This window comes from Ovis aries, chromosome Y (assembly GCF_016772045.2).
Source record: "Ovis aries strain OAR_USU_Benz2616 breed Rambouillet chromosome Y, ARS-UI_Ramb_v3.0, whole genome shotgun sequence".
Classification (NCBI taxonomy): Eukaryota; Metazoa; Chordata; class Mammalia; order Artiodactyla; family Bovidae; genus Ovis; species Ovis aries.
In genome coordinates this window covers 8,871,264-9,015,442 of record NC_082741.1, presented here as the reverse complement: position 1 = coordinate 9,015,442, position 144,179 = coordinate 8,871,264, and the positions used below count along the sequence as shown (strand labels likewise).

The window sequence follows — 144,179 nt, the reverse complement described above, 5'->3', positions numbered from 1 at the left end:
AAGGGAGGTAGACAGTGTGATTGGAGACAGCCTCTTGCAGAACTGGCCTTTGAAATGAAACCTAAAGATGGTGGGGACTGAGCATGATGTCTTGGGCAGTGATTTCTAATGCTGGATGAATGTTAGAAGTACCTGGCTAGTTTTAAATCAACAATAAATGTCCAGGTGCCACCCTCTCTCCCCAAATAATGGTATCTGACTCTCTGAGGTGGGGCTGGGGCATCCATAAACTCATCAGGTGATTCTGCTGGGCAGCTAGATCTCAGAGCCTGTACCCTGATTGGAAGAACGTCCCAGGTAGAAGGGAGAACAAATAAAAAAGACCTGAGGGGCCGTCTGGATCTTCAAAGATGAGGAGAAAGTTTACTGAGGCCAGAATGAGGGATTTGGCATTGGAGATGGGGGTGATGAGATCAGAGAATGAAGAGCAGTCGAGGGGTATGGGGGTCGAATTATGATCCGAAGGAACTGGGAAGCCAGGATGGTTGGCATTTTAGAGAGATATTGAGATAGTATTTAAAGGGTATAATCGTTTCGGGTAGTTTCTATTTTATTTTTAATGTGATAAATGGGATGTATCAAAAATTGTTCCTTTCATCACTTTTTAAGTGTGTGATTCACTGACATTAGTCAAAGCTGGGCTTAAAACATGTAAATCAGCAGGTAAAGGAACATGATAAATGCCCATCGAACCAGACAAAAGAGGAGATAGGGAGTCCACCTGAAAAATAACTCAGAAATAATAAAGAATCTTGAAAATAAAATGGAGTTACAGATAAATAGCCTGGCGACAAGGATTGAGAAGAGGTAAAAAATGTTTAACAAGGACCTAGAAGACATAAAAAGGAATCAATCAATAATGAATAATGCAATCAATGAGATCAAACACACTCTGGAGGGAATCAACATTATAACAAAGGAGGCAAAAGATAGGATAAGTGAGGTCAAATACAAAATGATAGAAATAAATGAAGTAGAGAGGAAAAAAGAAAAAAAAATTTTTTTAAAGTGAGGACAACTTCAGAGAACTCTGGGACACTGTTAAATGCCCCAGCATTCAAATGAAAGGAGTCCCAGAAAAAAAAAAGACAGTGGCCATGAGAAAATTCTTGAGGAGATAATAGGATAATACCCCTAAAATGGGGAGGGGAATAGTCACTGAAGTCCAAGAAACCCAGAGAGTCCCAAACAGGATAAACCCAAGGTGAGACACCCCAAAGCATACATTAATAGAATTAACATGATCAAACACAAAAAATATATAAATATTAAAAGCAGCAAGAGAAAAACAAGAAGTAACACACAAGGGGATTTCCATAAGGAAACCAGCTAGTCTTTCACTAGAAACTCTTCAGGCCAGAAGGGAATGGCAGGACATGCTTAAAGTGATGAAAGAGAAAAACCTACAACCCGGATTACTGTACCCAGCAAGGACCTCATTCAAATATGGAGGAGAAATTAAAAGCTTTACAGACAAGTAAAAGCTGAGAGAATTCGCACCACCAAACCAGCTCTTCAACAAACGCTAAGGATCTTCTCTAGACAGGAAACACAGAAAGGGTGTATAAACCCAAAACAGCAAACTAAATGGCAATGGGATCATACTTATCAATAATTAACTTATCCTGCAACTTTACTGTATTCATTTATTAGCTCTAGTAATTTTCTGGTGGAGTCTTTAGGGTTTTCCATGTAGAGGATCATGTCATCTGCAAACAGTGAGAGTTTTACTTCTTCTTTTCCAATTTGGATTCCTTTTATTTCTTTTTCTGCTCTGATTGCTGTGGCCAAAACTTCCAGAACTATGTTGAATAGTAGCGGTGAAAGTGGACACCCTTGTCTTGTTCCTGACTTTAGGGGAAATGCTTTCAATTTTTCACCATTGAGGATAATGTTTGCTGTGGGTTTGTCATAGATAGCTTTTATTATGTTGAGGTATGTTCCTTCTATTCCTGCTTTCTGGAGAGTTTTTATCATAAATGGATGTTGAATTTTGTCAAAGGCCTTCTCTGCATCTATTGAGATAATCATATGGTTTTTATTTTTCAATTTGTTAATGTGGTGAATTACATTGATTGATTTGCGGATATTGAAGAATCCTTGCATCCCTGGGATAAAGCCCACTTGGTCATGGTGTATGATCTTTTTAATGTGTTGTTGGATTCTGATTGCTAGAATTTTGTTGAGGATTTTTGCATCTATGTTCATCAGTGATATTGGCCTGTAGTTTTCTTTTTTTGTGACATCTTTGTCAGGTTTTGGTATTAGGGTGATGGTGGCCTCATAGAATGAGTTTGGAAGTTTACCTTCCTCTGCAATTTTCTGGAAGAGTTTGAGGAGGATAGGTGTTAGCTCTTCTCGAAATTTTTGGTAGAATTCAGCCGTGAAGCCATCTGGACCTGGGCTTTTATTTGCTGGAAGATTTCTGATTACAGTATCAATTTCCGTGCTTGTGATGGGTCTGTTAAGATTTTCTATTTCTTCCTGGTTCAGTTTTGGAAAATTGTACTTTTCTAAGAATTTGCCCATTTCTTCCACGTTGTCCATTTTATTGGCATACAACTGCTGATAGTAGTCTCTTATGATAGTCACATTTTTCACAGAACTAGAACAAATAATTTCAAGATTTGTATGGAAATACAAAAAACCTCGAATAGCCAAAGCAGTCTTGAGAAAGAAGAATGGAACTGGAGGAATCAACTTGCCTGACTTCAGGCTCTACTACAAAGCCACAGTCATCAAGACAGTATGGTACTGGCACAAAGACAGACATACAGATCAATGGAACAAAATAGAAAGCCCAGAGATAAATCCACACACATATGGACACCTTATCTTTGACAAAGGAGGCAAGAATATACAATGGAGTAAAGACAATCTCTTTAACAAGTGGTGCTGGGAAAACTGGTCAACCACTTGTAAAAGAATGAAACTAGATCACTTTCTAACACCGCACACAAAAATAAATTCAAAATGGATTAAAGATCTAAATGTAAGATCAGAAACTATAAAACTCCTAGAGGAGAACATAGGCAAAACACTCTCAGACATAAATCACAGCAGGATCCTCTATGATCCACCTCCCAGAATGCTGGAAATAAAAGCAAAAATAAACAAATGGGATCTAATTAAAATTAAAAGCTTCTGCACAACAAAGGAAAATATAAGCAAGGTGAAAAGACAGCCTTCTGAATGGGAGAAAATAATAGCAAATGAAGCAACTGACAAACAACTCATCTCAAAAATATACAAGCAACTTCTGCAGCTCAACTCCAGAAAAATAAACGACCCTATCAAAAAATGGGCCAAAGAACTAAATAGACATTTCTCCAAAGAAGACATACAGATGGCTAACAAACACATGAAAAGATGCTCAACATCACTCATTATTAGAGAAATGCAAATCAAAACCACAATGAGGTACCACTTCACACCAGTCAGAATGGCTGCGATCCAAAAATCTGCAAGCAATAAATGCAGGAGAGGGTGTGGAGAAAAGGGAACCCTCCTAAACTGTTGGTGGGAATGCAAACTAGTACAGCCACTATGGAGAACAGTGTGGAGATTCCTTAAAAAATTGCAAATAGAACTACCTTATGACCCAGCAATCCCACTTCTGGGCATACACACCGAGGAAACCAGAATTGAAAGAGACACATGTACCCCAATGTTCATCGCAGCACTGTTTATAATAGCCAGGACATGGAAACAACCTAGATGTCCATCAGCAGATGAATGGATAAGAAAGCTGTGGTACATATACACAATGGAGTATTACTCAGCCGTTAAAAAGAATTCATTTGAATCAGTTCTGATGAGATGGATGAAACTGGAGCCAATTATACAGAGTGAAGTAAGCCAGAAAGAAAAACACCAATACAGTATACTAACACATATATATGGAATTTAGGAAGATGGCAATGACGACCCTGTATGCAAGACAGGGAAAGAGACACAGATGTGTATAACGGACTTTTGGACTCAGAGGGAGAGGGAGAGGGTGGGATGATTTGGGAGAATGACATTCTAACATGTATACTATCATGTGAATTGAATCGCCAGTCTATGTCTGACGCAGGATGCAGCATGCTTGGGGCTGGTGCATGGGGATGACCCAGAAAGATGTTATGGGGAGGGAGGTGGGAGGGGGGGTTCATGTTTGGGAATGCATGTAAGAATTAAAGATTTTTAAATTTAAAAAATAAAAAACTAAAAATTAAAAAAATAATAATAATTAACTTAAACGGAAGTGGGTTGAATGCCCCAATTGAAAGACAAAGACTGGTGAACAGATACGAAAAGTAGACCCCTATACATGTTCTCCCCTCAAAACAACGGACTAATACAGACTGAAAGGGAAGGGCTGGAAAAGATATTCCATGCCAATAGAGACCAAAAGAAAGCAGGAGTAGCAGTACTTTTATCAGATAAAAATAGACCTTAAAATCTAGTCCATGAAAAGAGACAAAAAATGTCACTGCATGATGATCAAAGGATCCATGTGAGAAGAAGATATAACAATTATAAATATATATGCACCCACCATAGGAGCACCACCATATGTAAAGCAAATGCTAACAAGTATGAAAGGGAAAATTAACAATAGCACAAGAACAGTGGGAGACTTTAATACCCCACTCATACCTATGAATAGTTCAAGGAAACAGAAAATTAACAAGGAAACACAAACTTTAAATGATATAATGGACCAGTTAGACCTAGCTGATATCTATAGGATAATTCACCCCCAAAACAATGCATTTCATCTTTTTCTCAAGTGGACATGGAACGTTCTCCAGGAGAGATCACATCCCGAGCCATAAATCTAGCCTTGGTAAATTAAAAAAGATTGAAATCATTCCAAGCATCTTTTCTGACCACAATGCAGTAAGAGTCGATGTCAATTACAGGAGAAAAACTATTTAAAAAATCCAACATATGGAGGCTGAACAGCACGCTTCTGAATAACCAACAAATCACAGAATAAATTTAAAAAGAAATAAAAATATGTGTAGAAGTGAATGAAAATGAAAACACAACAGCCTAAAACCTATGGGATGCTGTAAAAGTAATGCTAGGGGGAAGGTTCATAGCAATACAGGCTTACCTCAAGAAACAAGAAAAAAGTCAAATAAATAACCTAGCTTTACACATAAAGCAACTAGAAAATGAAGAAATGAAGAACCCTAGGGTTAGGCGAAGGTAAGAAATCATAAAAATTAGGGCAAAAATAAATGCAAAAGGAACAGAAGAGAGCATAGCAAAAATCAACAAAGCTAAAAGCTGGTTCTGTGAGAAGATAAATTAAATTAACAAACCATTAGCCAGACTCATCGAGAAAAAAAAGGGAGAATATTCAAGTCAACAAAATTAGAAATAAAAGTGGAGAAAAATCAACAGACAACACAGAAATACAAAGGATGAAAAGAGACTACTATCAGCAACTATATGCCAATAAAAAGGACAACTTGGAAGAAATGAACAAATTCTTAGAAAAGTACAGCTTTCCAAAACTGAACCAGGAAGAAATAGAAAATCTTGAAAGACCCTTCACAAACACGGAAATTGAAACTGTAATCAGAAATCTTCCAGCAAACAAAAGCCCAGAACCAGACGGCTTCACAGCTGAATTCTACCAAAAATGTAGACAAGAGCTAACTCCTATCCTCCTCAAACATTTCCAGAAAATTACAGAGGAAGGTAAACTTCCAAACTCGTTCTATGAGGCCACCATCACCCTGATACCAAAATCAGACAAAGATGCCACACAAAATAGAAAACTACAGGCCAACATCACTGATGAACATAGATGCAAAAATCCTTAACAAAATTCTAGCCAACAGAATCCAACAACATATTAAAAAGATCACGCATCATGAGCAGGTGGGCCTTATCCCAGGGAGGCAAGGCTTCTTCGATATGCACAAATCAATGAACGTAATACAGCATAGTAACAAATTGAAGAATAAAACGCATATGATTATCTCAATAGATGCAGAAAAAGCCTTTGACAAAATTGAACATCCATTTACGATAAAAACCCTCCAGAAATCAGGAATAGAAGGAACACACCTCAGCATAGTAAAAGCTATATATGACAAACCCACAGCAACATTATCCTCAATGGTGAAACCTTGAAAGCATTTCCCTTAAAGTAGAACAAGACAAGGGTGCCCACTCTCAACACTACTATTAAACATAGTTATGGAAGTTATGGTGACAGTAATCAGAGCCGAAAAAGAAATAAAAGCAATCCAGGTTGGAAAAGAAGTAGAACTTTCAGTTTGCAGACGACATGATCCTCTACATAGAAAACCCTAAAGACTCCACCAGAAAATTTCTAGAGCTAATCAATTAATATAGCAAATTTGCAGGGTATAAAATTAACACCCAGAAATCCCTTGCATTCCTATGCACTAACAATGAGAAAAAAAGAAAGAGAAATTAAGGAAACAGTTCCATTCATCATTGCAGCGAAAAGAATAAAATACTTAGGAATATATCTCCCTTAAGAAACAAAAGACCTATACGTAGGAAACAATAAAACATTGATGAAGGAAATCAGAGAGGACACAAATAGATGGAGAAATATACCATGTTCATGGATTGGAAGAATCAATATAGTGAAAATGAGTATACTACCCAAAACAATCTACAGAGTCTATACACTCCATGTCAAGCTACCAACGGTATTTTTCAGAGAACTAGAACCAATAATTTCACAATTTGTATGGAACTACTAAAACCCTCGAATAACCAAAGAATTCTTGAGAAAGAAGAATAGAACTGGAGCTATCAACCTGCCTGACTTCAGACTATATCTCAAAGCTACAGTCATCAAAACAGTATGGAACTGGCACAAAGACAGAAACATAGATCAGTGGAACAAAATAGAAAGCCCAGAGATAAATCCATGCAACTATGGACACCTTTCCTTTCACAAAGGAGGCAACAATATAAATGGAGAAATCACAATGCCTTTAAAAAGTGGTGCTGGGAAAACTGCTCAACCAACTCATAAAAGAATGAAACTAGAACACTGTCTAACACCATACACAAAAATAAACTCAAAATGAAATAAATATCTAAATGTAAGACCATAAATTATCAAACTTTTACCGGAAAATATAGGCAAAACACTCTCTGACGTAAATCACAGCAGGATCCTCCATGACCCGCCTCTCAGAGTAGGGGAAATAAAAGCAAAAATAAACAAATGGGACCTCATTAAACTTAAAAGCTTTCTCAGAACGAAGGAAACTATAAGCAAAGCGAAAAAGACAGCCATCAGAGTGGGAGAAAATTATAGCAAATGAAGCAACTGACAAAGAATTAATCTCAAAAATATACAAGCAACACCTGCAGCTCAATTCCAGAAAAATAAATGACCCAATCAAAAAGTGGGCCAAACAACTAAACAGACATTTTTCCAAAATAGACATACAGATGGCTAACAAACACATGAAAATTGCTCAACATCTCTCATTGTCAGAAAAATGCAAATGAAAACTACAATGAGGTACCATCTCTCACTGGTCAGATGGCTACTATCCAAAACTCTAGAAACAATAAATGCTGGAGAGGGTGTGGAGAAAAGGGAACTGTCTTACACTGTTGATGGGAATGCAAATTAGTACAGCCACTATGGAGATCATTTCGAGATTCCTTCAAAACAAACAAACAAACAAAACACTGGAAATAGAACTGCCATCAGTCAGTCAGTCAGTCACTTCAGTGGTTCAGTCATGACTGACTCTGTGACCCCATGAATCACAGCACACCACACCTCCCTGTATCACTATCTCCTGGAGTTCCCACTGTTTTCATACACACCGAGGAAACCAGAATTGAATGAGACACGTGTACCCCAATGTTCATTGCAGCACTGTTTATAATAGCCAGGACATGGAAGCAACCTAGATGTCCAACAGCAGATGAATGGATAAGAAAGCTGTGATACATAAACACAATGGAGTATTACTCAGCCATTAATAGAATTGGACTTTTTAAAAGGGTTCCATGATATTTCTGCACAGCAAGAAATGCTTTATCACAGGAATAGTTAACAGTGACCCACATGTGGAAACAAGAATACCCACACCCTTACATTAATGCCCAACATGCAAGAATATCACTCGTTGAAATGAGAATGTTAATTAGGATCACAAAGGTCAAAGATGTCGCAGGAATGTATCTGTCAGAAAATATTTATCTATCAGGAAGGATTTGGGGTTGGCTTGTTAAGTGTTCTACAAACACTACTGAAGGATTGAAATACATTAAATTTTACCCCTACCCATGTATTCTTGTATTGATCATTAAACTGACATTACTGATGCAGAATTTCTTCATGATTTTAAGTAAATCATCATCCAAGTGATAGGAATTGGGGCTACCTTTCTGTAAGGAGAAAGTTGTTAAAGAATTCTTGTCCCAGGAACAAGGGGTGCATGACCAATTTCAAGTTCAAAGTCCCGTACTCTTTCTGCGTCGTTTCTGGAAGGAAAGTACAGGGAATGGAATCACACCAACCTGATTGGCACTGTGAGCCAGTCCAAGGCGACAGGAGTAGAGAACATAAGTATATGTCATTCCACTGTCCATAGTAAGGACTTTCAACCATGCCAACCTCTGCATGTCAATCACCCTCATGAGTAAATCCCATTCACCTTTCAGGATATATCATAGAAGTAGAAGAAGACTTGATCAACTACAGAGTGAAACAAATAACTGGGACATAAAAGAGGGGTGCTTACAAAAATCCATATACTGGATAAGTAAACCAATGCCGGAGTTCAGCTCCAGCAGCCAGGGAATCAACCTGAAGGGATGGGCGGTGTTGGCGAGTAATGATATAGACTCTCATTTAGTTTTTTTGGACTGCATGTTTATTTCAAGCTTTAGATTCTGTTTTGTACTTTGACAAAAGCATTAGGTTAGAGGTTTGACATTTTCAATTTCCCCTCACCCAGATTTACTATCTCCATAAATCATTGTTGTCCTTCAAGCAGAGTTTCTGCTGCAGCAGTTCTCTCGGAATTGTGTTTACTTTAACTCATGATTACATTGTAACTCATGCTTATATCTGGGCTGCATACCACAAACCTCAGTTTATTTCTTATCTTTCTAAATCCTGTGTGCCCCTAGTATCCTGATCTCACTGTCTCTTTAAAAGCCTTCTGGATATTAATATCTCTAAAATTCCTAATCTCTATAAGCTATAGCAAAATATGCTAATATTAAAACATTCTTTAAATCTTTAGCTTCTGTTTTTATATTCATAAACCCTAAATTCATCAAACTCCTTTGCCAGAAACATTCCCCTCACAGGTAAGTTTCAGAAAACAATCCTTCCCATGGCCTCAAGCTGCAGCCTACATGGTCATCCTGGACCACTCTTTTGTAAAGATCCTTTAATAAATGTCAATGATTAACTTTATGAATTATTCTCTGAGCAAAACTGCAGAAGGCTTTGTGCCTTCCCATGCTCCTCTCAAGAACAATAAGCACCTTAATATTCTTTTCAGTCAACTTAACCAAGGAAGGGAAAATTCAAGTCAGAATCACACGGCCTAACTCCTTCATCTCAGGTCCGTGCCTGTGGGACAAAGAGAGGGAGTTGGGTCATGCCTCCATTTTGTCAGTAATGTGTAGTGTGGCTCCTGACAAATCAATATTTCCCCATATATGCAAGTTTCATTTCAGAATTGTTGCGTGTGTGTATGTGCATGCACACCCATGTGCACTGGTGAAAACTGTGTGAGCTCTCTGATCTGGCCTGGCTGCGGGATGGAAGAGGAGACACTGAAAACATGAAAGAGCTTGTGTAAGGTACAAAGATCTTGGGGCAGCAGAAGCACAGACATCCTGGAAAATGGCCCAGAAATCTCACCACCCCCTCCAGTATTCTGGCCTGAGGGATTCCATGGATTGTATAGTCTATGGTGTCACAAAGAGTCAGACACGACTGAGAGACTCCACTTCACTTTAGTTTATAAAGAGGCATCTCTGTTAGCTCTACCTCCTCCTGGCTCACTAAGGGAGGGCGACCCTAGACTAGGAGACTCTAGTTCTTGAAGAAGAACGAGTGACTGTGAAAAATTCTACGGGTGTGATTATTGACTGTTGCCATGAAATGGGGGTCACTACACATGGGGGAGGGGCCTGCTTCATTGCATATCTTAGGCTTGAATGATTTTCAAATGTTCTACCAGATAAGTAAGTACAAACCCATTCATGAGAACCTGAGTGGAGACCCCTTATCTGCACTTTGTCACCTATATTTAGTAAAAGTTTTCCAGGGCTGCAATTATTGTGTAAACTGGAGAAGTCTATATTTTGTCTTATTCAGAGCCTAACCATGGGCTGCTCTGCAGTTTGTGGCAATCACATGATGGCCACAGTACCTCGATGGCTTTGTGAATGGCTGAGGCTGCACACTTGTGTCCTCCTGCATTTGCCAGGCTGAATACTCAGTGATGGCACACTTGGGTGCAAGGCTGTGTGCTCCTACATTTACCTACTGGAGCACACGCTATTGTGAGTATAAATACATGTGTGTTCTCAGTCGTGTCCAACTCTTTGTGATCCTATAGACCCCAGGCTCCTCTGTCCACAGGATTCTCCAGGCAGGAATACCAGAGTGGGTTGCCATGGCCTCCTCAGAGGAGCTTCCTGACCCAGGGATCAAACCTGTGTCTCTTATGTCTCCTGCATTAGCAGGTGGATTCTTTACCACTACTGCCACCTGAGGAACCCTTGAGTATAAATGAACTTCTCTATTTCTTAAAAAATTTTTTAATGTGGACCATGTTTTTTTCTTACTGCTGTTATTTTTATTGTCTTACACTTATTTTTGCAACATAGTTTTATTTTTATAATCAATGTATTCATTTTAATTGGGGGCTAGTTACTCTAAAATACCATAGCGGTTTTGCCATACATTAACATGAATCAGCCATGGGTGTACATGTGTTCCCCATCCCAAACACCCCTTCCACATCCCTCCGCATCCCATTTCTTTGCGTCATCCCAGTGCACCAGCCCCAAGCACCCTGTCTCATGCATCGAACCTGGACTGGCTGTTGCACATATGATAATATACATGCTATTTTCATGTGCTATTCTCGCAAACCAACCCACCCTTGTGTTCTCCCAGAGTACAAAAGACTGTTCTATATATCGGTTTCTCTTCTGCTGTCTTGCATATAGGGTTATCACTACTACCATTCTAAACCCATAGATATGCATTAGTATGCTGTATTGATATTTTTTCCTTCTGGCTTACTTCACTCGGTTTAATAGGCTCCAGTTTCATCCACCTCATTAGAGCTGATTCAAATGTATCCTTTTTAATGGCTGCATAATAGTTGACTGCGTATACATACCCCAGCTTTCTCATGCATTCGTCTGCTGATGAACATCTAGGTTGCTTCCAATTTTGAGCTCTTTATTGAATTATCTTTTTTTATTTGTTTTTTATTTTTTTATCTTTTAAATTTTTACTTTTACTTTATTTTACTTTACAGTACTGTATTGGTTTTGCCATACATTGACATGAATTTGCCACAGGTGTACATGAGTTCCCAATCCTGAACCCCCCACCTCCCACCCCATATCATCTCTCTGGATCATCCTTGTGCACCAGCCCCAAGCGTCCTGTATCCTGTATCAAACATAGACTGGCGATTCATTTCTTAAATGATAGTATACATGTTTCAATGCCATTCTCCCAAATCATCCCACCCTCTCCCTCTCCCTCTTCCTCAGAGTCCAAAAGTCTGTTCTACACACCTGTGTCTTTTTTGCTGTCTCGCATACAGGGTCATCATTACCATCTTTCTAAATTCCATATATCTGTGTTAGTATACTGTATTGGTGTTTTTCTTTCTGGCTTACGTCACTCTGTATAATCGGCTCCAGTTTCATCCATCTCATTAGAACTGATTCAAATGTATTCTTTTTAATGGCTGAGTAATACTCCATTGTCTATATGTACCACAGCTTTCTTATCCATTCATCTGCTGATGGACATCTAGGTTGTTTCCATGTCCTGGCAATTATAAACAGTGCTGAAATGAACATTGGGGTACACGGGTCTCTTTCAATTCTGGTTTCCTTGGTGTGTATGCCCAGCAGTGGGGTTGCTGGGTCATAAGGCAGTTCTATTTCCAGTTTTTAAGGAATCTCCACACTGTTCTCCATAGTGGCTGTACTAGTTTGCATTCCCACCAACAGTGTAAGAGGGTTCCCTTTTCTCCACACCCTCTCCAGCATTTATTGCTTGCAGACTTTTGGATCACAGCCATTCTGACTGGTGTGGCATGGTACCTCATTGTGGTCTTGATTTGCATTTCTCTGATAACGAGTGATGTTGAGCATCTTTTCATGTGTTTCTTAGCCATCCGTATGTCTTCTTTGGAGAAATGTCTATTTAGTTCTTTGGCCCATTTTTTGATTGGGTCGTTTATTTTTCTGGAATTGAGCTGCATGAGTTGCTTGTATATTTGTGAGATTAGTTCCTTGTCAGTTGCTTCATTTGCTATTATTTTCTCCCATTCAGAAGGCTATCTTTTCACCTTGCTTATAGTTTCCTTTGTTGTGCAGAAGCTTTTTTTTTTCTAATTAACAAAGTTTATTAATAATAATAATAAAACATCTCTTTGCTATTCACTCCTCCTACTCATGAACATGTTATCTATTTATATAGAAAATCTTCATGTGTTTCAATTTAAAATGAGACCATTCTATTAAAAAAAATTTTTGTCTAGTTGTGTCTCTAGGATATTATGGTCTATGTGTCTCTTACTAATGGAATTGGTTTTATTATTTTTTTTATTAGTTTTTTATTTTTTAAATTTTAAAATCTTTAATTCTTACATGCGTTCCCAAACATGAACCCCCCTCCCACCTCCCTCCCCATAACATCTCTCTGGGTCATTCCCATGCACCAGCCCCAAGCTGCTGCATCCTGCGTCAGACATAGACTGGCGATTCAGTTCTTACATGTGCAGAAGCTTTTAATTTTAACTAGATCCCATTTGTTTATTTTTGCTTTTATTTCCAGTATTCTGGGAGGTGGATCGTAGAGGATCCTGCTGTGATTTATGTTGGAGAGTGTTTTGCCTATGTTCTCCTCTAGGAGTTTTATAGTTTCTGGTCTTATGTTTAGATCTTTAATGCATTGAGTTTATTTCTGTGTGTGGTGTTAGAAAGTGATCTAGTTTCATTCTTTTACAAGTGGTTGACCAGTTTTCCCAGCACCACTTGTTAAAGAGATTGTCTACTTCATTGTATATTCTTGCCCCCTTTGTCAAAGATAAGGTGTCCCTGTGTGTGTGGATTTATCTCTGGGCTTTCTATTTTGTTCTATTGATCTATATTTCTGTCTTTGTGCCAGTACCATACTGTCTTGATGACTGCGGCTTTGTAGTAGAGCCTAAAGTCAGGCAAGTTGATTCCTCCGGTTCCATTCTTCTTTCTCACGACTGCTTTGACTATTCGAGGCTTTTTGTATTTCCATACACATCTTGAAATTATTTGTACTAGTTCTGTGAAAAATACTGCTGGTAGCTTGGTAGGGATTGCACTGAATCTGTAGATTGCTTTGGGTAGTATACTCATTTTCATTATATTGATTCCTCTGAACATGAACATGGTATATTTCTCCATGAACATGGTATATTTCTCCATCTATTAGTGTCCTCTTTGATTTCTTTCATCAGTGTTTTATAGTTTTCTATATATAGGTCTTTAGGGAAGTGCAGGCAGAGTGCAGGCCTGACCGAGTTGGAACATGCGAGTCCGAGCTGGGAGGGAATGCTTCCTCAGGAGTGAGGCTGAGGCTGGAAAAGGATTAGTCCAAAGAGCTGAGCAAGAGAAGGAGCCTTCCAGGATGCTGGGATGATATATGCAAAGCTTTCTAGCCTTCCCTCTCTGGAACACCTCCCTCAGGACCTTCCAGCTTCTCGTGGGTTTTATCTGCTGAGAACCTAAACATTTTTGTGTTTCCTTAGAACCTGTTTCTGTGGCAGGAAGGGGGAAATGAGGTCCCCCAAATTAAACTTTGGGACATTAAGAATCCACTTCCCAGGACTCTGGGTGGGGTGGATGTGAAGTGGGGGTGGCAGGCTCTCGGATGGTGCAGACATGTCCAGACCCAGGACTTTACCAGCTCATCCTTTTCCAAGAACAGAGCTGTGGCCACCATAAACCCCCCTGCGATAAGCCCTTGCATCACAACTTAAGAGTTGTGGAACTGTGACTATACTTAACCTGTGTCACATTAGTCATTTCAAGCCTTCTCTTTAAAAGCCCTTTCTTAACGTACAAGACAGTGCCCTAAGTGATATAAGTAGGCTACCTGGGTGGGGCCACATTTGGAGTGTTGACCTTTAAGAAATTCACTTCTTTTTGAGAATATAGGTGATTATATACTCCCAAAGTTTTAGGACAAATGTAATTTTCCATTGCCTTTCCTCCCTCCTGCCCCTAAGTAAACCATCAGTATCCTTTAGAAATTAGAAAAAAAAATAATTATTGTCTAAATTAAAACCCCCAGAGTATGTCAAGCCTGGAATGTTTTCAGCTTGCATACTTCTGTTTTTGTTGCTTTTGTCGTTTGTTTGTTTTAATTTGGAAAAGAGCTGCAGTGGGACTCTATCAAAGGAGTACCAAACTACAAAGCCATCTATTTGCTTTTGTAAGATGAGAGAGAGAAAGATCCTTTTTGTGGTTGCACTTTGCGCAAGGAGGTATTGGCCTAGCTAATAAAAAAGGACAGTATATTTTTTAATCTCATGGCAGAAAAGAGAGGCACTAGGGTTGCTTTTGCAACCCTATAAGCCTTGCCTTTGGGATCTCTGCCTTTCAGAAGGGCCAAGCTCAAAACCACTTCTGCCCCTGCAAGGGGAAGGGGCAGTGGCTGTGACCGATATCCAAAAGGTTGTCCTAGGAAAGGATAGGGGCTCCTCACTCTAGGTAGAGATCTGCTCCCAGCCCCACCCTGTGTTCCTGCCCAGGATGTTGGCTGAATTCTTCCCCAGAGGAGCAAAAGGGCCAGCCAGTTGTGTAACAACCAAGACACCCCCACACCCAGGCAGAAAAATCAGCCTGTCAGCACACTTTTCCTTTCACACCCTTTGGTTGTCACAGACCCACAGTTAACTGAAACTTTCCCCTACAATAATCAAGAACTCCTGTCTTTTCTGGGTGATAGAAATCTAAAAATGACAGGCATGGAGTCATGCAGCAGAAGCATGTTGGGCCCTAAAAGAGGTGTTGTCATTAAGGGCTTCCTTGGTGGCTCAGATAGTAAAGGATGTGCATGCAGTCCTGGAGGCCCAGATTTCTTTCCTGGATTAGGAAGTTCCCTTAGGGAAGGAAATGGCAACCCACTCCAGCATGCTTGCCTGGGATATCCCATGTACAGAGGAGCCTGGAGGGCTACAGTCCATGAGGTTGCAAAAGAGTTGGACACGACTGAGTGACTTCACTTTCAGTCCTTATTAAAAGTGTGTGGCAATGTGTCCAGGCACATCGTCTGAGATCAAGGATGCTGACTTGCACCAGTGTTTTATGTGTGAACCCGAGGGGACCCCCTCTGAGGGGTGCATGTTCATCTCTCTAGTGCCAGCATTCATAGCTGACCCCCTTCCCCTCACAGATGAATACTCATGTGGTCACCCCTCTCTGCTGCTCAGTGCTTCAGGCAGGTTCTAACCTGCCTTCTAGCCAGCACTTCTCACTGCCTGTCCTCACTCACCCAACTTCTGCCTATTCCTGGGCATTTCTTGGCTAAAACTGTTTTCCAAATTTTCCCTGCTGCTGTTGAAATCCTGCCATCCACATCCATAGCCCAGTTCCTCCATGTAGATACATTTCAAACTCTAGTCACTTGTATTCTTTTTTTTTTTTTTTTTGTCATTCCCAACCTGCTGGTACAATTGCTGCCTTAATATATTTTTTATATGAAGCATCTGCTCTTTAAAAAAGATCAATTTCAATTTTGGACTTATACTTGATTACAAGACAGTAGGGAAAACAGTATTTTGTACTCTGCATAAAAGATACACAATGGATAACTGCAGTCAAAACAAAAGCAATGCTTCTAAATACTCCATAAATACCATTGTGCTGGGGATGGTTCTGTCCCTGGTGTGGAGTTCCCTTGAGTGTTATGGGTCAAGGTGCCAGGCCATGCTGAGACTATTCTGGTAGGAATTAGAAGAAATGAAAGACAATACTATTCCTTCTGGGTGATTCATTGTTGTTCATTGATTTGGCCACTGAGAGGCTGTCTGATTTTGGGGGGTGCATCCTCTGTAGATTTCCTGACCAAGGAAAGATTTTCTCTTAATGTCCAGATGGACTTTAGCTAAGTCCTTCTCAAAGTGCTTACTGAATTCTAACTTTGTAAAACAAGGTACTTGCAAGATTCTGTTCATCCACTGGGTCATCGACTAGCAGATGGGCAACTCCAGGCCAAGGGCTGTGTTATATTGGCCTCAGTCCCCCAGAGAAGTTGGCAAGTATCTCAAATGTCAGCAAGCATGTAACCCAAGGAGGCTGATTTTTTTTTAAGCTAGCACATGCTGCAGAAGTGGCCTAAGCATATAAAATGAGAATGTGCTCATTATCGGGGAGGTCCATGGCATGGTATCCTGGGATGGTGACCTAGAACTCACTGGCCTGGAGACCCTGCAGTTCAGCCTGAGTCCCATTTACCTTCTGTTTTGTTTTTTCATGTGTTGGCTTCAGTTGTAGGTAAAGTTCCACCATCCACAGCAACAGGCAGCCAGACTCCCCCTAAGGTGCTGGTCCTCAACCTCTCATCCTCCCAAACTCCCATGGCTGGGGTCATGGCCACCACCAGCAGCACCTGTATGGTCATGGCCAAGCTGCCACTACCACCAGCACCATGGGAAACCCAGTGAAAAAGCAGAGGCCGCTTTTACCAAAGGAGACTGCCCCAGCCATGCAGCTGGCTGTGTGTAACTCATCAAGTAGTTTCAAACGACCTCCCAGAAGTGGCCCATGCAGAACATGCAGCGCCTGCAGCAGCAGAAGCAGCAAAGCCAGCAGCAGCAGCCTCCATCTTCCCATATAACTTCACAAAGATATTAGTTTTATTTTTTCTATTTGAAAACATCAAAATGGTAAATTCTTTGCCTTTTCCTCCCCCCACCTTTCAGCATGTTTTGGAGGTCAATCCGTGTTAGTGCATGTAGCTCTCTCTTTTTCTTTTGCACTGATGTATAATATCCCACAGTTTATTTAATAAAGTATTCACCTGCAGATAGACATTTTGGTTGCTTCCAGTTTTTATGTGTTGTAAGCATTGCTACAATGAATACCTTTGTATAAGTTTCCTTGTGCATGTCTGTGAACCCCTGGGCATAACTTTTGAAAGAGTACAGTATGAGAAGTGGCAGATAAAGGATACCTTACTAACTAGGGATTAGCACCCACCAGCCAATGCAAGAAGAGCCAGCATCAAGAACCATTGTCATAGTACAGAATGACAGCTCCCAGCTGGAGTCTCTTTCTGGGATGACGAAAGCAGAACAAAGCGCTGATCTGATGGGGACTAGTTTGTCTGGCTCTCATGAGGACTGGTACTGGTCTTGTTTCGTGAGGAAACCTGCATTGAGATCCTTCATTATTGGGCTCTTGGATTGAAACTCTCACATACTGAGTGCACCATCAGGAGGAGAACAGGTAAGAGTTGCAGCAGGTTGTGAAATGAAGGAATAGCCAGATATGGAACTGGCCCCCAGTGAAACTCTTCAAAGACTGGGGTGGAGGAAGACCATAAGATTGGACACCGAGTGGGGGAGTACAGCTGGACTGATCCTGCTGTCTGAAGTTTTGCTGTGGCAGAACCGAGTCTGGATGGGGAGTTCCACACTGCTGAATCACAGCCCTTAAGTATAATGAGCCTTCCAGGGGAACTTGCGAGCTGGCAAGGAGCTCACTGATGGTGTGATTCCTAATTCCTAGATTGTCCTGTTAAAGATTAAAAAAAAAAACTGGCCAGAACTAGTTGAAGTAGTTAGGATAGATTTTAATCTGCTATTTACTATTGAAGTAGGGCAAAACGTCCTGCATGAACTGAAGTCAGTTTCAATGTGTACACAGTGCACTGGGGTTTTAAAAGGAGAATAGGGAATACGGAGGGGGAATCATGGGAATTCTATAGAGTCAGAAAATGACAGTTTTACACAAAGTGGGAAAGGGGTGTTGGTCCATGTGAAATATCTGAGGTTGCTAACTCAGTTACCTCTTAAAGGTAGGCTCCTGCCCTCTCATAGAGACAGGGCAAATGGCCCTATCCTTAGGTATTGACGGGAGCAAACAGGCAATTCTATTGGCAGCCTTGAGTTTTCTTAGGTGGGACTTTAAAGGGGTGTGGATCATCCTAGGGATGCAGCCTTGAGCTGCTGGAAACTGTATTAGTCCTTAAAGACCTACGTGGAGGCCTTGCTGAGAAAGGACTCCTTGGAGCTTTGCTAAAGTTTGGCCAATGGGAGAATCATTGTCTCTGGAAAGCAGGGAAACTCGAAGAGTGTGGATTGGGACAGGCTTCCTCAGGCAGTGGGGTGACCAAGAACCATTTACTTTCACAGCTGTCCAGCACAAAGAGATCACACAGAACCCATCCACTTCCACCAACACCCTGGTGACCAGCACCTAGTCGTTGCTCCTGGTCAACAGCTCAGGGTCCACGAGCACTCTTGCATCTTTGATCAGTCCCACCCATCGCCACCACTTCATCTGAAGTCACTACAGACTCTGCTAAAATACACTAGCCAAGTGAGTGCCAGAGGTGGGATAGGGGAGGGCTAGCCTTGGGTCTTTCCAGGAATTAAATGGGACCTGGAAGTGGTGGAGTCCCTTCCCAACTCACCTGTCCTCTTGGCATGTTCCTTGTTAGGAACGTGGTGGGCAGGCATGCCTGCTCTGTGTTCACCTGTGGGAACACTATACATTTAGGTTCTGTCTTCTAAAATTTATTTTCTTGAAGTATAGGTGATATACAATGTATTAATTTCTACTGTAAAAGAAAATGATTCAGTTATATACACATATATTTTTCATATTCCCTTAAATTATGGTTTAGCACAGGACATTGATTCTAGTTCCCTGTGCTATACAGGAGGACCTTGTTGTTTATTCTATGTATGATAGTTTGCATCTGCTAATCCCAGATTCCCAAAGGGTCCTATCCACCACCCAAGCTCTCCTCTCTACTTCTCTCCTAATTTTCCAAGTGCTTTTATGCTCACTGATTAATCTGGGCAAGTAAAGCTTCCAGATCTCCTTGCTGTTGGATGAGAGTGCTCTGGAGTGATATGCAGGTTCATGGCTGTAGAATCCAGTGAGTGAAAATCACCACCAGAATTGCAGCTCTCTGGGGAGTCCCTTCTGCTCCTTGCTGGGGTCTAGGACAGTAATTGCTACATAGTTGTAGAATGAAAGCAGGTTGCTGCCCAATGTCTCATTGGGCTTCTTATCAGTAGTATTTTTTTAATGTGTACAGTTTTTAAGTCTTTTATGAATTTGTTGTAATATCACTTTATTTTCCTTCTTTGAAAACTTTTCTTTTTATTACAAGGCACATGGAATCATATCTCCCCTAGTTGGGAGTCAAAGCCATACCCCCATTATTGGAAGGCAAGGTCTCAACCACTGGAGGTCCAGGGAGGTCCTCACACCCATTTTATAATTGAGCACACTGAGATCTGGCCAGGTCAAACAGCTTGTTCAGGGTCAAATTATCCGTGGATGTCTAATTCACATTCGAATGCTAGTAGCCAGGATCTACGGAGAAGGCAATGGCACCCCACTCCAGTACTGTTGCCTGGAGAATCCCGTAGACAGAGGAGCCGGGTAGGCTGCAGTCCATGGGGTCACTAAGAGTCGGACATGACTGAACGACTTCACTTTCACTTTTCACTTTCATGCATTGGAGAAGGAAATGGCAACCCACTCCAGTGTTCTTGCCTGGAGAATCCCAGGGATGGGGGAGCCTGGTGGACTGCTGTCTCTGGGGTCACACAGAGTTGGACACGACTGAAGCGACGTAGCAGCAGCAGCAGCCAGGATCTAGAATACCCTCTTGACTGCCTTTGAGCTCACTTGTGAATTCACACCAGGCCTGCTGACCACAGCTGTCCAGGTCCACAAACTGATTGTTCTTACATGTGGCTTTTTAAAGCAACCCTGCTGAAGAGTAAGTGTGGCTAAAGAGATAAAATCCAGGTCTTGGGGTTACATCTCTTATTTAGTATATCTGTTCCCCCCATTTTGAATAAAAGAAAAATTTTTATCAGGTCTCTGAGTTTCAGAACAGGAAGTGTTCAATTATTAGGTGTGATCACATCCTCAAAGTTTTTAACATACCAGTTCACCACCTTGAACTAGAATTGACTTCATATTTTAATTTATAATCACTCCATACCTCAGGCATGAAAATCACTCTATGTATGAAATAAAAAATTCCATATTTCTTGTAGGAAAATTGATGCCAAATCTTTCCACTGTTAAGTATACAATATTCTGTATTTCATGAAGGAAAGTCAGCACACAGATTTTCAAATGAGAATATGAAAAATTCCATTTTCATGTTACCTTCTTTATTCCCAATTCAATGTGAAATACAAGAATTTCATACTTCATAGGAAAAAGCTCTGTGCCTAGAGTTTCAAATGCCAAAGTAGAGAAATCCACATTTCATGTAGGAAAATCAGTGCCCAGATTTTCATTCGTTAAATACACAGAACTACATATTTCATGTAGGAAAATAATAGGTGCGTACTTTTCATACAAAATATGGAGAATTCCATTTTTGCTTTGGAAAGTTTGTGGTGAGATTTTCACAGGTGAAATATAGAAATATACACAATGGAGTATTACTCAGCCGTTAAAAAGAATTCATTTGAATCAGTTCTGATGAGATGGATGAAACTGGAGCCGATTATACAGAGTGAAGTAAGCCAGGAAGAAAAACACCAATACAGTATATACTAACACATATATATGGAATTTAGGAAGATGGCAATGACGACCCTGTATGCAAGACAGGGAAAGAGACGCAGATGTGTATAATGGACTTTTGGACTCAGAGGGAGAGGGAGAGGGTGGGATGATTTGGGAGAATGACATTCTAACATGTATACTATCATGTGAATTGAATCGCCAGTCTATGTCTGACGCAGGATGCAGCATGCTTGGGGCTGGTGCATGGGGATGACCCAGAAAGATGTTATGGGGAGGGAGGTGGGAGGGGGGTTCAAGTTTGGGAATGCATGTAAGAATTAAAGATTTTAAAATTTAAAAAATAAAAAAAAATAACAAAAAAAAAGAAAATTCCATTATTCATTCAATAAAACTTAATGTGTGTATTCTTATGTGAAATAATGAGTTCCATGCTTCACATACGACACTTTTGCCCACATGTCAAAATGTAACACAAACATGGAATTCTCTATGTAGAGAGAGATTCATCTCTAAATCCAGAGATGCTAAGAAGAGTGTCTTGCTAAAAGCCATGACTCACCAGTGCCAGAGGAATTGAAATCTGCCCATTTATTGTACAAAGTCCCTTTCAAAGGAGTTCTGTTCTTATCCAGCCTCCAGGTGAGAACACACCCCAGCCTACCCCATCAGCCCAGGCCTGTTGCACTGGGAGGGGTGAGAGGATCAACCTAAGACACCCTTTTAAGGAGTGATGTTTCAAGCTGGCAAACTCTGAATGTAGCAGCTGCTTATGCTACAGAGCCAAGAGTCTCCCAAACCTAACAGGAAAAGGGCAAGCTGTGTTCATATGGCTGGTCATGTTGTGGAAAGAGTGCTCCTTCACTTGAGGATAGAAAACCCTTTGTAGCCGGGTGCCTAGGGGCTGTGTGTAGCCCCTCTTCTGTGCCTGGGAATCTGGCCCATTCTGCTCCTTTGTATCCTCCATGACTGCCCCCAGGTGCTTTTGGCCTGCCTATCCTTTCTGTTCTGGAATCCATGTTTACACTTACATACCTGTTTAGACATACAGCTTGCTCCATCATGAGATCCCTGAGTTTTTTTGCAGGGCATCAGTGCTTCTGCTCTGGCAAGATCTTTATACCTTATACAGACTCTTTCAGGTTTTCAGTGTCCATTCTTCCATCCCCCAGCCAGGCCTGTTCAGAGAGCTCACACACATATTTTTGCCAGTGCACATGTGTGTGCACCCACACACACACATATACACACACCTAACAATTCTGAAACAAAACCTGAACACCTGAAAAACTATTGGTTTACTTATCCAGTATAATGGACTTTGGTATGCACCCCTCTTTTTTGTCCCAGTTAATTTTTTCACTCACTAGTTGATCAAGTACTGTCGTCTTCTATGATATATCCTGGAAGGGGAATGGGATTTGCTCACAAGGTGGACTAACATGCAAAGAGGTTGGCAGGGTTGGAAGTCCTCACTGTGGACAGTTGAGTATACCTGTGTTGACGTATACCTGTGTTCTCTACTTCTGTCACCATGGAGTATTTCACAGTGCCTATAAGGTTGTTGTAATTCCAGTCCCAGTGCATTTCTTCCAGAAACGACACAGAAATTGCAACGGAATTTGAAATTGAAACTGATCATGTACCCCTTCTCTCTGGGAAAAGAATTCTTTAACCACTTTTTCTTTACAGAAAGGCAGCCCCAATTCATATCACCTGGTGATGATTTACTGATAATCATGAAGAAATTCTGCATGGGCAATGTCAGTTTAATGATCAATGCAAGAATACACGGGTAGGGGTAAAAGTCAATGTATTTCAATGCTACAGTATTGTTTATAGAACACTTAACAAGTCAATGCCAAATCTTTCCTGACAGATAAAATTTTCCTGACAGATGCTTTCCAGAAACATCTTTGCTCTCTGTGATCCTAATTAATATTCTCACTTCAAGGAGTGATATTCTTGCCCATTAGGCATTAGTGTAAGTATGTGGATATTCTTGTTTCCAGATGTGGGTCATGTTAACTATTCTTGTGATGCAGCATTTCTTGATGTGCACAAATATCATGGAAGTCTTAAAAAGTCACAAGTCAAGATGTTGGAAGCATTTGATCCAGCAATGAAAGAAAGGGTCAAATTCACATGCATTCTAACAAAGATACACAAACTTTAAAAAAAATGAGAGAATATGAGCAACACAATGCATATATGTTGAATAGGGATGTGCAAGAACTCAGACAGCTATGGCAGCAGGGCTGTGCATAGTGGCAAAGCATGTGTGCATCATGAAAGAAGACAGGAGGCATACACAGATCCACAGGAGGAAACATCAACTCATATTCATGGGCAAACACAATGGAGACATCCAGGCTTCATTCTATACAGAGAAAACATGAACATATCCAGGGAACAGGAAGCAAATGCAGCTCAGGGTGATTGAGCCAGAATGCTCATGATTTCATCACTAATCTGCAAAGTTTCACATGCATTGATATTCAGTGGAAGAAAACCATACACAACACATCCAATGTGCAGTAAAATCTAATAGTGCCAAGACTTTAGGGCCCAAGTGAAGCTCTAAAGAAACTGGGACACAAGTCATGGCAAGTTTCCAGAGAATGACCATCCAGTCAGCCATCCCAGTTCAGTTTTACTAACTGATCCAGGACTATCTCTGTGCTCTTCACTCCAGGACAGGTTAGATCTAAAGCCACCCCTGGTCCTGAAGCATTGGCAGGAAGTATTAGGCATTGGGGAACCCTGTCCTAAACTTTTCTTGTCTTTAACATCCTTGCGATGCCTCAGTAAAACTTGTGAATGTGGATAAATGCCATGCAGTCCCTAGAATGAGCCAAGTCTAAGGTCCTGAAATCCATGCCCCAATATGCCACCTCACAGATGCTGTAGAGTTATTACATAATAGTTTCTGCTTTAGTTTGTCTTGAATGAGCGCTGAGAAAGACAAGTAACAGCTTGACGTTTCTCCTAGGGTTGTTTGAAGTTTATAGGTTAAAAAAGTAAGAAGAGAAGTTTCCTGTGTTTCCTGTGCTGGTTGTTCAAAAAGCACCCAGAGAAGGCAAAGCCTTGCCTTCTAGAGCTGTAGATGCTTCTCTGTATAAGGGGCAAACCTGTAGTGTAGATATTCAAATGCAAAAGCTGACACTGAGCAGGAGATCTCATTTATGGCACCTTGACAGGGACATTCACAAACCCATGAAATTTGACGTTCAACATTAACCCTTCGCCCTCAAAAGAAATGCTGCTTTAGGGAGAAAAGTTGTGGAGTGGGATCTTCAGGTGGGACAGAACTTCATGTGGGACATCACCCTCAAGCATGCCCACGTTGGAGCCATTCTATCTGGGATGAGAGGACATGTGATGGGGGACAATGTTGAGCTCTCCCTACTCCATTTGTGCCAGTCTGTCCTTTGCCGAATCCAAAGGTGGACACAATTCCAGAAAGCAGTTATCTACTTCAGAAGGACCACCCTAAGTGCTGACCAGTCCCTCTGTGAACTCTGTATGCTCCAGGTGTTCCCATTGGCCCTTGGCCCAGAGAGTAGTGACAAAGCCCTAGAAGGACAGGTCCCTTGTGGTTGAAAATAGTCTGTGCTGAGCCATTCAGCAAGGAAGAGACACTGGCACTGGAGGGTTCCTGAGAAAAATGTTATTTCTTCACCTTGGTTTGATAGAGGGCCTTGTGCAAAGAGCTTAAGCCTTCCTGGAAAAAGGGATGTTAAGCACTGAGCCATAGCAGCAGCAGCAGTATGGGACACAGAGCACATGGCTGGGTAGGCTGGCCCTAACATCCTCATTCCCCTCACTTCTGCCCATGCACACTTTGTACCTAAACTGAGTTCCTGGAGAAAATAACAAAGTTCAAATGACCTCAAACATCTATGATGGGACCTGTTTTCCTTTATCTAATTCCTTGAAATTTATCTTTTCTCCTGGTCAATTTTGCAAGAAAATAATATCCTCACTGCCTTCCCACCCCTCACTTTCTCCCTAGGTCACAGCCCCCCTCCATATACCTTATACCTGATCCCCTAAGATGTTGCCTGGAACACTAGCTCTCTCTGGTTTGCCCTAGCGAACTCTCAGTAAAGCTGACCGTGCACTCATATACACACTCATATCCATATGGCTTTGTAGTTTCATAGAGTGTTGAATATTAAGGCTTTCTCTTTGTTCTGTACTCTTAGAATATCTGATGATATGCAACAGAGAAGATACCTGGGCCCCAACCTTCCAACAAAATTGCATTCTATTCTTTCGATCTCTGGTCCTTGTTCACCCGACCCTTTCCATGAACATCCACATTTCCCTTGTAAAACTGACAGGCCCACAGGTAATAGGCCCCTCATCTTTCTCCATCCTCCCAAACCCCTACTCCACAGGAAGAACTGCATCCCCTGACAAAACCCCAACATATGACTTAAGCCCTGCTACCACTCTCCATGTACTGGTAATTCCCACGTGGAAAACTGAGAATCCTACATGCACCTGAACTATTTGTCCTGAGGACCTTCCCAAACAATACACAGACACATGAAGTTGATGTTTTTTATCCTTTGGAAATATTTCAGGTTTACTTGTGTCTCCCTCTCGATCTGTTTCAGCACCAGACCACTCTTCATTACTTTCCCATCCAAGATAAATATGCTGGCCATTGATTCACATAAAGCAGCTTCATCAGTTTTCTATTTTAGGTAAAGGGGGACACTCCATCATAAGTTTCTCAAAATTGTGGGGCAGGGAGGCTTCCTCTCAAAACAGAGAGAGACACAGATATGTAAACCTACCCTCTCTCAAAACACTAAAGACAGCTTTAACCTTTCAAGTCAGTTTCCACAACAGAGAGTCTGTGAACTTTTACATCTCCTCTAAGCATATACTAAAAACACGTATCCCAGTCTTCACCCTAGAACTGCTTACAATAGCTAGGACATGAAAGCAACCTATATGTCCATTGGCAGATGAAGTCATATGGAAGTTGGGGTACAGATACACAATGGTGTGTTACTCAGCTCTAAAAAGGAACGTGTCAAAGTCAGTTCTAATGAGATGGAATGAAAGTAGAGCCTACTATACTGAGTGAAGTCAGTCAGAAAGAGAAAAACAAACACTGTATGTTAACACAAATATATGGAGTTGAGGACCATGTAGGTTGTACTGAACATCCAACATGCAGGGCAAAAATAGGACACAAACATATAAAGAACAGATTTTGGACTCAGTGGGAGATGGTAATGGTGGGTAAATTTGAAAAAGTAGACTTGAAATATTTACATTACCTTATGTAAAATTGATAATCAGTGCAAGTTTGATGCGTGAAGCCAGGCAACCAAAGTCATGTTGTGGGACAACCCATAGACAGGTAGGGGAGGGCGGTGAGTGGTGAGTTCAGTATTTGGGGGGACATGTGTATACCTATGGGTGATTCATGTTGGGCAGTGTACAGCAATATCTGTCAAGGTATTGCAAAGTAATTATCCTACAGTTAAAATAAATAAGAGACTATTCTCCATAATCCTGCAGAGTGGTCAGTATTTCAGAATGAAGGTGCCAGTGTGATTATCAAAATCGAATCAAATTATGGGTTAGTGGGGAAATTGCCTTGCACAAAGGAGAATCACTGTCTTTTTTGGAAAGGACACTTCATGAGGAATAGTAGATGAGCCCCAATTTAAGAGGAGCCTGAAGGTGGACTTGTTGGCCATGGAATGACAGTTCGGAGATGTGCAGCTGACTCAGATATAAACTGGAGTGACTTTGGCCTGTCCAGGCTACTTCAGCTACCTCAACCTTCTCTAGTTAGAACCTGTTTTTTCTGTACAGTTTTCTACACTTGCTCTTACTGATTCCCTCATGGCCTGGTGTCACTCTCTATTCCAAGGAGTCTCACTTTCTTCACAAGTGACTTAGATATAAATTGGAGTGACTTTGACCTGGCCAGGCCACTTCATCTACCTCAAGGTTCTCTAGTTAGACCTGTTTTTCACTACAGTTCTGTACCCTTGCTGTTTCTTGCTGATTCCCTCATGCCCTGGTGTCACTCTGTATTCCACGGAATCTCACTTTCTCCACAAGTGAAATAAATGACCGAAGTTGCTGGACAACACTTATACCAGTGCTCAGTCCCGGGGGCCCCAACTCTCGTCCTCCTGGGACATCTCGTGTTGGAGTCTTCCTCTTTACATAGTACTGCAAAGGATTGCACCACAGATCCTTTATGATGATCTGCCAGGGAAATGAACAAGGTCAGCACAGGGCTGGCCAGTCCATGAGCCCACCCGTGCACCACCAAGAAATCCAATATAAATCACCAATTTTGGCCCAGTGGCCACGTGGTACCCCACCTCAGCAATCCAGTCAGATCCTGCGAAGTCGTGGTCAAAGAAGCAGTTGAAGAAATTAACGCTGCTGTCATGGTGCCTGCAGCTGTATGCCTTACATTCAAACCCCGGGTACCACTGAATGGGAGTGGAATGAGATGCTTGGTATCCTGCAAGAAAAGGAGTATGGGAGAAAGACCTAAATCACTTTCCAATGCAACCTACACTTTTCTGTTCCCACCCTCAAAATCCGGGGAGCTGCCTCTTGCCACTGATGTTAATCAGAAACTCCTTAAAAATCACTTAATTCTGGAAATACCTATTCCTCTGAAAGGACAATGTGATCTTGTAGTGTTGAGTGGGATGCCTGCATTCCTCCACCTGCCAGACAAAGTGTGGGCAGTGTGGTGGTGGGGTGGGTGTGAAACCTCTTTACAGAAGAGCTGTCCTTTCCAGTTTTCAGGGATAAACCATGTCCTCTCCCCTCCTTGGTCACCTCTGCTCCACAATCATGTGTCCCTGCCTGACCTTCAAGTTGGTCATGAAGTGAAGCATGTCTTCATCTTGGTTGCTCATCAAAACTAACATTTGTGGGTAGTTCATAAACTGCTTTAGGTGAAGGAGCCTCTAGATGCTAGAGGTAAAAGTCCTGGAAGAACAAATCTAGCCTAAAGTGTAGAATGACATTGTTATGACTTCAACTTACTACTAGTTAACTTGTCACATTTATGTTGACACAGACTGTATGAACGCCGAACAAGGCCCAAGGCTGTGCCTATGCATGCACTACCAGAAGAGGTTCTGTTCCTAACAGGAAGGCCCTAAGTTGGACCTCAGCATCATGAAAGTTAGCTTTCTTCTGGAAAACAAGCACTCCTAGCTAGAACCAATATGACCACTTAAACATCCCAACCTAACTGTTAAATTCACTCAGCTTTTCAGAGTAGATGTGGATTCCAGACAAGCCTTTTCTCTGAAGATTCGCTGGTGCTAATGACAATTCTGACTGGAACCTCTGCAAGAAAGGCCCAAGTATCAATTTGTGGTAGCCAGAACAGCAAGAATATCACACCTAATATCAGGAACAGATATGCTGGAAGGTAACTGTTCAGTTCAGTTCAGTTCATTCACTCAGTCGTGTCTGACGCTTTGAGACCCCATGAATTGCAGCACACCAGGCCTCCCTATCCATCATCAACTCCCGGAGTTCACTCAGACTCACGTGCATCGAGTCAGTGATACCATCCAGCCATCTCATCCTCTGTCGACCCTTCTCCTCCTGCTGCCAATCCCTCCCAGCATCAGGGTCTTTTCTAATGAGTCAACACTTTACATGAGGTGGTCAAAGTACTGGAGTTTCAGCTTTAGCATCATTCCTTCCAAAGAAATCCCAGGGCTGATCTTCAGAATAGATTGGTTGGATCTCGTTGCAGTCCAAGGGACTCTCAAGAGTCTTCTCCAAAACTGCAATTCAAAAGCATCAATTCTTTGGTGCTCAGCCTTCTTCAAGTCTGGCTCACACATCCATACATGACAACAGGAAATACCATAGCCTTGACTAGACTGACCTTAGTCAACAAAGTAATGTCTCTTCTTTTGAATATGTTATCTAGGTTGGTCAAAACTTGTCTTCTAAGGACTAAGCGTCTTTTAATTTCTTGGCCGCAATCACCATCTGCAGTGATTTTGGAGCCCCAAAAATAAAGTGTGACAGTATTTCCACTGTTTCCCAATCTATTTCTCATGAAGTGATGGGACCGGCTGCCATGATCTTCTTTTTCTGAATGTTGAGCTTTAAGCCAACTTTTTCACTCTCCTCTTTCACTTTCATCCAGAGGCTTTTTAGTTCCTCTTCACTTTCTGCCATAAGGGTGGTGTCATCTTCATATCTGAGGTTATTGATATTTCTCCCAGCAATCCTGATTCCAGCTTCTGTTCCTTCCAGTTCAGCGTTTCTCATGATGTACTCTGCATAGAAGCTAAATAAGCAGGGTGACAATATACAGCCTTGACGTACTCCTTTTCCTATTTGGAACCAGTCTGTTGTTCCATGTCCAGTTCTAACTGTTGCTTCCTGACCTGCATACAGATTTCTCAAGAGGCAGGTTAGGTGGTCTGGTATTCCCATCTCTCTCAGAATTTTCCACAGTTTATTGTGATCCACACAGTCAAAGGCTTTGGCATAGTCAATAAATCATCCAAAAATGTAAATTTTATACCAGAACTGCCAGATCTATAAACACTTTTGCAGTAGCCCAGGTTAAAAAAAATAAAATAAAAAATCCCAAGCACCAAACCAAGGGATACAAATTCGACACAGAAGACACGGATTCCCTGGATGATGGCACTTCTATGTTCTAGATGCATCTTCCGCCTCTCACAGGTCTTATGTTTCAGGTGAGTGTGCACCCTTTGGCTTTCTTATTAACGGGATCCAGCGCCAGCTGCAGGGCCATCAGCTCCGCAGTGCAGGCCAGTCACTCGGGGTTCTGGGCCCTGCCTGGTCAGTATAAGCAATGAAATAAGGCTCAGGAGTATTTTCCGGGGTTGAACAAGTGCGGGATCCAGCCTGGTTCAGTGCAGGGTCTGAGAGTGAGGCTCAGGAGTGTTTGCAAGGGTCTTGCACAAAGTCTGCCCCAAACCTGATTCAGTGTCGGTACTTAGATGTCAATTCAAGAGTATTTGTTGAGGCTTCAAGATAGGCAGAACTTAGCGTAGTTCAGTACCGGGACCAAGATGCAGACTCAGGGGTATTTGTCGTTGTCTTGAACAAGGGCATGACCAAGCATGGTCCGTGTAGGGATCGAAATGTGGGCTCGGGAATGTTTGCTGGGGTCTTGCACAAAGGCATGTCGATGCTTGTTCAGTGCAGTGAGTGAGACGCGGGATACAGAATGTTTCCTGGGGGATGGACCAAGGGCAGGAAACACCCTATCTCAGAGGCAGGCAGCGAGTTGCGGGCTCAGGATTATAGGTCGCTGGCTTGAATATGGCCAGGACTAGCCTGAGAGTCAGAGAGAGTCTCAGCAGTGTTGGCCAGCACCTTGAATACATGCAGAACCCATCCTAGGTCAGTGCAGAGATGATGTTGTGGGCTCAGGAGTGTTTGTCAGGGCTTGACTAAAGGCAGGGTCCAGCCTGCCTGAGTTCTGGGAATGAGATATGGGCTCAAAAGTGTTGGTCAGGGCATGGAACTGGTGCAGGACCCAGCAGAATTCAGTTCAGGGACCATGACGTGGGGAATGACTGTCTGGGGCTTGAACAAGGTCAGGACCCAGTCTGGATCAGTAGAGCGATCGACATGTGGGCTCAAGAGCATTTGCTGGGGGTGCAACAGGGGCAGGTCCCAAAATGCTTCAGTGCCAGGCTCTAGATTTTGGCTCAGGCCTGTTGTTAGGAGTCATGAACCTGGGCAGCACTTAGCTTTGTTCAGTGCTGGAACAGACATTTGGGCTCAGGGTTGTCTGTCAGTGCTTGAACATGGGAAGGAGTTAGCCTGGTTCAGTGCAGGGACCAAGAAGTGGGTTCAAGAGTATTTGTCAGGTTTCAAACAAGAGCAGAATCCAGCCTGGTCAGTGTAAGCACCGAAATGAGGTTCAGGAGTATTTCTCGGGGTTGAACAAATGCAGGACCCAGCCTGGTTGGTGCAGGGACTGAGAGGAAGGCTCAGTACGTTTTTCAAGTGTTTTTCACAAGCTCTGGGCAAAGTCAGGTTCAGTGCAGGTACTTAGATGTCGATTCAGGAGTATTCGCTGACGCTTCAAGATAGCCAGAATATAGCCTGGTTCAGTACAGGGACTGAGATGTGGGCTTAGGAGAAATTTTCATGGCTTAAACAAGGGCAGGACTGAGCATGGTCAGTGTAGGGATCTAAATGTGGCCTCAGGAGTGTTTGTTGGGGTCCTGCACAAGGCATGTCGAGCTTTATTCAGTGCAGCTAGTGAGATGTGGGATCGGGAGTGCTTCATGGGAGATTCACCAAGGGCAGGACACACCAAAGTTCAGAGGCAGGGAGCGGGTTGCAGGCTCAGGATTGTATCTCGGTGGCTTTAATATGGCCAGGACTAGCCTGAGAGTCAGAGAGAGGCTCAGTAGTGTTAGCTGCCACTTTGAACAAGTGCAGGACCCATCCTAGGTCAGTGCAGAGAGGATGTTGTGGGCTCAGGATTATTTGTCAAGGCTTGAATAAAGGCAGGGTCCAGCCTACTTCAGATCTGGGAGTGAGATTTGGGTTCAAGACTGTTGGTTGTGGCATGGAACCAATGCAGGACCCAGCATAATTCAGCTCAGGAACAGCAATGTGGGCTCAGGAAAGATTGTCTGGGACTACAATAAGGTCAGAACCGAGTCTGGATCAGTGGAGGGACAGAAATGTGGGCTCCAGAATATTTTTAGAGGGCTTGTGCAAGTACAGGATGCACCCTGGTTCAGAGCAGGGACTGTATGTGCGATCATGAGTGTCTCTCAGGCTCTGAACAAGCGCAGGACCAGCCTGGGTCAGTGAAGGGACCCAGATGAGGGCTCAGGAGTAGTTTTCAGGGGCTTGGACAAGTGCTGGATCCAGCTTGGTTCTGTTCAGGGACACAGATGTGCGGTAAGGAGTATTGTAGTTGTCTTGCACAAGGGAAGGAACCAGCCTGACTCAGGGAAGGGACGTAGTGGTGGTCTCAGGAGTATTTTAGAAAGCTTCAACAACAGATGTGTGTTGGAGAGTCTTTGCAGGAGGCATGATCAAGTGCAAGATTCAGCCTGGTTCACTGCAGGGACCTAGTGGTGGGCTCAGGAGTGTTTGTCGAGGTCTTGCTCAAAGGTATGACCCAGCCTTCTTAAGTGCAGCGAGTGGGATGTGGGATCTGCAGTGTTTCCTGGGGGACTGAACAATAGTGGTTCACACCGTAGTTCCGAGGCATCGAGCTACTTGTGAGCTCAGGATTTCTTGCCAGTAGGTCGAATAAGGACGGGAACTAGCATGAGAGTCAGATACAGGCTCAGGTATGCTGGTCTGGGCCTTGAATAAGTGCAGGACCCAGCCTGGTTCATGGCAGGGACAGAGATGCGCATGCAGAAGTGTTTCTCGGGGGCATAAACAAAAGCAGGACCCAGCATGGTTCATTGCCAAAACCGAGATGTGAGCTCAGTAGCGTTCGTCGGGGGCTTGAACAAAGGCAGGGCCTGGCCAGGTTCAGTTCAGGGCCCATGATGTGGGCTCAGGAGCATTTGCTGTTTTGCAACAGGGGCAGCTCCCAAAATTCTTCAGTGCCAAGCTCACAATGTTGGCTCAGGCCTGTATTAGGGTCATGAACATGGGTAGCACTTAGCCTCGTTCTGTGCAAGACCCGACTTTTGGCTCAGAGTTGTCGGTCGGTGCTTGCACAGTGGAAAAATCTAGCCTGGTTCAATGCAACACCGAGACATGGGTTCAGAAGTATTTGCTGTGGCCTTGAAAAAGGGCAGGACCCAGCCTGGTCAGCATAAGCACTGAAGGAGGCTTACAGGGAGGCTCACCGAAGGCGTATTTCACCGGGTGGAAAGAGGGCAGGACCCAGCCTGGTTCGGTGCAGCCACCTGGAGGGAGGTCAGGAGTGTTTGCAAGGGTCTTGCACAAGGCCTGGACCCAACCTGGGTCACTTCAGGTCCTAAGATGTCAATTCAGGAGCATCCGTTGAGGCTTCAAGATGGGCAGAACATAGCCTGCTTAAGTACAGGGACTGAGAGGTGGGCTCACGGGTATTTAGTGGTCTTGAACAAAGGTAGGACCGAGCATGGTCCACGTAGGTATCAAAATGGGGGCCCAGGAGCATTTGTTGGCATCTTGCACAAAGGCATATCGAGCCTCGATCAGTAGAGCGAGTGCAATGCCGGATTGGGAGTATTTCCTGTGGGGACTGACCAAGGGCAGGACACACACTAGTTCAGAGTCAGGGAGAGAGTTGTGGGCTCAGGATTGTAGGTCATTGGCTTGAATATGGCCAGGACTAGACTGAGAGTCAGAGAGAGGCTCAGCAGTGTTGGTCGGCACCTTGAACAAGGGCAGGACCCATCCTAGGTCAGTACAGAGATGACGTGTGGGCTCAGGAATATATGCTGGGGCTTGACTAAAGGCAGGGTCCAACCTGGGTGAGTTCTGAGAGTGATATATGGCCTGAGGAGTGTTGGTAAGGGCATGGAACCAGTTCAGCACCCAGCAGAATTCAGTTCAGAGAATGCGTTGTGGGCCCAGGAGCAATTGTCTGGGGCTTGAAGGAGGCCAGGACCCAGTCTGGATCAGTAGAGGGACCGAAATGTGGGCTCCAGAATATTAGTCAAGGGCTTGTGCAAGTACAGGGCCCAGCTTGGTTCAGTGCAGGGAACATATGTGGCCTCACGCGTGTCTCTCGGGTCAGAACAACCTAGATGTGGGCTCAGGAGTCTTTTTCAGGGGACAGAACAAGGGCAGAATCCAGCTTGGTTCCATTCAAGGCAACAGATGTGCATTAAGGAGTGGTGTAGGTGTCATGCACAAGGGCAGGACACAGCCTGATTCAGTGCACAGACCTAGAATTGGGCCCAGGAGTGTTTATCGGAACTTTGGACAACAGATGTGTGCTGGGGAGTGTTTTCCAGAGGCTTTATTCAGTGCAAGACTCAGGCCGGTTCACTGCAGGAACTAGTGTCCTAGGGCTCAGGAGTGTTTCTTGGAGTCGTGCTCAAAGGCATGACCCAGCCTTCTTGAGCGCAATGAGTGGGATGTGGGATCACCAGTGATTAGAGGCATCGAGGTACTTGTTGGCTCAGGATTGCTTGCCGGTGGCTCGAATAAGGCCGGGAACTCACATGAGAGTCAGACACAGGCTCTATGTTGGTCAGGACCTTGAATAAGTTCAGGACCCAGCCTGGTTCATGGCAGGGACATTGATGCAGAGTCAGGAGTGTTTCTCGGATGTGTAAACAAAGGCAGGACCCAGCATGGTTCAGAGCCTGAACTGAGTTGAAAGCTCAGGAGTGTTTGTCTGGGACTTGAACAAAGGCAGGGCCCTGCCAGGTTCAGTTCAGAGCCCAGGATGTGGGCTCAGGAGCATTTGCTGTGGTGCAACTGGGGCATTACCCAAAATGCTTCAGTGCCAGGCTCAAGATGTTTGCTCAGGTCTTTATTAGGGTCATGAATATAGGCAATGCTTAGCCTCGTTCCATGCAAGACCTGACATTTGGTCTCAGGGTTGTCTGTCAGTTCTTGCATATGGGAAGAAGCTAGCCTGGTTCAGTGCAGAGACCGAGATGTGGGTGCAGAAGTATTTGACATGATGGATGGCAGGACCCAGTCTGGTCTGGGTAAGCACTGAAATGAGCCTCAGGACTATTTGACGGTGTAGAAAAAGGGCAGGACCCAGACTGGATCAGTGCAGCGACCTTGAGGGAGGCTCATGAGTGTTTGCAGGGTCTCACAGAAGGCCTGGACCGAGCCTGGGTCAGTGCAGGTACTTACATGTCGATTTAGGAGTATCCGTTAAGGCTTCATTTGGGCAGACCTTAGCCTGGTTCAGTACGGGGACCAAGATGCAGGCTCAGGGGTATTTCATGGTCTAGAACAAGGGCAGGACCAAGCATGGTCCATGCAGGTATCGAAATGTGGGCATGGGAGCATTTGTTGGGATCTTGCACAAAGGCAAGTCGAGCCTTGCTCAGTGTAGCAAGTGCAATGCCAGATTGGGAGTGTTTCCTATGGGAATTGACCAATGGCAGGACACACCCTAGTTCAGAGTCAGGGAGCGAGTTGTGGGCTCAGGATTGTAGGTCGGTGGTGTAAATGGCCAGGACTAGCCTGAGAGTCAGAGAGAGGCTCAGCAATGTTGGCTGGCACCTTACCTTGAACAAGGGCAGAACCCATCCTAGTTGAGTGCAGAGATGAGGTAGTGGGGTCAGAAATGTTTGTTGGGGCTTGACTAAGGGCAGGGTCCGACCTGCGTGAGTTCTGGGAGTGAGATATGGGCTCAAAAGTGTTGGTCAGGACATGGAACCAGTTCAGGACCCAGCAGAATTCAGTTCAGGGACCACGATGTAGGCCCAGGAGCGATTGTTTGGATTTGAAGAAGGCCAGGACCCAGTGTGGATCAGTAGAGGGACCGAAATGTGGTCTCTGGAATATTTATCAAGGGCTTGTGCAAGTAAAGGTCCCAGCTTGGTTCAGTGCAGGGACCACATGTGGCCTCATGCGTGTCTCTCGGGTCTGAACAAGCGCAGGGCCAGACTGGGTCAGTGAAGGGACCTTGATATGGGCTCAGAAGTCATTTTTAGGTCCTTGAACAAGCAGAGGACCCAGCTTGGTTCTGTTCAGGGACACAGATGTGCGCTAAGGAATGTTGCAGGTGTCATGCACAAGGGCAGGACCCAGCCTGATGCAGTGCACGGACCTAGAGGTGGGCCCAGGAGTATTGATCAGAAGCTTGAACAGATATGTGCTGGGAAGTGTTTTTTGGAGGCTTATCCAATGCAAGATTCAGCCTGTTCACTACAGGGACCTAGTCTCCTAGGGCTGAGGAGTGTTTGTCAGGTTCTTATTCAAAAGCATGACCCAACCTTCTTGAGTGCAGTGAGTGGGATATGGGATCGCTAGTGTTTCCTGGTGGAATGAACAAGGTGGTACACTCCATAGTTCCAAGGCATGGAGCTACTAGTAGGCTCAGGATTGCTTGCCGGTGGCTCGAATAAGACCGGGAATTAGCATGAGAGTCAGATACAGGCTCAGGTATGTTGGTCGTGGCCTTGAATACTTGCAGGACCCAGCCTGGTTCATGCAGGAGTGGAGTTGCAGGCACAGGAGTGTTTCTTGGAGCTATAAACAAAGGCAGGACCCAGCATGGTTCAGTGTCAGACATGAGTTGAGAGCTGAGGAGTGTTTGTCAGGGGCTTGAACAAAGGCAGGGCCCCGCCGGGTACAGTGCAGATCCCATGATGTAGGCTAGGGGCATTTGCGGGGGTGCAACAGGGGCAGCTCCGAAAATGCATCAGTGCCAGGCTCAAGAAGTTGACTCAGGCCTGTTATTAGGCATCATGAACATGGGCAGTGCTTTGCCTCGTTCCATGCAGGGCCCAACATTTGGGCTCAGGGTTATCTGTCCATGCTTTCACTTTGGAAGGAGCTAGCTGGGTTCAGTGCAGTGACTGAGACATGTGTTGAGAAGTATTTGTCGTGGCCTTGAAGAAATGCAGGACCTAGTGAAGCTCGGTTTAGGGACCAGGAGGGAGGCTCGGGAGTGTTTGCAAGGGTCTTGCACAAGGCCTGGACTCAGCCTGGTTCAGTGTATGTCCTTAGATATCAATTCAGGAGTATCCGTTTAGGCATACAGATGGGCAAACCTTAGCCTGGTTCAGTACAAGGACCGAGATGCGGGCTCAGAGGTTTTTCCCGTGGTCTAGAATAAGGACGGGACCCAGCATTGTCCACGTAGGGCTCTAAATATGGGCTCGGGCATGTTTGCTGAAGTCCTGTACAAAGGCACGTTGATCCTTGTTCAAAGCAGCGAGTGTGATGCCGGATCGGGAGTGTTTCCTGGGGGGACTGACCAAGGGCAGGACACAAGGACACACCCTAGTTCAGAGTCAGGGAGTAAGTTGTGGGCTCAGGATTGTAGGTCAGTGGCTTGAATATGGCCAGGACTAGCCGGAGAGTCAGAGAAAGCCTCAGCAGTGTTGGCTGGCACTTTGAACAAGTGCAGGACCCATCCTAGGTCAATGCAGAGATGATGTTATGGGCTCAGGAATGTTTGTTGGGATCTGACTAAAGGCAGGGTTCAACCTGTGTGAGTTCTTGGAGTGAGATATGGGCTCAAGTTGTTGGTCAGGGCATGGAACCAGTTCAGGACCCAGCAGAATTCAGTTCAGGGACTGCAAAGTGGGCCCAGGAGCAATTGTCTGGGGCTTGAGAAGGCCAGGACCCAGTCTGGATCCATAGAGGGACTGAAATGTGGGCTTCAGAATATTTGTTGAGGGCTTGGTCAAGTACAGGGCCCAGATTGGTCCGTGCAGGGACCATATGTGGCCTCATGTGTGTCTCTATGGTGTGAACAAGCTCAGGACCAGCCTGGGTCAGTGAAGGGTCCTAGATGTGGGCTCAGGAGTCGTTTTTAGGGGCTTGAACAAGCGCAGGATCCAGCTTGGTTCAGGGACACAAATGTGCAGTAAGGACTGTTGTAGGTGTCATGCACAAGGGCAGGACCCAGCCTGATTCAGTGTGCGGAACTAGAAGTGTTCCAGGAATATTTTTTGGAAGCTTGTACAACAGATGTGTGCTGGGGAGTGTTTGCCAGTTGCTCTATCCAGTACAAGACTCAACCTGGTTCACTGCAGGGACCTTGTGTCCTAGGGCTCAGGATTGTTTGTTGGGGTCTTGTCAAAGGCATAACCTAGCCTTCTTGAGTGCATCGAGTGGGATGTGGGATGGCCTGTGTTTCCTGGGGGACTGAACAATGGTGGTACTCACCATAGCTCCGAGGCATGGAGCTAGTTGTCAGTTCAGGATTGCTTACCGGTGGCTCGAATAAGGCCGGATACAAGTATGAGAGTCAGATACAGACTCAGGATTGTTGGTCGCGGCCTTGAATACCTACAGGACACAGCCTGGTTCATGGCAGGGATGGAGTTGCAGGCCAGAAGTGTTTTCAGGAGTGTAAACAAAGGCAGGACCCAGCATGGTTCAGTCCCGGACCCGAGTTGTCAGCTCAGGAGTATTTGTCAGGTGCTTGAAAAAAGGCACAGCCCCGGCGGGATCAGCAGGGCCCAAGCTGTGGGCTCAGGAGCATTCGCTGGGGTGCAACAGGGGCAACTCCCAAAATGCTTCAGTGCCTTGCTCAAGATGTTGGCTAAGGCCTGTTATTAGGGGTCATGAACATGTGCAGCGCATTGCCTCATTCCGTGCAGGACTCGACATTTGGGCTCAGGGTTGTCTGTCATTGCTTGCACGTCGGAAGAACCTAGCCCTGTTCAGTGCATTGACCGAGACGTGTGTTGAGAAGTATTTGTTGCAGCCATGAAGAAGGGCAGGACCAAGCATGATTTGGTGTGGATACAGGGAGGGAGGCTCAGGAGTGTTTGCAAGGGTCTTGCACAAGGTTGGGCCCAGCCTGGGTCAGTGCCAGTTCTTAGATGTTGATTCAGAAGTATCCGTTGAGGTTTCAATATGGGCAGACCTTAGACTCGTTCACTACAGGGAACAGCCGTGTAGTGCGTGGAACTATATATGGGCTCAGAGGTAATTCTTGTGGTCTTGAACAAGGGCAGGACCGAGCATGTAAGCGTAGGTATCGAAATGTGGGCTCAGGGGTGTTTGTTGGGATCTTGCACAAAGGCACGTCAATCCTTGTTCAGTGCGGCGAGTGCGATGCCGGGTTAGGAGTGTTTCCTTGGGGAACTGACCAAGGGCAGGACAGAAGGACACACGCTAGTTGAGAGTCAGGGAGTACGATTTGGGCTCAGGATTGTAGGTCCATTGCTTGAATGTTGCCAGGCCTAGCCTGAGAGTAAGAGAGTCTCATCAGTGTTAGCCGGCACCAAGAACAAGGGCAGGACACATCCTAGGTCAGTGCAGAGATGACGTGTGGGCTCAGGAGGGTTGGTAAGTGCTGAACTAAAAGCAAGATCCAGCATGCATGAATCCTGGGAGTGAGATATGGGCTAAAGAGTATTGGTCGTGGCATGGAACCAGTGCAGGACCCAGCAGAGTTCAGTTCATCAGGGAAAGCGATGTGGGCCTAGGAGCGATTGTCTGGGGCTCTAGAAGGCCAAAACCCAGTGTGGATCGGTAGAGGAAGCAAAATGTGGGCTCTGGAATATTTGTCAAGGACATGTGCAATACAGAGCCCAGCTTGGTTCAGTGCAGGGACAAATGTGGCCTCACGCTTGTCTCTCATGTCTGAACAAGCGCAGTATAAGCATTGGTCAGCGAAAGGACCTAGATTTGGGTTCAGGTGTCATTTTTAGGGGCTTCAACAAGCGCAGGATCCAGTTTGGTTCCGTTCAGGGACACAGATGTGCGCTAAGGAATGTTGTAGGTGTCATGAATAAGGGCAGGACACAGCGTGATTCAGTACACGGACCTAGAGGTGGGCCCAGGAGCATTTTTTGGAAGCTTGAACAACAATGTGCACTGGGGAATGTTTGCCAGAGGCTTTATCAGTGCTAGAATCAGCCTGGTTCAATGCAGGGACCTAGTGTCCTAGGGATCAGGAGTGTTTGTCGGGGTCTTGCCCCAAGGCCTGACCCAGCCATCTTGAGTGTAGCGAGTGGAATGTGGGATGGCCTGTGTTTCCTGATGGACTGAACAGTGGCGGTACACACCGTAGTTCCGAGGCATCAAGCTACATGTCTGCTCAGGATTGCTTGCCATTGCCTCAAAAGAGTCCAGGTGAGTCTAGCGTGAGGGTAAGATGCAGGCTCAGCTATGGTTGTAGGGGTCTTGAATAAGTGCAGGACCCAGCCTGGTTCATGGCAGGGACTTAGATGCGGGCACAGAGGTGTATCTCTGGGGCGTAAAGAAAGACAGGACCCAGCATGGTTCAGAGCTGGAACTGAGATGTGAGCTCAGGAGTGTTTGTTGGGGGCTTGAACAAAGGCAGGGTCCTGAGGGTCAGTGCAGAGCCTAGGATGTGGGCTTAGGGGCATTTGCAGGGATGCAACAGGGGCAACTCCCAAAATGCTTCAGTTGCAGACTCAAGATGTTGGCTCAGGCCTGATATTGGCGGTCATGAACATGGGAAGCACTTAGCCTCATTCCATGCAGGACCCGACATTTGGGCACAGGGTTGTCTGTCAGTACTTGCACTTGGGAAGAAGATAGCCTGGTTCAGTGCAGAGACCAAGACGTGGGTCAGGAGTATTTGTCATGGCCTTGAAGAAGGGCAGGACCCAGCCTGGTCTGGGTAAGCACTGAAAATAGCCTCAGGAGAATATTTCAGGGTGGAAGAAGAGCAGGACCCAACCTGGTTCAGTGCACCTATGGGGAGGGAGGCTCAGGAATGTTTGCAAGTGTCTTGCACAAGGCCTGGACCCAGCCTGGGTCAGTGCAGGGCTTAGAAGTCAAGTCAGGAGTATCTCTTGAGGCTTCAAGATGTGCTGACCTTAGCCTGGTCAATACAAGGACCGAGATGCAGGCTCAGGGGTATTTCGTGTTTATGAACAAGGGCAGGACCGAGCATGGTCCGCGTAGGTATCGAAATGTGGGCTCGGGAGCGTTTGTTGGGGTCTTGCACAAAGGCACTTCGAGCCTTCTTCAAGGCTGTGAGTGCAATGCCAGATTGGGAGTGTTTCCTATGGGGACTGACTAAGGGCAGGTTCCACCCAATATCAGAGTCAGGGAGCAAGTTGTGGGCTCAGGATTGTTGGTCGATTTGAATATGGCCACGACTAGCCAGAGAGTTGGACAGAGGCTTAGCAGTGTTGTCTGGCAGCTTGAACAAGGGCAGGACCCATCCCAGGTCAGTGCAGAGAGGACGTAGTGGGCTCAGGAATGTTTGTCAGGCATGATGAAAGGCAGGGTCCAACCTGTGTGAGTTCTGGGAGTGAGATGTGGTTTCAAGTTGTTGGTCAGGGCATGGAACCAGTTCAGCACCCAGCAGAATTCAGTTCAAGGACCATGATGTGGGCCCAGGAGTGATTGTCTGGGGCTTGAAAGAGGCCAGAACCCAGTCTGGATCTGAAGAGGGACCAAAATGTGGGCTCCGGAATATTTGTCCAGTACAGGGCCCAGCTTGGTTCAGTGCAGGGATCATATGTGGCCTCTCACATGTCTCTCAGGTCTGAACAAGCACAGGACCAGCCTGGGTCAGGGAAGGGACCTAAATCAGGAGACATTTTCAGGGGGTGAACAAGCGGAGGATCCAGCTTGATTCTGTTCAGGGACACAGATGTGTGCTAAGGAGTGTTGTAGGTGTCATGCACAAGGGCAGGACCCAGCCTGATTCAGTGCACAGACCTAGAAGTGGGCCCAGGAGAATTTTTTGGAAGTTTAAACAACAGATGTGCGCTGGGGAGTGCTTTCCAGAGTCTTTATCCAGTGCAAGATTCAGCGTGGTTCACTGCAGGGACCTAGTCGCTTAGGGCTCAGGAGTGTTTGTTGGGTTCTTGTTCAAAAGCATGACCCAGCCTTCTTGAGTGCAATGAGTGGGATGTGGGATCGCTAGTGTTTCCTGGGGGAATGAACAATGGTGGTACATGTTAGGGACCAAACGACAGTCTCTAGGACCTGAGTCATGTTCACCAAAAAGAGACAGGATATGCGCTCATCCTGCCTGGCCAGTCATGTAACGCCAGCTATTCCTGTAACTGAGACAAAGGACTGCCTGTATATAAGCCACCATACTCCTTTGTTCCGGGCTCTTGTCGGATTCCCTTGTGTGGGATGAGACTTGGGCCCTAGCACGCTAGAGGTAAACTCCCTTCTTGTTTTTGCATTACTGTGGTGGACTTGCTCTCTCGGTCGGTTCGGAGATACAGGCTCAGAGCATAACATCTGGGGGCTCGTCCGGGATCTTCGTCCCGCCGGGGAGGACAACTCTCCTGGTAAAAGGGAGTAACTTCGTTAGGAGATAAGAGCTCTGAGCACCGGTGCTAATGTTGCAGAAGCCCAGATTAAGTCCGGGGCCCAGTTTCGTGCTGGGGAGGCATCTGGGTGTAAAGTGCAGAGGTAAGCCCAGTGTAAGGCTGGGGCCCGGTTTCGTGCTGGGGAGGCGGCTGGCTCTGGTTACTGGATTAAGCCCAGCATAAGGCCGGGGCCCAGTTTCATGCTGGGGAGGCAGCTGGCTCTGTGAACATCCTGCAGGTAAGATTGAGTACATTGTTGGTGGCCACCTTGTGTTTGTTATCTGTTTGTCTATTCGTGGTGTCTGTGGTGCTCTTTGTGTGCTCTGTTGGCTCCCAGTGTACTTTTCTGTGATCAAGGGACAAACAACTTCTACTCCTTTATCTCTTATGATTAACCACTTCTCTGATTTCAAGTCTAGAGTACAAAATATATCATTGCTGGTAAAAAAAAAAAAAAAGCAAGTTAGTAACTTTTTGTTCTGCTGAGTGGCCTGCTTTTGATGTCAGCTGGCCACAAGAAGGCACCTTCAGCCTGCCTACTATTCGAGTGGTCAGAGAAAAGGTGCTCGCCCCCTATACTTCGGGACACCCAGCCAGACCAAACTCCATACATTTTGGTCTGACAGGACCTGGTGGAAACCCCCCTGGCCTGGCTAAAACCTTTTGTTTTTCAGCCCCTCACTTCCCTTCCCTCTTCCCCACCCTTGCTTCCACAGGTTCCACAGGTTTCATCGGGAAAAGCCAGAAAGAAAACCAAGCCTTCAGCTCCTCCCAGGAAAAGGGGCCCTGCCTAGGGAACTCAAAAAAAGGCAAAAAAAAAAAAAAATGGCCGGCGTAGCAGAAGAAGACCCGGAGGTTCCCTCCTCCACCGTTCATGCGTTTCCGGTCTGGGCGGGGCCAGCCAGAGAGGGTAGAAAACGGACATATCAGTATTGGCCCTTCTCCACTAGTGATTTGTACAATTGGAAAACCCAGACTCCCTCCTTCCCTGAAAAACCGCAGGGTCTTATTGATCTTTTAGGGTCTATCCTGTTTACTCACAATCCCACTTGAGATGATTGTCAGCAACTGTTACAGGTACTTTTTACTACAGAGGAGCCCAAATAGATCCTGTCAAAAGCCCAGAAAAATTGTGCCAGGGGTGGAAGGCAGGCCCCCAATACAGCCTAACCTCATTGAGGAGGGGGTCCCCTTGGTGCGACCCAACTGGGACTTTGAAAGTGCTAAAGGTAAGGAGCGTCTCCGAGTGTACCGTCAGACTCTCATGGCTGGCCTTAGAGTCGCCGCCAAAAAGCCAACTAAATTGGCCAAAACAAATTCAGTGAGACAAGAGCCAAATGAGAGCCCAGCAGCCTTCCTGAAAAGGATAATGGAAGGTTTTAGACAGTATACTCCTATGGACCCACAGGCAGATGAGTCACGAGCGGCAGTTATGTTAGCATTTATATATCAAGCAGCCCCCGATATTAAAAAAAAGTTACAAAAGATAGAGAGGTTAAGTAAACAATCCTTGCAAGATCTAGTGAGGGCAGCCGAGAGAGTTTTTAATCATAGAGAGACCCCAGAAGAGAAAGAGGACCGCATTAAAAAAAAAAATTAGAGCTTAAAAAAAACCATAAAAATCAAAAAGAGCTGGCCCAGATATTTTTTGCTGGGGTTAAAAACAAAAACAGGTTCCAGGAAAAAAAAAATTGGACTCAAAAACTGAAAAAAGAAAAAAACAAAAACGACAAGGCGTAAGCTTGAAAAAAACCAATGTGCGTTTTGTAAAGAGTTTGGACATTGGAAAGATAAATGCCCCCCTCCTCAAAATCTAAAAGAGGGGCCCAAGAACCCCAAGAACGTGACTCCCTCTCCAGACAGTCATATCCTCTATGTGGGTGAGGATAGCGACTAGGGGGGTCAGGGCTCGAAGCCCCTCCCCAAGCCCTGGGTAACTATAAATGTGGAGGAAAAACCGGTTGGCTTCATGGTGGATACGGGAGCTCAATACTCAGTCTTAAACCAGAAAGATGGACCCATGTCTAAGAAAAGTAGCTGGGTGCAGGGAGCAACTGGGACTAAGTGATATGGATGGACTACAAAACGGCATGTAAACTTGGGGGCCCACCAAGTGACCCATTCCTTTCTGGTGACATATGAGTGTCCAGCGCCCTTGCTGGGAAGAGATTTGCTGTCTAAAGTAAATGCCCAAGTTCATTTCGACCACGGCAAGTGTCAGTTTTAGATGAAACCGGGCATCCTCTTCAGGTCTTGTCTCTGGCATTAAAAGATAAATACAGACTGTACTTGACAAAGGCCCCAGCGACAATAGGTCCAGAAGTACAGCCATGGGTTCAGAGATACCCTCAGGCCTGGGCTAAAACAGCAGGAATGGGACTGGCCAAACAGAGGCCCCCTATTATTGTGAAACTAAAAGCCAGTGCCTCACCAGTGAGAGTGCAACAATACCCCATGAGTCAAGAGGCTCGGCAAAAAAAAATACTCCTCACATACAATGCCTCATAGATGCTAGGGTCTTGAGAAGGTGCTGGTCCCCATAGAACACTCCCCTGTTGCCTGTGAAAAAGCCTGGGGGAACTGATTTTAGACCAGTTCAAGATCTATGAGAAGTCAACAAACGGGTAAATGATATTCATCCTATGGTTCCTAACCCTTATACATTGCTAAGCAACTTGCCTCCAAACTACATTTGGTACACTGTTTTACATTTAAAAGATGCCTTTTTCAGTTTGCCTCTTGCCCCCACAAGCCAAAAGATCTTTGCCTTCAAATGGCAGGAAGACGGTGGTCAGACCCCTGTGCAGCTGACAGGGACTCGCTTACCACAGGGTTTCAAAAACTCACCCACGTTATTTAACGAGGCCCTGGATGAAGACCTCCGTGAGTATTGGGTTGAACACCCTATCGTTGTTTTATTACAATATGTTGATGACCTTATGCTGGCAGCAGCTACAGAAAAAGAGTGCCAAGAGGCAACAGGTGACCTTCTCCAAACCTTGGGGACTTTAGGTTACAGGGCCAGTGCCAAAAAGGCCCAGATTGCCAAGCAAGAGGTTACATACCTCGGTTATAAGATAAAACAGGGCCAGAGGTAGCTAACACAGGCTATAAAAAAAACCATCCTCCAGATCCCTGAGCTGGCTAACCCTAGACAAGTGAAAAAATTTCTGGAAACTGTGGGATATTGCTGGTTATGGATCTTGGGGTTTGTGAAAAAGGCCAGGCCCCTATATAAGGGGACCAAAAAAAAAAAAAAACCCCAAGGACTAAAAATGGACTGAGCCAATGAAAGAGGCCTTCCAAGAGCTCAGGCGAGCCTTGCTAAAGGCTCCTGCCCTTGCCCTCCCTGATCCATCTAAGCCTTTCCAATTATTTGTAAATGAAAAGCGGGGGATAGGAAAAGGGGTACTAATACAAAGATGGAGACCATGGAAGCGACCTGTAGCTTACCTTTCCAAGAGACTGGACCCAGTGGCAGCCGGATGGCCACCTTGCCTCCGTATCATCACGGCTACCACGCTCTTAGTCCACGATGCTAATAAACTGACTTATGGACAGAGACTCTTGGTCTACACTCCTCATGCCATAGAGAGAGTTTTAAAGCAACCCCCAGGTAAATGGATTTCTAATGCCTGCTTGACACACTGCTTAGGCCTTGTTACTTGACACCCCACGGATTCACTTCCAAACACCCTGCAGTCTAAATCCGGCCACTCTTTTGCCCAGTCCGTGGCCCCCTCCGTGATTGTGATGAGATACTGGCCAGGGTAACAGCAATGTGAAAAGACTTAACCGATACTCCACTGGATAACAGTGAGCTAAAATGGTTCACAGATGGCAGCAGTTATGTAAAAGATGGACAGAGATGGGCGGGAGCCACAGTAGTAGATGACTCCGGACAGACGATATGGGCAGAGGCCCTTCCCCAGGATACCTCAGCACAAAAGGCAGAGTTAATTGCCCTGATTCAAGCATTAGAGAGAGCCAAAAATAAATAAATAAACAACTATTTTCACTGACAGTCGCTATGCTTTTGGCACGGTACACATCCAGGGCCCAATATATCAGGAACGGGGGTTTTCAACAGCTAAAAAAAAAAAAGAAATTAAAAACTTGCCTAAAATCTGTAGACTTTTAGAGGCTGTACAGATGCCTCGGGCCGTGTCAATAGTACACGTACCTGGACATCAGAAGGATGACAGCCCCATGGCATGAAGAAATCGTGCCGCAGACCTGGCAGCTCAAAAAGTAACTGATAAAGATTTCATCACCCCTGTGTTGGCGATCGGACTTCCACTTCCAGGTATGAGAACTCTGCCCCCAACCCCTGAGTATTCATCCACAGACCTTGCTTGGATCCAAAAACACACCAACCTTCAAAAAGGTAAAGATAGATGGTACCGAGACTCAGACAGCTACTTGATACTCCCTGCTCAGTTGGGACGGCAACTATGTGAGCATTTACACTTGTCTACTCATCTGGAAAAAAAAAAAAAAAAGACTCTGATGCTCTTTCAAACTGCTTGCCTGCGATTTCCCCGGCACCAGACAACTGTAAAAAACATAGTGCATGCTTGTAAGGCGTGTCAACAGATGAGGCCAGGAAAAGGACAACATGCAGGACTGAGGTATCGGGGAAAATGACCAGGGCAACACTGGGAAATAGATTTCACCGAGGTAAGGCCAGGCAAATATTGTTACCGATACTTGTTAGTGTTGGTGGATACCTTCTCAGGGTGGATGGAGGCTTTTCCTACAAAGGAAAAAACCGCGATGATAGTGGCAAAAAACAAAAAAAGTTCCCAGGTTTGGCCTGCTGGTGACCATCGGCTCTGATAATGGACCTGCTTTTGTGAGTCAAATAGTTCAGAGCCTTGCCCTAGCCCTGGAGACTAAATGAAAGTTACATTGTAAATACAGTCCACAGAGCTCAGGACAAGTAAAAAAAAATGAATCAGACTCTAAAAAAAACTTTAACTAAATTGGCTATAGAGACTGGCGGGGACTGGGTGACCCTCCTTCCCTTCGCCCTATTCCGTGTGCGTAATACTCCTTATCAACTTAATCTGACCCCATTTAAAATTCTGTATGGGAGACCTCCCTGTATGTCCAATATTAAAAAAAAAAAAAAAAAACTACCGCCTCCCATGTTGGGACAATTCCAAGAGGCCTTGATGGCCTTAAGCAAGGTGCACTCTCGGGTCTAAAAACTGCTCCAGGAAATACATGTGGGTCAAAATAAGAGAACTATTCCCTCACATGACATTGGCCCAGGAGATTGGGTATGGGTCAAAAGGCACCAAACCAAGGTACTAGAACCCAAATAAAAGGGTCCTTATGTTGTTCTTACCACCCCAACTGCCCTAAAGGTCGACAGTATTGGGCCTTGGGTGCATTGCAACCACGTATGCCCAGCTGCTTCAGCAGAGCAAAAAGATGCTTTAAAAAAAATGGAAAGCATCTCTGCACCCGTCCAACCCCTGAGGCTAAAGCTTCAAAGGCGCCAACAGGACCAGGACAGCTCGGCTGGGCCGTCTTCTGGATGACCCAGTTACTCTGCTCTGGAGCTGCCAGTGTGAACCCACATCAACCAGTCAAAATCACCTGGAAGCTGCAAAATAGACTAACATGTGAGATGCTTAACTCCACCACCGCAATACATCCACCAAATACTTGGTGGCCAGACTTATACTTTGACCCTAAGCCAGTGGTAAATGTACCCTGAAAGAGGGGCAAGCTCCCAAATCATACATTCTGGGCATGTCCAGGTGCACCCAGGCATAACTAAAAGATCTGTGGAGAGATACAGAAAAGACTCTGTGCCGCCCTAAAAAAGAGTGTTGTTTTTATGCTGATCACACAAAAATAGTTTTTAAAAAATCTATGGCCAAAGTAAGAGAGGGACTAGCCCAACATAAACGAAAACGTGAGGCTCAACAAAGATGGTTTGAGTCTTGGTTTCAACAATCCCCTTGGTTGACCACCCTAATATCCACCTTGCTGGGAACCCTGCTAATACTTCTACTGATGCTTACCTTTGGCCCATGTATTATCAATAGACTTATAGCCTTTGTAAAGGAACGCATACAGTACAGCTGTTTGTGCTTCGACAACAATATCAAACTGTGTCTCAGGACCAAGAGGAAGATTCCTCTATATGATCTAAGGACAGGGGGGAATGTTAGGGACCAAACGACAGTCTCTAGGACCTGAGTCATGTTCACCAAAAAGAGACAGGATATGCGCTCATCCTGCCTGACCAATCATGTAACGCCAGCTATTCCTGAAACTGAGACAAAGGACTGCCTGTATATAAGCCGCCATACTCCTTTGTTCCGGGCTCTTGTCGGATTCCCTTGTGTGGGATGAGACTTGGGCCCTAGCGTGCTAGAGATAAACTCCCTTCTTGTTTTTGCATTACTGTGGTGGACTTGCTCTCTCAGTAGGTTCAGAGATACGGGCTCGGAGCATAACAGTACACTCCATAGTTCCAAGGCATGGAGCTACTTGTAGGCTCAGGATTGCTTGCCGGTGGCTTGAATAAGGCCGGGAACTAGCATAAGAGTCAGATACAGGCTCAGGTATGTTGGTCGGGGCCTTGAATACCTGTAGTACCCAGCCTGTTCATGGCAGGGACGGAGATGCGGGCACAGGAATGTTTCTTGGAGGCGTAAACAAAGGCAGAACCCGGCATGTTTCAGTGCCGGAACCGAGATGAGAGCTGAGAAGTGTTTGCTGGGGGCTTGAACCAAAGCAGGGCCCCACAGGGATCAGTGCAGGGCCCATGAATTGGGCATAGGAGCATTTGCTGGTATTTTATAACAGGGGTAGCTCCCAAAATGCTTCAGTGCCAGGCTCAAGAAGTTGGCACAGGCTTCTTATTAGGGTTCATGAACAGTGGCAGCGCTTTGCCTCCTTCCATGCAGGACGCGACATTTGGGCTCAGGGTTGTCTGTCAGTCCTTGCACATGGGAAGAAGCTAGCCTCGTTCAGTGCAGAGACTGAGACATGGGTTCAAAGGTATTTGTCGTGGCCTTGAAGAAGGGCAGGACCCAGCCTGGTTCAACGCAGCGACTGGGAGGGAGGCTTGGGAGTGTTTCCAAGGGTCTTGCACAAGGCCTGGACCCAGCTTGGGTCATTGCAGGTCTTTAGATGTCAATTCAGGAGTATCTGTTGAGGCTTCAAGATGGGCAGACCTTAGCCTGGTTCAATACAAGGACCTAGATGCAGGTTCAGGGGTATTTGTGGTCTTGAACAAGGGCAGGACCGAGCATGGTCCACGTAGGTGTTGAAATGTGGGCTTGGGAGCCATATTTGTAGGGGTCTTGCACAAAGACATGTTGAGCCTTGTTCAGTGCAGCAAGTGTGATGCCAGATTGGGAGTGTTTCCTATTGGGACTGCCAAAGGGCAGGACACAGTCTAATTCAGAGTCAGGGAGCAAGTTTTGGCTCAGGATTGTAGGTCAGTGGTTTGAATATGGCCAGGACTAGCCGGAAAGTCAGAGAGAGGCTCAGCATGTTGGGCGGCACCTCGAACAAGGGCAGGATCCCATCCTAGGTCAGTGCAGAGATGATGTAGTGGGCTCACAAATGTTTGCCGGGGCATGAGCAAAGGCAGGGTTCAACCTGTATGAGTTCTGGGAGTGAGATATGGGCTCAAGTTGTTGGTCAGGGCATGGAACCAGTTCAGGACCCAGCAGAATTCAGTTCAGGGACCGTGATGTGGGCCCAGGAGCGATTGTCTGGGGCTTGAAGAAGGCCTGGACCCAGTCTGGATCAGTAGAGGGACTGAAATGTAGGCTCCGGAATATTTGTTGAGGGCTTGTGCAAGTATAGGTCCCAGCTTTTTTCAGTGCAGGGACCATATGTTGCCTCACGCGTGTCTCTTGGGTCTGAACAAGTGCAAGACCAGCCTGGGTCAGCGAGGAGACCTAAATTTGGGCTCAGGAGTCATTTTCAGGGGCTTGAACAAGCGCAGGATCCAGCGTGGTTCCTTTCAGGGACACAGCTGTGTGCTAAGGAGTGTTTGAGGTGTCATGCACAATGGCAGGACCCAGCCTGATTCAGTGTATGGACTTAGAAGTGGGCCCAGGAGTATTTATTGGAAGTTTGAACAACTGATGTCTGATGGGGAGTCTTTGCCAGAGTCTTTATCCAGTGCACAATTCAGCCTGGTTCACTGCAGGGACCTAGTGTCCTAGGGTTCACAAGTATTTGTTGGGGTTTTGCTCAAAGGCATGACCCAGCTTTCTTGAGTGCACCAAGTGGGATGTGGGATCACCTGTGTTTCCTGGGGGACTGAACAATGGTGTTCCCACCATAGCTCTGAGGCATTGAGCTGGTTTTCAGCTCTCGATTGCTTGCCAGTGGCTCAAATAAGGCTGGGAACTAGCATGAGAGTCAGATACAGGCTCAGGTATGTTGGTCAGGGCCTTGAAAACGTGCAGGACCCAGCCTGGTTCATGTCAGGGACAGAGTTGCGGGCAAGGAGTGTTTCTCGGGGGCATACACAAAGGTAGGACCTAACACGGTTCAGTGCCAGTCATGAGTTGTGAGCTGATTAGTGTTTGTCAGGGGCTTGAAAAATGGTAGATCCCCAGCAGGATCAGTGCAAGGCCTATGATGTGGTCTCAGGAGCATTTGCTGGGGTGCAACAGGGGCAGCTCCCAAAATCCTCAGTGCCTGGCTCAAGATGTTGGCTAAGGCCTGTTATTAGGGGTTATGAACATGGTCAGCTCATTGCCTCATTCCATGCAGGACCTGACATTTGGGCTCAGGGTTGTCTGTCATTGCTTGCACATCGGAAGAACCTAGCCGCATTCAGTGCAGTGACCGAGACGTGTGTTGAGAAGTATTTGTCATGGCCTTGAAGAAGTGCAGGACCAAGCATGATTCGGTGTGGATACAGGGAGGGAGGCTCAGGAGTGTTTGCAAGGGTCTTGCACAAGGTTGGGCCCAGCCTGGGTCAGTGCAGGTCCTTAGATGTCGATTCAGGAGTATCTGTCGAGGCTTCAATACGGGCAGACCTTAGCCTTGTTCAGTACAGGGACCCAGATGCGGACTCAGAGGTGTTCCGAGCGAAATGACACAAAAACAAGACACACACAAAAGACAGACAAGACACAACTCCGGCCGGAGGAAAAAGAACTGTGCAAAAAAGCTGTGGTTTATTTTTATAAAGCCCCCTTGGCAGAATTCTAGACTGCATGACTAAGCCTTATCAGTACAGCGTAGGTGCACAAATGTTATCGTATAGCAAGGGGAGTGAAACTCCTGTTTACTGCAGAGTCTGTCCTGAGCCCTTTCTTCCTCCTTATTACAAGAAGGGAATGTTCCCTCATTTGCAAGGGACCATTAAACTCAAGGCTGTGTCCAGACCCCTTGGCAGAGTATCTTGTTTGCAAACACATTCCGCCCGAGCAGAGTCCCTTTTGCAGGCACATCTCTGCTTCCCTATTATGGCCACATTAACTTCCTTCATCTCCCCCTTTTTTATTCGCTTTAATAAATTGTAGCATGGTCTGTATCTTCTCTGCTTCACGCTTTAGTTGTTTCCCTTTCCGCCATGGCTGGAAGACTAGAAAAGCAACAACATAAAAGTAATATAAACACAGTGTTCTCAAAGGTAGTCCCAATTAGTGAGGATACATGCCCTAATGGATTTAAGTTATCCATTCCCTCTTGAAGACTTTTCAACAAATCAGACCCCGCAATGTCAGGCAAAGTCCTGCTAAAAGTAGACAAAATTTGTCGTTCCAGGTCCATAATCTCCGTAGTGAGATTTTGATGCCCAGTCAAAGATAGTTTTACTCTTTCCCATCCCTCACTCATGTTAAATGGTACAGGTGTTATACAAAACTGAGAAGAATTCCAATCATGTTTCAACACACTTCGTGTAGATAAAACAACTAATTGATCTCCAAGTCAGGAAACTGTGTGTTGAAGATTGAGCATGTCGGTAGCAAGTTGTGCATCCAAATCTCACTGTTGTTGCCATAACAAATGAGAGTCTTTATGCCAGCCCTGAACAAAATCAGCTGTTTGAATTCCTTGGTGTAACCCAAGGCCTGCCACCTCCACTGTTGCAGTTACTGACACAACTGCTAGAATCGAAGAAATGACCACACCAAGCATACATCAAGATCAATGTAGCAAAGTCTGTACAGCGGTTACTAGATGAGAAACAGTGAAAGAATCTGACTATATCCGAGTCAGATTTATAGGTAACCATACTTCTGTCTGAGCCTTAAAAATTACTAACAAAAAATTGGAGTTATTGGCTTGCCTTTCAAATTCTTCCCACCAAGACTGATTTACACATTGAGTTAGATTACAATAATCACATGACACAGTCCCCACAGTATCATTCCAGGTCCAATTCCCATATAACAATGCAAAAGAATATTTTACACATGCCATTGCGGAATAAGATTTATTAACATGTAAATTAACATGAAATGGACCTGAAGAGTCACCATTATCCAAAGTATAGTTTCCTGACCAGACAGTGAAATTACCAAAAATGGCCCATAGTTTCCAAATATTCCCTTGAATGTGCGGATATCCTTGCAATTGTAATTGAGGAGGGACAAGTGCAAATTGCTGCCATTTAACTGTTTCATTACCATTGTCCATCAAAGTGCTATTTGCACGATGCCACCTAAGAGATTTATTTGACCATTTTTCTAAGAATTACCCATGATCTGGACTCCAGTCTACAATGATAGACCCAGAATAATTGATGACTTTAAAGAGTCGATGACCTTAGCAACGTTCCCTTTCCAAAGATTCTAGAGAAGGAGCAAAAAAGTTAACAAGACATAGCGACATGTGTATTCCATTATGAATGTCTATCAGTTCTGTTCAGGTGTTAAATCCCCTTGTGGAAACAAGCACAGTAAAAGTAGCAAAATGATAGTTATTATACTTTACCCTCCATGTATTATAGGAATGATGAGAATGTTCCTTGGTGGACAGACAAAAGGGGTATCCTCCTATGCACAAAGGAATACCTTCCACTGCAATGGCCAAATTACTAATATTACATTGTTTTTTATGATGAGATAATTGTTCTATTCCCCCAAAAGCTGGTGGGGGAAAGAAGGCAGTCTCATTAGTGAATACCTGCTCTTCTGGTTCCCCCCAACTGCTCTTACTAATGGGGGATTAAGTATATATGCCCAATATGTATGATTACTTGCTGATACACCAATTACCTGACATGTCACCACCACCATCATTGCAAGCAAAAGACTGGCAGGATTCAGAGGTTGCCCACCTTCATTAATGTCTTCTCTGCTTCCTGGGTCAACCTCTTCATTTGACCCCATGCAGGAGGTGTTGCTTCCCTTGTACGGGAAGTAAGGCTTCTCTGCAGAGTAAGCTCTTAGAATTTTTGAACAAGGGGATCAGCCATTGTTGATTTTGATCAATCTTGCTGGGGTCCAAAACCTGTAATTATCAACAGAAATGAAAGCATACCCTCGTCCCAAATATATTAAGGATGCTGCGATCCAACCTTTCTCTTTATCTTTATACCAAATGGGCGTATTCAAGATCTTCTTATCCTCTTCTTTCCCTTGAAAACGCAACTCTGCTGCTGATAGATTTCCCTTGCTCCAAACATTCAAAAAATTTAGGGTGTGTAAGGTTTTATTCAGAATGTCCTTAGGTTTCATAACTCTCTCCTGTTCCCCCTTTTTTGTTTTTTCAAGATATTCACGCAAGGTACAATTAGCCCTTTCAATGATAGCTTGCCCTTGGCTATTATAAGGAATACCAAAAGTATGAGTTATATGGTATTGGGATAAAAAGTGAGCTAATTTTGCGGATTGGTAGGCAGGTGCATTATCAGTTTTCAATTCAATTGGTAATCCCATAACTGCAAAGCAAGATAACAAATGAGTAATAACAGCGTCAGCCTTTTCAGAATGTATTGCAGTGGCCCATTGAAAATCTGTGCAAGTATCTATAGTATGATGCACACATCTTTGTTGTCCGAAAGAAGAAATGTAAATTACATCCATTTGCCATATCTGATTTGCTTGTCCTCTCATGTTGACACCTGGTGGGGTAAACAGCAAAGCAAATGGTGCACATATGGAACAAGAATGAACAATATTTTGAGCTTGTTTTTGAGTAATAGCATGAGATTTTTGTAACCCTTTGGAGTTGGTATGCTGTAAGAGATGTTCTTGTTTTGCTGCTTCTATAGGATAAAGTAAGGCATCAATTATAGCATTTCTGATTGATAAGGGTCCAGGAAGGGAAGAATGTGCATGGATGTGAGTAAAGAAAATTAACTCTGAATGCTACAAGAGCAATTTTTGTATTTGGTAAAACAATTTATCAATAGCTGTTTTAAGGGTCAGTGGAAGCTGTAGGCAAGAGAGAGCAGCATATCGAGAATCTGAAACAATGTTAATAGGAAGCTGGGGAAAATCTTGTAAAATTAAATAGACAGCCCACAATTCAGCGGGCTGTACAGAAGAAAATGAGTGGGGGAGAACCTTAGAATTTTCTGGGGTCCAATATCCAGCAGTATTTTTATTTGCATCTGTAAAAATAGTGGGTCCCTTAACTGGAACATCTGAAATTGGGGATTAAGATATCATAGAGTTAGTCCAGAGAAAATCAATTAATTTAGATGATGGATAGTGGTTAGAAAACGAACCAGGAAATGAGGCAAGAGAAATTTGCCAGTTTTCATTAAATTGTAAACATCAAGCTATTTGTGCAGTTGTTAACTGAGTAACAATCTGGTGTGGTTCATATCCTGACAATTGTAAAATACGATGGTGACCTTTCTGTATAAGGAAGGCTAATTTATCCATATATGTAGTCAATTTTTTGGAAAAGCTGTTAAGTAAGAGAACCCGTTCTATTAATCCTTTTTCGTGAGCAATTACACCAGATGGAGAATAAGGGGTATGAAATATAAATGAAATAGTTTGAGACGCATGTAAGTAAGTAAAAAAAACCGTCATTTAGTCATTGCTCAACAAATTGAAGTTCCTGTAAAGCCAATGGAGTTAAAGTTCGGGGGCTATCCAGAGCTGTATCTCCCTCTAAAGTAGAAAACAAATGTCATAATTGATAAATAGGAATCCCAAGTACCAGGCATAGCCAATTGATATCTCCCAATCCAATACTGTCCCTAAATACGAAATAGGAAAATCCTTTTGAATTTTTTCCAGGGCTATTTGCAAATTGTATAGCCTTAAAGCCTCCTGTACTTTTAGAAAGAATTCATCACGTTCAGCTGCTAAAACTAGGAGCTGCTTATAGGAGATCATCCGGTGGAATGGTTACAAAAGCCCCCAAAGGAGAGAGAAGATCTCTTCCCCATATATTAATAGGTATGTTTACAATATGGAATTGGCATTGCGAGGGATGGGTACTCTTCCTGACATCTGCAATGGAGCCCAGTCCCATCAGCATTAGAGGGCTTTTTTCTTTTTTCAAATCTTGGGGCCATTGCTGAGAAGAAATGATTGAAACATTTGTCCCTGTATCTACTAGCCCCTCAAAGTTGTTTTCTTGTATAATTAAAGAGAGAACAGGGCGAGAATCTTTAATAAGCATTTCCCAAAATATATGTCACCCAGTACTTCCAAATCCTCCTGTTCATTCATTAGGAAGAGCCAAAAGGGGTGATAAGGTAGGAGAAGTATTTGGGCAATACGTTCCCCAGCTAACAATGAAAGTGTGGTAGAAGTAGAGACCATAATTAAAATCTCCCCAATATAGTCAGTCTATTACCCCAGGAATTATGGTTAAACCTCTCAATGCCGCGCTGCTACGGCCTAATATCAAGTCAAAAGTGCCTTTAGGCAGTGGTCCAAATACATTTGTTTTTAATTTATAAATGCCTCCCCCTGGTGACAAAAGAACATTATCAGCTAGTGGCAAATCAGCAGCAGCACTTCCTGAAGTAGCAGACCGTAAGCCTGAAATCATCATTTGAGGTCCTTTTAATGGGGCATTGACTGGTGACTGTTGCTGGGAGGGAACAGGGTTGGGGCAGGTGGGACAGCAGGAGGGCAGGGAGGAGAAGTCCCCGGTATTGTTCCTGGGCCCCAAGGACTCAGGCCCGCAGGATAGTTTCCCGGTATCAGGTTGCCCATTTTGTCTGTTTTAGATCTGCATTCATTAGTTCAATGAAGCCCCTTCCCGCACCGACGGCAAGGTCCAGGAGGAGTCTTATTCTTCCCAGCAAGAGATCTGTCTTTAGGAATTGCACCTTGATCAGCTTTTTTTTTTTTTTTAAACATAGTATGATTATATTTTAATATACAACCAAAATACAAAACACAGTAAATTGACAGCAATAAAATATGGTATTTCATTTGTACTACACTAAGACACTGATATACCAAGGAAAATGAAAAGGAAAAAAAAAAAGAGAAAAATGAAATAATGCAAGAGACTGGTAAGGACTAAGCATCTATGAAAATGACAGGCTGAAGAAAAGGCAATTTCTTTGTAACATCATATTGCCAAAGAATAAAAATGTAACATTTATACAGTTTTAGGAACTATATCTATATAAACACTTGTAGATAAGATTGATGAAATCCTGTCTATATAATAGAGGAAAATCTATTTTACTTTGGACTTGAAACTGTAAATTTTGGGTATCCTTAGTCTTCATAGTTTCATTGGAATTATTTCAACAAATTAGTTGGATAAATTTACAATTCATATATAAACAATGCTTACTGCATAGAAAAATCTGTGGCTAGTATATACAGATCCCCCAAAATGCCATGAGTGTTAACTGATCAATAAACCCATAAGATATGCCCAAAATTTCATCAATAAGTAGATAACATAGACAGAGGTGGCAGAATCAGAGGAGGAAAAACAGCATAAATTTCTGACACTCTCTTCTCATATGACCAGGTTTTCCACAATGGAAGCAGTTACCTCCCTTTTGTGGTCTCATAGCTTTGGCCAAGGCTGTAGCAAAGACATTAGCCTGATGCTCTGCTCCTCCTACTCCCAAGCAGACTCTGATATATTCAGCTATAGATGCACCCTGTCCCTTTAATGGTCCCAGTATACGTTTGCATTCAGGATTTGCATTTTCAAATGCTAAAGTTTGTAATAATATCTCTGAAATCTCATCCTTCCCTATACCTCATTCCACAGCTATCCTCAATCTTGCTAGAAAATCAGTATATGGCTCATTGGGGCCTTACATTGTTTTAACAAAGGAGGGCTGGGCATGGCCAGTAGGCACCACACGGCGCCATGCTTGTAAAAAGACCTGGCGGACTTGTTCTAAGTCCTGGTCAGAGTACTGAGCCTGTTCATTTAAAGCCTGATAACGGCCCTCTCCCATTAGCTTGTCCTCGAGAGGACCAGGGGGATTCTGTCCTTCATTAATCCGAGCCTGCTTTCTAGCTTCTTCTTCCCACCAGCTATGAAGTTGCAACCATTGAGAACCCTCCAAGACAGCTTGGGCAATAGATTCCCAATCTAATGGAATGATTAATTTGCCTTTCCCCAATGATTCCAGCATAGCCAAAACAAAGGGAGATTGAGAACCATACTGCACTACTGCAGCTTTAAGATCTTTAAAAAATTTATATTCCAAAGGAGTGCAGTGAACATTTACCACATTGGCATTTTGCAGTCTCTGGATGGGAAACAATTGTGCAGGATCGATAAAACCACTAGGGGGAGCAGGCGAGTCATCATCATGAAGCATAGACAAAGGAAAGGAGAACCAACAATGTTCCCTGCTGACATCGGGCCGACCAACTGCAGCGGGGAAAAGAGAAGCACAGGGAGGAGCAGAAGGCGCAGATTTCTTCTCTTCTTTACGGGGAATAGATGGGTCATTTCTTTAATCTCTTTGCCCTCTGACAAAACCAGAGAAGCCTCCGAATCTGATTCTGAACTATCAGATGTTTCACCATTTACAGGAGGAGGCTCACCCGTATGTCTACCTTCAGGCAGTGAAGAAACACCACCAATGTTTGGCACATCCTCATAAGTTGCCTCTCCCATCATTGAAGCATTAGATTTAGTTTCACCATCAGTAGATAGCAAGGTCAAAGCCTGTGTTACAGCATTACATAAAGTCCACAACTTCAAAAGGATCACATTACTCTTCTGATGTTGCTTTCTCAACTCCTTTTGAATTATTTTCCATTCCTTCAAATTTAACTGTAACTTAGTTTGATATTGAAACCAATAACAATATTGCTTCACAAAGCGAAAGAGCTCACTCAATTGACGAGCCAAGGCCTTAAAGCCTATGGAGTGGAGAAGTCCTTTGATCAACTCCATGTGTTGTGTCCATAATGATGAGGAATTCCACATGTTTTTCCCGAAAGTTCCCCTGCTATGGATATAAAATCCCCCCGGGGTTGCTCACCCTTTCAGTTTCACTCGAGCCCCACGTTGGGCACCAGATGTTGCAAGCAAAATAACACAAAGAGAAGACACACACAAAAGACAGACAAGACACAACTCCTGCTGGAGGGAAAAAGAACTGTGCAAAACAAGCTGTGGTTTATTTTTATAAAGCCCCCTTGGCAGAATTCCAGACTGCATGACTAAGCCTTATCAGTACAGCGTAGGTGCACAAATGTTATCGTACAGCAAGGGGAGTGAAACTCCTGTTTACTGCAGAGTCTGTCCTGAGCCCTTTCTTCCTCCTTATTACAAGAAGGGAATGTTCCCTCATTTGCAAGGGACCATTAAACTCAAGGCTGTGTCCAGACCCCTTGGCAGAGCATCTTGTTTGCAAGCATGCTCTGCCCGAGCAGAGAGTCCCGTTTGCAGGCACATCTCTGCTTCCCTATTATGGCCACATTAACTTCCTTCAAGAGGTAATTCTTGTGGTCTTGAACAAGGGCAGGACTGAGCATGGTCCATGCAGGTATCGAAATGTGGGCTTGGGAGTGTTTGTTGGGGTCTTGCACAAAGGCACGTCGATCCTTGATTAGTGCAGTGATTGTGATGCAGGATCAGGAGTGTTTCCTGGGGGGACTGACCAAGGGCAGGACACAAGTACATACCCTACTTCAAAGTCAGGGAGTAAGTTGTGGGCTCAGGATTGTAGGTCAGTTGCTTGAATATGGCCTGGCCAACCTGAGAGTCAGAGAGAGTCTCAGCAGTGTTGGTCGGCACAATGAACAAGGGCAGGACCCATCCTAGGTCAGTGCAGAGACAACATAGAGGGCTCAGGAGGGTTGGTCGGGGCTGAACTAAAGGCAGGGTCCAGCATGTGTGAATCCTGAGAGTGAGATATGGACTAAAGAGTGTTGGTCGGGGCATGGAACCAGTGCAGGACCCAGCAGAGTTCAGTTCAGGGAAAGTGATGGGGGCCTAGGAGCAATTGTCTGGGGCTTAGAGAAGGCCAGAACCCAGTCTGGATCAGTTGAGGGAGCGAAATGTGGGCTCTGGAATATTTGTCGAGGGCTTGTGAAAGTACAGGGCCCAGCTTGGTTCCGTGCAGGGAGAGTACGTGGCCTCACGGATGTCTCTCGTGTCTGAACAAGCGCAGGACCAGCCTTGATCAGCAAAGGGAATTAGGTGTGGGCTCAGGTGTCATTTTTAGGGACTTAAACAAGCACAGGATACAGCTTGGTTCTATTCAGGGACACAGATGTGCACTAAAGAATGTTGTAGGTGTCATGCATAAGGGCAGGACACAGCCTGATTCAGTGCATGTACCTAGACGTAAGCCTAGGAGTGTTTTTTGGAAGCTTGAACAGCAGATGTGTGCAGGGGAGTGTTTGCTGGAAGCTTTACCAGTGCTAGAATCAGCCTGGTTCAGTGCAGGGACCTAGTGTCCTGTGGCTCAGGAGTGTCTGTTGGGGTCTTGCTCAAGGCATGACAAGCCTTCTCGAGTGTAGATAGTGGGATGTGGACTGGCCTGTGTTTCCTGATGGACTGAACAATGGCGGTACACACCGTAGTTCTGAGGCATCGAACTACTTGTCGGCTCAGGATTGCTTGCTGTTGGAGCAAATAAGTCCAGAAACTAGCGTGAGAATCAGGTGCAGGCTCAGCTATGGTTGTAGGGGCCTTGAATAAGTGCAGAACCCAGCATGGTTCATGGCAGGGACTTAGGTGTGGGTGCAGAGGTGATTCTCTGGGGCGTAAACAAAGTCAGGACCCAGCATGGTTCAGAGCTGGAACTGAGATGTGAGCTCAGGAGTGTTTGTCGGGGGCTTGAACAAAGGCAGGGCACTGCTGGGTCAGTACATGGCCCAGAATGTGGGCTTAGGAGCATTTGCAGGGATGCAACAGGGGCTGCTCCCAAAATGCTTCAGTTGCAGACTCAAGATGTTGTCTCAGGCCTGATATTAGGGGTCATGAACATGGGAAACAGTCTCGTTCCTTGCAGGACATGACATTTGAGTGCAGGGTTGTCTATCAGTGCTTGCACATTGGAAGAAGCTAGTCTGGTTCAGTGCAGAGACTGAGGTGTGGGTTCAGAAGTATATGCTGTGGCCATGAAGAAAGGCAGGACCCAGCCTGGTTCAGTGCAGCGCCCAGAAGGCAGGCTCAGGAGTGTTTGCAAGGGTCTTGCACAAGGACCAGAACCAGCCTAGGTCAGTGCAGGTCCTTAGATGTCAATTCAGGAGTATCCGTTGACGCTTTAATTGAGCAGAAATTAGCCTGGTCCAGTACAGGGACCGAATGCAAGCTCAGGGGTATTTTGTGGTCTTGAACAAGGGCAGGACCGAGCATGGTCTCATTGGTATAAAAATGTGGGCTTGGGATCATTTGGACTTAGGTGTGGGTGCAGAGGTGTTTCTCAGGGACGTAAACAAAGTCAGGACCCTGCATGGTTCAGAGCAAGAACAGATATGTAAGCTCAGAAGTATTTGTCGGGGCTTGAACAAAGGCAGGACCCTACCGGGTCACTGCAGGGCCCAGGATGTGTGCTGAGGATCATTTGCATGGATGCAACAGGGGTGGCTCCCTAAATGCTTCAGTGCCAGACTCAAGATGTTGGCTCAGGCCTCATATTAGGGGTCATGAACTTGGGAAGCACTTAGCCTTGTTCCATGCAGGACACAACATTTGGGCGCTGGGTTGTCTGTCAGTGCTTGCGCGTGGGAAGAAGCTAACCTGGTTCAATACAGAGACCGAGATGTGGGTTCAGAAATATTTCTCCTGGCCTTGAAGAAGACCAGGACCAGTCTGGTAGGGGTAATCACTGAAATGAGCCTCAGGAGTATTTATTGGAGTGGAAGAAGGGCAGAAGCCAGCTTGGTTCAGTGCAGCGACTGGGAGGGAGGCTCAGGAGTGTTTGCAAGGGTCTTGCACAAGGCCTGGACCCAGCCTAGGTCAGTCCAGGTACTTAGATGTCAATTCAGGAGTATCTGTTGAGGCTTCAAGATGTGCATACCTGAGCCTGGTTCAGTACAGCGACTGAGATGCTTGCTCAGGGGTATTTCGTGGTCTTGAACAAGGACAGCTCCAAGCACGGTCTGCGTAGGTATGGAAACGTGGGCTCAGGAGCGTTTGTTGGGGTCTTGCACAAAGGCTCGCCAAGCCTTGTTCAGTGCAGTGAGTGCGATGCTGGATTGGGAGTCATTCCTATGGGGACTGACCAAGGGCAGGACACACCCTGGTTCAGACTCAGGGAGCGAGTTGTGGGCTCAGGATTGTAGATTGGTGGTTTGAATATGGCCCATACTAGCCGGAGAGTCAAAGAGACACTCGCAGTGTTGTCTGGCACCTTGAACTAGGGCAGGACCCATCCTAGGTCAGTGCAGAGATGACTTATGGGGCTCAGGAATGTTTGTCAGGACATGACCAAAGGCAGGGTCCAACCTGCATGAGTTCTGGGAGTGAGATATGGGCTCAAGTTGTTGGTCAGGGCACGGAACCAGTTCAGGACTCAGCAGAATTCAGTTCAGGGACCATGATGTGGGCCCAGGAGCGATTGTCTAGGGCTTGAAGAAGGCCAGGACCCAGTGTGGATCAGCAGAGGGACCGAAATGTGGACTCCAGATTATTTGGCGAGGGCTTGGTCAAGTACAAGGCCCAGACTGATTCTATGCAGGGACCATATGTGGCCTCACACATGTGTCCAGGTCTGAACAAGTGCAGCACCATCCTGGGTCATAAAGGGACCTAAATGTGGGCTCAGGAGTCGTTATCAGGGGATTGAAGAAGTGCAGGATCCTGCTTGGTTCCGCTCTGGGACACAGAGGTGTGCTAAGGAGTTTTGTAGGTGTCATGCAGTAGGGCAGGACACAGCATGATTCAGTGCATGGACCTGAAGAGATGGGCCCAAGAGTATTTTTTGAAAGCTTGGACAACAGGTGTGCCCTGGGGAGTGTTTTCTGGAGGCTTTACCAGTGCAGATTCAGCCTGATTTATTGCATGGACCTAGTGTCCTAGGGCTGAGGAGTGTTTGTCAGCATCTTGTTGAAAGGCATCATCCAGCCTTCTTGAGTGTTGTGAGTGGGATGTGGGATCACTTGTGTTTCCTCATGGACAGAACAATGGTGGAACACACCGTAGTTCCGAGGCATTGAGCTACTTGTCCCCTCAGGATTACCTGCCGTTGGCTTGAATAAGTCCAGGAACTAGCGTGAGAGTCAGATGCACACTCAGCTATGTTGTTAGGGGCCTTGAATAAGTGCAGGACTCAGCCTGTTTCATTGCAGGAACTGAGATGCAAGCGCAGAGGTATTTCTTGGGGGGGTAAACAAAGTCAGGACCCAGTATGGTTCAGAGCCGGAACCGAGATGAGAGGTCATGAGAGTTTGTTGGGGTTTTGAACAAAGGCAGGGCCCTACCGGGTCAGTGCAGGGCCCAGGATGTGGGCTTAGGAGCATTTGCAGGGATGCAACAGGGGCAGCTCCCAAAATGCTTCAGTGCCAGACTCAAGATGTTGCTCAGGCCTGATATAAGGGGTCATGAACATGGGAAGCACAGCCTCCTTCCATGCAGGACGCAACATTTGGGCTCAGGGTTGTCTGTCATTGCTTGCACGTGGAAAGAACCTAGCCTGGTTCAGTCCAGAGACCAAGATGTGGGTTCAGAAGTATTTATCGTGGACTTGAAGAAGGTCAGGACCCAGCGTGATCCAGTTAAGCAATGAAAAGAGCCTCAGGAGTCTTTGTCAAGGTGGAAAAAGGGCAGGACCCAGCCTGGTTCGGTGCAGTGACTAGGAGGAAGGCTCGGGAGTGTTTGCATGGGTCTTGCACAGGGACTGGACCCAGCCTGGGTCAATGCAGGTCCTTAGATGTCAGTTCAGGAGGAACTGTTCAGGCTTTAATTGGGCAGAAATTACCTGGTTCAGTACAGGACTGAGGTAGGTTCAGGGGTATTTCATGGTCTTGAGCAAGGGCAGGAGAGAGCATGATCAGCATACATATTGAAACGTGGACTCAGGAGCGTCTTGCACAAAGGCACGTCTAGCCTCGTTCAGAGCAGCGAGTATGATGCCGGATTGGGAGTATTTCATATGGGGACTGCCCAAGGGCAGGACACATCCTATTTCAGAGTCATGGAACGAGCTGTGTGCTTTAGATGTAGGTCGGTGGCTTGAATATGGCCAGGACTAGCCTAGGAGTCAGAGAGGGGCTCAGCAATGTTGGCTGGCACCCTGAACAAGTGCAAGACCCATCCTAGGTCAGTGCAGAGACTACGCTGTTCACTCAGAAGTGTTTGTCCGGGCTTGACTAAAGGCAGGGGTCAACAAGCGTGAGTTCCGGGAGTTCGATATGGGCTCAAGAGTGTTGGTCAGGGCATGAAATCAATTCAGGGCCCAGTAGAATTCAGTTCAGGGACCGTGATGTGGTCCCAGGGGCAATTGTCTGGGGCTTGAAGAAGGTCAGAACCCAGGTGGATCAGTAGGTTCCAGAGGGACCGAAATATGGGCTCTGGAATATTTGTCGAGGGCTTGTCATGTACAGGTGGCAGCTTGGTTCAGTGCAGGGACCTAATGTGGGCTCACACATGCCTCTTGGGTCTGAATAAATGGAGGACCAACCTGGGTGAGCAAAGGGATCTGGATGTGGATTCAGGAGGCTTATTCAGGGGATTGAACAAGCGCAGGATCCAGCTTGGTTCCGTTCAGGGCCACAGATGTGCACTAAGGAGTGTTGTAGGTGTCATGCAAAAGGGCAGGACCCAGCCTGATTCAGTGCACAGAGCTAGAGGTGGGCCCAGGAGTATTTTTCGGGAGTTTGGACAACAGATGTGCACTGAGAAGTGTTTGCCGGAGGCTTTACCAGTGCAAGATTAGGCCTGGTTCACTGTAGGAACCTAGTGTCTTATGGCTCAGGAGTGTTTCTCGGGGTCTTACTCAAAGGCATGACCCAGCCTTCTTGGGTGTTACTAGTTGGATGTGGGATTGCCTGTGTTTCCTCATGGACTGAACAATTGCAATACACAACGTAGTTCAGAGGCATCGAGCTACTTGTCGGCTCAGGATTGCTTTCTCTTGGGTTGATTAAGTATGGAAACTAGTGTGAGAGTCAGATGCAGGTCCAGCTATGTTGATAGGGGCCTTGAATAAGTGCAGGGCCCAGCTTGGGTCATGGTAGGGACTTAATGATGGTACAGAGTTGTATCTCCAGAGTGTAAACAGTCATGACACAGCATGGTTCAGAGCCGGAACTGAGATGTGAGCTCAGGAGTGTTTGTCAGGGCCTTGAATACAGGCAGGGCCCTGCCAGGTCAGGGCAGGGCTCAGGATGTGGGCTTAAGAGCCTTTGCAGGGATGCAACAGGGGCAGCTCCCAAAATGCTTCAGTGCCAGAGTCCAAATGTTGGTTCACGCCTGATATTGGCTGTCATGAACATGGGAAGCACTTAGCCTTATTCAGTGCATGATCCATCGTCTGGGCACTGGATTGTCCATCAGTGCTTGCACGAGGGAAGAAGCTAACCTGGTTCAGTGCAGAGACTGAGACGTGGGTTCAGAAGTATTTGTCGTGGCCTTGATGAAGGGAATGACCCAGCCTGGTCCCGGTAAGCACCGAAATGAGCCTCAAGAGTATTTGTCGGGGGGAAGCAGGGCAGGGCTGAGCCTGGTTCGGTGCAGCAACTGTGAGAGAGTCTCGGGAGACTTTGAAAAGGTCTTGCACAAGGCCTGGATCCAGTCTGGGTCAGTGTAGGTCCTAGATGTCAATTCAGGAGTATCCATTGAGGCTTTAACTGGGCAGAAATTAGCCTGGTTCGATACAGCGACCAAGATGTGGGCTCAGGGATATTTCATGGTTTTGAACAAGGTCAGGAATGAGCATGGTCCATGTAGGTATCAAAATATGGGCTCGGGAGCGTTTATAGAGCAGCGAGTGAGATGCTAGAGAGGGAATGTTTCCTGGATGACTGACCAAGGGCAGGACACATCCTAGTTCAGGGTCAGGGAGCAAGATGTGGGCTCAGGATTGTAGGTCAGTGGATTGAATAAGGCGAAGACTAGCCTGAGAGGCAGAGAGACGCTCAACAGTGTTGGACGGCACCTTGAATAACTGCAGGACCTATCCTAGGTCAGTGCAGAGATGACGCGGTGGGCTCAGATGTGTTTGTTGGGGCTTGACTAAATGCATGGTCCAAACTGCGTGAGTTCTATGAGTTCGATATTGGCTCAAGAGGGTCGGTCAGGGCATGAAATCAGTTCAAGACCCAGCAGAATTCAGTTCAGGGACAGTGATGTGGGCCCAGGAGCAATTGTCTGGGGCTTCAAGGCCAGGACCCAGTATGGATCAGTAGAGGGACCGAAATGTGGGCTCCGGAATGTTTGTCGAGGGCTTCTGCCAGTACAGGGCCTCGCTTGGTTCAGTGCAAGGACCATATGTGGCCTCACGTATGTCTCTTGATTCTGAACATGCGCAGGACCAACCTGGGTCTGCGATGGAATCTGGGTGTGGGCTCAGGAGTCCTTTTCAGAGGCTTCAAAAAGCACCGAATCCAGCTTGGTTTCATTCAGGGCCACAGAAGTGCACTCAGGAGTGTTGTAGGTGTCATGCATAAGGGCTGGACCCAGCCTGATTCAGTGCAGGGACCAAGAGGTGGACCCAGGAATATTTATCGGAAACTTGGACAACAGATGTACAATGGGGAGTGTTTGCCGGAGGCTTTATCCAGTAGGAGATTCAGCCTGATTCACTGCAGGGACCTAGTGTCCTAGGGCTCAGGAGTGTTTATCGGGGTCTTCCTCAAAGGCATGACCCAGACTTCTTGAGTGTAGCGAGTGGGATGTGGGATCACCTGTGTTTCTGATGGACTGAGCAATGGCGGTACACACCATAGTTCAGAGGGGTGGAGCTACTTGTCGGCTCAGGATTGCTTGCCGTTGGCTGGAATAAGTCCAACAATTAGCATGAGAGTCAAATGCAGGCTCAGCTATGTTAGTAGGGACCTTGAATAAGTACAGGACCCAGCCTGGGTCATGCCAGGGCCTTAATGATGGCGCAGAGGTGTATCTCCAGGGTGTAAACAAAGTCAGGACCCAGCATGGTTCAGAGCCGGAACTGAGATGTGAGCTCAGGAGTGTTTGTCGGGAGCTTGAACAAAGGCAGGGCTCTGCCAGGCCAGTGCAGGGCCCAGGATGTGGGCATTGGAGCATTTGCAGGGATGCAACAGGGGCAGCTCACAAAATGGATCAGTGCCAGACTCAAGATGTTGGCTTAGGCCTCATATTAGGGGTCATGAACATGGGAAGCACTTAGGCTCATTGTTTGCAGGACCTGACATTTGGGGGCAGGGTTGTCTGTCAGTGCTTTCATGTTGGAAGAAGCTAGCCTGGTTCAGTGCAGAGACCGAGACATGGGTTCAGAAGTATTTGTCGTGGCCTGGATGAAGGGCAGGACCCAGCCTGGTCTGGGTAAGCACCGAAAAGAGCCTCAGGAGTATTTGTCGGGGTGGAAGAAGGGCAGGACCCAGCCTTGTTCGGTGCAGTACCCGGGAGGGAGGCTTGGGAGTGTTGGCAAGGGTCTTGCACAAGGCCTGGACCCAGCCTGGGTCAGTGCATGTCCTTAGATGTCAACTCGGGAGTATCCGTTGAGGCTTTAACTGGGCAGAAATTAGCCTGGTTCAGTACAGCGACCGAGATGCGGGCTCAGGGGTATTTTGTGGTCGTGAACAAGGGCAATTCCAAGCATGGTCCGCGTAGGTATGAAATGTGGAATTGGGCGCGTTTGTTGGGATCTGGCACAAAGGCCTTTGATTCTGGTTCAGTGCTGCGAGTGCGATGCCAGATAGGAGTGTTTCTTATGGGGACTGACCAAAGGCAGGACACACCCTAGTTCAGAGCCAGGGAGTGAATTGTGGGCTCAAATTGTAGGTCGGTGGTTTGAATATGGCCAGGAGTAGCTGGAGAGTCAGAGAGACACTCAGCAGTGTTGGCTGGCACCTTGAACAAGCGCAGGACCCATCCTAGGTCAGTGCAGAGACGACTTAGGGGGCTCAGGAATGTTTGTTGGGGCATGACTAAAGGCATGGTCCCACCTGCATGAGTCCTTGGAGTGAGATATGGGCTCAAGTTGTTGGTCAGGGCATGGAACCAGTTCAGGACCCAGCAGAATTCAGTTCAGGGACCACGATGTGGGCCCAGGAGTGATTGTCTGGGGCTTGAAGAAGGGCAGAACGCAGTCTGGCTCAGAAAAGGGACCGAAATGTGGGTTCTGGATTATTTGTCAAGGGCTTTGTCAAGTACAGGGCCCAGACTGGTTCCATGTATGGGGCATATGTGGCCTCACCCGTGTCTCTCGGGTCTGAGCAAGCACAGGACCAGCCTGGATCAGCAAAGGGACCTAATGTGGGCTCAGGAATCATTTTCAGGGGCTTGAGCAAGCACAGGGTCCAGCTTTGTTCTGCTCAGTGCCAAAGATATGCACCAAGGGGTGTTGTAGGTGTCATGCACAAGGGCAGGACCCAGCCTGATTCAGTTCACGGAAGTAGAAGTGGGCCCAGGAGTACTTACTCGAAAGCTGAATAACAGATGTATGCTAGGGAGTGTTTGCCGAAGGCTTTATCCAGTGTAGATTCAGCCCTGTTCACTGCCGGGACCTAGTCTCCTAGGGCTCAGGAGTGTTTGTCTGTTTCTTGTTCAAAGGCCTGACCCAGGATTCTTGAGTGCAGTGAGTGGGATATTTGATCGTTAGTGTCTCCTGGGGTAATAAACAATGGCAGCTGTCTCCATAGTTCCACGGCATGGAGCTACTTGTCGGCTCAGGATTGCTTGCCGTTGGCTTGAGTTAGGCTGGGAAATAGCATGAGAGTCAGAAACAAGCTCAGCTATGTTGGTCGGGGCCTTGAAAAAGTCCAGGACCCAGCCTGGTTCATGGCAGGGATGGAGTTGCGAGCGCAGGAGTGTTTCTCAGAGACGTAACCAAAAGCAGGACCTACACGGTTCAGTGCCGGGACCGAGTGCGAGCTCAGGAGTGTTTGTCGGGGGCTTGAACAAAGGCAGGGCCATGCTGGGAGCTGTGCAGGGCCCATGAAGTGGGCATAGGAGCATTCACTGGGGTGCAACAGGGGTAGCTCCCCAAATGCTTTAGTGCCAGGCTCAAGAAGTTGGCACAGGCTTGTTATAAGGGGTCATGAACATGGGAAGCACTTAGCCTTGTTCTGTGCATGACTTGACCTCTGTGCACTGGGTTACCTGTCAGAGCTTGCACGTGGGAAGAAGCTAGCGTGGCTCAGGGCATAGACTGAGGCGTAGGTTGAAAAGTATTTGTCCTGGGGCCAGGACCCAGCCTGGTCTGGGTAAGCACCGAAATGAGCCTCAGGAGTATTTGTCGGGGTGGAAGAAGAGCAGGACGCAGCCTGGTTCGGTGCAAAGACTGGGAGGGTGCCTCGGGAGTGTTTGCAAGTGTCTTGCACAAGGCCTGGACCCAGCCTGGGTAACTGCAGGTCCTTGGATGTCAATTCAGGAGTATCTGTTGAGGCTTCAAGATGGGCAGACCTTAGCCTGGTTCAATACAAGGACCTAGAGGTGGGCTCAGGTGTACTTCGTGGTCTTGAACAAGGACAGGAGCAAGCATGGTCCACTAGGTATAGAAATGTGGGCTCGGGATCATTTGTTGGGGTCTTGCACAAAGGCACGTTGAGCCACGTTCAGAGCAGTGAGTGTGATGCCGGATTGGGAGTGTTTCCTATGGGGACTGACCAAGGGTAGGACACAACCTAGTTCAGAGTCAGGGAGCGAGTTGTGGGCTCAGGATTGTAGGTCCTTCCTTGAATATCACCAGGTTAGACTGAGAGTCAGAGAGAGGCACAGCAGTGTTGGCCGGCACCCTGAAGAATTGCCGGATCTATCTTAGGCCAGTGCAGAGACGACGCTGTGGGCTCAGAAGTGTTTGTCAGGGCTTGACTAAAGACAGGGTCCCACCTGCGTGAGTTCTGGGAGTGAGATATGGGCTCAAGAGTGTTGGTCAGGGCATGAAACCACTTCAGAAACCAGCACAGTTCTGTTCAGGGAAAGTGATGTGGACCCAGGAGCGACTGGCTGGGGTTTGAAGAAGGCCAGGACCCAGTCTGGATCAGTAGAAGGACCAAAATGAGGGCTTTGGAATATGAGTCGAGGGCTTTTGAAAGTACAGCGTTCAACTTGGTTCAGGGCAGGGACCATGCCTCATGTCTGAACAAGAGCAAGACCAACCTGGGTCAGTGAAGGGATCTGGATGTGGGATCAGGATTCCTTTTCAGGATCTTGAACAAGCTCAGAATCCAGCTTGGTTCCATTGAAGGCCACAGATGTGCGCTAAAGAGTGTTGTATATGTCATGCACAAGGGCAGGACCCAGCTTGATTCAGTACACAGACTTAGAGGTGGAGCCAGGAATATTTTTCAGAAGCTTGGACAACAGATGTGTGCTGGGGAGTGTTTGCCGGAGGCTTTACCAGTGCAAGAGTCAGCCTGTTTCACTGCAGGGACCTAGGTTCCTGGAGCTCAGGAGTGTTTGTCTCAGTCTTGCTCAAAGCATGACCCAGCCTTCTTGAGTGTAGCAAGTAGGATGTGGGATCCTGTGTTTCCTGATGAACTGAACAATGGCGGTACACACCATAATTCTGAGGCATGGAGCTACTTGTCGGCTGAGGATTGCTTGCCTTTGGCTCAAATAAGGCCAGGAATTAGCATAAGAGTCAGATGCAGGCTCAGCTATGTTGGTAGGGGCATTGAATAAGTGCAGGACTCATCCTGGTTCATGGTAGGGCCTTAATGATGGCGCAGAGGTGTATCTCCAGGGTGTAAATAAAGTCAGGACCCAGCATGGTTCAGAGCTGGAACTGAGATGTGAGCTCAGGAGTGTTTGTCGGGGGCTTGAATAAAGGCAGGGCCCTGCCAGGTCAGTGCAGGGCCCAGGATGTGGGCTTAGGAGCACTTGTAGGGATGCAACAGGGGCAGCTCCCAAAATGCTTCCTTGCCAGAGTCAGGATGTTGGCTCAGGCCTCATATTAGGGGTCATGAACATGGGAAGCACTTAGTCTCATTCCGTGTGGGACCCAACATGCAGGGGCAGGGTTGTCTGTCAGTGCTTTCACTTTGGAAGAAGCTAGCCTGGTTCAGTGCAGAGACCGAGATGTGGGTTCAGAAGTATTTGTTGCAGCCTTGATGAAGGGCAGGATCCAGCCTGGTCTGGGAAAGCACCATAGGAGTATTTGTTGGGGTGGAAAAAGGTCAGGACCCAGCCTTGTTCGGTGCAGGGCCCAGGAGGGAGGCTCGGGAGTGTTGGCAAGGGTCTTGCACAAGGCCTGGACCCAGCCTGGGTCAGTGCATGTCCTTAGATGTCAACTCAAGAGTATCTGTTGAGGCTTTCATTGGGCAGAAAACAGCTTGGTTCAGTAAAGGGACCGAGATGTGGGCAGAGGGGTATTTCGTGGTTTTGAACAAGGGCGGGACGAGTATGGTCCACGTAGATACCAAAATGTGTGCTCGGAAGCGTTTGAAGTGGTCTTGCACAAAGGCACATTGAACCTAGTTCAGAGCAGCGAGTGCGATGCCAGATTGGGAGTGTTTCCTATGGCGACTGACCAAGGGCAGGAAACACCCTAGTTCAGAGTCAGAGAACGAGCTGTGGGCTCAGAATTGTAAGTAGGCGGTTTGAATATGGCCAGGAAGAGCCAGAGAATCTGACAGAGGCTCAGCAGTGTTGGCCGAAACCTTGAACAAGGGCAGGACCCATCCTTGGTCAGTACAGAGACGGCGTAGTGGGCTCAGGAATATTTCTTGGGACATGACCAAAGGCAGGGTCCAACCTGCATGAGTTCTGGGATTGAGATATGGGCCCAAGTTGTTGGTCATGACTTGGAACCAGTTTAGGACCCAGCAAAATTCAGTTCAGAGACCGCAATGTGGGCCCAGGAGCCATTGTCTGGGGCTTGAGGAAAACCAGGACCAAAACAGGATCAAAAGAGGGGGAGAAATGTAGGCTCTGGAATATTTGTCGAGGGTTGCTCAAGTACAGGGCCCAGATTGTTTCCGTGCAGGGACCATATGTTGCCTCATGCGTTTCTCTGGGGTCTGAACAAGTGCAGGACCAGCCTGAGGCAGGGAAGAAACCTAAATGTAGGCTCAGCAGTCATTTACAGGGCCTTGAAGAAGTACAAACTCCAGCTGGGTTCCTTTCAGGGCAACAGATGTGCACTAAGGAGTGTTGTTGGTGTCGTGCGCAAGGGCACGGCCTAGCCTGATTCAGTGCACGGACCAAGAGGTGGGCCCAGGAGTGTTTATCAGAAGCTGGAACAACAGATGTGTGCTGGGGAGTGATTGCCAGAGGCTTTACCCAGTGCAAGATTCAGCCTGGTTCAATCCAGGGACCTAGGCTTCTAGGGCTCAGAATTGTTTGTTGGCTTCTTGGGCAAAGGCCTGTCCCAGCCTTCTTGAGTGCAGTTAGTGGGATGTGGGATCCTTAGTGTTTCCCGGGGTAATGAACAACGGCGGTACAACCCATAGATCCAAGGCATGGAGCTGCTTGTCAACTCAGGATTGCTTGCTGGTGGCTCGAATAAGGCCGGGAACTAGAATCAGATACTAGTCAGATACAGACTCAGGTATGTTGGTCGGGGCCTTGAATACGTGCCGGACCCAGCCTGGTTCATAGCAGGGATGGAGATGCCAGTGCAGGAGTGTTTCTGGGGGACCTAAACAAAGGCAGGACCCAGCATGGTTCAGTGCCAAACCAAGCAGAGAGCTCAGGAGTGTGTTGGGGCCTTGGGCAAAGGCATGGCCCCTCCCGGGATCAGGGCAGGGCCCGTAATTTGGGCTTAGGAGCATTTCCTGGGGTATAAAAGTGGTAGCTCACAAAAGGGATCAGTGCCAGGCTCAGGAAGTTGCCGCAAGCTTGTTATTAGGGGTCATGAACATGGGCAGCACTTTGCCTCCTTCCGTGCAGGACGTGACATTTGGGCTCAGGGTTGTCTGTCAGTGCTTGCACATGGGAAGAAGCTAGCCTGGTTCAGTGCAGAGACCGATACGTGGGTTCACGAATATTTGTCATGGCCTTGGAAAGGTAGGACCCAGCCTGGTCTTGGTAAGAAACAAAATGTGCCACAGGAGTAATTGTTGGGGTGGAAGAAGGGCAGAACCCAGCTTGGTTCCGTGCAGAGACTGGAAGGGAGGCTCGGGTGTGTTTGCAAGTGTCCTGCACAAGGCCTGGACCAAGCCTGGGTCAGTGCAAGTCCTTAGATATCAATTCAGAAGTATCTGTTGAGGCTTCAAGATGCGCAGACCATAGTTCAGTACAGCCACCAAGATGTGGGCTCAGGGATATTTCTAGGTTTTGAACAAGGTCAGGAATGAGCATGGTCCGTGTAGGTATCAAAATATGGGCTCGGGAGCGTTTATAAGGGTCTTGCACAATGGCATGTTGAGCCTTGGTCAGAGCAGCGAGTGAGATGCTGGAGAGGGAATGTTTCCTGGATGACTGACCAAGGGCAGGACACATCCTAGCTCAGGGTCAGCGAGCAAGATGTGGGCTCAGGATTGTAGGTCAGTGGATTGAATAAGGTGAAGACTAGCCTGAGAGACAGAGAGAGGCTCAACAGTGTTGGACGGCACCTTGAATAACTGCAGGACCTATCCCAGGTCAGTGCAGAGACCACACTGTGGGCTCAGATGTGTTTGTCGGGGCTTGACTAAATGCACGGTCCAAACTGCGTGAGTTCTATGAGTTCGATATTGGCTCAAGAGGGTCGGTCAGGGCATGAAATCAGTTCAAGACCCAGCAGAATTCAGTTCAGGGACAGTGATGTGGGCCCAGGAGCGATTGTCTGGGGCTTCAAGATGGCCAGGACCCAGTATGGATCAGTAGAGGGAGAAATGTGGGCTGCGGAATATTTGTCAAGGGCTTCTGCCAGTACAGGGCCTCGCTTGGTTCAGTGCAGGGACCATATATAGCCTCACGTATGTCTTTTAATTCTGAACGTGCGCAGGACAACATGGGTCTGCGATGAAATCTGGTGTGGGCTCAGGAGTCCTTTTCAGAGGCTTCAAAAAGCACCGAATCCAGCTTGGTTCCATTCAGGACCACAGAAGTGCACTCAAGAGTGTTGTAGGTGTCATGCATAAGGGCTGGACCCAGCCTGATTCAGTGCACAGCCCAAGAGGTGGACCCAGGAGTATTTATCGGAAACTTGGACAACAGATGTACAATGGGGAGTGTTTGCCGGAGGCTTTATCCAGTAGGAGATTCAGCCTGATTCACTGCAGGGACCTAGTGTCCTAGGGCTCAGGAGTGTTTATCGGGGTCTTCCTCAAAGGCATGACCCAGATTTCTTGAGTGTAGCGTGTGGGATGTCCTGGGATCAGTGCAGGGCCCATGATTAGGGCATAGGAGAATTTCCTGGGATTTAAAATGGTAGCACAAAAAATGGATCAGTGCCAGGCTCAGGAAGTTGCCGCAAGCTTGTTATTAGGGGTCATTAAATGGGCAGCACTTTGCCTCCTTCTGTGCAATGAGCAACATTTAGGGGCAGGGTTGTCTGTCAGTGCTTGCGCATTGGAAGAAGCTAGCCTGGTTCAGTGCAAAGACCAAGACGTGGGTTAAGAAATATTTGTCGTGGCCTGGATGAAGGGCAGGACACAGCCTTGTCCGGGTAAGCACCCAAAAGAGCCTCAGGAGTATTTTTCGGGGTGGAAGAAGGGCAGGACCCTGCCTGGTTCGGTGCAGCTCCCGGGCGGGAGGATCGGGAGTGTTTCCAAGGGTCTTGTGCAAGGCCTGGACCCAGCCTGGGTCAGTGCAAGTCCTTAGATGTCAACTCGGAAGTATCTGTTGAGGTTTTCATTGGGCAGAAAGTAGCCTGGTTCAGTAAAGGGACTGAGATGTGGGCACAGGGGTATTTCGTGGTTTTGAAGAAGGGCGGGACCGAGTAGGGTGCACGTAGGTATCAAAATGTGGGCTTGGGAGCGTTTGTAGTGGTCTTGCTCAAAGGCACATCGAACCTAGTTCAGTGCAGCCAGAGCGATGCCAGATTGGGAGTGTTTCCTATGGGGACTGACCAAGGGCAACAAATACCCTAGTTCAGATTCAGGGAGCGAATTGTGGCCTAGGATTGTAAGTAGGTGGTTTGATATGGCTAGGACTAGCCGAAGATTCAGACAGAGGCTCAGCAGTGTTGGCCGGCACCTTGAACCTGTGTAGGACCTATCCTAAGTCAATACAGAGACGATGTTGGGCTCAGGAATATTTGTCGGGACATGACCAGTTGAAGGGTCCAACCTGGGTGAGTTCTGGGATTGAGATGTGGCCTCAAGTTGTTGGTCAGGGAATGGAACCAGTTCCGGACCCAGCAGAATTCAGTTCAGAGACCATGATGTGGGCCCAGGAGCCATCATCTGGGGCTTGAAGAAAGACAGGACCAAGTCTGGATCAAAAGAGGGACGGAAATGTGGGCTCTGGAATAATTTTCGAGGTTTTCTCAAGTACAGGGCCCAGATTGGTTCCGTGCAGGGACCATATGTTGCCTCACGCCTTTCTCTCATGTCTGAACAAGCACAGGACCAGCTTGAGGCAGGGAAGAAACCTGAATGTGGGCGCAGGAGTCATTTTCAGGTCGTTGAAGAAGCGCAGAATCCAGCTTGGTTCATTTCAGGGCAACAGATGTGAGCTAAGGAGTGTTGTTGGTGTCATGCACAAGGGCAGGACCCAGCCTGATTCAGTGTACAGACCTAGAGGTGGGCCCAAGAGCAGTTATTGGAAGCTTGAACAACAGATGTGCACTGGGGAGTGATTGCCATAGGCTTTATCCAGTGCATGATTCAGCCTGGTTCACTGCAGGGACCTAGTGGCCTAGGGCTCAGGATTGTTTGTTGGCTTCTTGTGCAAAGGCCTGACCCAGCCTTCTTGAGTGCAGTTAGTGGGATGTGGGATCCTTAGTGTTTCCCGGGGTAATGAACAACGGTGGTACAATCCATAGTTCCAAGGCATGGAGCTGCTTGTTGATTCAGGATTGCTTGCTGGTGGCTCGAATAAGGCCGGGACCTAGCATGACAGTCAGATACAGGCTCAGGAATGTTGGTTGGGGCCTTGAATACATGCAGGACCCAGCCTGGTTCATGGCAGTGGCGGAGATTTGGGCACACGAGTTTCTCTTGGGGGCCTAAACAAAGGCAGGACCCAGCATGGTTTAGTGCCAAACCAAGCAGAGAGCTCAGGAGTGTTTGTTTGGGCCTTGACCAAAGGCAGGGCCACCCCTCCCCGACCCCAGGATCAGTGCAGGGCCCATGATTTGGGCATAGGAACATTTACTGGGGTTTAAAAGTGGTAGCTCACAAAATGGATCAGTGCCAGGCTCAGGAAGTTGCCGCGAGCTTGTTATTAGGGGTCATGAACATGGGCAGCACTTTGCCTCCTTCTGTGCAGGACACAACATTTGGGCTCAGGGTTGTCTGTCAGTGCTTGCATGTGGAAAGAAGCTAGCCTGGTTCAGTGCAGAGATGGAGATGTGAGTTCACGAGTATTTGTCATGGCCTTGAAGTAGGACAGTACCCAGCCTGGTCTGGGTAAGAACCGAAATGAGCCTCAGGAGTATTTTCTGGGGTGGAAGAAGGACAGGACCCAGCTTGGTTCCGTGCAGAGACTGGAAGGGGGGCTAGGAAGTGTTTTCACGTGTCTTGCACAAGGCCTGGACCAAGCCTGGGCCAGTGCAAGTCCTTAGATCTCAATTCAGGAGTATCTGTTGAGGCTTCAACATGGGAGACCGTAGCCTAGTTCAGTACAGTGACCGAGATGCGGGTTAGGGGTATTTCGTGGTCTCGAACAAGGTTAGGACAGAGTATGGTCCACGGAGGTATCAAAATGTGAGCTCGGGAGCATATGAAGGGGTCTTGCCCGACGGCACATTGAGTCTTGTTCAGAGCAGCGAATGAGATGCCTTACTGGGGTTGTTTCCTGGAGGGACTGACGAAGGGCAGGACGCATCCTAGTTCAGGGTCAGGGAGTGAGATGTGGTCTCGGGATTGTTGGTCAGTGTATTGAATATGGTGAGGACTAGCCTGAGAGTCAGAGAGAGACTCAACCGTATTTGCCGGCACCTTAAATACGTGCAGGACCGATCCTAGGTCAGTGCAGAGACGACGCTGTGGGCTCAGATGTGTTTGTCGGGGCTTGACTAAATGCATGGTCCAAACTGCGTGAGTTCTATGAGTTTGATATGGGCTCAGGAGTGTCAGTCAGGGCATGAAATCAGTTCAAGACCCAGCAGAATTCAGTTCAGGGACAGTGATGTGGGCCCAGGAGCGATTGTCTGGGGCTTCAAGATGGCCAGGACCCAGTATGGATCAGTAGAGGGACCAAAATGTGGGCTCCGGAATGTTTGTTGAGGGCTTCTGCCAGTACAGGGCCTCACTTGGTTCAGTGCAGGGACCATATGTGGCCTCACATATGTCTCTTGATTCTGAACATGCGCAGGACCAACCTGGGTCTGCGATGGAATCTGGGTGTGGGCTCAGGAGTCCTTTTCAGAGGCTTCAAAAAGCACCGAATCCAGCTTGGTTCCATTCAGGGCCACAGAAGTGCACTCAGGAGTGTTGTAGGTGTCATGCACAAGGGCAGGACCCAGCCTGATTCAGTGCACGGACCAAGAGGTGGACCCAGGAATATTTATCGGAAACTTGGACAACAGATGTACGAAGGGGAGTGTTAGCCGGAGGCTTTATCCAGTAGGAGATTCAGCCTGATTCACTGCAGGGACCTAGTGTCCTAGGGCTCAGGAGTGTTTGTTGGCTTCTTGGGCAAAGGCCTGTGCCAGCCTTCTTGAGTGCAGTTAGTGGGATGTGGGACCCTTAGTGTTTCCCGGGGTAATGAACAACGGCGGTACAACCCATAGATCCAAGGCATGGAGCTGCTTGTTGACTCAGGATTGCTTGCTGGTGGCTCGAATAAGGCTGGGAACTAGCGTGAGAGTCAGATACAGGCTCAGGTATGTTGGTCGGGGCCTTGAATATGAGCAGGACCCATACTGGTTCTTGGCAGGGACGGAGATGCAGGTGCAGGACTGTTTCTCGGGGACCCAAACAAAGGCAGGACCCAGCATGGTTCAGTGCCAAACCAAGCAGAGAGCTCAGGTGTGTTTGTTGGGGCCTTGACCAAAGGCAGCCTTCCCCCCCACCCCCCACTGCCGGGATCAGTGCAGGACCCATGATTTGGGCATAGGAGCATTTACTGGGGTTTAAAAGTGGTAGCTCACAAAAGGGATCAGTGCCAGGCTCAGGAAGTTGCCACAAGCTTGTTATTAGGGGTCATGAACATGGGCAGCACTTTGCCTCCTTCCATGCAGGACGCGACATTTGGGCTCAGGGCTGTCTGTTAGTGCTTGCACATGGGAAGGAGCTAGCCTGCTTCAGTGCAGAGACTGAGATGTGGGTTCACGAGTATTTGTCATAGCCTTGAAAAGGGCAGGACCCAGCCTTGTCTGGATAAGAACTGAAATGAGCCTCAGGAGTATTTCTTGGGGTGGAAAAGTGCAAGACCCAGCTTGGTTCCATGCAGAGATGGGAAGGGAGGCCAGGGAGTGTTTGCAAGTGTCTTACAAAAGGCCTGGACCAAGCCTGGGTCAGTGCAAGTCCTTAGATCTCAATTCAGGAGTATCTGTTGAGGCTTCAACATGGGAGACCTTAGCCTGGTTTAGTACAGTGACAGAGATGTGTTTCTGGGGCATTTCATGCTCTCGAACAAGGTCAGGACTGAGCATGGTCTGCACAGGTATCATAATGTGGGCTAAGGAGCATTTGTAGGGTTCTTGCACAACGGCACGTCAAGCCTTGTTCAGAGCAGCGAGTGAGAATCCGGATAAGGATTGTTTCCTGGAGGGAATGACCAAGGGCCGGATACATCCTAGTTCAGGGTCAGGGAGCGAGCTGTGGGCTCAGGATTGTAGGTCGGTGGCTTGAATATGGCGAGGACTAGCCTGAGAGTCAGAGAGAGGCTCAACCGTGCTGACTGGCACCTTGAATAAGTGCAGTGGAGAAATAACGCTTTGGGCTCAGATGTGTTTGTTGGGGCTTGACTAAATGCATGGTCCAACCTGTGTGAGTTCTGTGTGTTAGATATGGGCTCAAGAGTGTTGGTCAGGGCATGAAATCAGTTCAAGACCCAGCAGACTTCAGTTCAGAAACAGGAACGTGGGCCCAGGAGCTGTTTTCTCGGCCTTCAAGAAGGCCAGGATCCAGTAAGAATGACTAGAGGGACCGAAATATGGGCGCTGGAATATTTGTCGAGGGCTTGTGCCAGTACAGGGCCTCGCTTGGTTCAGTGCAGGGACCATATGTGGCCTCATGTATGTCTCTTGGGTCTGAACAAGCGCAAGAGCAACCTGGGTCAGCGAAGGAACCTGGATGTGGGCTCAGGAGTCCTTTTCAGAGGCTTGAAAATGCGCCGAATCCAGCTTGGTTCCAATGAGGGCCACAGATATGCAGATATGCACTAAGGAGTGTTGTATGTATCATGCACAAGGGCGGGACCCAGCCTGATGAAGTGCACGGACCTAGCGGTGGGCCCAGGAGTATTTATCAGAAAATTGGACAACAGATGCGCAATTGGAAGTGTTTGCCAGAGGCTTTATCCAGTGCAAGATTCAGCCTGGTTCCCTGAAGGGACCTAGTGAGGGCTCCTGAGTGTTTGTTGGGATCTTGTTCAAAGGCATGACCCAGACTTCTTGAGTGTAGCGAGTGAGATGTGGGATCGCCTGGGTTTCCTGATGTACTGAACAATGGCGGTACACACGGTAGTTCTGAGGCATGGAGCTACTTGCCGGCTCAGGATTACTTGCCGTCGGCTCAAATTATAGGAATTAGCATGAGAGTCAGATGCAGGCTCAGCTATGTTGGTAGGGGCATTGAATAAGTGCAGGACCCAGCCTGGGTCATGACAGGGACTTAATGATGGCGCAGAGGTGTATCTCCAGGGTGTAAACAAAGTCAGGACCCAGCATGGTTCAGAGCCGGAACTGAGATGTGAGCTCAGGAGTGTTTGTCGGGGGCTTGAATAAAGGCAGGGCCCTGCCAGGTCAGTGCAGGGCCCAGGATGTGGACTTAGGAGCACTTGCAGGGATGCAGCTCCCAAAATGCTTCCTTGCCAGAGTCAGGATGTTGGCTCAGGCCTCATATTAGGGGTCATGAACATGCACTTAGTCTCATTCCATGCAGGACCTGACATTTGGGGGCAGGGTTGTCTGTCAGTGCTTTCACTTTGGAAGAAGCTAGCCTGGTTCAGTGCAGAGACCAAGACGTGGGTTCAGAAGTATTTGTTGTGGCCTTGATGAAGGGCAGGACCCAGCCTGGTCCACGTAAACACCGAAAAGAGCCTCAGGAGTATTTGTTGGGGTGGAAGAAGGGTAGGATCCTGCCTGGTTCGGTGCAGCACCTGGGAGGGAGGCTCGGGAGTGTTGGCAAGGGTCTTACACAAGGCCTGGACCCAGCCTGGGTCAGTGCAGGTCCTTAGATGTCAACTCAGGAGTATCCATTGAGGCTTTCATTGGGCAGAAAGTAGCCTGGTTCAGTAAAGGGATCGAGATGCAGGATCAGGGGTAGCTTGGTCTTGAACAAGGGCAGGACCGAGCATGGTTCGCGTAAGTATCGAAATGTAGGCTCGGGATCGTTTGTAGTTATCTTACACAAAGGTTTGTCGAGCCTTGTTCAGTGAAGTGAGTGCGATGCTGGATTTGTAGTGTTTCCTGGAGGGGCTGACCAAGGCAGGAAACACCCTAGTCCAGAGTCAGGGATTGATCTGTGGGCTCAGGATTGTAGGTTGATGGTTTGAATATGGCCAGGACTAGCCGCAGAGTCAGAGAGAGGCTTAGCAGTGTTGCCTGGCACCTTGGTCAAGGGCAGAAACCATCCTAGGTCAGGGCAGAGATGACATAGTTTACTCATGAATGTTAGTCGGGGCATTACTAAAGGCAGGGTCCCACCTGCATGAGTTCTGGGAGTGATATATGGGCTCAAGTTGTTGGTCAGTTCAGGGAACCAGTTCAGGACCCAGCTGAATTCAGTTCGGTTCCCGTGATGTGGGCCCAGGAGTGATTGTCTGGGTCCTGAAGAAGGCCAGGACCCAGTCTTGGTCAGTAGCAGGACCGAAATGTGGTCTATGAAGTATTTGTTGTGGGTTTGTGAAAGTACAGGGCCCAGCTTGGTTCAGTGCAGGGACCATATGTGGGCTCACACATATCTCTTGGGTCTGAGCAAGAACAGGACTAACCTGGGTCTGCGAAGGGATCTGGATGTGGTCTCAGGTGTCCTTTTCAGGGTCTTGAACAAGCCCAGCATACAGCTTGGTTCCATTCATGACCACAGATGTGTACTAAGGTGTGTTGTAGGTGTCATGCACAAGGGCAGGACCCAGCCTGAATCAGTGCATGGACCTCATTTGGGCCCAGGAGTATTTATTGGAAGCTTGAATAACAGATGTGGGCAGGAGAGTGTTTGCCGGAGGCTTTATCTAGTGCAAGATTCAGCCTGGTTCACTGCAGGGACCTAGTGTCCTAGGGCTCAGGAGTGTTTGTCGGGGTTTTGCTCCAAAGTATGACCCAGCCTTCTTGAGCGTAGTGACTGGGATGTGGGATCGCCTGTGTTTCCTGATGGACTGAACAATGGCAGTACACACCTTAGTTCCGAGGCATCGAGCTACTTGTCGGCTCAAGATTGCTTGCCGTTGCTTTGATAAGTCCAGGAAATAGCGTGAAAGTCAGATGCAGGCTCAGCTATGTTGTTAGGGGCCTTGAATAAGTGCAGGACCCAGCCTGGTTCACGGCAGGGACGGAGATCTGGGTGCAGGAGTTTTCCGGTGGCGTAAACAAAGGCTGGACCCAGCATGCTACAGTGCTGGAACTCAGCTGAGAGCTCAGGGGTGTTCATCCGGGGCTTGAAAAAAGGCAGAACCCCTTCGGAATCAGTGCAGGGCCCATGATATGGTCTCAGAAGCATTTACTGAGATGTAACAGGGGTAGCTCCCTAAATGCTTCAGTGCCTGGCTCAAGATGTTGGCTCAGGCCTGTCATTAGGAGTCATGAATTTGGGCAGCGCATGGCCTTGTACCATGCAGGACTCGACATTTGGGCTCAGGTTTGTCTGTCATTGCTTGCACATTGGAAGAACCTAGCCTGGTTCAGTGCAGTGACTGAGAAGTGTTTTGAGAAGTATTTCTCGTGGCCTTGAAGAAGGGCAGGACCTAGCATGATTTGGTTTGGAGACAGGGAGGGAGGCTCAGGAGTGTTTGCAAGGGTCTTGCACAAGTCCTGGACACAGCCTGGGTCAGTGCATGTCCATAGTGTCAATTCAGGAGTATCCGTTGAGGCTTCAACATCAGCAGACCTCAGCCTCGTTCAGTACAGGGACCGAGATGCGGGCTCAGAGGTATTTTTTGTGGTCTTGAACAAGGGCAGGACCAAGCATTGTCAGCATAGGAATCAAAATGTGGGCTCAATAGTGTTGGTCGGGGCATGGATCCAGTGCAGCACCCAGCAGAGTTCAGTTCAAGAAATCTGATGTGGGCCCAGGAGCGGTTGTCTGGGGCTTAACGAAGGCCAGTACCCTGTCTGGATCAGTAGAGGGACCGCAATGTAGGCTCCGGAATATTTGTTGAGGGCTTGTGCAAGTTCAGGGCCCAACCTGGTTCAGTGCAGGGACTGCATGTGGGCTCATGTGTGTCTCTCCAGATCTGAACAAGCACAGGACGAGCCTAAGTCAGTGAAGTGAGCTTGATATGGGCTCATGAGTCATTTTCAGGGGCTTGAACAAGCACAGGCTCCAGCTTTGTTCTGTTCAGGGACACAGATGTGCGTTACAAAGTGTTGTAGGTGTCTTGCACAAGGGCAGGACCCAGCCTGATTCAGTGCACGGACCTAGAGGTGGCCCCAGGAGTATTTTTCAGAAGCTTTGACAACAGATATGCCCCAAGGAGTGTTTGCCGGAGGGTGGAACCAGTGCAAGATTCATCCTTGTTCACTGCAGGGACCTAGTGTCCTAGGGCTCAGGAGTGTTTGTCGGGGTCTTGCTCAAAGGCATGACCCAGCCTTCTTGAGTGTAGTGAGTGGGATGTGGGATCACCTGTGTTTCCTGATGGACTGAACAATGGCAGTACACACCGTAGTTCCGAGGCATGGAGCTACTTGTCGGCTCAGGATTGCTTGCCGTTGGTTCGAATAAGGCCAGGAACTAGCGTTAGAGTCAGATACAGGCTCAACTACGTTGGTCAGTGCCTTGGATACGTGTAGGACCCAGCCTGGTTCAGGGCAGGGATGGAGATGCAGGTGCAGGAGTGTTTCTTGAGGGGTTAAACCAAGGCAGGACCTAGCACATCTCAGTGCCAGAACCGAGATGTGATCTCAGGAGTGTTTGTCGGGGGCTTTAACAAAGGCAGGGCCCCACAGGCTTCAGTGTAGGGCCCATAATGTGGGCTCAGGAGCATTTGCTGGTGTGCGCAGGGGCAGCTGTCAAAATACTTTAGTGCCAGGCTCAAGATGCTGGCTCTGGCCTGTGTAGGACCCAAGATTTAGGCTCAGGGTTGTCTGTCAGTGGTTGCACTTGGAAAAAACCTAGGCTGGTTTAGTGTAGGGCTCGAGACTCGGTAGTAGAAGTTTTTGTCGTGGCCTTGAAGAAGGGCAGGACCCAGGCTGGTCAGAGTAAGGACCAAAATGAGGCTCAGGAGTATTTGTTGGGGTGGAAGAAGGGCAGGACACAGCCTGGTTCAGTGCAGGGACCATGAGGGAGGATCATGAGTGTTTGCAAGCATCTTGCAAATGGCTTGGACCCAGCCTGGTTCAATGCAGGTCCTTAGATGTCAATGCAGGAGTATCCGTTGAGGCTTCAAGATGGGCAGACCTTAGCCTGGTTCAGTACAGGGACCAAGATGTGGGCTCAGGGGTATTTGTCGTGGTCTTGAACAAGGGCAGGACAAAGCATGGTCTGCATAGGAATCAAATTGTGGGCTCAGGAGTGTTTGTCGGGCTGTTGCTCAAAGGCATGACTCAACCTTCTTATTGCCAGTGTTTCCTGGGGGGACTGAACAACGGCAGTACACACCATAGTTCCGAGGCATGGAGCTACTTTTCGGCTCAGGAATGCTTTCTAGAGGCTCGAATAAGGCTGGGAACTAGCATGAGAGTCAGATACAGGATCAACTATGTTGGTCGGGGCCTTAAATACGTGCAGGACACAGCCTGGCTCATGGAAGGGATGGAGATATGGGCGCAGGATTGTTTCTTGGGGGCGTAAACAATTGCAGGACCCTGCGTGGTTCAGTGCTGGAACTGAGATGTGATCTCAGGAGTGTTTGTTGGGGTCTTGAACAAAGGCAGAGCCCAGCCCGGTTCAGTGCAGGGCCCATGATGTGGGCTCAGGAGCATTTTCTGGAGTGCACCAGGGGCAGCTCCAAAAGGCTTCAGTGCCAGGCTCACGATGTTGGGTCAGGCCTGTGCAGTACCCATCTTTTAGGTTCAGGGTTGTCTTTTGGTGTTTGCACATGAGAAGAAGCTAGGCTGGTTCAGTTCAGGGCCCAAACGCAAGTTCGGAAGTTTTTGTCATTCCTGTGAAGAAGGGCAGGACCCAGCCTTGTCAGTGTAAGAGTCAAAATGAGGCTCAGGAGTATTTGTCGGGGTGGAAAAAGGGCAGGGCACAGCCTGGTTCGGTGCAGGGACTGGAGGGAGGCTCAGGAGTGTTTGTAAGGGTCTTACACAAGGAATGGACCCAGCCCGGTTCAGTGCATGTCCTTAGATGTTGATTTAGAGCTATCCGTTGAGGCTTCAAGATGGGCAGACCCTAGCCTGATTCACTACAGGGACTGAGATGAGGGCTCAGGGCTATTTGTTGTGGTCTTGAACAAGGACAGGACCAAGCATGGTGGGCATTGGCACGGAAATGTGCGCTCAGGAGTGTTTGTCGGCATGTTGCTCAAAGGCATGACTCAACCTTCTTGAGTGCAGCTAGTAGGATGAGGGAGGGCTAGTGCGATATGGTATCGGGAGTGTTTCCTGAGGGTACTGACCAAGGGCAGGACACACCCTAGTTCAAAGGCAGGGAGTGAGTTGTGGGCTCAGGATTGTAGGTCGGTGGCTTTAATATGGCCAGGACTACCCTGAGAGTCAGAGAGAGGCTCAGTAATGCTGGCCGACACGTTGAACAATTGAAGGACTCATCCTAGGCCATTGCAGAGACGATGTGTGGGCTCAGGAGTGTTTGTCAGGGCTTGACTAAAGGCATGGTCCAGACTGAGTGAGTTCTGGAGTGAGACATGGTCTCAAGAGTGTTGGTCAGGGCATGGAACCAGCTCAGGAACCAGCAGAATTCAGTTCAGGGGCAGCGATGTGGGCCCAGGGTCGACTGTATGGGGCTTGAAGAAAGCCAGAACCCAGTCTGGATCAGTAGAGGGACTGAAATGTGGGCTCCGGAATATTTGTCGAGGGCTTGTGCAAGTTTAGGACCCACCCTGGTTCAGTGCGGGGACCGTACGTGAGCTTACGACTGTCTCTCCAGATCTGCAAGACCAGCCTGGGTCAGCAAAGGGAGCTATATATGGGCTCAGGAGTCATTTTCAGGGGCTTGAACAAGCACAGGATCCAGCTTGGTTCCGTTCAGGGACACAGATGTGCGGTAAGGAGTATTGTAGGTGTCTCGCACAAGGGCATTACTCAGCCTGATTCACTGCACGGACCTAGAGATGGTCCCAGGAGTATTTTTTCAGAGCTTCGACAACAGATGTGTGCTGAGGAGTGTTTGCCAGAGGCTTGAACAAGTGCCAGATTTAGCCTGGTTCACTGCAGGGCCCTAGTGTCCTAGGGCTCAGGAGTGTTTGTCAGGGTCTTACTCAAAGGCATGACCCAGCCTTCTTGACTATAGCGAGTGGGATGTGGGATCACCTGTGTTTCCTGATGGACTGAACAATGGTGGTACACACCGTAGTTCGGAGGAATTGAGCTACTTGTCACCTCAGGATTGCTAGCTGTTGGCTCGAATAAGGCTGGGAACTAGCGTGAGAGTCAGATGCAGGCTCAGCTATGTTGGTAGGGGCCTTGAATAAATGCAGGACCCAGCCTGGTTCATGGCAGGGACATAAATGCAGGTGCAAAGGTGTTTCTCAGGGGCGTGAACAAAGTCACGACCCAGCATGGTTCAGAGCTGGAACTGAGATGTGAGCTCAGGAGTGTTTGTTGTGGCTTGAACAAAGGCAGGACCCTGCCGGGTCAGTGCAGGGCCCAGGATGTGGGCTTAGGAGCATTTGCAGGGATGCAATAGGGGCAGCTCCCAAAATGCTTCAGTGCCAGACTCAAGATGTTGGCTCAGGCCTGATATTAGGGGTCATGAACATGAGATGCACTTAGCCACGTTCTGTGCAGGACCAGACATTTGGGCTCAGTGTTGCCTGTCAGTGCTTTCATGTTGGAAGAAGCTAGCCTGGTCCAGTCCAGAGACAAAGGCATGGGTTAAGAAGTATTTGTCGTTGCCTGAAGAAGGGCAGGGCCCAGCCTGGTCTGGGTAAGCACAGAAAAGACCCTCAGGAGTATTGTCGGGGTGGAAGAAGGGCAGGACCCAGCCTGGTTCAGTTCAGCGACAGGGAGGGAGGCTCGGGAGTGTTTACAAGGGCAGGACCAAGCATAGTTCGCGTCGGCATCGAAATGGGGCTCGGGTTGTTTGTCGGTGTCTTGCACAAAGGCACGTCGAGCCTTGTTCAGAGGAGCGAGTGTGATGCCGTATTGGGAGTGTTTCCTGGGGGGACTGACCAAGGGCAGGACACATTTTTGTTCAGAGTCAGGTAGTGAGTTGTGGGCTTAGGATTTTATGTCGGTGGCTTGAATATGGCCAGGACTAGCCTGAGAGTCAGAGAGAGGCTTAGCAGAGTTGGCCGGCACCTTGAACAAGTGCAGGACCCATTCTAGGTCAGTGCAGAGATGATGGTGTGGGCTCAGAAGTGTTTGTCGGGCTTGACTAAATGCGGGGCTCAACCTGTGTGAGTACTGGGAGTGAGATATGGGCTCAAGAGTGTTGGTCAGGGCATGAATCCAGTTCAGGACCCAGCAGAATTCAGTTCAGGGACCACGATGTGGGCCCAGGAGTGATTATCTGGGGCTTGAAGAAGGCCGGGACCCAGTCTGGATCAGTGGAGGGACTGATATGTGGGCTCTGGAATATTTGTCAAGGGCTTTTGCAAGTTTAGGGCCCAGCTTGGTTCAGTGCAGGGACCATATGTGGCCTTACACCTGTCTTCAGTTCTGAACAAGCGCAGGACCAACGTGGGTCAACGAAGGGATCTGGATATGGGCTCAGGAGTCCTTTTCAGGGGCTTGAACAAGCGCACGATCCAGCTTGGTTCTGTTCAGGGTCACATGTGTGCTAAGGCAGGACCCAGCCTTATTCAGTGCCCAGACCTCAGGTAGGCCCAGGAGTATTTTTTGGAAGCTCGGACAACAGATGCGTGCTGGGGACTGTTTGCCAGAGCCTTTACTAGTACAAGATTCAGCCTGGTTCACTGCAGAGACCTAGTGTCCTAGGGCTCAGGAGTGTTTGTCAGGGTCTTGCTCAACGGCAGGACAGAGCCATGTTGAGTGCACCGAGTGGGATGTGGGATCGCCAGTGTTTCCTGACAGACTGAACAATGGTGGTACACACCGTAGTTCCAAGGCATGGAGCTACTTGTTGGCTCAGGATTGCTTGTGTTGGCTGGAATAAGGCTGGGGACTAGCATGAGAGTCAGATACAGGCTCAGGTATGTTGGTCGGGGTCTTGTATACGTACAGGATCCAGCCTTGTACATGGCAGTGAGTTAGATGCGGGTGCAGGAATGTTTCTCGGGGTTGTAAACAAAGGCAGGACCCAGCATTGTTCAGTGCCAGAACCAAGTTGTCAGCTCAGGAGTGTACTTTGGGGGCTTAAAAAAAGGCTGAACCCACTGGGATCAGTGCAGGGCCCAGGATGTAGGCTCAGGAGCATTTCCTGGGGTGCAACAGGGGCAGGTCCCAAAATGCTTCACGCCTGGCTCAAAATGTTGTCTCAGGCCTGTTATTAGGGGTCATGAACATGGGCAGCGAATTCCCTGTTCTGTGCAGGACTTGAAATTGGAGCTCAGGGTTGTCTGTCATTGCTTGCACATTGGAAGAAGCTAGCCAGGTTCAGTGCTCTGACCGAGAAGTGTGTTGAGGAGTGTTTGTCATGGCCTTGAAAAGGGCAGGACCTAGCATGATTCGGTGCGGAGACAGGGAAGGAAGCTCAGGAGTATTTGCAAGTGTCTTGCACAAGGCATGGACAGATCCTGTTTCAGTGCAGGTCCTCAGATATCGATTCAGAAGTATCCGTTGAGGCTTCAAGATGGGCAGACCTTAGCCTCAAGTTCAGTACAGAGACCAAGATGCAGGCTCAGAGGTATTTTCTTGTGGTCTTAAACATGGGCAGGAAGGAGCATTGTCTGCATAGGGATAGAAATGAGGGCTCAGGAGTGTTTGTTGGGCTCTTGCACAAAGGCACATCAATCCTAGTTCAGTGCAGCGAGTGCAATGCCAGATAGGGAGTGTTTCCTGAGGGGACTGACCAAGGGCAAGACACAAGGACACACCCTAGTTAAGAGTCAGGGAGAGTTGTGGGCTCAGGATTGTAGGTCGGTTGCTTGCATATGGCCAGGACTAGCCTGAGAGTCAGAGAGGTGCCCAGCAGTGTTGATCAGCACCTTGTACAAGTGCAGGGCCCATCCTAGGTCAGTGCAGAGACAACATTGTGGGATCAGGAGGGTTTGCCGGGACTTGACTAAAGGCAGGGTCCAGCCTGCGTGAGTCCTGGGAGTGAGATGTGTGATCAATAGTGTGGTTGGGTCATGGAACCAGTAAAGGACCCAGCAGAGTTCAGTTCACAGAATGCGATGTGGGCCAAGAGGTGATTGTCTGGGGCTTGAAGAAGGCCAGAACCCAGTCTGGATCAGTAGAGGGACTGAAATGGGGGCTCCAGAATATTTGTCGAAGGTTGTGCAAGTACAGGGCCCAACCTGGTTCAGTGCAGGGACTGTATGTGGGCTCACGCATGTCTCCCCGGAGCTGAACAAGTGCAGGACCAGCCTGGGTCAGCTAAGTGAGCTAGATGTGGGCTCAGGATTTGTTTTCAGGGGCTTGAACAAGCGCTTGATCCAGCCTGATTCCATTCAGGGACAGATGTGCACTAAGGAGTGTTGTAGTTGTCTTGCACAAGGGCAGGACTCAGCCTGATTCAGTGCACGGACCTAGAGGTGGGCCCAAAAATATTTTTCAGAAGCTTCAACAACAGATGTGAGCTAATGAGTGTTTGCTGGATGCTTGAATGAGTGCATGATTCAGCCTGGCTCACTGCAGGGACCTAGTGCCCTAGGGCTCAGGAGTGTTTGTCTCAGTCTTGCTCAAAGCATGACCCAGCCTTCTTGAGTGTAGTGAGTGGGATATGGGGTCACCTGTGTTTCCTGATGGACTGAACAACAGCGGTACACACCGTAGTTCTGAGGCATGGAGCTACTTGTCGGCTCAGGACTGCTTGCCGGTGGCTCGAATAAGGCCAGGAACTAGCGTGAGAGTCAGACACAGGCTCAACTATGTTGGTCAGGGCCCTGAATACGTGCAGGACCCAGCCTGGTTCATGGCAGGGATGGAAGTGCAGGTGCAGGAATTTTTCTCAGGGGCTTAAACAAAGGCAGGACCCAGTTCGGTTCAGTGCTGGAACCAAGATGTGATCTCAGGAGAGTTTGTCAGGGCTTGAACAAAGGTAGGGCCCCGCTGGGTTCAGTGAGGGCCCATGATGTGGGCTCAGGAGCATTTGCTGGGTGCAGCAGCAGCAGCTGCCAAAATGCTTTATTGCCAGGCTCAACATGCTGGTTCAGACCTGTGCAGGACCTGATATTTGGGCTCAGGGTTGTCTGTGGGTGGGTGCATGTGGGAAGAACCTAGGCTGGTTCAGCGCAGGGCTTTAGACTTGGGTGTAGAAGTGTTTGTCATGGCCTTAAAGAAGGGCAGGACCCAGCTTGTTCAGTGTAAGGACCGAAATGAAGCTCAGGAGTATTTGCCTGGTTGGAAAAGGGGCAGGATGAAGCCTGGTTCTGTGCAGGGCCTGTGAGGAAGGATTGTGTTGTTTGCAAGGGTCTTACCAAGGGCTTGGACCCAGCCTGGTTCAGTGCAGGTCCTTAGATGTTAATGCCGGAGTATCTGTTGATGCTTCAAGATGGGCAGACCTTAGCCTGGTTCAGTGCAGGGACCGAGATGCGGGCTCAGGGGTATTTGCCGTGGTCTTGAACAAGGGCAGGACCAACCATGGTCCGCATAGGGATCAAAATGTGGTTTCGGGAGTGTTTGTCGGGCTGTTGCTCAAAGGCATGACTCAGCCTTCTTGAGTGCAGCAAGTGGAATGTGAGATCACCAATGCTTCCCTGGGGTACTGAACAATGGCGGTACATGCCATAGTTCCGAGGCATGGAGCTACTTTTTGGCTCAGGAATGCTTCCCGGTGGCTTGAATCAGGCTGGGAACTAGCATGAGAGTCAGATACAGGATCAACTATGTTGGTTGGGGCCTTAAATACGTGCAAGACCCAGCCTGGTTCATGGCAGGGACGGAGATATGGGCACAGGATTGTTTCTCCGGGGCATAAACAAAGGCAGGACCCAGCATGGTTCATTGCCGGAACTGAGATGTGATCTCAGGAGTATTTGTCAGGGTCTTGAACAAAGGCAGGACCCAGCCAGTTTCAGTGCAGGCCCCATGATGTGGGCTCAGGAGCATTTTCTGGAGTGCAGGGGCAGCTCCAAAAGGCTTCAGTGCCAGTCAAGATGCTCGGTCATGTCTGTGCAGTACCCGTCTTTTGGGTTCAGGGTTGTCTTTCAGTGCTTGCACATGAGAAGAAGCTAGGCTGGTTTAGTGCAGAGCGTGAACTCGGGTTCAGAAGTGTTTGTCATGGCCATGAAGAAGGGCAGGGTCCAGCCTTGTCAGTGTAAGAATCAAAATGAGGCTCAGGAGTATTTGTCAGGGTGGAAGAAGGGCAGAACACAGCCTGGTTCAATGCAGGGACTGGAGGGAGGCTCGGAAGTGTTTGTAAGGGTCTTGCACAAGGGATGGACCCAGCCCGGTTCAGTGCATGTCCTTAGATGTTGATTCAGGGCTATCCATTGAGGCTTCAAGACCTTAGCCTGATTCATTACAGGGACTGAGATGCAGGCTCAGGGCTATTTGTCGTGGTCTTGAACAAGGGCAGGACTGAGCATGGTTCAAGTATGTATCGAAATGTGCGCTCAGTGAGTAGGATGAGGTATTGCCAGTGCAAAACGGGATGGGAATGTTTCCTGGGGGACTGACCAAGGGCAGGACACACCCTAGTTCAGAGGCAGGGAGCAAGTTGTGGGCTAAGGATTCTAGGAGGGTGGCTTGAATATGGCCAGGACTAGGCTGACAGTCAGAGAGAGGCTCAGCAATGTTGGATGGCACTTTGAACAATTGCAGGACTCATCCTAGGTCAGTGCACAGATGACGTTGTGGGCTCAGGAGTGTTTGTTGGGCTTGACTAAAGGCAGGGTCCAGCCTGCGTGAGTTCTGGGAGTAAGACATGGGCTCAAGAATGTTGGTCAGGGCATGGAACCAGTTCAGGACCCAGCAGAATTCAGTTCAGGAATGGCGATGTGGGCCCAGGAGCAACTGTATGGGGCTTGAAGAAGGCCAGGACCCAGTCTGGATCAGTAGAGAGACTGAAACGTGGGCTCCAGAATATTTCTTGTGGGCTCGTGCAAGTACAGGGCCCACCCTGGTTCAGTGCAGGGACTGTATATGGGTTCATGCATGTCTCTCGGATCTGAACAGTGCAAGACCAGCCTGGGTCAGCGAAGGGACCTAGATATGGCCTCAGGAGTCTTTTTCAGGGGCTTGAACACGCGCAGGATCCAGCTTGATTCTATTCAGGGACACATAGGTGAGCTAACGAGTGTTGTAGGTGTCCTGGACAAGAGCAGGACCCATCCTGATTCAGTGCACGGACCTAGAGGTGGGCCCAGGAGTATTTTTTGGAAGCTTGGAGAACAGATGTGCGCTGAGAATTGTTTGCCAGAGGCTTGAACGAGTGCAAGATTCATCCTGGTTCACTGCAGGGACCTAGTGTCCTAGGGCTCAGGAGTGTTTGCTGGGGTCTTGCTCAGTGGCATAACCCAGCCTTCTTGAGTGTGGCGAATGGGATTTGGGAACGCCAGTGTTTTCTGGGGGGCTGAACAATGGCGTTACACACCATAGTTCTGAGGCATTGAGCTACTTGTCAGCTAAAGATTGCTTGCCGGTTGCTTGTATAAGGCTGGAACTAGCATGACAGTCAGATTCAGTCTGACTCAGCTATATTTGTCGGGTCTTGAATACGTGCAGGACAAGGCCTGTTTCATGGCAGGGACGGAGATATGGGCACAGGATTGTTTCTCAGGGGCTTAAACAAAGGCAGGACCCAGCACGGTTCAGTGCCTGAACCAAGATGAGAGCTCAGAGGTGTTTGCCGGGGACTTGAACAAAGGCAGGGCCACACTGGATTCAGTGCAGTGCCCATGATGTGGGCTAAGTAGCATTTGGTGGGGTGCAACAGGGGCAGCTCCCAAAATGCTTCATTACCAGGTTCAGGATATTGGCTCAGGGATGTGCAGGACCTGATATTTTGGCTCAGGGTCGTTTGTTGGTGCTTGGACGTGGGAAGAAGCTAGCATTGTTCAGTGCAGGGACCGAGACATGGGTTCAGACATATTTGTCGTGGCCTTGAAGAAGGGCAGGACCCAGCTTGGTCAATGTAAGCACCGAAAAGAGGCTCAGGAATATTTCTCGGAGTGAAAGAAGGGCAGCAACCAGCGTGGTTCAGTGCAGGGACTGGGAGGGAGGCTCAGGAGTATTTGCGAGGCTGTTGCACAAGAACTGGACCCAGCCTGGTTCAATGCACGTCCTTAGATGTCGATTCAGGAGTATAGGTAAGAGGCTTCAAGATGGTTAGACCTTAGCCTGCTTCAGTACAGGGACTGAGATGCCGGCTCAAGGGTATTTGTTGTGGTCTTGAACAACGGCAGGACCGAGCATGGTCCCTGTAGGGATCGAAATGTGGGCTCGGGAGTGTTTGTTGGGGTCTTGCACAAAGGCACTTCGAGCCTTATTCAGTGCAGCTAGTGCAATGCAGGATTGGGAGTGTTTCCTATAGGAACTGATCAAGGGCAGTACACACTCTAATTCAGAAGCAGAGAGCGAGTTATGGGCTCAGGATTGTAGATCGGTGGCTTGAATATGGCCAGGACTAGCCTGAGAGTCAGAGAGGGGCTCAGCAGTGTTGATTGGCACCTTGAACAAGGGCAGGACCCATCCTAGGTCAGTGCAGAGACGGCGTTGTGGGTTCAGGAGTGTTTGTCGGGGCTGTCTAAAGGCGGGGTCCAACCTGCCTGAGTTCTGGGAGTGAGCTATGAACTCAAGAGTGTTGGTCGGGGAATGGAACCAGTTCAGGAACCATCAGAATTCAGTTCAGGGACCGCGATGTGGGCGCAGGAGCAATTGTCTGGGGCTTGAAGAAGGCCAGAACCCAGTCTGGATCAAAAGGCATGACCCAGCCTTCTTGAGTGTAGCGAGTGGGATGTGGGATTGCCAGTGTTTCCCGGAGAACTGAACAATGGCGGTACACACCTTATTCCGAGGCTTGGAGCTATGTGTCGGCTCAGGATTGCTTGCTGTTGGCTCAAATAAGTCCAGGAATTAGCATGAGAGTCAGATGCAGGCTCAGCTATGTTGGTAGGGGCTTGAATAAGTGCAGGACCCAGCCTGGGTCATGGCAGGGACTTAATGATGGCGCAGAGGTGTATCTCCAGGGCATAAACAAAGTCAGGACCCAGCATGGTTCAGGGCAGGAACCGAGAGGTGAGCTCAGGAGTGTTTGTTGGGGCTTGAACAATGGCAGGGCCCTGCCGGGTTCAGTGCAGGGCCCATGATGTGGGCTCTAGAGCATTGGCTGGGGTGCACCAGGGGCAGCTCTGAAAATGCTTCAGCACCAGGCTCAATATGTTCCCTCTGGCCTGTTATTATGGGTCATGAACATGGGCAGTGCTTAGCCTCATTCTGAGCATGACCCAACACCTGGGCACAGGGTTGTCTGTCAGTGCTTGCTCTTGGGAAGAAGCTAGCCTGGTACAGTGCAGGGACTGAGACATGGGTTCTGAAGTATTTGTCATGGCCTTGAAAAAGGGGAGGACCCAACCTGCTCAGGTAAGCAGCAAAATGAGGCTCAGGTGTATTTGTTGGGGTGGAAGAAGTGCAGGACCCAGACTGGTTGTGTGAAGGGACCGGTAGTGAGACTTGGGAGTGTTTGCAAGGGTTTGCACAAGACCTGGACCCAGCCTGGTTCAGTGCAGGTCCTTAAATGTTGATTCTGGAGTATCCACTGATGCAAACCTCAACTTGATTCAGTATAGGGACCGAGATGTTTTCTGAGGGGTATTTGTCGTGGTCTTGAACAAGGGCATGGTTCGTGCAGGGATCGAAATGTGAGCTCGGGGACGTTTGCTGGTGTCTTGCACAAAGGCACGTCGAGCCTTGTTCAGTGCAGCGAGTGCAATGTGGGATCAGGTGTGTTTCCTGGGGGGACTGACCAAAGTCAGGACACACCCTAATTCAGAGGCAGGGAGCGAGTTGTGGGCTCAGGATTGTAAGTTGGTAGCTTGAATATGGCCAGGAGTAGCCTGAGAGTCAGTGAGAGGCTCAGCAGTGTTGGCCAGCACCTTGAACAAGTGCAGGTCCCATCCTAGCCCAGGGCAGAGATGAAGTTGTGGGCTCCGGAGTTTGTGTCAGGTCTGGAATAAAGGCAAGGTCCAGCCTGCATGAGTTCTGGGAGTGATATATGGGGTCAAGAGTGTTGGTTGGGGCATGGAACCAGTGCAGGATCCAGCAGAATTCAGTTCAGGGACCACGATGTGGACCCAGGAGCGACTGTCTGGGGCTTGAACAAGTCCAGGACCCAATCATGATCAGGTCAGTTCAGCTTAGTTCAGTTCAGTCACTCAGTTGTGTCTGACTCTTTGCAACTCCATAAATCGCTGCATGCCAGGGCTCCCTGTCCATCACCAACTCCCAGAGATCACCCAGTCTCATATCCATTGAGTCAGTGATGCCACCCAACAATCTCATCCTCGATTGTCCCCTTATCTTCGCCCAATCCCTCCCATCATCAGAGTCTTTTCCAATGAGTCCACTCTTCAAATGAGGTGGCCAAAGTCCTGGAGTTTCAGCTTTAGTATCTTTCCTTTCAAAGAAATCCCAGGGCTGATCTCCATCAGAATGGACAAGTTGGATCTCCTTTCAGTCCAAGGGACTCTCGAGTCTTCTCCAACTCCACAGTTCAAAAACATCAATTCTTTGGTGCTCAGCTTTCTTCACAATCCAACTCTCACAGCCATACATGAAAACAGGAAAAACCATAGCCTTGAATAGATGGACCTTGTCAGCAAAGTAATGTCTCTGCTTTTGAATATACTACCCTGATTGGTCATAACTTTTATTGAAATGTGGGCTCCGGAATATTTGGCGAGGACTTGTGCAAGTACAGGGCCCACCCTGATTCAGTGCAGGGACCATATGTGGGCTCACATGTGTCTCTTGAGTCTGAACAAGTGCAGGACCAGCCTGGGTCAGTGAAGGGACCTAAATGTGGGCTCAGGAGACGTTTTCAGGGGCTTGAACAAGCAGAAGATCCAGCATGGTTCTGTTCAGCGACGCTGATGTGCACTAAGGAGTGTTGTAGGTGTCTTGCACAAGGGCAGGACCCAGCCTGATTCAGTGCACGGACCTAGAGGATGACCTAGGAATATTTTGTGGAAGCTTGGACAACAGACATGTGCTGGGGACTGTTTGCCGGAGGCTTGAACCAGTGCGAGATTCATCCTGGTTCACTGCAGGGACCTAGTGTCCTAGGGCTCAGGAGTGTTTGTTGGGGTCTTGCTCAAAGGCATGACCCAGCCTTCTTGAGTGCACCGAGTGAGGTGTGGGATAGCCAATGTTTCCTGATGGACTGAACAATGGTGGTACATACCATAGTTCCGAGGCATGGAGCTACTTGTCGACTGAGCATTGCTTGCCAATGGCTTGAATAAGGCCAGGAACTGGCATGAGAGTCAGATACAGCCTCAGGTATGTTGGCCAGGACCTTGAATAAGTGCAGGACCCAGCCTGGTTCATGGCAAGGACAGAGATGAGGGTGCAGGAGTGTTTTTCTGGGGAGTAAACAAAGGCAGGACCCAGCATGGTTCAGAGCCAGAAGAGAGATGTGAGCTCAGGAGTGTTTGTCGGGGACATAAACAAAGGCAGGGCCCCGCTGGATTCAGTGCAGGGTCCATGATGTGGTCTCAGGAGCATTTGCTGGGGTGCACCAGAGGCAGCTCCAAAAATGCTTCAGTGCCAGGCTCAAGATGTTGTCTCAGGCCTGTTATTAAGGGTCATTAACATGGGTAGCTCTTAGTCTCGTTCTGTGCAGGACCCGACACTTGGGCTCGGGGTTGTCTGTCAGTGCTTGCACGTTGTAAGGAGCTAGCCTGGTTCACTGCAGGGACTGAGGCATGGGTTCAGAAGTATGTGTCGTGGCCTTGAAGAAGCACAGGACCCATCCTTATCAGGGTAAGCACCAAAAAGGGACTCAGGACTATTTGTTGGGGTGGTAGAAGGGCAGGACCCAGCCTGGTTCAGTGCAGGTCCTTAAATGTTCATTCAGGAGTATCCGTTGAGGCTTCAAGATGGACAGACCTTAGCCTGGTTCAGTACAGGGACTGATATGCGGACTCCAGGGTATTTGTCATGAATACCCCGGAGAGCAAGACCGAGCATGGTCTGTGTAGGGATCGAAATGAGGGCTCAGGAGTGTTTGCTGGGGTCTTGCATAAAGGCACGCCATGTCTTGTTCAGTGCAGTGAGTGCGATTCAGGTTCAGGAGTGTGTCCTGGGGGCACTGACCAAGGGCAGGACACACCCTAGATCAGAGGCTGGGAGTGAGTTGTGGGCTCAGGATTGTAGGCCGCTGACTTGAATATGGCCAGGACTAGCCTGAGATTCAGAGAGAGGCTCAGCAGTGTTGGCCGGCACCTTGAACAAGTGCAGGACCCATCCTAAGTCAGTGCAGAGTTGACGTTGTGGGCTCAGGAGTGTTTGTCGAGATTTGAATAAAGGCAGAGTCCAGCCATCCTGAGTTCTGGGAATGAGATGTGGGCTCAAGAGTGTTCGTCGGGGTGTTGAACCGGTGCCAAACTCAGCAGAATTCAGTTCAGGGACCGCGATGTCAGCCCAGGAGCAATTGTGTGGGGCTAGAAGAAGGCAGGGACCCAGTCCGGATCAGTAGAGGGACTGAAATGTGGTCTCCAGAATGTTTGTCGAGGGCTTGTGCAAGTACAGGGCCCAGCTTGGTTCAGTGCAGGGACCGTATGTGGGCTCACATGTGTCTCTCAGAGTCTGAACAAGTGCAGGACCAGCCTGGGTCAGTGAAGGGACCTAGATGTGGGCTCAGGAGTCGTTTTCAGGGTCTTGAACAAGCGTAGTATCCAGCTTGGTTCCTTTCAGGGACACAGATGTGCCCTAAAGAGTGTTGTAGGTGTCTTGCACAAGGGCAGGACCCAACCTGATTCAGTGCACAGACCTAGAGGTTGGCCCAGAAGTATTTTTTGGAAGTTTGGACAACAGATGTGCAATGGGGAGTGTTTGCCAGATGTTGAACCACTGCAAGATTCATCCTGGTTCACTGCAGGGACCTAGTGTCCTAGGGTTCAGGAGTGTTTGTCAGGGTCTTATGTAAAGGCAAGACCCAGCCTTCTTGAGTGCACCGAGTGGGATGTGGGATCGCCCGTGTTTCCTGGGGGACTGGACAATGGCGGTACACACCATAGTTCCGAGGCATGGAGCTACTTGTCAGCTCAGGATTGCTTGCTGGTGGCTGGAATAAGGCCGGGAACTAACATGAGAGTCAGATACAAGCTTAGGTATGTTGGTCGGGGCCTTGAATAAGTGCAGGACTCAGCCTGGTTCATGGAAGGGATGGAGATGCGGGTGCAGGAGTATTTCTCAGAGGTGTAAACAAAGGCAGGACCCTGATGTTTCAGTGCCAGACCAAGATGTAAGATCAGGAGAGTTTCTTGGGGCTTGAAGAAAGGCAAGGCCCCGCCCAGTTCAGGACAGGGCCCATGATGTGGGCTCAGGAGCATTTGCTGTTTTGCAACACGGGCAACTCCCAAAATGCTTCAGTGTCAAAATGTTGGCTCAAGCCTGTTATTAGGCTCATGAACATGGGCTGTGCTTGGCCTCGTGCAGTGCATGAGCCGATATTTGGGTTCAGGATTTTCTCTCGTTGCCTGCTTATGGAAAGAAGCTAGCCTGGTTCCATGCAGGGACCGAGACGTGTGCTCCTATTCATATGTCGTGGCCTTGAAGAAGGGCAGGACACAGCCTGTTCAGTGTAAGCACCAAAAGGAGCCTCAGGAGGATTTGTCAGGGAGGATGATGTGCAGGACCCAGCCTGGTTCAGTGCAGAGACCGGGAGGGAAGCTCAAGAGTGTTTGAAAGTGTCTTGCACAATCCAGGACCCAGCCTGGTTCAGTGCAGGTCCTTACATGTTGATTCAGGAGTATCCATTGAGGTTTCCAGATGGACAGAATGTAGCCTGCTTCAGTACATGGACCGAGATGCAGGCTCAGGGGTATTTATCGTGGACTTAAACAAGGGTAGGACAGAGCGTGGTACACATAGGGATCAAAATGTGGGCTGGGAGTGTTTGCTGGGGCCTTGCACAAAGGCATGTCCAGCCTTGTTCAGTGCAGCAAGTATGATGCAGGATAGGGAGTGTCTCCTGGGGGACCTACCAAGGGCAAAACAAACCCTAGATCAGAGGCATGGAGTGAGTTGTGGGCCCAGGATTGTAAGTCGGTGTATAGAATATGGCCAGGACTAGCCTGAGAGTCATAGAGAGGCTCAGCAGTGTTGGCCGACACCTTGAACAAGTGCAGGACCCATCCTAGGTCAGTGCAGAGACAACATTGTGGGCTCAGGAGTGTTTGTCAGGGCTTGTATAAAGGCAGAGTCCAGCCTGCTTGGGCTCTGAGAGTGAGATGTGGGCTCAGGAGAGTTGGTCGTGGCATGGAACTTGTGAGGGACTCAGCAGAATTCAGTTCAGGGACCGCGATGTGGGCCCAGGAGTGACTGTCTGGGGCTTGAAGAATGCCAGGACCCAGTCTGGATCAGTAGACGGACCAAAATGTGGGCTCCGGGATATTTGTCAATGGCTTGTGCAAGTACAGGCCCCCCCACCGGGTTCAGTGCAGGGACCGTAGGTGGGCTCATGAGTGTCCCTTGGGGTCTGAACAAGCGCAGGACCAGCCTGGGTCAGTGAAGGGACATATATGTGGGATCCAGAGGCGTTTTCAGGGGCACGAAGAAGCACAGGATCCAGCTTGGTTGCATTCAGGGACTCAGAGGTGCACTAAGGAGTGTTGTAGGTGTCTTGCACAAGGGCAGAACCCAGCCTAATTCAGCAAACGGACCTAGAGGTGGCCCCAGGAGTATTTTTCGGAAGCTTGGACAACAGATGGGCACTTAGGAGTGTTTGCCAGAGGCTTGAACCAATGCAAGATTTGGCCTGGTTCACTGCAGAGATCTAGTGTCCTAGGGCTCAGGAGTGTTTGTCAGGGTCTTGCTCAAAGGTATGACCCCACCTTCTTGAGTGCAGCGAGAGGGATTTGGTATTGCCCATGTTTCCTGCAGGACTGAAGAATAGCGGGACACACCATAGTTCCGAGGCATGGAGCTACTTGTTGGCTCAGGATTGCTTGCCAGTGGCTTGAACAGAGACGGGAACTAGCGTGAGTCAGATACAGGCTCAACTATGTTTGTCAGGGCTTTAAATAAGTGCAGGACCCAGCCTGGTTCATGGAAGGGACAGAGATGTGGGAGGAGTGGTTCACAGGTGCGTAAACAAAGGCAGGACCCAGCATGGTTCAGAGCAGGAACCGAGAGGTGAGCTCAGCAGTGTTTGTCTGGGGCTTGAACAAAGGCAGGGCCCTGCCAGGTTCAGTGCAGGGCCCATAATGTGGGCTCAGCAGCATTTGCTGAGGTGCAACAGGGACAGATCCCAAAATGCTTCAGCAGCAGGCTCAATATGTCAGCTCAGGCCTGTTATTAGAATTCATGAAGATGGGAAGCGCTTAGCCTTGTACCATGCAGGACCAGACATTTGGGCTCAGGGTTGTCTGTCAGAGCCTGCAATGGTAGGAAGCTAGCCTTGTTCAGTACAGGGACCGAGATGTGGATTCTGAAGTATTTGTCATGGCCTTGAAGAATGGCAGAACCCGTCTGCTGAGCATAAGCATGAAAGGAAGCTCACGCATATTTGTCAGGGTGGAAGAAGTGCAGGATCCAGCCTGGTTCTGTGCAGAGACCGGGAGGGAGGCTACCGAGTGTTTGCAAGGGTCTTGGACAAGGCCTGGACACAGCCTGGTTCAGTGCAGGTCCTTACATGCCAATTCAGTAGTATCCGTTGAGGCTTCAAGATGGGTGGAATGAAGCCTGCTTCAGTACAGAGACCGAGATACTGGCTCAGGGGTATTTGTCCTGGTCCTGAACAAGGGCAGGACCGAGCATGGTCCATACAGGGAATCGAAAAGTGGGCTCATGAGTGTTTGTTGGGGTCTTGCGCAAAGGCACATCGAGCCTTGTTCAGTGCAGTGAGTATGATGGGGATCGGGAGTGTTTCCTGGGGGGAACTGACCAAGGGCAGGACACACCCTAGTTTGGAGGCAGGGAGTGAGCTGTGGGCTTAGGATTGTATGTCGATGGCTTGAATATTGCCAGGACTAGCCTGACAGTCAGAGAGAGGCTCAGCAGTGTTGGCCGGCACCATGAACATGCGCAGGACCCGTCCTAAGTCACTGCAGAGATGACGTTGTGGGCTCAGGGGTGTCTGTCGGGGCTGGAATAAAGGCATGGTCCAGCCTGCATGAGTTCTGGGAGTGAGATGTGGGCTCAAGAGTGCTGGTCGGGCATGGAACCAGTATGGGATCCAGCAGAATTCAGTTCAGTGACCCTGGGCCCAGGAGCGACTGTCTGGGGCTTGAAGAAGGCCAGGACCCAGTCGGGATTAGTAGAGGGACTGAAATGTGTGCTCCAGGATATTTGTCGAGGGCTTGTGCAAGTACAGGGCCCTCCCGGGTTCAGTGAAGAGACTGTAGGTGGGCTCATGAGTGCCCCTCGGCATCTGAAAAGCACAGGACCAGCCTGGGTTAATGAAGGGACCCAGATGTGGGCCCCGGAGTCATTTTCAGGGGCACAAACAAATGCTGGATCCAGCTTGGTTGCGTTCAGGGACACAAAGGTGCAGTAAGGAGTGTGGTAGGTGTCTTGCACAAGGACAGGACCCAACCTGATTCAGTGAACGGACCTAGAGATGGGCCCAGAAGTATTTTTAGGAAGCTTGGAGAACAGACAGATGCTGAGGAGTGTTTGCTGGAAGCTTGAACCAATTCAAGATTCGGCCTGATTCACTGCAGGGATCTAGTGTCCCAGGGCTCAGGAGGGTTTGTTGGGGTCTTGCTCAAAGCTATGACCCCGCCTTCTTGAGTGCAGTGAGTGGGATGTGGTATCACCAGTGGTTCCTGGGGACACAGCACAGTTCTGAGGCATGGAGCTACTTGTTGGCTCAGGATTGCTTGCTGGTGGCTCGAATAAGGCAGGGAACTAACATGAGAGTCAGATACAGGCTCAGCTATGTTGGTCAGGGCCTTGAATGAGCGCAGGACACAGCCTGGTTCATGGCAAGGAAGGCTATGTGGGCACAAGAGTGTTCCTCAGGGATGTAAACAAAGGCAGGACCCAGGATGATTCAGGGCAGGAACCGAGGAGAGCCGAGCTCAGGAGTGTTTGTTGGGGTCTTGAACAAAGGCAGGGTCCCTCCGGGTTCAGTGCAGGGCCCATGATGTGGGCTCTGGAGCACTTGCTGTGGTGCAACAGGGGCAGCTCCCAAAATGCTTCAGCACCAGGCTCAAGATGTCTGCTCAGGCCTGTTATTAGGGCTTTTGAAGATGGGCAGCACTTAGCTTCGTGCCATGTAAGACCCGACATTTGGGCTCAGGGTTTTCTGTCAGTGCCTGCCCATGAAAGGAAGCTAGCCTTGTTCAGTGCAGGGACCGAGATGTGGATTCTGAAGTATTTGTCATGGCCTTGAAGAAAGGCAGGACCCAGCCTGGTCAGCGTAAGCACCGAAAGGAGGCTCAGGCATATTTGTCCGGGTGGAAGGAGTGCAGGACTCAGTCTGGTTCAGTGAAGAGCCCGGGAGGGAGGCTCAGAAGTGTTTGCAAGGGTCTTGCATAAGGCCTGGACCCAGCCTGGTTCACTGAAGGTCCTTAGATGTTGATCTAGGAGAATTCATTGAGGCTTCAAGATGGGGATAAAGTAGTCTGCTTCAGTACAGGGACCGAGATGCGGGCTCAGGTGTATTTGTTGTGGTCTTGAACAAGGGCTGAACCGAGCAACGTGCACATAGGGATGGAAATATGGGCTCGGGAGTGTTTGCTGGGGTCTTGCCCAAAGGCATGTCAAGCCTTGTACAGTGCAGTGAGTGCGATGTGGGATCGGGAGTGTTTCCTGGGGGGACTGACCTAGGGCACCCTAGTTTGGATGCGGGGAGTGAGCTGTGGGCTCAGGATTGTAGGGCGGTGGCTTGAATATGGCCAGGACTAGCCTGAAAATCAGAGAGAGGCTCAGCAGTGTTGGCCGGCACCTTGAACAAGAGTGACCTTGTGGGCTCAGGAGTGTCTGTCGGGACTGGAATAAAGGCAGGTTCCAGCCTGCGTGTGTTCTGGGAGTGAGATATGGGCTCAAGAGTGTTGGTTGGGGCATGGAACCGGTGCGGGACCCAGCAAAATTCAGTTCAGCAATTGCGATGTGGGCCCAGGAGCGACTGTCTGGGGCTGAAGAAGGCCAGCACCCAGTCAGGATCAGTAGAGGGACCAAAATGTGGGCTCCTGGATGTTTGTTGAGGGCTTGTGCAAGTACAGTTCCCACCTGGGTTCTGTGCAGGGCCCGCAGGTGGGCTCATGAATGTCCCTCGGGTTCTGAACAAGTGCAGGACCAGCCTGGGTCAGCGAATGTACCTAGATGTGGGCTCCATAGGCATTTTCAGGGGCATGAACTAGCGCAGGATCCACCTTGGTTGCATTCAGGGACACAGAGGTGCACTAAGGAGTGTTGTAGATATCTTTCACAGGGGCAGTACCCAGCCTGATTCAGTAAAGGGTCCTAGGGTTGGTCCCAGAAGTATTTTTTGGAAGCTTGGACAACAGATGTGCACTGAGGAGTGTTGAACAAGCAAGTTGTGGGCTCAGGCTTGAACAAGCATAAGATTCAGCCTGGTTCACTGGGGTGACCTCATGGTTTTCTCAGTGGAGGAGTGATAGGTTATGATATCTCTTCTGTGGAGTAGCGATAATAATAAACAGACTTTTCAGGTCCCTCTCCTCTTTCATCTCTGTTGTATCTTCATCTTGCCTGAAATTAGCAGTACCAATTGAAGAGACTGTTGCTTGGCCTAGTCCCTACTTCAGGACATAACAGGAGCTTCAGTTTCAGGGCAGCAAACTAGTGGTATACCCTCCTCCCCGAATATTTCCTGAAGGGGTTGGATACAAGATGGAATAGATGTTAGGACCTAGTGAGGGAACATGTTGCAGCCATCCTTGAAATTCTGCACCAGCAGTCATAGTTCCTCATAGTTCTAGGAGCATGATTAAAAGCATATTTACTTTTTTCAGATGTTCAGTGCTGGAATTTGACACCAACAGCCCCTGTAAGACTTCCTCTTGGGCACTGGTGCTTCTATATACACACCAGCCCCTCTTCAACCCAGAACCAAGCTGCATTTATTATTTTAACTGTAGGTACAAAGACTACCACTGTGCCTCATACCTTTTGATCTACCTCATGGTCTGCATGATCTGCAGACCATGTGCAAGAGGGTAAGTTGTAAGAACTTCTTAATCTGCCATTGGTTCTCTATGCCTATAGGTTCTGTGTCCATTTGGGACTTGCCAGACCTGGTCTCTAGAATCTATGACAAAAAACATGGACCCTAGATGTATTGACTTATTCCTGGAGCCCTAAGGGGAAATCAGTGCCACTAGCTCATGGGCCTGATACTACCATCCCCAAGGGAACACAGGATCTGCAGCATCATTATCTTTGTGTGAAAGTTTTGGGAGATGAAGTCTAGAAAAAAGAAATGTGAAAATATAAAAATTAATTGTGGTTTTCTCGGTGTGTATGCCCAGCAGTGGGATTGCTGCGTAACAAGGCAGTTCTATTTGCAATTTTTTAAGGAATCTCCACACTGTTCTCCATAGTGGCTGTGCAAGTTTGCATTCCCACCAACAGTGCAAGAGGGTTCCCTTTTCTCCACACCCTCTCCAGCATTTATTGCTTGCAGACTTTTGGATCACAGACATTCTGACTGGTGTGAAGTGGTACCTCACTGTGGTTTTGATTTGCATTTCTCTAATAATGAGTGATGTTGAGCATCTTTTCATGTGTTTGTTAGCCATCCGTATGTCTTCTTTGGAGAAATGTCTATTTAGTTCTTTGGCCCATTTTTTGATTGGGTCGTTTATTTTTCTGGGATTGAGCTGCATAAGTTGCTTGTATATTTTTGAGATTAGTTGTTTGTCAGTTGCTTCATTTGCTATTAGAATTGAAAGAGACACATGTATCCCAGTGTTCATCGCAGCACTGTTTATAATAGCCAGGACATGGAAACAACCTAGATGTCCATCAGCAGATGAATGGGTAAGAAAGCTGTGGTACATATACACAATGCAGTATTACTCAGCCATTAAAAAGAATACATTTGAATCAGTTCTAATGAGATGGATGAAACTGGAGCCGATTATACCGAGTGAAGTAAGACAGAAAGAAAAACACCAATACAGTATACTAACACATATATATGGAATTTAGAAAGATGGCAATGATGACCCTGTATGCGAGACAGCAAAAGAGACAGAGATGTGTAGAGTGGACTTTTGGACTCTGAGGGAGAGGGAGAGGGTGGGATGATTTGGGAGAATGGCATTGAAACATGTATACTATCATGTAAGAAACGAATCATCAGTCTATGTCCGATGCAGGATACAGGATGCTTGGGGCTGGTGCATAGGGATGACCCAGAGAGATGTTATGGTGAGGGAGGTGGGCGGCGGGTTCATGTTTGGGAACACATGTACACCCGTGGTGGAGTCATGTCAATGTATGGCAAAACCAATACAGTATTGTAAAGTAAAATAAAGTGAAAATAAAAATTAAAAAAAAAGTAATTGTGTTGGGCAGACAGATTCACATTCCTCTTCTCTGCACTCTACTCCATCTATCTGCCTATTTCTCCTGCTTCAGGTATTGAATGGTGGGAAAGAGTGGATCTTTCTTTCTTTCTTTCTTTTCATTAAAAAAAAAAAAAAAGGTACTCAATGAATTGGGAGGTAGGCCAGATTTCTAGAGTTTAAGCTTTTTTTCAATCTCTCCCTTTATGCTTTGACTCATCCCAGTCCGCAATATCATAAACCTGTCTCATTCACAAGTGTACCTCTGGAATTTCAGAAACACTCTCTGTAGAAAAGAGACTGTGTAGGTTACCTAGTCTTGAAACCGATGCAGAAAAATACATGCGTTAAAGTTTTCTCTAACTCTAAATATCTAACTTAGTAGAGTAGGGAATAGCACACCACTCCTGTTTTCTTCCCTGCTATATACCATAGAGGAGCCAAGCAGCCTACATTTTATGAGGCTACAAGTCAAACTTGACTGAACAAGCGCACACAGACACACACAGACAGACACACACACATCTAATTTACATTAAGATACAAAATTGTCCTCTGTTTTTGAAAGCGTTACATTCAGTTCACATTGATGGATGAAGCCTTTTCTCTAAATTTTCTCTGACCCTTTCTTATGGATTGCTGGCTGTTTCTTTTCCTTGGAGGGCGGTGGGGGGTGGGCAGGGAAACAGTTTCCTCCTATGTAGAGAGAATTTTGTTTCATTTCCTCCATCAACATTTTGGAATTTCTTTCCTGTTACCTAAAATAAGGACTTCTACCTTGTCTTGATTTTAGGGGCTCTGGTCCATTGGTACATTTCTTCTCCGGATCTGGGAATAATAATCTCTAATTTAATGTTTCCCATGTCTAGAGCAATAGGGAGTGCGATGGAAGGCTCTGCAACTGAGATGCAATGATAACCTTGAGAACCTCATATATCTTCCTTATGTAGGAGCAGCAAGCTACTTTACAGCTTGAACAGATCTCTGAAAGCACTAGAGAGCCACAAGAACTCATCTCCCAAGTGTATGTTGCTCTGCTTCCTGTGTTTGCCATGCTGTCATACCTACTTTTATGTCACAAGTAAAGAAGTTTTCGATTCCATTGTATTCCACAGTTATTTCCATAGCAAGAATATCAATCTCCCATATATTCCTTTACCCAAGCTAATAGACCCCATCCAAGAATGTATCAAGAAGGCTGAATGTCCATTTTCTGAAGGAGTTCCTGGGTGTTAGTGAAGTTTTCACAGGCTTTTCACATATTTGCCTGTTTCATACTGTAATAAGGTTGATAAGAAGTCATGAGGTCGGTCACAATTGTCTCCATGAGAAACACATCAGCTGGATGTATCTGGGTGCTCAGAAGCTGATGTTAGCAAGATGAAAGCATGGACTCCACAGTGACATATGTGAAGGTGTCAGAAGCAATGGGCTAGACTGATTGATTGCTTTAGTGAAACAAAGAGGGATGGCCAGTATGGTCAAAAGCAATCCTGTCAAGAGTCTAAGCAAGAAGTTGAAATCTGTGGTTTACACTCGAGAGCAAGCAGGATCATTGGCAGTGAGGGGGAAGACTTAACGAGAACTACCTGGGATAAATAGGGCCTTATTAATATCTATGACAAATGAACTATGTACAAGTGTTGCTGATTTCTCCTCAGAGCTTCCCCCACACTGTTATGTCAATCAGCAAACTCACAGCCCACTCTCCCATGGCCTTTCTTTATTTACAACAGTCCTCAGAAGCTTGGCATGTCTGGACTTCTGCATTTTATTTCCCTTTATGTTCACTTGTGCAAGTCTGGTATGGCAGGAGGAGTTACTATAAAATGGTCCATGTTTAGTGGCAGGAAGTCATTCAGCACAATCGTTATAGTTGGAGAACTGAGAGAAAAGTCCTAACACAAAAATGTGGCTTCCAAGTTATTGCTATCTTCATTTTGTACAAGGAGAAATGTATTCAAAGATAAAGAAAGAGAAATCCCAGACAGGTGTTTATATGATCTCATAATTGAAACATTACAAGCATTACAAGGATACGCCAACAAACCTCTCATCCTTATCCACTGGAAACAGGTGGAATGGAAACCATAGTTACAGAAAACTAACCATTCTGAATACATGGATCATAGCCTTGTCTAACTCAGTGAAACTATGAGCCAAGCTGTGTACAGCCGTTCAAAAGGGATTGGTCATGGAGGAGAGTTCTGACAAAATGTGGCCCACTGGAGAAGAGAATGGCAAACCACTTCAGTATTCTTGCCTTGAGAACCCCATGAATGATATGAAAACGCAAAGAGATAGGACACTGAAAGATGAACTTCCCAGGTCACTAGGTGCCAAATACGCCAAGCATATTTGTAATTACAGACAGAGGTTTGTAAAACTGTATGGAAGGCAGTGATGAAAACCATCCCCACGGAGAACTGCAAAAAGGCAAATGGTTGTCTGGGACGACCTTTTGAATAGCTGAGTAAACAAGAGAAGTGAAAAACAATGGAGAAAAGGAGAGTATATCCACCTGAATACGGAGTTCCTAAGCATAGCAAGGAGAGAGAAAATAACCTTTCTAAGCAAAGAAATTCAATGCAAAGAAATAGAGGAAAACCATAGACTGAGAAACACTAGAGATCTCTTTATGAAGGCATAAATACCAAGCGAACATTTCATGCAAAGAGGGGCACAATAAAGGACAAAAACAGTATGGACCTAACAAAAGCAGAAGATACTAAGAGGTGGCAAGGATACACAGAAGAACTATTGATAATGACCAAGATAACCACAATGGTGTGCTCACTCACCTAGAGCCAGACTTCCTGGGGTGAGAACTGAGTTGGCCCTAAGGAACCACAAATAAGAACAAAGCTAGTAGAAGTGATGGAATTCCAGCCGAACTATTTCAAATCCTAAATGATGAGGCTGTGAAAGTGCTGCATTCAGTAGGCCAGCAGACTTGGAAAACTCAGCATTGGCCACAGTACTGGAAAAGGTCAGCCTTCATTCCTATCCCAAAGAAACAGCATGTCAAAGAATGTTCAGACTGCCAACAATTGTACTCATCTCACACACTAGCAAAGCAATGCTCAAAGTCTCCAAGTCTTCAACAGCAAATGAACCAAGAACTTCTAGATGATCAAGCAGGATTTAGAAAAGGCAGAGGAACTAGAGAGCAAATTGCCAACATCCACTAGATCACAGATAAAGCAAGAAAATTCCAGTAAGACATGCAGTTCTCCTTCACTGAGTACACTAGAGCCTTGGACTGTGTGGGTCACAACAAACTGGAAAATGCTCAAGGAAATACCAACACCAAAACACCTTACCTGCTGCCTGAGAAATCTGTATGCAGTTCAAGAAGCAACAGTTAGAATCGGAAGTAGAACAATGGACTGGTCCTAAATTGGTGGAAAGGAGTAATTCAAGGCTGTATATTGCCACTTTGCTTATTTAATTTATATGCAGAGTACATCATACAAAGGCCGAATTCGATGAAGCCGTGCCCTGAATCAAGATAGCCGGGAGAAATATCAACGACAGATATGCCAATGAGATATGCATATGACAACCTCAGATATGAGGACCATTTGTCAGAAAGCAAGGAGGAACCAAAGAGTCTGTACTGATGAAAGTGAAAGTGGACAGTGAAAAAGTTGGCTTAGATCAACATTCAAGAAAAAAAGGTCATGGCATCTGGTCCCATCAATTCATGCTGAATAGAAAGGCAAAGAGTGGAAACACTGACAGACTTTACTTTCCTCAACTCCAGAATCACTCCAGATGCTGAATGCAGCCATGGAATTCAAGGAAACTTGCTCCTTGGAAGAAAAGCTATGACAAACCTAGACAGCATATTAAAAAGCAGAGACATTAATCTACCAACAAAGGTCCATCCAGTCAAAGCTATGGCTTTTCCCACAGTCATGGATGGGTGTGCGAACTGGACCATAAAGAGGTTGAAAGCCAAAGAATTGATACTCTTGAACTGTAGTGCTGGCAAAGACTCTTGAGAATCTCCTGGATTACCAGAAGATCAGCCAGTCAATCCTAAAGAAAATCAGTCCTGAATATTCATTGGCCGGACTGATGCTGAAGCTCCAACAGTGTGGCTGCCTGACGTGAAGAACTGATGCCCTGGAAAAGATGCTAAACCTGGGAAATACTGAAGGCAGGTGTAGAAAGGGATGACAGAGGATGAGACGGTTGCATGGCATCACTGACTCAATGCGCATGAGTCTGAGCAAGCTGGTGGGGAGCTGGTGATGAATAGAGAAGCTTATGGTGCTGTAGTCAATGAGGTCACAAACAGCTGGACATGACTGAGTGACTCAACTGAACTAAACTGAATAATGCTTATGAGATCCAACCACTATAGCTGAGTCCTGACTCCCATGTTGTGAAGTATTCAAAGTGTTGGAACAAGTCCAATACAGCAAGTCTCTCACAAGTTCCACAGAACTCGCTAAATATCCTAAATTTCTAACTGGTGACACTGCACTTGGTCTAGTCTAGTATGCTGAGGCATTAACAGTAAAAGTTCAGAGGCCAGTGGCTACATTTCTTTATTAAATTAGGAAATATGTCCCCAAGGCCTGAAGACACGTCTGAAGCATCTGCCACCGCCTCAGAAAGCCAGATCGTAGCTCAGAAATCTCCCCTTCATTCTCCTTTCCAATTCCATCCATCATATCAACCACCTGTAGCATTCTGTCCATGGCCTGGGAAAGATTCTCTATTCTTGAAGTCTTCACTGAATTTCATGAGTGCCCATCCGTTGTCCATATTTTGAGCTGCCTGCTGACTGACTGGGAACATTTGAGGAATGGAAATTAGAGGATGAAGACAGACCTGCACTGAAATTTATTAAGTTCCATAGAGAGAACCTGCACTTCCTTTTAGCTAAGCTGTGTGTTTTTAGTGGTTTGAATCCTATTGACCTGATCATCTGAGAGATGAGCATTTTCTCTCTGAAACTGCCACTAAAGGCTTCTATATGATTTCACTTTGGGTGCCCCTCTTCTCCATGGCATAAGCATTTCTGTCTTAGAGCATGTATTAAACCATAAAGTGATACACATGACAAGCAAACTACTAAAAGACCGACCAGAGAAAATATATATTCTATATATTTCTAGAAAATCAGCTCATTATAACATTTTCAAAATAGTAAGTGGTTTGCCGGGGTCCAGCCCCTGCAGGATCCAGGGGAACCTGAATGTAAAACGGCGTCGGCGGATGATTTAGAGAGATAAGGAAAGAATATTGCAGATAAGAAAATAGAGGAGAGAAAGAGGCTGATATTCCTTGGTTTACATAGAAAGCCAATAAAGCTTCGAGACAAGAAGTTTGCCCTATTCATAGAGGCCACACGTGCCTTCCCAGTCTCCCGAGGGAGTGAAGATGCAGAACGTCTTCCCATTCAGGTCTTAGAAACATGGGCAGATAAGTGAACGCAGGGAGCCTCTATGCTCCAAGGGATCAGCCAGGAAAAAAGAGGGAGGGAGAGGGAGAAAGAGAATGGTTGATATGGGGAGACTAAGCTGCTTTGGTGAGCAAGGCCCAATAGCTTTATTTTTATAAGGTACTTTTATACCTTGTCTTATACTTAGAGGGAAATGAAAGATGCAAAGTCATTCAGAGTCAGCCCAAACATTACATCTCTTTTGTTTTTAACAAAACCAGGATTTTTTTTTTGCAAACCTTTCCCATAAACAATATTGTGTACATTATCTTCTGGCCTTAGAGGTCTGTGAACATTTTGACCCTCTTTTGATAAAGGCTGCTCAACTGGAAAACTTATTTCCCTTGAAATGTTTTTTCTTTATATTTCTAATCTATGTCAGCCTCAGAAAGTATTAAACAAGTTACATTTCTCATGGAGCAAAGGTGCTCAGGGCTGGTGCACGGGGATGACCCTGAGGGATGAGCTGGGGAGGGAGGTGGGAGGGAGGGTCAGGATGGGGAAAGCATGTACACCCATGGCTGATTCATGTGATCCTATGGAAAAAACCACCACAATAATGTAAAGTAATTAACCTCCAATTAAAATAAAAATTTTTAAGAAGAAGTAAAAAATAGAAAGATTAGAAAATATTTTAACAGAGTGATAATAAAAACACAGCATGCCAGAATTCGTGACATGCATGTCTATAAAGGCTTATAATTTTAAACGTTTGTATTAAAAAATAATGCAAGCCTAAGCCAAAGGCGGGGAAAAAAAAATCACAAACTCCCTCAAAGCTTTCAGCAAAGGCCATATATAGGAAATGTGAAGGAGGGGTGTGATTAGCTGTTGCAAACTCATTGCTTTCACATATAGTTTTTTTGGGTAAGGTGGTGGTCAGCTAACTGTGTTCCTGTAATCCTCTGGAGGAAGAAATGGCAACTCAGTACAGTATTCTTACCTGGAGAATCCCTGGGATCCTGATGGGCTGCTGTCTATGGGGTTGCACAGAGTCGGACACAACTGACGTGACTTAGCAGCAGCAGCAATCCTCAAGAGAAACAAATATTATTCCCTATTCCCTGAAAGGAGATTCCCAAGATTGACTGTCACCCTCCAAGGTCCTGGTTGTGAGGAGGGGGTCCCTGTGTAGCCTGATTATCCTGTCTGGGAGCATTCATTGATCACCCAGGCTTGTTACTTCCAGAAGTGCCCAGTCCCAGCTGGAAGAGGCAGTTCTCAGTTCTCTGTGCCCTTCTCTTGCCAGGTCCCCCATACCCTGCCCAGCCACCTTCAATGAGGGAGCCAGGTACCCAGCATGAAGCTGGCTCTCAGCCTCCTCAGTCTACCCAAATGGGGAGCTGGATCCTGTACACTGTGACCCATGGAGACTGCCACAACTGTTTGGACATGGAGGTGGGGATGGGACACATTGGCCATTGCTTTGAAACCTGGGCCAGGTCAGTGAGTGGCTTCAGCAAGGGATCCGGGACTCTGTAAGACACAGCCTGTCCCCAAGGTTGCCCAAGCTCCACAGTTTATTACCCAGCCCAAGGCCTAAAGGCCTAGAGGGCTCTGCGGGAAGGCTGTAATGTATCTTTCCGTACATTCTGCTGGGAGGCTTTCTGTTGGTGGTGTTGGGTTTTCTAACTTCCCTAATGGTCTTGGGTTGAGGCCTGCAGCTCCGTTTTCCATCCTGCCTCTATTACAATATCTTCCTTGGTGAGCTTATTGAACCTGTGAATCAAAGTTGGTAACTTGGGCCATCATGGGCCATTTCCAGTAGCCTGATGACCAAATTCTACTTGTGTCTATAACACAGGGATTTCAACTTAACAACGTCATGTGATGTAAAAACTTTCATCTTCCTCTAACTGAAGTATTTAACTTAACATAATGCCCCCAAGGACATATATTGCGAAAGGGGCTACAATTTATTCATTCACTGCTGGAATTATAGTTGACATGTAATGTATTTCCAACAATTATTTTTGGACTATAGTCATATTACAGCTTTGCTTTAGATTCTGCTGTATGTATGTCAAAGTGAATCAATTTTAAGTGTACATACATCCCATCAGTTTTGGATTTCCTTCTGATTTAGGTCACCACAGAGCAAAGTCGAATCCCATTGTTCTTTTACTTTCCTCAAAACTTAGTTTAATTTTATTTTGTTTTAATTTAACTGGGAGTTAATCCTATACAATATTGTACTGGCTTCTGCCATGCATCAACATTAATAAGCCAAAATTATATAGCGGTTCCACCCATCCTGGAACCACTCCCATATTCCTTCCTATGCTATTCTTCTGGGTTGTTCCAGAGCACTTGCTTTACATGCACTGCTTTGTGCAGATGAAAACCTGGAAGATTATTTTTCTCTATTTCCCATGTGAGAATATGGGTGCAGATGTTTATACCAAAACTGGAAACCTGTATTTCATGTTTGAAAAACTACTGGTATAATTTCCTTTATCATATATGGAATCTTGTCTGTTTCACATAGGGATATCTGTGCACACGTCTTGCTAACTGATGGGGAATTATATATATTTCAGATATGAAAATTTGAGCATACAATTTCCTGCTTAAATTTTGAAACTGTATACATTTCCTATATGAAAATCTCAATGCTATTTTACTGACATGAAGTATATAATTAAGATCTGGGGAACCAATATGGAATTGGAATTATCTCTATTTCATAAATGAAATTCTGGACACGACTGTTTCCTTGTGAAATACTTAATTCCCTATTTCTCATGTCTAAAACAAGGACGGTCCACAGTGATATACAGAGTTCTCTATATTGCCTGTATCAAAATATAGGCGTTATTCTTCTTCATGAAAGTTGGATTTCTCTATATTTCACATCAGAAATCAGAATGAACATTTTCCTGTGAGAAATAAAGACACCTATGTATTTCATGCAAACCGCTGGGTCTTCAGTCGCTGAAACACTTGTTTGCATTTGTTTGCATTTGTGTCTCTGTGCATTGCATGCATGTGTGTACATGTGTGTACTTGTGTCATCTATCTGTGTGTGTGTGTGTGTGTGTGTGTGTGTGTCTGGGAGGAGCTGTGTTCCTGTGGGAAGTGAATCCCCATGTGCACAACCTTAGCCACTCAGAAGTCTGCTCTAAGCCTCAGGCCAGGGCAGGTGGGTGGAGGGTGGGGTTGGAAAGGACAAGAGCTCACACCGTAGGGTAGTTTGGCATGGGGCTGCGGTGGGGGGCACAGACAGCAAACCAAGGAAAGTGCTTTGCTTCTTGCTCAGAGCATGGCTGCATTCCTGACACTGCTCAAGCCTAAGGCACAACTTTAGGGATGGACTCTGCAAAAGGTGCACATCTGTGAGGCTGGTGTAAGCACGTCCCTCCCCCACCCCTCCCCCCAAATCCCACCCCTGCCCATGGCTTGCACTTTGGATCCAAGGTGAGCACCTCTGTAACTGAGGTAACCATGAACTCTGTGTCAGCTGTGTGGATCCCTGAGCACATGGAGTCACCAGCTGCTCCAGAGGCAATTCCAAAACACTTGAGGTGTGACCGCACCTAATAGTTGAACACTTCCGGTTCTGAAACTCAGAGATTTGATAAAAATTCTTCTTTTATTCAAAATGGGGGGGGACAGATTTACTAAATAAGAGACATAAGCCCAAGACTTGGATTTTATCTCTTGAGCCACACTGACACTTCAGCGGAGTTGCTTTAAAAAGCCACATGTTTTATAGTTTTCTATATATAGGTCTTTAGTTTCTTTAGGTAGATATATTCCTAAGTATTTTATTCTTTTTGTTGCAATGGTGAATGGAATTGTTTCCTTAATTTCTTTTTCTACTTTCTCATTATTCGTGTATAGGAATGCAAGGGATTTCTGTGTGTTGATTTTATATCCTGCGACTTTACTATATTCATTGATGAGCTCTAGTAATTTTCTGGTGGAGTCTTTAGGGTTTTCCATGTAGAGGATCATGTCATCTGCAAACAGTGAGAGTTTTACTTCTTCTTTTCCAATTTGGATTCCTTTTATTTCTTTTTCTGCTCTGATTGCTGTGGCCAAAACTTCCAGAACTATGTTGAATAGTAGCGGTGAAAGTGGACACCCTTGTCTTGTTCCTGACTTTAGGGGAAATGCTTTCAATTTTTCACCATTGAGGATAATGTTTGCTGTGGGTTTGTCATAGATAGCTTTTATTATGTTGAGGTATGTTCCTTCTATTCCTGCTTTCTGGAGAGTTTTTATCATAAATGGATGTTGAATTTTGTCAAAGGCCTTCTCTGCATCTATTGAGATAATCATATGGTTTTTATTTTTCAATTTGTTAATGTGGTGAATTACATTGATTGATTTGTGGATATTGAAGAATCCTTGCATCCCTGGGATAAAGCCCACTTGGTCATGGTGTATGATCTTTTTAATGTGTTGTTGGATTCTGATTGCTAGAATTTTGTTGAGGATTTTTGCATCTATGTTCATCAGTGATATTGGCCTGTAGTTTTCTTTTTTTGTGACATCTTTGTCAGGTTTTGGTATTAGGGTGATGGTGGCCTCATAGAATGAGTTTGGAAGTTTACCTTCCTCTGCAATTTTCTGGAAGAGTTTGAGGAGGATAGGTGTTAGCTCTTCTCGAAATTTTTGGTAGAATTCAGCCGTGAAGCCATCTGGACCTGGGCTTTTATTTGCTGGAAGATTTCTGATTACAGTATCAATTTCCGTGCTTGTGATGGGTCTGTTAAGATTTTCTATTTCTTCCTGGTTCAGTTTTGGAAAATTGTACTTTTCTAAGAATTTGTCCATTTCTTCCACGTTGTCCATTTTATTGGCATACAACTGCTGATAGTAGTCTCTTATGATAGTCACATTTTTCACAGAACTAGAACAAATAATTTCAAGATTTGTATGGAAATACAAAAAACCTCGAATAGCCAAAGCAATCTTGAGAAAGAAGAATGGAACTGGAGGAATCAACTTGCCTGACTTCAGGCTCTACTACAAAGCCACAGTCATCAAGACAGTATGGTACTGGCACAAAGACAGACATATAGATCAATGGAACAAAATAGAAAGCCCAGAGATAAATCCACACACATATGGACACCTTGTCTTTGACAAAGGAGGCAAGAATATACAATGGAGTAAAGACAATCTCTTTAACAAGTGGTGCTGGGAAAACTGGTCAACCACTTGTAAAAGAATGAAACTAGATCACTTTCTAACACAGCACACAAAAATAAACTCAAAATGGATTAAAGATCTAAATGTAAGACCAGAAACTATAAAACTCCTAGAGGAGAACATAGGCAAAACACTCTGAGACATAAATCACAGCAGGATCCTCTATGATCCACCTCCCAGAATTCTGGAAATAAAAGCAAAAATAAACAAATGGGATCTAATTAAAATTAAAAGCTTCTGCACAACAAAGGAAAATATAAGCAAGGTGAAAAGACAGCCTTCTGAATGGGAGAAAATAATAGCAAATGAAGCAACTGACAAACAACTCATCTCAAAAATATACAAGCAACTTCTGCAGCTCAACTCCAGAAAAATAAACGACCCTATCAAAAAATGGGCCAAAGAACTAAATAGACATTTCTCCAAAGAAGACATACGGATGGCTAACAAACACATGAAAAGATGCTCAACATCACTCATTATTAGAGAAATGCAAATCAAAACCACAATGAGGTACCACTTCACACCAGTCAGAATGGCTGCGATCCAAAAATCTGCAAGCAATAAATGCTGGAGAGGGTGTGGAGAAAAGGGAACCCTCCTACACTGTTGGTGGGAATGCAAACTAGTACAGCCACTATGGAGAACAGTGTGGAGATTCCTTAAAAAATTGCAAATAGAACTCCCTTATGACCCAGCAATCCCACTGCTGGGCATACACACCGAGGAAACCAGAATTGAAAGAGACACATGTACCCCAATGTTCATCGCAGCACTGTTTATAATAGCCAGGACATGGAAACAACCTAGATGTCCATCAGCAGATGAATGGATAAGAAAGCTGTGGTACATATACACAATGGAGTATTACTCAGCGGTTAAAAAGAATTCATTTGAATCAGTTCTGATGAGATGGATGAAACTGGAGCCGATTATACAGAGTGAAGTAAGCCAGAAAGAAAAACACCAATACAGTATACTAACACATATATATGGAATTTAGGAAGATGGCAATGACGACTCTGTATGCAAGACAGGGAAAGAGACACAGATGTGTATAACGGACTTTTGGACTCAGAGGGAGAGGGAGAGGGTGGGATGATTTGGGAGAATGACATTCTAACATGTATACTATCATGTGAATTGAATCGCCAGTCTATGTCTGACGCAGGATGCAGCATGCTTGGGGCTGGTGCATGGGGATGACCCAGAAAGATGTTATGGGGAGGGAGGTGGGAGGGGGGTTCATGTTTGGGAATGCATGTAAGAATTAAAGTTTTTAAAATTTAAAAAATAAAAAACTAAAAAAAAAAAAAAGAAAAAAAAACATAAAAGTTAAAAAAAAAACTTTTAATTAAAGTTTTTTAAAATCAAAAAAATAAATAAATAAAAAATAAAAAGCCACATGTAAGAACAATCAGTCTCTGGACACCTGAGAGTTGTGGTCAGCAGGCCTGGTGTGAATTCACAAGTGAGCTCAAAGCCAGGTCAAGAGGGTATTCTAGATCCTGGCTGCTACCATTCAAATGTCAATTAGGCATCCATGGATTATGTGACCCTGGACAAGCTGTTTGACCTGGCCAGATCTCAGTGTGCTCATCTATAAAGTGGGTGTGAGGATGTCCCTGAAAGTCCAGTGGTTGAGACCTTGCCTTTCAATGTGAGGGGTACGGCTTTGATTCCCTAGTCAGGGAGATAAGATTCCACATGCCTTGTAGTCAAAAAAAAAAAACAAAACGTTTTAAAAGAAGGGAAATAAAGCAATATTACAACAAATTCAAAAAAGGCTTTAAAAATTGTACACATTTTTTTTAAAGTTGTTGATAAGAAGCCCACTGAGACATAAGGCAGCAACCTGCTTTCATTCTACAACTATGTAGCAATTACTGTTCTAGGTCCCAGCAGGGAGCAGAAGGGACTCCCCAGAGACCTGCAATTCTGGTGGTGCTTTTCAGTCCCTCAGCTCTGCGATATGAACCTGCATATCACTCCAGAGCACTCTCACGTGACAGCAAAGAGATCTGCAACTTTACTTGCCCAGGCTCAATGGTGAGCAAAAAAGCACTTGGCAAATTAGAGAGGTGGAGAGGAGGGCTGGGGTGTGGGCAGATAGAACATATTGGGAATCTGAGATTAGCAGATGCTAACTATTATACATAGAATAAACAACAAGCTCCTCTTTAATAGCACAGGGAACTACAATCAGTATCCTGTGATAAACCATAATGGAAAGGAATATGAAAAAGTGTATGTGTATATAACTGAATCATTTTCTTTTACAGCAGAAATTAATATATTGTATATCACTTATACTTCAATAAAATAAATTTTAAAAGACAGTAGACAGAACCTAAATGGAGAGTTTTCCCACAAGTGAACACAGAGCAGGCAAGGCTGCCTGCCCCATCCCTAACAAGGACCATGCCATGAGGACAGGCAAGTCAGGGAGTGACTCCACCACTTCCTGGTCTCCTTTAATTCCTGGAGAGATCCAAGGCTGGCCCTCCACTATCCCACCACTGACACTCACCTGGCTAGTGTATTTGGTAGTGTCTGCAGCCACATCAGAGGAAGCGGTGGTGATGGGCAGGACTGAATGAAGATGCAAGGGTGCTCGTGGACCCTGAGCTGGTGACGAAGGGCGACGACTAGGAGCTGGTCACCAGGGTGATGGTGGAGGTGGATGGGTTCTGTGTGATCCCTTTCTGCTGGACAGCTGTGAAAGCAAATGGTTCTTGGTCACCCCACTGCCTGAGGAAGGCTGTCCCAGCTCGAAGCTGTGGTGGGAGCAGGGGCCAATCCACACTCTCAAGTTTCCCTGCTTTCAACAGACAATGATTCTCCCATTGGCCAAGCCTAAGCATAGTTCCAAGGAGCCCTTTCTCAGCAAGGCCTCCACGTAGGTCTTTAAGGACTAATACAGTTTCCAGTAGCTCAAGGCTGCATCCCTAGGATGACCCGCACCTGTTTAAAGTCCCACCTAAGAAAACTCAAGGCTGCCAATAGAATTGCCTATTTGCTCCCATCAATACCTAAGGATAGGGCCCTTTGCCCTGTCTCTATGAGAGGGCAGAAGCCTACCTTTAAGAGGTAACTGAGTTAGCAACCTCAGATATTTCACATGGACCAACTCCCCCTTCCCACTTTGTGTAAAATTGTCGTTTTCTGACTCTATAGAATTCCCATGATTCGCCCTCCGTATTCCCTAATCTCCTTTTAAAACCCCAGTCCCCTGTGTACACACTGAAATTGACTTCAGTTCATGCAGGACGTTTTACCCTACTGCAATAGTAAATAGCAGATTAAAATCTATCCTAACTACTTCAACCAGTTCTGGTCAGTTTTGTTTATATTTAACAGGACAATCTGGGAATTAGGAACCATATCATCAATGAGCTCCTTTTTGCCAGCTCCCAAGTTCCCCTGGAAGCTCATTATACTTAAGGGCTGTAATTCAGCAGCCTGCAACTCCCCATCCTGGCCTGAAAGATCTCAGACCTGGTTCTGGCCTAGCAATATTTTTGACATCAGGATCAATCCGGCTGTACTCCCATACTCCGTGTCCAATCCTGTGATCTTCTTCCACCCCAGTCTTTGAAGAGTTTCACTGGGGGCCAGTTCAATATCTGGCTACTCTTTCATTTCACAACCTGCTGCAACCCTTACCAGTTCTCCTCCTGATGGTGCACTCAGTATGTGAGAGTTTCAATCCAAGAGCCCAATAATGAAGGATCTCAGTGCAGGTTTCTCCATGAAACAAGACCAGTACCAGTCCTCATGAGAGCCATACAAACTAGTCCCCATGAGATGAGCACTTTGTTTGGCTTTCATCAGCCCAGAAAGAGACTCCAGCTGGAAGCTGTCATTCTGCACTTTGGCAATGGTTTGATGCTTGCTCTTCTTGCATTGGCTGGTGGGTGCTAATCCCTAGTTATTAAGGTATCCTTTACCATCCACTTTTCATACTGTACTCTTTCAAAAATTGTGCCTAGGGGTTCATGGGCATGCACAAGGAAACTGATACAAAGGTATTCATTGCAGGGCTGGTTACAACTGGTAAAAAATGGAAGCAACCTAAATGTCTATCTGTAGGCAAATACTTTATTAAATAAACTGTGGGATATTGTACACCAGTGCAAAGGAAAAAGGGAGAGATATATGCACTAACATGGATTGACCTCCAAAACATGCTGAAAGGTGGGGGGAGAAAAAGGCAAGGAATTTACCATTTTGATGTTTTCAAATAGAAAAAAAAAAAACCTAACCTGTATGAAGTCATATATATATATATATATATATATATATATATATATATATATATATATATACGTAGATAAATATATATGCATATATGAATTAGAAAAAGACCTTATGGTTAACAATACTTTTGAGAAAGGGTGGAGAATGAAATAGAAAGTCAATAAAGACAACAGATTTTTGTTGTCTAGACATCCATTTCACCCCGTTCTAAGAAGACATGTACATACTGTTTATGCAATGAACAGGAAAAAAGAAAAGTTCAAAACAAGGCTGGAAAATAATTTTTTAAAATAATACCAAATGATACGTGTCAGGCCTCCAGGATACAGTGGGCGGACAACCACAGGAACTAAAGAAAGAAACCAAGAACGATTTTTCTCCTGTCCATGTGGCAAAGAAGGACTGGGTGCCGTGCAGAACAGAGCGGGGAGGCTCGGTGCCTTTCACAGCCTGTCTGTCCTGATATCTCGTCCCCTGGGAAGACTGAGGCTGCTGCTGGCTCTGCTGCTGCTGCTGCAGACACTGCATCTTCTGCATGTGCCACTCTCAGGAGGGCGTTTGAAACTTCCCTGATGAGTTAAACACAACCTGCTGCATGGCCGGGGCAGTCTCCTTCGGCAAAAGCGGCCTCTGCTTTTTCACTGGGTTTCCCATGGTGCTGGCGGTAGTGATGGCGGCCGTGCAGGTGGTGACGGTGGTGGCTGTGACCCCAGCCCTGGGAGTTTGGGATGATGAGCGGTTGAGGACCAGCATTTCAGCGGGAGACTGGCTGCCCACTGTTATTGATGGTGGAGCTTTACCTACAACTGAAGCCAACACATGAAAAAAAAAAACAGAAAGTAGACGAGACTCAGGCTGACCTACAGGGTCTCCAGGCAAGTAAGTTCTAGGTCACCATCCCAGGATACCATGCCAAGGACCACATTCTCACTTTATATGTGTAGGCCAATTCTGCAGCATGTTCTAGCTTAAAACATCAGCCTTCTTGGGTTATGTGCTTGCTCACATTTGAATTACTTGCCGAGGCCTCTGGGTGACTGAGGCCAACATGACCCAGTCCCTGGCCTGGAGTTTCTCACCTGCTAGTCGACGACCCAGTGGACGAACAGAATCTTGCAAGTACCTTGTTTTACAAAGTTAGAGTTCACTAAGCAATTTGAGAAAGACTTAGCCAAAGTCCATCTGGACATTAACAGGAACACTTTCTTTGGCCAGGAAACCTACAGGAATCAGACAGCCTCCCAATGGCCAAAGCACTGAATAACAATGAATCATCGAGAATGGAGAGTATGGTCTTTCATCTCTTCTAATTCCTTCCAGGATAGTCTCAGCACGGCCTGGCACCTTGACACACAACACTCAAGGGAACTCCACACCAAGGATAGAACCATCCCCAGCACAATGGTATTTATGGAGAATTTAGAAGCATTGCTTTTGTTTTGACTGCAGTTATCTATCGTGCATCTTTTATGCAGAGCACAAAATACTGTTTTACCTTGCAGTCAAGTTTAAGCCCAAAATTGAAATTAATTTTTCTTTAAATAGCTGCTGCTTCAGATTAAACATATTTTAAGACAGTAATTGTACCAGCCGGTTGGGAATGAGAAAACAAAAATGAATATGAGTGACTAGAGTTTGAATAAACCTGTCTTTCGGAATGTATCTACTGAAAGAACTTGGCTATGAGTGTGGACGGCAGGATTTCAACAGACAGCTGGGAAAATTTCGAGAACAGTTTTAGTCAAGACATGCCCAGGGATAGGCAGAGTTTTGGTGAGTGAGGACAGGCATTGAGAAGGGCTGGCCAGATTGCAGATTAGGGCCAGAAATACTGAGCAGTGGAGAGGGGGTGGCCACATGAGGATTCATCTGAGAAGGGAAGGGGGCCAGCTCTGACTGCAGGGGCCCCAGGAACTGGAGAGATGAACATGCACCTCCAGAGAGGATCCTCTCATGTTCACACAAAACACACAGGTGCAAGTCAGCATCCTTGACCTCAGATGATATGCCTTGACACATCATCACACACTTTTAAAAAGCAGTGAAAGTGAAGTCACTCAGTCATGTCCAACTATTTTGCAACCTCATGGACTGTAGCCCACCAGGCTCCTCTGTCCATGGGATTTCCTAGGCAAGCATGCTGGAGTGGGTTGCCATTTCCTTCCCAGGGGATCTTCCCGACCCAGGAAAGAAACCTGGGCCTCCAGGACTGCACGCGCATCCTTTACTATCTGAGCCACCAAGGAAGCCCTTAATGACAACACCTCTTTTAGGGCCCAGCATGCTTCTGCTGCATGACTCCATGCCTGTCATTTTTAGATTTCTGTTACCCAGAAAAAACAGGAGTTCTTGACTATTCTAGGGGAAAGTTTCAGTTAACTGTGGGTCCATGACAACCAAGGAGTGAGAAAGAAAAAGTGTGCTGACAGGCTGATTTTTCTGCCTGGGGGTGGGAGTGTCTTAGTCACAACTGACTGGCCCTCTGGCTCCTCTGGGGAAGAATTCAGCCAATGTCCTAGGCAGGAACACAGAATGGGGCTGGGAGAAGATCTCTACCTAGAGTGAGGAGCCCCAATCCTTGCTTAGGACAAGCTTTTGGATATTAGTCACAGCCACTGTCCCTTCCCCTTGCAGAGACAGAAGTGGCTTTGAGCTTGGCCCTTCCAAAAGACAGAGAGCCCACAGGCAAGATCTAACATGCAAAAGCAACTTTAGTGCCTCTCTTTTCTGCCATGTGAATAAAAAATATACTGTCCTTATTGATTAGCTAGCCGGATAGCTCCTTGTGCAAATGTCAACCACAAAAATGTCCTTTCTCTCTCTCATCTTGCAGAAGCAAATAGCTGGTTTTGTACTTATGTTACTGCTCTCATAGAGTCCCACTGAAGCTATTTTTCAAATTAAAACAAACAAGAAAACAACAACAAAAACAGAAGTATGCAATCTAAAAACATTCCAGGCTTGACACAGTCTTGGGTGGTTTTAATTTAGACACTAAAACATTTTAATTTCTAAAACATACTGATAGTTTACTCAGGAGCAGGGGGAGGAAAGGCCAAGGAAAATTGTATTTGTCCTAAAACTTTGAGAGTATATAATCACCTGTATTCTCAAAAAGAAGTGACTTTCTTAAAGGTCAACACTCCAAAAGCAACCCCACCCAAGTAGCCTACTTATATCAGACTTAGGTCACTGTCTGGTACGTTAAAAAAGGACTTTTTAAGAGAAGGCTGGAAATGACTGATGTGACACAGATTAAGTGTAGTCATGGTCACAACTCTGGAGTTGTGAGGCAAGGGCTTCTCATTGCAGGGGGTTTTATGATGGCCACAGCTCTATTCTTGGAAAATAAGGAGCTGGTAAAGTCCTAGGTCTGGACCTGTCTGCACCATCCCAGAGAGCCTGCCAACCCCCCTTACCCCTGCCCCACCCAGCGAGCTTGGAACTGGATTGTTAATGTCCCAGAGTTTAATTTGAGGAACCTGTTTTTCCCCTTCTTGCCACAGAAACAGGTTCTAAGGAAATGCAAAAAAGTTTAGGGTCTCAGTGAATGAAAGCCACGAGAAGATGGAGGGTCCTGAGGAAGGGGTTCCTGAGAGGGAAAGCTAGAAAGCTTTGCATATATCATCCCAGCATCCTGGAAGGCTCCCCCTCTTGCCCAGCTCTTTGGACTCATCCTTTTCCAGCCTCAGCCTCACTCCAGAGGATGGATTCCCTCCCAGCTCACACTCCCACGTTCCAGCTAGTCAGGCCTGCCTGCATGTCCCTCCCCCAGCTCTCCATATTCCTCCTCCAAGGCATTATCCTGCCAACAGAGTTACCTTTGAGGCACATGGCATCATCACCGACCCTCCACGTGGAGTGTGAGCTCCATTAGCTAAGCACCTACTGTGTGCTGGCCTCTCTTACACAATTGCTGTGCACAGGCAGTGAGCAAAACACACAGGCCGTCTCACCCCTCACTCAGCTGTGGACAGCCTGGGGACAAGCAGTCAGCACCTATGTGTATCAAGTGTGTCAGGTGACCGCCAGAGCTTTGGGGGAAAATAAAGTGGAGAATGGAGAACAGAGCAGGCTCTAGGGGTGGGCAGGCTTGATCACCATCAAGATCTGCCTGGTTTCAAGGTGACAGCAGAACAAAGGTGGGAGGAGAAGAAGTAAGCCAACTGAGCACCAGAGGGAGGGAATTTTGGGAGAGGAACCAAGGAGTTCAAAGTTCCCAAGGCTGGAGCTCCTGTGGAGAGCCAAAGTGCCCACAGGGATGCACAAAGCAAAGGGCAGGGTGGGTGGGGGCAGTTCAGCTATGGAGGTGCCTGGGGCCTTCAGAGGGACTCCAACTTTTAGTCCAAGCACCTCTTTTTAAAGCGGATTCCTTTAACTTTAAAAATGAATTGATTTAGAGAGAATTCATTATCTGGTTGTCCTCAATACTGGCCCCAGTGCAGGGACACAGGTTTGATCCCTGGTTGGGGAACTGAGATCCCACATGCCGCACGGCATGACATACATTCAATTTAGAGGAGACAACATTAATAAGAGCTATAAGGGTGACCTTGAGAAAAGCTGAGTGCTAAAGAATTGATGCTTTTGAACCATGGTGCTGAAGAGGACTCTTGAGAGTCTCAAGGACAGCAAGGAGATCCAACCAGTCCATTCTAAAGGAAATCAGTCCTGGATATTCATTAGAAGGAATGATGCTGAAGCCTGGATACCTAGGCCACCTGATGGGAAGAAGTGACTCATTGGAAAGGACTCTGGTGCTGGCAAAGATTGAAGGCAGGAAGAGAAGAGGATGACAGAAGATGAGATGGTTGGATGGTGTCACTGACTCAATGGACATGCATTTGAGCAACTTCCAGGATTTGGTGATGGACAGGGAAGCCTGACGTGCTACTCTCCATGGAGTCTCAAAGAGTCAGACACTACTGAGCGAGTGAACTGACTAATAGGGGGGATACAACATTATCTGACCAAACTGGTGTGAACCTCATGAATCCAGAACTGGTGTGCCAGGTCAAGAGCTGGTCTCTGGTGAGCCTACCTGAAGCCCTCTGTTGGGATGGGAGGGGGAGTCTTGAGCCCCTTTTCCATGTACAGATCTAATTGAGAAGAACCTCTGCCCTGAGTATGTGACAGTGAACAAAATAAACTTTGCTTCTATCAAAGTTAGGTTGAGAACCTGCTTAGGACTCTGGTCATGGGCACCCCCCTACATGCCCTCTCATTCCCACCTGGAAGATGACAGAGGAGTCCATGAAGCTGTCACTACTATTCACTTGCCTTCTCATGTTAAAGGGGGTTTCTTAGGGTGGTGTAGCAGATGTTTTGAAATGATCATTTACTATCCTGAAATGAAATACTAATGGATAACAAAACCTCCTTAAAAGCAAAATGTCCTTCCCCAGGAAAATCTTCAGTCAGAAAAAAAAAAAAACTGTCCTGGATATCAACATCTAGGAACACAAAAAGAAATAGGGAGTGAATTCCCTGGTGGTCCAGTGATTAAGACTTCGCCTTTCAATGCAGGGGATGCAGCTTCTCTCCACAGGATGCTAAGATCCCACGTGTCTCAAGACCAAAACGTAAATCAGGAGTAATATGATAACGAATTCAATAAAGAGCTCAAAAATGGAAGCAACCTTGATGTCCATCAGCAGACGAATGCATAAGAAAGCTGGGGTACATATACACAGTCGACTATTATGCAGCCATTAAAAAGTATACATTTGAATCAGCTCTAATGAGGTGGATGAAACTGGAGCCTACTAAACAGAGTGAAGTAAGCCAGAAAGAAAAACATCAATACAGTATACTAATGCATATATATGGGATTTAGAATGGTAGTAATGGTAACCCTATATGCAAGACAGCAGAAGAGACACAGATGTATGGAACAATCTTTTTCACTCTGGGAGAATGCAAGGGTGGGTTGGTTTGTGAGAACAGCACATGAAAATAGCATGTATATTATCATATGTGAAACAGACAGCCAGTCCAGGTTCCATGCATGAGACAGGGTGCTTGCGGCTGGTGCACTGGGATGACTCAGAGAGATGGGATGGGGAGGGAGGTGTGATAGGGTTCGGGATGGGGAAGACATGTACACCAATGGCTGATTCCTGTCAATGTATGGCAAAACCACTATAATACCATAAAGTAATTATCCCCCAACTAAAATAAATACATTTATAAAAAATAAAACTATGTTGCAAAAAATGAGTAAGACAATAAAAATAACAACAGTAAGAAAAAAGAAATGGTCCAGATTTTTTTTTTTAAGAAATAAGAAAAGTTCATTTTTACTCAAGGGTCCCTCGGTGCCGGTAGTGCTAAAGAATCCACATGCTAATGCATGAGATGTAAGATTCACAGGTTCAGTCCCTGGGTCAGGAAGCTCCCCTGAAGGAGGCCATGGCAACCCACTCTGGTATTCTTGGCTGGAGAATCCCATGGACAGAGAAGTGTTGGGTCTATAGGGTAACAAAGAGTAGGACACGACTGAGCACACATGTATTTATATTCACAGTAGCACGTGCTCCAGTAGGTAAATGTTTGAGCACACAGCCTTGCACCCAAATGTGCCATCACTGAGGATTCATCCTGGCTAACTGCAGGAGGACACAAGTGTGCAGCCTCAGCCACTCACAAAGACCACCGAGGTACTGTGGTCACCATGTGATTGCCCAAACTGCAAAACAACCCATGGTTAGCCTCTGAATAAAACGAAATATAGACTTCTCCAGTTTACACAATAATTCCACCCCTGGAAAACTTTTATTAAATTTATGTGACAATGTGCAGATAAGGGTCTCCACTCAGGTTATTATGAATAGGTTTGTAGTTACTTAACTATCTGACAGAACATTTGAAAATCATTCAAGCCTAAGGTATGAGATGAAGCAGGCCCCCTCCCCCATGTGTGCTGCTAAGTCACTTCAGTCGTGTCAGACTCTGTGCGAGCCCATAGACATCAGCCCACCAGACTGTGCCATCCCTGGGATTCTCCAGGCAAGAACACTGGAGTGGGTTGCCATTTCCTTCTCCAATGCATGACAGTGAAAATGAAATTGCTCAGTCATATCCGACTCTCAGCCACCCCATGGACTGCAGCCTACCAGGCTCCTCTGTCCATGGGGTTTTCCAGGCAAGAACACTGGAGTGGGGTGCCATTGCCTTCTCCCCCATGTGTAGTGACCCCCATATCATGACAATAGTCAAAAATCACACCCCTATAATTTTTCACAGTCACTCGTTCTTCTTCAAGAACTAGAGTCTCCTAGTCTAGGTCACCCTCCCTTAGTGAGCCAGGAGGAGGTAGAGCTGACAGAGATGCCTCTTTATAAACTAAAGTGAAGATAAGGTGTCCATAATGTTGGGTAAAAGACGACCAGGACACCAAAAAAAAAAAAAAAACTAACAAGCTTTTTAATGATGAAGCACTACCGGGCTGGATTCCTAGATGTAAATGAGGCAGGTTGAGGAAGTCAGTGCCTGGGCCAGGTTACAAGCGGCTTATATAAGTTTGTTGTGAGGGATGATCAGGTTAATGGATGGGGATTTGAATAGGTTGTTCAGCCAAGGTGTCACGGGCTGATAGGTCCTTCTACATGGCTGAGGAGGGGCGGCTTTAGCTGGCGAGCTGTGCTGTCACTGGTCCCCAGGATCTGGAAGGCTTCTTCCTTAGGGACTTCCCTCACTGGTGGAGGAGGGAAGGCGTGGCCCATCATGGCTTCCGGGATCCGACCTTACACATAGGTGGGCGGATTTATCTCTGGGCTTTCTATTTTGTTCCATTGATCTATATTTCTGTCTTTGTGCCATTCACACCAGTCAGAATGGCTGCGATCCAAAAGTCTACAAACAATAAATGCTGGAGAGGGTGTGGAGAAAAGGGAAACTGCTTACACTGTTGGTGGGAATGCAAACTAGTACAGCCGCTATGGAGAACAGTGTGAAGATTCCTTAAAAAACTGGAAATAGAACTGCCTTATGACCCAGAAATCCCACTGCTAGGCATACACGCCGAGGAAACCAGAATTGAAAGAGACACGTGTGCCCCAGTGTTCATTGTAGCACTGTTTATAACAGGCAGGACATGGAAGCAACCTAGATGTCCATCAGCCGACGAATGGATAAGAAAGCTGTGATACATATGCACAAGGGAGTATTACTCAGCCATTAAAAAGAATACATCTGAATCAGTTCTAATGATGTGGATGAAACTAGAGCCGATTATACAGAGTGAAGTAAGGCAGAAAGAAAAACACCAAAGAATATACTAACACATATATATGGAATTTAGAAATATGGTAACGATAACCCTGTATGCAAGACAGCAAAAGAGACACAGATGTATAGGATAGACTTTTGGACTCTGAGGGAGAGGGAGAGGGTGGGAGATTTGGGAGAATGGCATTGAAATATGTATAATATCATGTAAGAAATGAATCGCCAGTCTAGGTTTGATGCAGGATTCAGGATACTTGGGGCTGGTACACTGGGATGTCCCAGAGAGATGGTATGGGGCAGGAGGTGGGAAGGGGGTTCAGGATTGGGAACTCATGTACACCCGTGGCAGATTCATGTTGATGTATGGCAAAACCAATACATTATTGTAAAGCAAAATAAAGTAAAAAAAGAAAAGAGAGAGAGACAGAGAAATCTAAGTAGATTTTAACATAAAATGGAAATATTTGAAATTATTCTGAGATTCAAAAACAGTTTCAAAACTCCACCATTGATATGTAAACAGATAAACTTGGGCTGCAAAGAAACACCATTTCAAACTTCCAAGAAAAGCTGAAAAATAGGATAAGAAATGTGTATAAAATAACTTGAAAAGTTTTCTGATCCTAAATCTAAGACTTCGTGTGAGCACTCAGAAACCGGAATGCCTTGAACATGTTGTTTAAAGTGCGTATAACTGCTAGCAAATGTTTAATAATTCTCTGTTGTCTTAATATTAAAAATACATTGCAAATGTTTCAAATACAAAACAAACAAAAAACAACTAAAGTGAAGTGAAGTGGAGTTGCTCAGTTGTGTCCGACTCTTTGTGACCCCATAGACTATACAATCAGTGCAATTCTCCAGGCCAGGATACTGGAGGGAGTGGACTTTTGAGGGGATGGACCAAACCCAGGTCTCCCGCATTGCAGACAGATGCTATAGCAGCTGACCCACCAGACAATAGATAATATTTTGTGCTCTGCATAAAAGATGCAATATGGATAACTTCATTCAAAACAAAAGCCAGGTGTCTTAGGAGCTGTGCATAACCCCTCTTCTGTGCCTGGGAATCTGGCCCATTCTCTTTCTCTGATCCTTGGCATCCTCCTGGATTTCCCCCGGGTGCTTTTGCCTGCCTCACCTTTCTGCTCAGGGATCCATGTTTACACTTACATGCCTGTTAACACGTACAGCTTGCTCCATTGGTGAGATCCCTCGCCATTTGCCAGGATGTCAGTGCTTCAGCTGCCCCAAGATCTTTGTACCTTACACAAGCTCTTTCATGTGTTCAGTGTCCATTCTTCCATCTCCCAGCCAGGCCAGTTCAGAGAGCTCACACGCGCATTTTTTCCCTTGCACGTGTGTGCATGCAACACACACACACAATTCTGAAACAAAACTTGCACACATGGGGAAACATTGGTTTACTTGTCCAGTATTATGGATTTGGGTATGCACCCCTGCTGGGGTCCTGCCCCAGTGGATCCAGGGTAATTCAAAGGGAAGACAGAGTAAGCAAGGAAAAACTTATTTATTTAATTAGAAATATAAAGAGAGATTAGGAAGAAATAGTGTAGTCGGAAAATTTAGTGGAGAAAAGAGGCTGAATAATTTGGTTCACATGGAGAACTAATAAAATCTCAGGGCAAGAGATATGCACCATCTACGCTGGGCCACAGGTGCCTGTTTGAATAGCAGAGGGTGCCCCACCTTGGGCTCCTTCTCTCACGGATCTTAGAAGCCAGGGAAAGTAAGTAGACATGGCGAGCCTCCTCACTCCAAATGGGAATTCAGCCACAAAAGGAGAGGGAGGGAGAGGAAGAGAGAGAGAGAGACATGGGGGGAGCCAGATTTCCAAGAAACTAGTTCGAGAGACTAGTCCGAGAAACTGGTCCATCCTTTATTGTTCAGAAGGCTTTTTATACTTTTGATTATACATAGAAATCAATGGATAACACAAAATTATGCAGTGTCAACCGCCCTGACTCTTATCAAGACCAGGCTTTATCTCTGCATACCTAGTTGTATACAAAAGTCTTAGGTGATTTATATCATCTCCTGGCCAGAAGGCCAATTAACATTTTATGGCCCTTTCCTGATAAAGGTTTGTCAACCAGAAGACTTATTTGTCTTAAAAATGTTGTTCTTCCCAAAGTCTGGTGCCACTCTCAGAAAGCACTAAAGAAAGTGACATTCTTACATAGCAAGGATACAACATTTTATAACAAGAGAGTGGAGTACAGTGATTTATAACAAAGAGAAAATTAATTAACTCAAAAATCTAGTATTGCTAACATCAAAACTACTATATTCCTATTTCTGCATCATGTTTACATTGATTAATATCCCCCCAGCTGCCTAAAAGATGAAGGATATGGAGGCCTGGTGGCAAACATTAACTCAACAAACTCTTCACCAAAGTAATTCTTAGCTCCAAAAGGCTCTATATCTTGAAGATGTTTTAAGCTTTGTGCCTCTCACGGTTGGGGCCTGAAAACAATCCACACGTTGTAAAACAGACCTGTCAGATAAGTTAGAAAGCCATCAAAGGGGTTTCAAGCCAAGACATTCTTTTTACATACAGGAGACTGTTAACTGGAGCTCTGAATTAACTCTTTCCAGAGAAAAGGTGGTAATGTCAGAAGAGTACAGTATAGCAGACAGTAAACAGACAGATTTTGGTTTCGGGGTAGATGCTCAGACAGAGGACCCCTTGATACCTGACTCGTCTTGCCCATCAGGCCTCTCCACATGACCTTGTCATGGGTGGGATCTCCCATGCTGGCTCCCGGCACACCCCTGTTTTTTGGCCAAGTTAATATTTTCACTTGCTACCTGATCAAGTCAGTGCCCTCTTCTACTTCTATGATATATCCTGGAAGGTGAATGGGATTTGTTCATAAGGGTGATTTACATGCAAAGAGGTTAGCAGGGTTCGAAGTCCTCACTGTGGACAGTTGAGTGACATATGCCTGTGTTCTCTACTTCCATCACCTTGGACTGGTTCACAGTGCCAATCAGGTTGGTGTGATTCCATTCCCTGTGCTTTCCTTCCAGAAACAACACAGAAATAGCAGGGGACTTTGAACTTGAAATTGATCATGCATGCCTTTTCCCTGGGACAAGAATTCCTTAACAACTTTCTCTTTACAGAAAGGCAAGACCCAATTCCTCTCACCTGGGTGACGATTTACTGACAATCATGAAGCAATTCTGCATGGGTAATGTCAGTTTAATGATCAATGTAAGAATACATTTGTAGGGGTAAAAGTCAATGTATTTCAATCCTTCTGTAGTGTTTATAGAACACTTAACCAGTCAAATCTTTCCTGACACATAAAAAATTTCCTGACAGATGCATTACTGCAATATCTTCACCCTCTGTGATACTAATCAATATTTTCACTTCGGCAAGTAATATTCTTGCCCATCAGGCATTAGTGTAACTGTATGGGTATTCTTGTTTCCACATGTGGGTCACTGTTAACTATTCCTGTTGTAAACATTAATTGCTATGCACAAATATCATGGAACTCTTTTTAAAAAGTCAAAATTCAAGATGTTGGAAGCACTTGACTCAGGAATTCCTATGCAATCTAACAATGATAAACAAACTTTTAAAAAAATGAGTGAATACGAGCAACACAATGCATGTATGTTGAATAGGGATGTGCAAGAACTCAGACAGCTATGGCAGCAGGGCTGTGCATAATGGCAAAGCATGTGTGCATCATGAAAGAAGACAGGAGGCATACACAGATCCACAGGAAGAAACATCAACTCATGTTCATGGGCAAACACAATGGAGACATCCAGGCTTCATTCTATACAGAGAAAACATGAACACATCCAGGGAACAGGAAGCAAATGCAGCTCAGGGTGATTGAGCCAGAATGCTCATGAATTCATCACTAATCTGCAAAGTTTCACATGCATTGATATTCAGTGGAAGAAAACCTTAAACAACATATCCAAGTGTGCACTCAAATCTAATAGCACCTAGACTTTAGGGCCCAAGTGAAAGCCCTCAAGAGACTGGGACACAAGTCATGGCAAGTTTCCAGATAGTGACCATCAAGCCAACCATCCACAGTTCAGTTTACTAACTGATTCATGGCTATCTCTGCACTCTGCACTCCAGGACAGGTTAGAGCTAAAGCCACCACCCCCGGTCCTGAAGCACTGGTAGGAAATATTAGGCATTGGGGGACGCTGTCCTAAACTTTTTTTTTGTCTTATTTGCAATGCCTTGCTAAAACTTTTTAATGTAGATAAATGCTGTGCAGTCCCTATAATGAGTCCAGTCTAGGATCCTGAAAGCCATGCCCTAATATGCCATCTCGCACCTACTGCAGAGTTATTACACCATAGTTTCGGCTTTGTTTTGTTTTGAACTAGCGCTGAGAAGGACAGGTACCAGCCTGAAAGGGCCTAGAGGGTTCCTTGAAGTTTATAGACTAAGAAAGTAAGAAAACATGTTTCCAGTGTCTCCTGGGCTGGTTGTTCAGAAATCACCCAGAGAAAACCAAGCCTTGCCTTCTAGAGCTGTAGATGCTTCTCTGTAGAAGGAGCAAACTGGAGTATAGATGTTCAAATGGAAAAGCTGCAGGAGATCTCATTCAGGGTATCTAGAAGGGAAATCCATAAACCATGAACTTTCACGTTCAAAATTTATCCTTTGTCCTCCAAAGAGATGCTGCTTCAGGGAGAAAAGTTGTAGAGTGAGAACTTCACGCAGGACAGAACTTCATGTGGGTCATCGCCCTCAGGCATGTCCACATTGGAACCGTGGTATCTGGGATGAGAGGCCAACACTGGAGGGACAGATGTTGAACTCTCCCTACCCCATTTGTGCCAGTCTGTCCTTTGCCCAATCCAGAGGTGGATGCAATTCTGGAAAGCAGTCATCTACTTCAGAAGGACCACCCTAAGTGCTGACCAGTCCCTCAGTGAGCTCCTTATACTCCAGGAGTTCCCATTGGCCCTCGAACAGAGTAGCGACAGAGCCCTAGATAAAGGACAGGTCCGTCGTGGTTGAAAATATTCTTTGCTGAGCCATTCAGCAACAAAGACACACTGTCACCAGAGGGTTCATGATAAAAATGTTATTTCTACATCTTGGCCAGATAGAGGGCCTTGGGCAAAGAGGCTAAGCCTTCCTGGAAAAAGAGATATTAACCACTGAGACATAGCAGCAGTAGCAGCAGCAGCACGGGACAGAGAGCACATGGCTGGGTAGGTTGGCCCCTCACTTCTGCCCCTGCACACTTTGTACCTAAAGTGAGTTCCTGGGAAAAAAAAAATAACAAAGTTCACATGAGCTCAAACATCTATGACGGGATGTGTTTTCCTTTGTTTATCAGTTTCCTGGCAATTTATCTTTCCCCTAGTAATTTTTGTCAGAAACTAATATTCTCAAGGCCTTCCCACCCCTGACTTTCTCCCTAGGCCACAGCCTCCTTCCATATACCTTATTTCCTCCCCCCTAAAATGTTACCAGGAAATCTAGCTCTAAGAAATGGATCTCAGCAAAGCTGACCATGCACTCATATACACACTCTTATATGTATGGCCTTCTAGGTTCATACTGAGTTGAATGTTAAGGCTTTCTCCTTGTTCTGTACTCTTAAAGTCTGATGATATGCAACAGAGAAGATACCTGGGGCACCACCTTCCAACAAAATTGCATTCCATTCTTTCAATCTCTGGCCATTGTTCACCAGACCGTTTCCATGAACATCCACATTTCCCTTGTAAAAATGCCAGACACACAGTTGATGAGCCCCTCATCTTCCTTCTCCATCCTCCCCAACCACCACCCCAGAGGAAGAACTGTGTCCCCTGACACAACCCCAACACATGACTTAACCCCCTCTACAAATCTCCATGGACTGGTAATTCCCACGTGGTAAACTGAGAATCCTACATGCAGCTGAAGTGTTTGTTCTGAGGACCTGCCCAAAAATATGCAGACACATGCTAGATGCTTCTTATTTAGCTTTCAAAATTATTTCAGGTTTATTTGTGTCTCCCTGTTGATCTGTTTCACCACCAGAACACTCTACATTGCTTTCCAATCCAAGAGAACTATGCTGGCCACTGATCTTCATGTGAAGCAGCTTCTTAGGTTTTCTATTTCAGGTAAAGGGGGACACTCCATCACACGTTCCTCAAAATCGGGGGGAAAGGGGTTCCTTTCCAAACAAAGACAGAAACAGATATGTAAACCTACCCTCTCTGAAAATATTAAAGACAGCTTTAATCTTTCAAGTTAGTTTCCAGAGGAGAGAGTCTGTGAACTTATACATTTTCTCTAAGCACATACTAAAAAAGACCTGTCCCAGTCTTCACCATAGAACTATTTACAGTAGCTAGGACATGGAAGCTACCTATATGTCCATTGGTAGATGAAGGGGTAAGGAAGTCGGTGTACAGATACACAATGATATGTTACTGAGCTCTAAAAAGGAACGCATCGAGGCCAGTTCTAATGAGATGGAATGAACGTGGAGCCTATTATACTGAGTGTAGTAAGTCAGAAAGAGAAGAACAAACACTGTATGTTCATACAAATATATGGAATTGAGGACCTTGTAGGTGGTACTGAACATCCAACATGCAGGGCAGCAAATAAGACACAGACATATAAAGAACAGACTTTGGTCTCAGGGGGAGATGGTGATGGTGAGTTAGTTTGAGAAAATATCTCTAAAACATTTACGTTACCTCATGTAAAACAGATGACCAGTACAAGTCTGATGCATGTAGCAAGGCAACCAAAATCATGTTGTGGCACAACCCAGAAAGACAAGAAGGGGAGGGCGGTGGGTGGTGGGTTTAGCATTTGTGGGGATACGCATATAACTATGGGTGATTAATGCTGGCCAATGTAGTGCAAAACCTGTCATGGCATTGTAAACCAATTATCCTTCAGTTAAAATAAATAAAAGATTATTCTCCATAATCCTGCACAGTGGTCAGTATTCTCAGAAAGAGGGTACCAGGTGAAAAAGATGTAAAAGAAAATTTAAAAAAAGAAGAACAAGTGTGATGATCAAAATGGAATCAAATGATGGGTCAGTGGGGGAACAGACTTGTACAAAGGAGACTCACAGACCTTTTTGGAAAGGAGACTTCATGAGGTGGGCCCCAGTTTAAGAGGAGCCTGAGGGTGGACCTATTGGCCATGGAATGACAGTTCAGAGATGTGCAACTGACTTAGATGTAAATTGGAGTGACTTTGGCCTGGACAGGCCACTTCATCTATCTCAAGCTTCTCTAGTTAGAACCTGATTTTCACTACAGTTCTCTACCCTTGCTGTCTGTTGCTGATTCCCTCATGCCCTTGTGTCACTCTGTTCCATGGAGTCTCACTTTATCCACAAGAGAAATACATGACCCAAGTTCCTGGACAACATTTGTGCCAGTGCTCAGCCCCTGGGCACACCTCACCTCTTGTCCTCCCAGTACCTCTCGTGGTATAGCCTTCCTCTTCACATAGTACTGCAAAGGATTGGGCCACAGATCCTTTATGATGATCTGCCAGGGAAATGAGCAAGGTCAGCACAGGGATGGCCAGACCATGAGCCCTGCCATGGACCACCAACAGCTCCAACATAAATCACCAGTTCTGGCCCAGTGGCCACATGGGACCCCAAGTCAGCAATCCAGTCAGATCCTGTGATGTTTTGATCAAAGAACAAGTTGAAGAAGTTAACACTGCTGTTGTGTTGCCTGCAGCTGTATACTTTACGTTCAAACCCCTGGTACCACTCAACTGGAGTGGAATGAGATGCTCAGTATCGTGCAGGAAAAGGTGTATGGGAGAAAGACCTAAATCGCTTTCCAATTCAACCTCCACTTTTCTCCCCCAACCATCCAAATCCAGGGAGCTGACTCTTACCAGTGACACTAATCAGATACTCCTTAACAGTCATTTCATTCTTGAAGTATCTATTCCTCTGAAAGGACAAAGTGATCTTGCAGTGATGAGTGGGATGCCTGAATTCCTCCACCTGCCAGGACAAAGTGTCAGGGGGTGGGTGGTTGCCTGGGTGTGAAATCTGTTTACAAAAGAGCTGTCCTTTCCTGTTTTCATGGATAAACCATGCTCTCCTCCCTCCCCAGTCACCTCCCTTCCACAATCATCAGTGTCCCCTGCCTGACCTTCAAGTCGGTCATGAAGTGAATCATGTCTGCATCTTGGTTGCTCATCATAACTGACATTTGGGGTGGTTCATAAACTGCTGTAGGTCAAGGAGCCTCTAGATGTTAGAGGGAAAAGTGCTGGAAGGACAAAGCTAGCCTAAAGAGTAAGGACATCACACCTAATATAAGTATGCAACAGCAAGGACATCACACCTAATAGAGACAGATATGCAGGACAGAAACCATTACCCATCATCTCAAAAGGTAAATTTTGTACCAGAACTGCCAGATCTGTAACCTGCTCCTGCAATAGACCATGTTAAAAAAAAAATTCACAAGCACCACACCAAGGGATACAACTTCGACCCAGAAGCCAGGGATTCCCTGGATGACGGTGCTTCCTTGTAGATGCAGCTTCAGCCTCTGACAGTTCTTATGTTTCGGGTGAGCACGGGCCCTTTGGGCTTTCTTATTAATGGGATCCAACTCCAGCTGCAGGGCCACCAGCACCTCCAGTGCAGGCCGGTCACTTGGGGCTCTGGGCCTTGGATGTTCCTGGCCCTGTTCCTCCAAAGACACCTGCTCCTGCTCCTCATACACCACCACCTCTACCTCCTCCATGATGTCTAACACCAGCAGCTGGAACTCCTGCCCAATTCCCGCCACCTCTCCCTTCTCCAGGGCCACACCTTCCTCCACTGCCTCCACCCAGAAGAGGGCGGACTCCTCGTCTGGTCCATCACCTGGGGCCTCCATCTCCTCTGCCACCCCTTCCAGACTGGTAGGCCCCAGGGCCCCTCCCTCATGAAGACCCAGGCTCACAACTAAGATCCAGGATCCTGGGGTGCTGCCGCCTTCCTCTGGACCCGTCTCACTCTCCATTCTGTTCTCACCGTAGCCCCGAGCTGCAAACAAGCTGGACACGAGAGCACAGCAGATGGCCAGCAAAGCCCACCCCCCACCCACAGTTTACGTGGTACTAAGGCTGAGCTCTGAAAAATTGATGCTTTTGAACTGTGGTGTTGGAGAAGACTCTTGAGAGTCCCTTGGACTGCAAGGAGATCCAATCAGTCCATTCTAAAGGAGATGAGCCCTGGAATTTCTTTGGAAGTAATGATGCTAAAGCTGAAGCTCCAGTACTTTGGTCACCTCATGGGAAGAGTTGACTCTTTGGAAGAGTTGACTCACCTCAAGTCAAGAGTTGACTTTGATGCTGGGAGGGATTAGGGGCAGGAGAAGAAGGGGACGACAGAGGATTAGATGGCTGGATGGCATCATTGACTAGATGAACATGAGTCTGAGTGAACTCCAGGAGTTGGTGATGGACAGAGAGGCCTGGCGTGCTGTGATTCATGGGGTTGCAAAGAGTCGGACACGACTGAGTGACTGAACTGAACTGAACTGAACTGAAGAATAGGTTACTTCCCCACAGCCAATGAGCAAGGAAAGGGAGACCCACAAGCACAGAACCCTGCACCACCACGCACTCCTAGTATGGTAGCAGGAAGGGGTTGAACTCTCCACCCTGACCTCCAGACCTCATCAAAGAACCAATCAAATGGAGTCCAAAGGCGTTGGCTCCTGGGACACACCCCTTAGGATTCTGGGCCTTCTGGCAGCCGGTGATCCTGTGGCCAAACACGTCCCAGTGCAAAGTGGACAGGTCCACAAAAGCCGTTTGCCTGATGAACAGTGCGGCAGTGCCTGACCAGCGACTGGGAGAGCCAGGCCATCTGACGCTGCAATCATCCTCAAGCTTGAAATTGCCTCTGGGGCAGCCGGCAATTCAATGTGCTCAGGGATCCACACAGGTGAGACAGGGTTCCTGGATACCTCAGGGAAAGAGGTGCTCACCTCGGATACAAAGTGAATGCCACGGGCAGGGGGTGGGGATGAAGACGGAGGGGGCAGGGTGTGGGTGGGCTTACACTGATGTCATCACCGTGCACCTGCTGCAGAATCATGAACTCCTTATTGCCAAATTCAGACTTAAATTGAAGAAAGTAGGGAAAGCTGCTAGACTATTCATGTATGACCTAAATCAAATCGCTCATGATTATACAGTAGAAGTGAGAAATAGATGAAAGGGTCTAGATATATAGATAGAGTGCCTGATGAACTATGGAATGAGTTTTGTGACATTGAACAGGAGACAGGGATCAAGACCATCCCCATGGAAAAGAAATCCAAAAAGCAAAATGGCTGTATGGGGAGGCCTTACAAATAGCTGTGAAAAGAAGAGAGGTGAAAAGCAAAGGAGAAAAGGAAAGATATAAGCATCTGAATGCAGAATTCCAAAGAATAGCAAGAAGAGATAAGAAAGCCTTCTTCAGACATACGGATGGCTAACAAACACATGAAAAGATGCTCAACATCACTCATTATTAGAGAAATGCAAATCAAAACCACAATGAGGTACCACTTCACACCAGTCAGAATGGCTGCAATCCAAAAATCTGCAAGCAATAAATGCTGGAGAGGGTGTGGAGAAAAGGGAACCCTCCTACACTGTTGGTGGGAATGCAAACTAGTACAGCCACTATGGAGAACAGTGTGGAGATTCCTTAAAAAATTGCAAATAGAACTACCTTATGACCCAGCAATCCCACTTCTGGGCATACACACCGAGGAAACCAGAATTGAAAGAGACACATGTACCCCAATGTTCATCGCAGCACTGTTTATAATAGCCAGGACATGGAAACAACCTAGATGTCCATCAGCAGATGAATGGATAAGAAAGCTGTGGTACATATACACAATGGAGTATTACTCAGCCGTTAAAAAGAATTCATTTGAATCAGTTCTGATGAGATGGATGAAACTGGAGCCAATTATACAGAGTGAAGTAAGCCAGAAAGAAAAACACCAATACAGTATACTAACACATATATATGGAATTTAGGAAGATGGCAATGACGACCCTGTATGCAAGACAGGAAAAGAGACACAGATGGGTATAACGGACTTTTGGACTCAGAGGGAGAGGGAGAGGGTGGGATGATTTGGGAGAATGACATTCTAACATGTATACTATCATGTGAATTGAATCGCCAGTCTATGTCTGACGCAGGATGCAGCATGCTTGGGGCTGGTGCATGGGGATGACCCAGAAAGATGTTATGGGGAGGGAGGTGGGAGGGGGGTTCATGTTTGGGAATGCATGTAAGAATTAAAGATTTTAAAATTTTAAAAAAAGAAAATAAAAAATAAAAGCATAACTGGCTAAAAAAAAAAAAAGAAAGAAAGAAAGCCTTCTTCAGCCATCAATGCAAAGAAATAGAGGAAAACAACTGAATGGGAAAGACTAGAGATCTCTTCAAGAAAATTAGAGATAGCAAGGGAACATTTCATGCAAAGATGGGCTCGATAAAGGACAGAAATGGTCTGGACCTAACAGAAGCAGAAGATATTAAGAAGATGTGGCAAAAATACACAGAAGAACTGTACAAAAAAGATCTTCATGACCCAGATAATCATGATGATGTGATCACTAATCTAGAGCCAGACATCCTGGAATGTGAAGTCAAGTGGGCCTTAGAAAGCATCACTATGAACAAAGCTAGTGGGGGTGATGGAATTCCAGTTGAGCTGTTTCAAATCCTGAAAGATGATGCTGTGAAAGTGCTGCACTCAATATGCCAGCAAGTATGGAAAACTCAGCAGTGGCCGCAGGACTGGAAAAGGTCAGTTTTCTTTCCAATACCAAAGAAAGGCAATGCAAAAAAAAAATGCTCAGACTACCGCACAATTGCACTCATCTCACATGCTAATAAAGTATGCTCCAAATTCTCCAAGCCAGGCTTCAGCAATATGTGAACCGTGAACTCCCTGATGTCCAAGCTGGTTTTAGAAAAGGCAGAGGAACCAGAGATCAAATTGCCAACATCCGCTGGATCATGGAAAAAGCAAGAGAGTTCAAGAAAAACTTGTATTTCTGCTTTATTGACTATGCCAAAGCCTTTGACTGTGTGGATCACAATAAACTGTGGAAATTTCTTCAAGAGACGGGAATACCAGACCACCTAATCTGCCTCTTGAGAAATCTGTATTTAGGTCAGGATGCAACAGTTAGAACTGGACATGGAACAACAGACTGGTTCCAAATAGGAAAAGGAGTACGTCAAGGCTGTATATTGTCACCCTGCTTATTTAACTTATATGCAGTGTACATCATGAGAAACCCTGGACTGGAAGAAACACAAGCTGGAATCAAGATTGCCGGGAGAAATATCAATAACCTCAGATATGCAGATGACACCACCCTTATGGCAGAAAGTGAAGAGTAGCTAAAAACCTCTTGATGATAGTGAAAGAGGTGAGTGTAAAAGTTGGCTTAAAGCTCAACATTCAGAAAACGAAGATCATGGCATCTGGTCCCATCACTTCATGGGAAATAAATGGGGAAACAGTAGAAACAGTGTCAGACTTTATTTTATTGGGCTGCAAAATCACTGCAGATGGTGACTGCAGCCATGAAATTAAAAGACGCTTACTCCTTGGAAGGAAAGTTATGACCAACCTAGATAGTATATTCAAAGCAGAGACATTATTTTGCTGACCAAGATCCGCCTAGTCAAGGCTATTGTTTTTCCTGTGGTCATGTATGGATGTGAGAGTTGGACTGTGAAGAAGGCTGAGCGCCAAAGAATTGATGTTTTTGAACTGTGGTGTTGGAGAAGACTCTTGAAAGTCCCTTGGACTGCAAGAAGATCCAACCAGTCCATTCTGAAGGAGAACAACCCTGGGATTTCTTCGGAAGTAATGATGCTAAAGCTGAAGCTCCAGTACTTTGGCCACCTCATGCAAAGAGTTGACTCATTGGAAAAGACTCTGATGCTGGGAGAGATTGGGGGCAGGAGGAGAAGAGGACAACTGAGGATGAGATGGCTAGATGACATCATGGACTCAATGGACATGAGTCTGAGTGAACTCCAGGAGATGGTGATGAACAAGGAGGCCTGGCGTGCTGCAATTTATGGGGTTTCAAAGAGTCGGACACGACTGAGCGACTGAACTGAACTGACTGATGTACACCTCAAATTGATTCATTTTGACATACGTACAGCAAAAACTAAAGCAACACTGTAATATTTAGCACAGAAATAATTGTTGGAAATTCATTACATGTCAAGTATAATTCCAGCAGTGAATAAATAAATGGTAGTCCCATTTGCAATATATATCCTAGGGACATTCAGTCAGTTCAGTTGCTCAGTTGTGTCTGGCTCTTTGCGACCCCATGAATTGCAGCATGCCATGCCTCCCAATCCATCACCACCTCCTGGAGTTCATGCAGACTCATGTCCATTGAGTCAGTGATGCCATCAAGCCACCTCATCCACTGTCATCCCCTTCTCCTCCTGCCCCCAATCACTCCCAGCATCAGAGTCTTTTCCAATGAGTCAATTCTTCCCTAAGGTGGCTGAAGTACTGGAGTTTCAGCTTCAGCATCATTCCTTCCAAAGAACACCCAGGACTGATTTTCTTTAGAATTGACTGGTGGTTGGATCTCCAAGCAGTCCAAGGGACTCTCAAGTGTCTTCTTCAACTCCACATTTCAAAAACATCAATTATTTGGTGCTCAGCTTTCTTCACAGTCCCACTTTCACATCCATACATGACCACTGGAAAAACGATATCCTTGCCTAGATGGACCCTTGTTGGCAAAGTACTATCTCTGCTTTTCAATGTGCTATTCAGCTTGGTCATAACTATGCTGAGTTAAATACTTCAGTTGGAGGAAGATGAACAATTTTATATCACGTGACATTGTCAAGTTGAATTACCTATGTTAAAGACACAGTGTAGAATGTGGTCATCGGGCTAGTGGAAATGGCCCATGATGGCCCAAGTTACCAACTTTCAGTCACAGTTTCAATAAGCTCACCAAGGAACATATTGCAATAGAGGCAGGATGGAAAATGGAGCTGCAGGCCTCAGCCCAAGACCACTAGGGAAGTTAGAAAACCCAAAACCGCCAGCAGAGAGCCTCTCAGCAGAATGTACTGAAAGATATATTACAGCCTTCCCACAGGGCCTTCCAGGCCCTTGGGCCTTGGGCTGGGTAATAAACTGTGGAGCTTGGGCAAGCTCCGGGACAGTCTGTGTCTTACAGAGTCCCGGAGCCCTTGCTGGATCCACTCACTGGCCTGGCCCAGGTTTCAAAGCAATGGCCCACATGTCCCATCCCAACCTCCATGTCCGAATGGTTGTGCCAATCTCCATGGGTCACAGTGTACAGGTCCCAGCTCTCCATTTGGATAGACTAAGGAGGCTGAGAGCCAGCTTCATGCTGGGTACCTGGCTCCTTCATTGAAGTTGGCTGGGCAGTGTAATGGGGGCCTTGGTAAGAGGAGGGCACAGAGAACTGAGAACTGCCTTTTCAAGCTGTGACTGGGCACTTCTGGAAGTAACAAGACTGGGTGTTAGATGTATGCTCCCAGACAGGATAACCAGCCTACACAGGGACCCCCTCCTCACAACCAGGACCTTGGAGGTTGAAAGTCAATCTTGGGAATCACCTTTCAGGGCATAAGGAATAATATTTGTTTTCCCTTGAGGATTACAGGAACTCAGTTAATTGACCATCACCTAACGTCAAGAAAACAATATCTGACAGCAAGAAGTTTGCAACAGCTTATCACACTCCTCCCTCACGTTTTCTATATGTGGCCTTTGTGGAAATCTTTGAGGGTGTTTGAGATCTTTCTTTTTTCCATTGGCTTAAGCTTTTATTATTTTTTAATACAAGCATTTAAAATTATAAGCATTCTAGATATGCATCTCATGAATTCTGATATGCTGTGTTTTTATTATCACTCAAAATATTTTCTAACCTTTTTTTTTTACCTTTTTAAAAATTTTATTTAATTGGAGGTTAGTTATTTTACATTATTGGGGTGGTTTTTGCCATATGTTCACATGAATCAGCCATGGGGGTACATGTATTCCCCATCCTGATCCTCCCTCCCACCTCCCTCCCCATCCAATCCCTCAGGGTTATCCCTGAGCACCAGCCCTGAGCCCCCTGTCTCATGCATCAAACCTGGACTGGCCATCTATTTCATATATGATAATATACATGTTTCAGTGCTGTTCTCTCAAAGCATCACACCTTTGCCTTCTCCCACAGAGTCCCAAAGTCTGTTCTTTACATCTGTGTTTCTTTTCCTGTCTCGCATATAGGGTCATTGTTATCATCTTTCTAAATTCTATATATATGTGTTGACTTTTCTTTCTGACTTACTTTGCTCTGAATGATAGGCCTCAGTTTCATCCACCTCATTAGAACTTATTCAAATGCATTCTTTTTAATAGCTGAGTAATATTCTACTGTGTATATATACCACAACTTTCAGCTCTATTCGTCTGCCTATGGACATCTAAGTTGCTTCCATTCCTATCTATTGTAAAGAGTGCTGTGATGAACACTGGGGCACACGTGTCTTATAATTCTGGTTTCCTCGGTGGGTATCCCCAGCAGAGGGATTGCTGGGTCATATGGCAGTTCTATTTCCCAGTTTTTAAGGAATCTTTATGTTGTTCTCCATAGTGGCTGTACTAGTTTGCATTCACACCAACAGTGTGAGAGGATTCCTTTTTCTTCTCACCCTCTCCAGCATTTATTGTTTGTAGACAATAAATAGATGGTACATCATTGTGGTAATAAATAGAGGTTTGGTAATAAACATTAAATAAATAGATATTTGTGGTAAAAATAGATGTTTGTGACAATAAATAGATGGTACCTCATTGTGGTTTTGATTTGCTATTCTCTGATACTGAGTGATGCTGATCATCTTTTCATGTATTTGTTAGCCATCTGTATGTCTTTGGAGAAATGTCTGTTTAGTACTTTGGCCCTTTTTGTTTTATTCCATCGCTTACTTTTCTGGAATTGAGCTGCAGGAGTTGCTTTATATTTTTCAGATTAACTTGTTGTCAGTTTCTTCATTTGCTATTATTTTCTCTCATTCTGAATGCTGTCTTTTCACCTTGCTTATAGTTTCCTTCGTTGTGCAAAAGTTTTTAAGTTTAATTAAGTCCCATTTGTTTTATTTTTACTTTTATTCCCATTATTTGGGGAGGTGGGTCATAGAAGGTCCTGCTGTGATTTACATCAGAGAGTGTTTTGCCTATGTTTTCCTGTAGGAGTGTTACAGTTTGTGGTCTTACGTTTAGGTCTTCAATCCATTTTGAATTTATGTTTTGTGTATGGTGTTAGAAAGTGTTCTAGTTTCATTCTTTTTTGAGTGGTTGACCAGTTTTACCAACACCACTTGTTGAAG

General features: G+C 46.5%; 1 pseudogene; it reads right to left on the bottom strand.

Moving 5' to 3' along the window:
- Nucleotides 1-27,042: 27,042 nt before the first annotated feature.
- LOC132658883 (testis-specific Y-encoded protein 3-like) lies at nt 27,043-136,770 on the bottom strand (annotated as a pseudogene).
- Between the last annotated feature and the right edge of the window lie 7,409 nt (nt 136,771-144,179).